At 42.3% G+C, this 121,896-nt stretch overlaps 4 protein-coding genes across 7 annotated transcripts; 2 read left to right on the top strand and 2 right to left on the bottom strand.

The window, feature by feature from the left end:
- Positions 1-258: 258 nt before the first annotated feature.
- On the bottom strand, positions 259-60,912 carry LOC139578336 (protein tweety homolog 3-like). Of its 2 annotated transcripts, XM_071405789.1 has the most exons (14): positions 59,817-60,911; positions 42,816-42,985; positions 25,485-25,596; positions 25,029-25,249; positions 23,869-23,964; positions 21,656-21,728; positions 20,970-21,045; positions 15,247-15,302; positions 13,945-14,037; positions 12,928-13,020; positions 10,831-10,967; positions 8,588-8,764; positions 7,874-7,952; positions 259-3,804 (listed from the first exon to the last, which is right to left on the bottom strand). In XM_071405789.1, exons 1-14 carry the CDS (start codon positions 59,940-59,942, stop codon positions 3,634-3,636), a joined length of 1,680 nt encoding a protein of 559 aa, XP_071261890.1. In that variant the 5' UTR covers positions 59,943-60,911; the 3' UTR covers positions 259-3,633. The 2 variants fall into 2 exon arrangements, with proteins under 2 accessions (XP_071261890.1, XP_071261899.1); XM_071405798.1 differs by lacking the exon at positions 42,816-42,985 and having other exon boundaries at positions 59,817-60,912.
- A 1,276-nt stretch (positions 60,913-62,188) lies between these two features.
- On the top strand, positions 62,189-76,512 carry LOC139578314 (sorting nexin-8-like). Its single transcript, XM_071405732.1, has 13 exons — positions 62,189-62,295; positions 66,071-66,198; positions 66,921-67,050; positions 70,003-70,193; positions 70,722-70,842; positions 72,496-72,632; positions 72,768-72,848; positions 72,945-73,105; positions 73,353-73,482; positions 73,584-73,652; positions 73,997-74,146; positions 74,656-74,805; positions 75,008-76,512. Exons 1-13 carry the CDS (start codon positions 62,274-62,276, stop codon positions 75,095-75,097), a joined length of 1,560 nt encoding a protein of 519 aa, XP_071261833.1. The 5' UTR covers positions 62,189-62,273; the 3' UTR covers positions 75,098-76,512.
- A 741-nt stretch (positions 76,513-77,253) lies between these two features.
- Positions 77,254-79,769, bottom strand: nudt1 (nudix (nucleoside diphosphate linked moiety X)-type motif 1). 3 transcript variants are annotated; one of them, XM_071405759.1, is made up of 4 exons: positions 79,634-79,769; positions 78,492-78,648; positions 78,071-78,216; positions 77,254-77,872 (listed from the first exon to the last, which is right to left on the bottom strand). In XM_071405759.1, the coding sequence occupies exons 1-4, from the start codon at positions 79,641-79,643 to the stop codon at positions 77,700-77,702; spliced, it is 486 nt and encodes a 161-aa protein (XP_071261860.1). In that variant the 5' UTR covers positions 79,644-79,769; the 3' UTR covers positions 77,254-77,699. The 3 variants fall into 3 exon arrangements, with proteins under 3 accessions (XP_071261860.1, XP_071261867.1, XP_071261878.1); XM_071405766.1 differs by lacking the exon at positions 79,634-79,769 and adding an exon at positions 78,911-79,324; XM_071405777.1 differs by lacking the exon at positions 79,634-79,769 and adding an exon at positions 79,139-79,279.
- On the top strand, positions 79,408-85,539 carry LOC139578317 (rRNA methyltransferase 2, mitochondrial-like). Its single transcript, XM_071405747.1, has 2 exons — positions 79,408-79,896; positions 84,936-85,539. Exons 1-2 carry the CDS (start codon positions 79,596-79,598, stop codon positions 85,367-85,369), a joined length of 735 nt encoding a protein of 244 aa, XP_071261848.1. The 5' UTR covers positions 79,408-79,595; the 3' UTR covers positions 85,370-85,539.
- Positions 85,540-121,896: the final 36,357 nt, after the last annotated feature.

The raw sequence follows: 121,896 nt of genomic DNA, 5'->3' as shown, positions 1-121,896 counted from the left end.
TATCAAAATACTTGTATCAACAAACAACCATCACCTCAGAGTACTATAGCACAGATATATTTACTGAGACACTGTGTCGTTCTGCTGCTACCTACCTACCAAACAATCTGTTATCTTTGTTCTACCATTGATAGCTGCACACGGGCTTCCACTGTAAAATAATGTAGGCTAAGTTAAAATCAAACTCTCGTATAAATCATGCATTTTAGTTATGATCAACATTGTCCATTCTTTACGACATGTAAAGATAAGTCAGGGTTCAACAGTTAAGGTTGGTTTAATTTCAAAACACTGAGTTCAAGCTCAATAAAACCACAGGTTTAACATGTACAATATTTTAGTAATTGCTTTAAAATAATAGAAAAACAAATGAGTAAATCTACAGGGAAATGTTATCAAAACAAAGCAATGAAAGACAAAAATGATATCGTATTCACATTAAAAGAAACAAACATGTTCTTCTTGCTACACATCGTAATATATGCAATGAACACTAAAAAGAATCAATGGTAAATTACTTTTTTTTTTTATGAAGCAAAAAGAGATTTCATCACAATGACAAAGAAAATGTCAACTTCACCAGCTCATTTAGCAAACATGTTTTAAAGGGATACTTGTCAATTAATGCCCTACTTCTCCAGTCAGATGAACTCGTGGATACCGTTTTTTATGTCTCTGCGTGCAGTTTGAAGGAAGTTTCTAACTAGCGTTAGCGCATTTGCTAGTAGATACCACACACTTCCACTCATTCAGCTATCGCTAGTTAGCATTAGCGCGCAGATCTACCTCATACTGGATGCAGACGGTGGTCTATTAGTTCATCTGACTCCGGGGAAGTAGATAAAGGGCTTAATAGCCCAAATCCTGAAGTATCCCTTTAAAGTCTGTACATTGGTCTAGCATTACAATATTAACAAAGATAATATGACTACTCTAAAACAGTAAAAATGCATCATTACTATAATAAATGGTCTTTCACACAGAGAATAAAAGAACAAGACATTTTCAGTTCAAAATGTAGGGCTAATTTTCCTCATTTGGTTGCTCAGGCAACCACAGTGCTGTGAACTGTACAAACAGGCCTAAGTGAGACATTTAAAAAGATCAGAGTAAAGGTAAGGTGTTGTGTTTGGTTATTGGCACAGTCTGAAGAAAGAACCACACCTCTCATATTGATTACAACGCAGAACGAAGGGGCGCCAAGAGAAGCGTCGGTAGCAACAACGTACAACAATATTTCACTGTACGTTTGAAGGGGCACCATGCTTTAGGAGTCCACAGAAAAGTAGGACGCTCTTGCTGAAAAGGTAAATGGTACAAATGAACCTGTGTCACTACAGCACTTCTTCAGCTTACCCATTGTGAAACAACTCCTGCAGTTTCATTTTCTCTCTCCAAAATAGTTCTTTATGCCAAAACACATCTTTGTGACAATGAAATGCTGGTGCATTAGGATGTCCATTTTGCAGTTCTCTTGGCTGTTGCAACATGCATAATTGTACACTAGAATACATGTATTCTACCCCTCTTTAGAAGAAAGACATACTAATTCATGTACACAGCCTCCAGACACGGGATGTAACGTGATTCAGCAGAGGAGAACGTTGCGAGGCGGTCAGAGATCTGTTGGGAGGACAGGAGACAGGCAAGCAAAAACACCGACCACTGTACACAGAGGAACACCAACACAAGATACCTGGCTAATAGAAGAGCACTGCAAATGAGACTTTAAATGAGTCTTATAATGGTGGAGGAAAAGTATTTTGTTTCGTCTCTCAGCAATCAGGAACCAGTCCTCATATCTGTCGGTTGAAAAAAAGCTTGTGCCTTACCATAGAAGTGTGAACATTTTTGTCAAGCAGATCCTCAATTGATCAAACTCCTCAATGTAATTGGAATTACAGTTCTGATAACAGCGGTCTGTGGTATTGATGAGAGGACAGTGGGTCCCACCGTTCACAGCTCCTCTTCTTTAGTGAGCTTTATCCGTCTTTTCAGTTCACATCATCCAAGAGCAGTCGCTGGAATCGAAAATAAACTCGTTTTTTTCACAGCAAAACTCTCCAGTTCAAATTCCATGTAGCTTCAGTCAATTTTCAGGAATAGTGGCATACTGTATCACTCCAATGAAAAACCTCCCTCTGGGGGGGGGACAACAGCCACAAACATGCAGGTCAGGACTAATGTAAGAGTTAAGAGGTCCCAGTCTTTTCCAGTCATTGACCTACTACTATAAGACATTAGGAAATAAGATAACTGGTCCCACTCACAGTCTGTTTGTACAGACAAATGCAATAACAAGCTGATGGCTACGTAGATAAGAAATCAGTAGTCTCTCAGCTTGTTAGACAGAAGTAATGACATGTCAATGTGATCTCGTCAGACACATGGATTGAGAGACCGGATAATACAACTGATGTTAATGCCCTTTCCTCAACCAGGTGTTCTACTGGTCGTGTTGCAAGTCCTCCAGATAACAGGATTAAATGAGGAACTGAGATGTTTCACTATTATGAAGAACACTCACACGGAATGCTTGAGAAACACTGGTCTTTGTCTTTCAGACATATCATTGCCATAGTATTGTTGAGGTACATCCAACCTTTGGAGGAACCGTGCCTGGATCCCAACTTGCTATGACAGAGGCCTAGTTCTGTAAAAGGGTGAGAGGGAACAGCAGTTTCTAGGCCTTGCCACAGCTCTCTGTGTAAGGCATTGCTCAACATCTCCTCCAGCAATGAGAGAGTACAGTACGTAGCAACATATTGAACAAAATCACTATCAATAGTTATCAGTGCTTGCCTAGATCTTCCCAAAACTGTCTCAGTCCAAAGCAATGGCAGTTTAGTTTCATTATCTAGTCATGTGCTCTCTCCTTCACAGCACCATAACTACTGGTTTTTGCAGTGGTGAACACGGAGACCATTTGATGGTGGATATCTCCTTCAAACAATATCAAATACAGGGAGACCCCAAAAGTGGCAGACAAATAAGACCAACAGATGTTGTTTGAGCAACATATCCTCACATAAGACATTATCACTCCGTTCAAGATGATATTTGGTGGACTGAGCAGACAGAGGAGTGGAAAAGGAGCAGAGATCGTTCATGAAGAGCTGGAGGCCAGTTGCCTCATTAGTCTGTATTGTCCCTGGGCCACGAGGATGGCCCAGCACTGAGGCGAGGCGGTGGTAGGGGGTAGCAGGGGAACAAGGGCCACCACTCAGTCAGTCCACTAGCAGCCCATGAAGCAGATGACAGAGATCACACGATGCTGGCTAGCTGCTCTGCTGTGGCCCAGCCCAGACTCGCCATCTGGAAACATCATGAACGGGCCTATGGAAAACATTGTAATGACGACAGAACTATTTACATGATGCGTCTGCCTTGCGCGTTCCTTTCTTAGCTCTACCATCAAGCACACTTCAAAAGACATATTTGGCTCAGATGTTTGAAGTTGTTGCTGGGGGAAGAGGGCGAGTAAGAGCGAAGGGGAAAGGAGATTGAGACTGTAGCCTGGTTGAGGATGGAGATGATGTCACAGAGATGTTGAGGGGTATTGGAGAAGAGGTTCCAGAGGCTAGGTGGTTCCACACGGGTGTGTCTGTTGGTGGGTCACGCCCCCGGTGTTGTCTAGAGCTGTGCCGCTGGGTGATGTGGTGGGCGGTGTGGAGTGTGCTGTCGTGAGTGGTGTGCAGAGTCGTGTTCTTGGTGCTGTGATGGGTGCTGTGGAGGTACGGGGGTGGAGGTACTGGGACCCGGGCCGCTGTTGGCCAGGTACTTGGCCCTCATGCTGGAGGTGTACTGTTGAGAGAAAGAGAAAAGTAGGCGTAACAAAACAGCATGGGATGACCCGTGTATTCACAGATAAAACATTTTCATCCAATAAAGAACTGTAAAAAAATGGAAAAGTCATGAAAGGACCTCTGGAAAACATTGTAATGAAGACAGAGGTCTTTACATTGTAATGAAGACAGAGGTCTTTACATTGTAATGAAGACAGAGGTCTTTACATTGTAATGAAGACAGAGGTCTTTACATTGTAATGAAGACAGAGGTCTTTACATTGTAATGAAGACAGAGGTCTTTACATTGTAATGAAGACAGAGGTCTTTACATTGTAATGAAGACAGAGATCTTTACATTGTAATGAAGACAGAGGTCTTTACATTGTAATGAAGACAGAAGTCTTTACATTGTAATGAAGACAGAAGTCTTTACATTGTAATGAAGACAGAGGTCTTTACATTGTAATGAAGACAGAGGTCTTTACATTGTAATGAAGACAGAGGTCTTTACATTGTAATGAAGACAGAAGTCTTTACATTGAAGACAGAGGTCTTTACATTGTAATGAAGACAGAGGTCTTTACATTGTAATGAAGACAGAAGTCTTTACATTGTAATGAAGACAGAAGTCTTTACATTGTAATGAAGACAGAAGTCTTTACATTGTAATGAAGACAGAAGTCTTTACATTGTAATGAAGACAGAGGTCTTTACATTGTAATGAAGACAGAGGTCTTTACATTGTAATGAAGACAGAGGTCTTTACATTGTAATGAAGACAGAGGTCTTTACATTGTAATGAAGACAGAGGTCTTTACATTGTAATGAAGACAGAAGTCTTTACATTGTAATGAAGACAGAGGTCTTTACATTGTAATGAAGACAGAGGTCTTTACATTGTAATGAAGACAGAGGTCTTTACATTGTAATGAAGACAGAGGTCTTTACATTGTAATGAAGACAGAGGTCTTTACATTGTAATGAAGACAGAAGTCTTTACACGTTGCCTCTGCCTTAGTGGTGTATATTAGATATTTTCTATGTTTGAAAGTACAGGTCTTTGCCCTGACATCAAAAAAGCAATACTAACGTAACAAGCTGAGAACAACAGGTCACCTTAACAAATCAATAGAGAGGGTTTGGTTTTGAGGGCTGGAGAATGAACAAGCTCCACACATTACAGATGACAACTACAACAGAGAAAACATTCAGGGTCCCCCATTCTGACGCTGCAAAACAAATGCACCACTCGTGTCAAAAAAGAAACCATTCATTTTAAATGCGTAACTGAGCAGAGTCCATGCGGGATACAGCACCGGGGGTTTGCATTGTGGGAATGTCACCCGGGGAGTCATTTGGACAGCCTATTGTGGACACCTAGGATCTGCAGTATGTTCACAATATCTCAGAGTACCCTACCCTCAGATTTGGCTCTGAACGGTCTGTGTGTGAGATCAGAAATGTAACTGCCTGGTGCATAAAATCAAGCTTCAGTCTGCATTTTGGTTGGAAATGGCAAAAATGAACTGCATGCTCATCAGGCTGTGATGTAAACCTGAAATATAGATACATTTGTCCCTTAACTGCCTTACCTGTAAACCATTTGGAATTATACCACAGAGATAGCCTGTAGTGAAGCCTATATTATCTGCAGTATCTACCTATAGTATCTACAGTATCTATCTGCAGAATCTACAGTATCTACCTATAGAATCTTCAGTATCTATCTATAGTATCTATCTGCAGAATCTACAGTATCTACCTATAGAATCTTCAGTATCTATCTATAGTATCTACAGTATCTACCCATAGAATCTTCAGTATCTATCTATAGTATCTACAATATCTACCTATAGAATCTTCAGTATCTATCTATAGTATCTACAGTATCTACCTATAGAATCTTCAGTATCTATCTATAGTATTTACAGTATCTACCTATAGAATCTTCAGTATCTATCTATAGTATTTACAGTATCTATCTCCAGTATCTACTTATAGTAACTACAGTATCTATCTCCAGTATCTACTTATAGTAACTACAGTATCTACTTATAGTAACTACTTGCAGTATCTGCCCGCAGTATCTATCTATAGCATCTATCTATAGTATCTGTGGTTGAAAAACTAATTTTATTGACTCCAACCTAAGTGTATGTAAACTCACGACTTCAACTGTAGATACGGTAGATAGATACGGTAGATACGATAGATAGATACAAATCTACCGTATCTATTGTATCCATCTATCTACCGATCGTATCTATCTACTGTATCCATCTATCGTATCTACCGTATCTATCTATCTATCTACCGATCGTATCCATTGTATCTACCATATCAACAATATATATCCATCCATCCATTTATCCAGTGTGTATATAGTATGTTTCTACATGAGAAAGTAAGGGCTTATCATACTGTACTTCGAGATAATAAACCACACTAGAATTGGGTTGTCACATCTGTGTACATTACAATGTATTTACTGCAAAGGAAGAAGCAGACACAAAACCAGGTGCACTTGCAGTACATACTCTGTGAAAGGATGTGACAGGTTTACAGAACTAACAGGACTTATTCCACTTGCCTATAGCTCCTATATAATATACATGCCATTTAGCTTTTATCCAAAGTGACTTGCAGTCATGCGTGCACCCAGGATCATCAGCGTTGCCAGCGCCATGCTCGGCCAACTGGATATAACCAGACGTTATATCCTGCACACGGTTGTACTGAAAAGTGGCCTTGTCAGATCAACGTGACTTTCAATGGGAGTCTCTTAGATTTGGAGGTAAAGTGAAGTGGAGATCATCCCACTCCACACTCAGGAGCCATTCTACCCTTTATAGTGTACATCTATGAGCTCTGAAGGCCAGGAGAGAGACAGAGGCATAGGTGGAACAACCTGACAATAGCAGAAAGATGTTCTGGCTCACAGAAGAACTCAAGACTTCCAGAATGAACCAGTACAAGTCCTGGACCAGGGGAATCTCCTGGCAACAAACTGGATCAAGTTGTTCTCTTCTACAGTAATTAACTGGTTCATTTTTCAAAACCGTCAAAATCCCTAAAGAAGTCCACCCAGATGTCATTCACAGTGTCCACTCCGTTCCAGACCCTCCCTGGTTCAGGTGGAAAGGGGAATGCAACAGTCTGAAGGGCTCGGCAGACCGCAACGCAGTTACGGGAATGTCCTTTTTTGTTGGATGTAGGCTTAAAGGTTGATGAAAGAAAGGCCATGATGGGCCTGAAGGCAGGACAAGAACGTGACGTGTACCACCTAACACAGCTGCAGTGCTGGGGGATAGGAAGGCATGCAGCCCAAGGACACAGTCAGGGAACACGCGTTAGGTGAGGGGTCACACTAGCAAGACACAGGAGGGCAGTGGGGTGGCAGGTAACTCTGGTTACGGCGTGGGTGGTTGGGGTGGGGTGTTGGGGGGGTAGACTTGGTTTGGGGGTAACACAGGCCAGTAAGTGAAGGTGGGGGGGAGGGGCATTGTCTGTACCTGTTAGCATAGCGGAGGAGGTTACCAAAACGATCTCTCACTCGCCGAGGGTTTTAACTGCCAGCTGTTGCGGCTGTAACTGTCCATGCCGGCAGTCAAATACAACTGTGTGGGTTGGCAGGAAAGAAAACAACAGCGACAAGACAGTATAGAGATGATACACAGCGCAGAGTCTAGGCCCAAGCAGACACACTGACACCAAGGAGGGGCTCAGCCTCCAGGACAAGAGGACAACCAGCCAGGGACGACCAGGGACCACTGACAGAGGGATCCAGGATGACTTACAACACACAACCTATGGAGACTGGTAGCTAGGATCGTCATGTTGACTCTAGCGCTTACTGTGAGCCAAACTCACTTGAATATGTCAAAATAAGAGGCAAAAACCACTGACTGCACTGAGACATCATTTCCAAAGCCAGGCCCCGTTGGCAGACTGTTAACTTTAAAACAAGATCTCATCGGAAATATCTTTCATTATCATCATCGTGTCCTACACAACGGCTGCCAAAAGACCCAGTCAGTGGAGGTGTTCTGTCCATCAGTGTATAACGTAGACATTGGGACACTTACCGAGGGAGGAGGGGACTCTCTCTCTATCAGTGGGGTGTTCTCACACCGCGGGTTCTGGAAGGCATTGGCATTCTGGGTCCTGTGTAACAGAGCAAACACACACTCCAAGGTTAAACACGGGCGGTGATGGAACTGCAGCTGCAGAACCTGCGCACGCACACACGCACAGAAACAGGTGCACAAACACGTACATGACTTATTGACCCTCAATATATATTTTCCATGCCACAGAAGCACGTACAATCACATATACAAACAGTTCATGATACCATTTAAACCCTTACAGGCACCACAGACACAGAACCCCACAGTACATCCCAGGCTGTACGGTGCTGTACAATCCACCAAAACCAGAAGTACCAACAAATCCCCTCCCCCAGCCCCCATCCTAAGAGGTCCATTCATAAGGCTGTTGGCCTTGGGTTTCAAAGGGCCACAGCTGGAGAGCAACAGCTGCATCGCTCGTGGCCGCCAGAATGTGACCCTCTATGGGAGAGCAGAGCACCGCTCCTCTCTTTCTCAGCGGTGCCCTAAACGTGGAGGCTATGCTAGTACAGCCCTGGGTCACATGGTATCTCACATTCCTCAATCCTCACCACCACAGCCTGCTTTGAACCTGTCAACACTGAGAAAGTGGAGGGGAAGTGCACCCACTGTTCCCCAGTGATTCTGTTTGAGACGAGTGTTCCACGGGACTGGTGTTACTGTACTCACATGTACTCTGTGACGGGGGCGTTGCTGACGGTGTGTGCTGCAGCAGGGATGCTGGTCTCGCTGCCGTAGCTGCTGCCACAGCTGTACAGGCTGGGCATGTGGACGCGGTACAGGTTGTCGTGGTTCTGCAGTCTGCCTCCGTGGGCCACGGACTCCTCCTCGCTGTCCGCCTCGTTCCTATAGAGACAGAGAGAGAGACACTGCTGAGTCACACATCCACCAGGACACATACTACCAGGGTTGGAGTCAATTCTGATTCAATTCAGGAAGAAAACAGAAATTCCATATTCGACTTCCACATTTTCTCATAGAACATCATTGAGGAAAAGGCAACAGAAAACATGTCATACCCTAAGAAGGATGCAGCGCCCCCTGCTTGGACCAAATGAGATACTACATGTGACTAACACATTTCAGTTAATTACTATAGCTCCTGCCTTGGGCAAATCAGTGTAATTTTGTAAATGTCGGATCTCTATAGAAAGATGCGTCATTCAAAATCGGGCCCAGCGCTATCTGAGATATTGCATGTGACGAACGTACAAACGGACAAGGACAGATCCACAGTCCCATTCTCAATTTCATCATGGGGGGCAAAAATTGGAATGACAGTTATTTCCAAATTGAAATGGAATTGACTACAACCCTGCAGAGTGACAAACTGCCACAAGAGGGAGCCCCTCTCCCACTGATGGGGAGAGCAGCAGCAGCACAAAAACAGGCACATTCACAGTCACGTTTTGCATTCATCCACGGCCACGTTTCTATTCAATTCACTGCCCAAGTAGAGATGAAAGATGTGTCCCTTTGAAAAAGGGAAAGCAGCAAATCCCCACTGAGCTTAAGGAATAAAACCACGCTCCAGTAAGATAAACATGTATTCAGTTTCCACACGAATATTACAGATTGATCTGCTACAATACGGATTGGTTAACTTTGCCATTTCTGTTCAAACATGAGCTGTGATCGTGACTACCGCAAGGGCACCACTGAAAGCCCACATTAGTTTATTTTTTGAAAATGTGACAGACATTTCCCCCTGTAGCACAATGGTCAAGGTATAAAACAGAGACAACAAAAGAAGACAAAAATAGCCCTTGCGGCGCTGCAGTGAATAGCGCTGATGATGATGACATGGTGGAGCTTGTCTCCCTCTAGTGTTCAACCTGCCACCCACAGCGTTCTCCTCCACACAGCGAATTAATGACATCATCCCATTCAGGGCAGCACGCATTCACCCATACAGAACATTACGAAGACAGAGTGTGTAGTGAGGGGGGGGGGGCGTAACTAATTTCCAACATTGCCGTGTTCATATATAAAACATATCAATGGAATGGCTTATGGCCCTAAAAGCAGTAAAGCTTAATGGCGGGTTATTAAGAACTACATGCGTCATTACAACAACGAGCTATTACTCAAACAACTGTATGTCATTTAGAAGATGCATTCCTATACAAAACCCTTTGCTGTATAACAGGAACAGCGGGCTGAGCTCAAACTGCAGGACATAACATATCCACCAGTCTCCTCAGAACTCTGCTAATTACATAGTGGAGTTAAACTGGAGGCGTGGCCTGCGACAGCTAACTCATCTCTCTTACAAGGCATTATGATGAATCCTCTCCATCTGCTGCTGATAGGGTCACCCAGCGGAGGGAAATCAGATGGATTTCATAAAGTACAACGTCAACCTCCAAAATTACACCACTCCATGCAATGGTTGCAATAGATTTAGGCAAAGCTTTGCACGATTAGGGAGAGGGGGATAACAGGAAGTGATATATTTGGGGTAGCAGCTGGGCCCTCCTGGCCAGGTCCCATGGAACACGCTGCCAGTGTTCTACACACTAGCAACGGAAGACTTAAAGCAGCTAACACATTTAGTCAGGGGTTTAGAAACTCTTCAGGAAAATAACTATTAAATTCTATAATAGTATTGTCTCTGACTGTCTACAGGCAAATCATTATCATTTGAGTCATTTCCGTATAATGTAGAAATGGGACTCCGAGGCTACAGTCCGCGGTTCAGGCAAAAGCTCTATTAACTAATGTATGAGTTCTATAGGAAGCAATTCTAAATGGTTTCTCAAACCCCGAAATACCTAAAACATCATTTATTTTCTGAACCATTTTGCTCATAGACATGGAGCACTAACATAGAAACAGAAATAGCATTGAGGTCCAATTGGACTGTATGTGGTACTGGAGGATAGTGGTGTGTACAAGAGAAGGGTTCTGACCTCTTGTTGTTCCAGGTGTGAGGTAGGCTGCAGACGATGGAGCTGAACATGAGAGCCGTGACGAAGGAGAAGAACACCAGGTAGATCAGGCCCTCCAGTCCATCATAACACAACCCTGTTATACCCTGGACATAGTCCTGGAACACAACACAGCAACAGACAAGTCATTTAGACCATCATTTATGGGCACAGTATGCACAGGGTGGTACAGTGCATCAGTCTCTTCAATTATGTGATGGTGCATGACATTAGATCACTAGTAGATGTCATCCATCTATCTATCCATCTATCCATCCATCCATCCATCCATCCATCCATCCATCCATCCATCCATCCATCCATCCATCCATCCATCCATCCATGTACAGTAGGCCTGTATGACAGGACATTGATGCAATTGTGCATGAGCAAATGTGAAGTTTTGCCATGTCTGGATACAATACCACTAACATGGTAACAGATCTGTCTGCTCATAGTATACTCCACTGTCTAGTAGGGCGATACTTCGGTGCCAATACGACATGTATCGCGATTCTCACAATTGTAATATGTACTGCCATTCGATACTGTGACTTTATTGCGAGTCGATCATTCAAAAATACTGCTGCTGCAGAGGGACAAGACAGAGCCATGAGAAAATGAGATTTGATCAGTCGCGGAAATAAAAGTGCTGAAAACAAATGGGCTTCCTATTTAAAGCTATGAAGCACAAATAGTGGAGTTTTGGTGCAGGTACAGACAACTAGCGCACAGATAATATTGCGATATTGTCAAAACTATGCGATGTCTCTTCAAAATAATACCCCGATATGTACCTGCATGGATCTTTCCTCCCATCACTACCGTCTGGTTCGTTGTCATGTCATATACATGTATCTATGACAACTAGTGCACAGGCTAGAGATTCACATCACGTCACAGAAATACAACTAACCTACCAAACGGATGCTACATTTTGCCTGTCTGCTACACAGGGTTACTGTACCCAGCGCCCTATCTGACACACATGCTACACAAGCTGGGGGAGGGAGGTTAGACATGACTATTTAATGATACATCGCGTGGAGGAGTGAAAGCAGGCCAAGACGGTGCTTTTCCAGCGCCTTGCTTCAGAGCCAAGCAAATTACAGCCATTATCGAGAGGAAGTAACTCGACAACATGTGCAATACCCGCGAGCGCTATTCAACATGACAAAAGCAGAGTAAGTTGGGAATAATATTGTCCAGCTTTTAAAGAAAACATTTCATGACGGCCGCTTCTGCTTCCTGCATTTGCACTGAGAGACGTCTTGGTTGTTCCCTCTAGGTACAGCATGTTTACATGTGATGTAGTGACAGGCGCGTTGCACCATCCTCCTGGGTCATGCTCAGCACAATGTTCAGAAAGAAATATACGATGCAGAACAAAAATCCCTCTCTGTAGAAGAACAAACCACGTCAGCTCTATTCACGTCATGACATTTCTGAAAGTGGCCCTGGTTTAGGCTGAATGTGAGCTCCTGGGCTACTACTTGATTGGCTCAGGTTCTCCTGCCCTCCGCTGTGAGGGCTGTGAGTGGTGGGGATGAGAGTGGACGTGACAGTAGGAACAGTGAGACCCAGGCAGGGTTCTGACAGTGTGACAGTGGGCACCGGCCACATAGGGGTTAACAGGGGAGGACAGGGAGAGCAGTCAGGTAGGGCTGCTACTACAGATCAGAGAGATATGCAGCTCAGCCCAGGGCGGCGGATGCACTGCAGGCAGAGAGGAGCAGGTCCGAATACAGGGTTGAACCAAGAGCAGTGGAGCAGAGTTGAGCTCAGCTAAGAAGAGCACAGACGCACGTGCACAGGAGTGTGAACCGTGAACGTGGTCCTCTCCATCACACAGGCAACGACTCACCGGACCGTTTAGACACAGCTTGCGCACACATCTGCAAACATCATCGGACTGGACATGCACTGAACGTACCGTACATGCTAACAACCACATCCCAGAGAGGGATATGTACACATGTAGACCGTGACCACGCAACACAGAGACCATACGACATCCCCTGTGGAGTAAGGATGGTTAGCCATGGTCCCCCTGGTGTCCCAGGCAGGAAGGCAGCTCACCATGTGCAGGCTTCGGCAGTCCACCAGGGCAGTGAGCTGATGCAGGCCGATCTCTGTGGTGTTCAGCACCCCCTGGATCTGTTCTAGATTCCCCTGCAAGACACACAAAAACACACAAACACTTTAAAAACAGGGCCAGGTCTACATTTAACACAGCAAATTAGGCCAGACCACTGTCTCAGTGAGCGTGTGTGTGTGTGTGTGTGTGTGTGTGTGTGTGTGTGTGTGTGTGTGTGTGTGTGTATGAGAGAGATACTGGCAGTACTTAATTTTGGTGTCCTACTTAAAATAGTAAAGAAGGTTGGTATGACGTCAACAAAAGTAGAAAAAACTCCCAAACCAGAACAGAGTCAGCAACCCTGACGCCTCGTGCAGACAGACTCCAGGATTTAATGGTGCGCACCACATTCCATTGAAATGAAGGTACTCCCTCCGAAACCTCAAACTTAGGCTATAACGCCGTCTGCCTGCACGAGGTGTAATAACAAACCACGTCCGGATTCTCCTATGGGCTGTAACGGCCGGCAGAGAACAGCGTCTGTCCAGAGGTCTATTTTAAATGACTAAATGGGACACGAGGGCTGATGAGTGTTGATGGAGTTCTACATCTCTGGTAGCCCAACAGAACGTGAAATGTTCCCATGAACTCAGCATTTTCTCTCTTCACTGTGCCACTGAAGTGTGCTCTGTGCACACAGTGGAAAGATCAGCACTGGACAATACAACACAGGGCTGTACAGAGGAGGCCAGTGAAAGTAACAGGAGCATAACGCAAAGGTGACGTGCCAGCAGACTTTTGTGGCCAGGTGCACTCGTCTCCTCTCTCTCTCTCTCTCTCTCTGCCTCTTGGTCCTTTGGTTCCATTCAGTGGACTGTTCAACCCTTAGAATTGCTACAATAGTACAGCCGGTGTATCCAGACCAGGGGGAAGGCAGGGTGTGTTTAGTATCAGTACACTGGCAGGTGGCGTTCACAGCAGGAAGTAAAGTGATGGATCTCAGGAGTCAGGACGCACACCTTAGTTTGGGGATACTCTCTGGTGGCCGAGCGGAGCAGCTCAGACACGTCGTCCTGCATCTCCACTAAGGCCTTGTGGCTCCCGGACAACTTCTACAACACAAGAGGGGAAACACAACCGCCTGTATCAGACATGGCATTGAGTACGGCGCTACTTGTTCAATGTCTTGGTGAGAAACCTGACCCGAACACAGAATAGATTTATTAAAAAACCCTGCTAGCGAACTCTAGTCCTTTCTGACGGTCAAATATGTCCCTCTACACTAAACCCAATGTCGCCACATTGACACCTTGTACCTGTGACATATATTATATATCAACCCTTTTTCTTAACAGATGGAGCTGTGATAGCTAGCCTGGGCTTGTGCTGCACTGAGAAGAGGGAAAGAATACTACCGTCCATTAAAAGCAAGTCACGGATAGGGTCTTATGGTAGGGTCTTCAAATCACATTAATATTTGACACTGGTAATGGCCTTAGCGGCCATTTCGCAGGTCTACATTTACACCTCCGGGAAAAGCTGACATTTGGCCTAATAGATGAAAGGCACAGGGAGTGTGTGCACTCTGTTCTGTCTCTCCCAGCAAGACCACTCCTCTCTAGGTGGACCGGTACAGAGTGTACGTCATAATATGCTTTTTTGTGACCCCTTTTTGAACAAAAAGCTTTTCTGGGAGATATGTTTGTCAGTAAACATCTCCTGTACATCAATGTTTTGCGACACTTTAATTAGTCGATTAAAAGCTACAAAGTCTAAGTGAAAAGACGATATTTTCCCTCTGAAGTAGCGGTTGTTGACTAGTCTTACTCCTCTTACTAAGACTCAGTTTCTGCCAGAACATGTTCTAATGACATCACTTCCACCAACTTCACCCGCTGGGTTAAAGCTGCTGTTTTTAAGGCCGAGGCGTCGGTGTGAAATGTTAATCTGAGACGGCAGTCTATAAAGGCTGCATATGATCATCGTCGCCCTTCCTTTCGTCCAATGGGATCGTTTCATTCACACGCAGAGGTCATTCGGAGGTCATAGATGAGAGAGAAGATATGTGCATACATTATACAGTATGCAAGGTAGCGAGACGCATTAGCTAGATGAGTCATCTCACTGTTCAGCCTCAGTAGATCAGATAAATTATAACCCGCATCAAAGTTACATGCTAGCCTGATTCACGCATATACTGTACACTGAAAAAGATATGAATACTAAACATGCTATAAAACCAACACATCCCTGCGAGGCCTATATCAAAGCGCTTTGCTAAAATATGATGGACAGTAAAAAGTCTGTTTGAAGTAGCCTACCTGTTGGAATGGGTTGGTTTGGCCCACACTGCATGTCATGTAGTACTGCAAAATGTCTGTGGAAAAACACACACAACAGGCTTGGATCAGATGATGTGAGCAGTACCGCAGACAACCTCAGTCTAGTTAGTTATAGTAGTACAGTGACACGACTATAAGGTGAATTGCATTACCACATTCTCACAGAGGACATCATGTTTTCTCCAACCATTTCCCCTGTGAAAGCAGGTCCTTTAGAAGCTGCAGTATGTGGGAGCTCTCATTCACCACCATGGTGACTTACTGGATGGTATTTCTATTCCCTGACCTTGACATCCCATAGCATTTATATGCCACTGCCTGAAGCAGTGCCCAGCCTACTGAATGTCAACTGGAAACTCCATAACCTACAGTGATATGGTATCATCTCAGGTCAGCTTCCCCAGAGACAGACAGAGACAGACAGATACGGTTATTTTTGGGGTTGCTTTTCTGAAGAGGGTGAATAATGATCTTTGGGAGGGCCTGCAGAGTAATTAATGGCTGCCGATTAGCTGGGGGCTTGTGAGGAGAGGAGACCGGGGGCTTGTCAGGAGAGGAGACCGGGGGCTTGTGAGGAGAGGAGACCGGGGGCTTGTGAGGAGAGGAGACCGGGGGCTTGTGAGGAGAGGAGACCGGGGGCTTGTGAGGAGAGGAGACCGGGGGCTTGTGAGGAGAGGAGACCGGGGGCTTGTGAGGAGAGGAGACCGGGGGCTTGTGAGGAGAAGAGACCGGGGGCTTGTGAGGAGAAGAGACCGGGGGCTTGTGAGGAGAGGAGACCGGGGGCTTGTGAGGAGAGGAGACCGGGGGCTTGTGAGGAGAGGAGACCGGGGGCTTGTGAGGAGAGGAGACAGGGGGCTTGTGAGGAGAGGAGACCGGGGGCTTGTGAGGAGAGGAGACCGGGGGCTTGTGAGGAGAGGAGACCGGGGGCTTGTGAGGAGAGGAGACCGGGGGCTTGTGAGGAGAGGAGACCGGGGGCTTGTGAGGAGAGGAGACCGGGGGCTTGTGAGGAGAGGAGACCGGGGGCTTGTGAGGAGAGGAGACCGGGGGCTTGTGAGGAGAGGAGACCGGGGGCTTGTGAGGAGAGGAGACCGGGGGCTTGTGAGGAGAGGAGACCGGGGGCTTGTGAGGAGAGGAGACCGGGGGCTTGTGAGGAGAGGAGACCGGGGGCTTGTGAGGAGAGGAGACTCGGGGCTTGTGAGGAGAGGAGACTGGGGTTGTGTCTCTAACTGGCACCCTACCCTACACCCTGGTCAATAGTAGTGCGCTATATAGGGAATAGGGTGCCATTTGGGACAGAACCTAGGTCGATGGGGACAGTTCGGAGCTCCGTAAACATCGCTAATGGGTTAGCTAGCAGCACGGTCAGGCACACTGTGCCAGTAGGATTAACAGTATCCTGCTTTAGGGAACTCAATCTGGGACAGTGTGAGAAGGAGACATTTATTCTCACCCACACATTCAGGCAATTTAATAAATAATGATATTTGGGAGTTCGTGACTCAAACATAGCACAGCATGGCACAGGTTTGAATCAGAGTGGCTCTCCTTCTGGTCCACAGTATGAATCATAGAGAATATCACCAGCACCACCAACATAACACATCCTAGTTCTGATGTCACATTGGTCTGTGACGTTCACTGATTACCACACAGTCAAATGTGTTCCGGATATACCGCACCCACACACACACAGCGTGGTAGAGAGAAGAGCAAGTCTGCTCTGGTTATGGATGGGCCAGTTCACATCTGCCGTAGCTCCTCTAAACTGAGCTCCCTCCCTGTGAGTCTCATAAACAGTGTAATTATGGCACTGACAAGGGAAATGAACTGCTCATTCAATTATATACTTGGATGGCCATATACAACAGGCTGAACAGAAGACCTCTCATTTACGGCTTGTAATAGTGTTTAAAGCAGCCAGTCAGAGACGACTTATCTTTGTGGGAGCTGCAATAACTCGGTTCAGGATTTTACTACCACAATGGCAGAGTGATGTAAAAGAGAAACAATGGCCGAAACATTAAGCAGAAAGCGGGAGAATAGAACGGTCTTTCTGTTGGGGCTAGGACAGGGCAGTAAAGATGGACATATTACAGCCAGCGAGGAACAACAGATAAGATGAAGAATGGAACCAGAGCTGTTGAAATGATTCCCAGAGAGACCTCAGTGCTGCAGAGTTAGGTATAGCCTGTAGCGTTCGTTTACCAGGGCAAAATAAACAGGAAATCGTGTGCAGCAATAAAACCAACGGCTTGTCCAGGGCGGCCACTTTCTTTTCAAAGGCTGCCTTTTGCAGATTGAGAACAACAACCTTAGGGGTGGAAGGCAAGGTCATTCTTAGGGGTCACAAACATGTACTGGACACCATGTTGAAGAGAGAGAGACGCTCTCAGAGTAATATCACCAATAGCGTACCAATTTAAAATCAAGTCTTGCAATGCCACATAAATGTTCAGCTCGCTTCTAAGTCTAAACCACCTTACATTCTTTTGAAATAATTTCCATTGCTGCTTTTAAACACACAGGCATGTTAACACGCAGGGAAAACAGAATACAGTAACACCCCTGAATGCCCGAGTCCAGCCTCAAGGCAGTGGGTGAAGATACTGTACTGAACAGAGATGAGATGATGCACATACAGTGGAAGTCGGAAGTTTACATACACCTTAGCCAAATACATTTAAACTCAGTTTTACACAATTCCTGACATTTAATCCTAGTAAAATTTCCCTGTCTTAGGTCAGTTAGGATCACCGCTTTATTTTAAGAATGTGAAATGTCAGAAAAATAGTAGAGAGAATTATTTATTTCAGCTTTTATTTCTTTCATCACATTCCCAGTGGGTCAGAAGTTTACATACACTCAATTAGTATTTGGTAGCATTGCCATTAAATTGTTTAACTTGGGTCAAACGTTTTGGGTAGCCTTCCACAAGCTTCGCACAATAAGTTGGGTGAATTTTGGCTCATTCCTCCTGACAGAGCTGGTGTAACTGAGTCAGGTTTGTAGGCCTCCTTGCTCGCACACGCTTTTTCAGTTCTGCCCACACATTTTCTATAGGATTGAGGTCAGGGCTTTGTGACGGCCACTCCAATACCTTGACTTTGTTGTCCTTAAGCCATTTTGCCATAACGTTGGATGTATGCTTGGGGTCATTGTCCATTTGGAAGACCCATTTGGGACCAAGCTTTAACTTCCTGACTGATGTCTTGAGATGTTGCTTCAATATATCCACATTTTTCCTCCCTCATGATGCCATCTATTTTGTGAAGTGCACCAGTCCCTCCTGCAGCAAAGCACCCCCACAACATGATGCTGCCACCCCCTGTGCTTCACGGTTGGGATGGTGTTCTTTGGCTTGCAAGCATCCCCCTTTTTCCTCCAAACATAACGATGGTCATTATGTTTCATCAGACCAGAGGACATTTCTCCAAAAAGGACGATCTTTGTCCCCATGTGCAGTTGCAAACCGTAGTCTGGCTTTTTCATGGCGGTTTTGGAGCAGTGGCTTCTTCCTTGCTGAGCGGCCTTTTAAGGTTATGTCGATATAGGACTCGTTTTCCTGTGGATATATATACTTTTTTACCTGTTTCCTCCAGCATCTTCACAAGGTCCTTTGCTGCTGTTCTGGGATTGATTCACACTTTTCGCACCAAAGTACATTAATCTCTAGGAGACAGAACGCGTCTCCTTCCTGAGCGGTATGACGGCTGCGTGGTCCCATGGTGTTTATACTTGCGCACTATTGTTTGTACAGATGAACGTGGTACCTTCAGGCGTTTGGAAATTGCTCCCAAGGATGAACCAGACTTGTGGAGGTCTACAATTTTTTTCTGATGTCTTGGCTGATTTCTTTTGAATTTCCCATGATGTCAAGCAAAGAGGCACTGAATTTGAAGGTAGGCCTTGAAATACATCCACAGGTACACCTCCAATTGACTCAAATGATGTCAATTAGCCTATTAGAAGCTTCTAAAGCCATGACATCATTTTCTGCAATTTTCCAAGCTGTTTAAAGGCACAGTCAATTTAGTGTATGTAAACTTCTGACCCACTGGAATTGTGATGCAGTGTATTATAAGTGAAATAATCTGTCTGTAAACAATTGTTGGAAAAAGGACTTCTGTCATGCACAAAGTATATGTCCTAACCGACTTGCCAAAACAATAGTTTGTTAACAAGAAATGTGTGGAGTGGTTGAAAAACGAGTTTTAATGACTCCAACCTAAGTGTATGTAAACTTCCGACTTCAACTGTAGGTCTTAACAACAGTTCCACTAGCCAGGATCTATAGTTAAGGTATGCTTTCCTTACTGGAGCTCCTCTAGTATTCCTATTGAGAGTAGGCAGAGGGCTTCACAATGACAGGGTAGAGAGCTCTATTCTCTCCAGCAATGACTTGACAATGGAGAGGGAAAGCTGGAGTGGTGATTTAGAAAGAGGATGACACTAACTGGGCACTATTGATGGGGCAAAAATATTGTTAAATCGATAGTTACATATCGTGGTATTTTTTACAATATATCGTATCGTTTTGACAACATTGCAATAGTATTTTTTACTTCATAGCTTATTTTGTGAAATATGGAGCCAATTTGTTTTCTGCACTTTTATTTCCATGACAGATCAAAACTTGTTTTCTCGTGGCTCCCTTGTGAGAATCGGAAGGCACCTAAGTATCGTGATTATATCGTCCCTGGCAATTCCCAGCCCTACTGGTGACTGTGTCAAATGATGCAGTACTTTTCCACAGATACCGTCAACTGCAGTAGGAACAAACACACACACCCACCCACCCACTCTGCCTGCCTTCTTCACCATAACGTCTCTCTCCTCACCCCCCTCCTCCACTGGTCTTATCTCAGTCACACACACTACTTCACACACCCCTGGCTCCATCTCTCTCCTCATCATGGGACCAGATTGGCCAATTACGCCACAGGTCGCATTAGACACTTAAAATGCAGCGCAGCCCGTCAACCCTGGCTTGTCTGCCCGGCCACAGATGCTCTGGGGGTAATTTATTGAATCCTATTACAGGTTTGAGGAGGTAGCTCATGCACCCCAGCCCAGGTCCATAAATCTGAAAGCAATACATTTCACCGCTGGCCAGAGAAAATAAAACGTTTTATCTCTCTCCCCAGGGTGGGATGGGGGATTGACTGAGCATCAAAGTGATTGGGCTTGTCTGGCACATATTAAAGCGCTTTTGGCATTTGTGTCGTTGCTCTGTCATTATTTCCGCATCATATCCCAGCGTGCATGCTACTGAAGAGAATGAATCCAATCATTTGTCAGAGCTATCAAAAACATCCTCCAGATGAGTACCCGACGACAAAAGAAACACTCATTTTATCAAACAAACAAACAGACAGTGTTAAAGCCACACTTTTCATTGGTGTTAGGCATTTCCCCCTAAAACGATTTTCTACAACTGTTGTCGTGTTCTGTCAAGTTGAAGAGAGAACGCAATTCATTGTCAGCAGACGGTTCTCCTCCAAAACAAACAGGATATGAAAGCTTACGTGACTGTGAGAAATCTAACAAAAACTTGCCTCTCAGCATTCTTGCACAGAACAACTTAAAAGTAGAGTTAGACGTGAATCTCACAGAGAGCAGAGTCTTAATTTCTCTTTATGATAGATTTGTCACGTTTATTGAGAGATCAAAGACACTGACGATTCCTCTTAATGAATCTTCACCTTTATTGAGCACTCCATACTGTTCGGTCATTTGGGTGACGAACATGTCAGGAGCAACGCAGAAGTCACTGGAGGTCTGCAGAGAGGGAGTAAAACACATTCACACGGTGGGGAAAAACCAAGCAGTCAGAAAGCACAACAGGACATTTCCCAACAACACAGTAGTTAGAATAATGAGAATGTTTAGTCTGTAGGATAATCAGTCTCACTAGAGGATTCCATCAGGAGATAATAAAGATCACATGCACCATCGTGTCACGGAAGAAAGACGAGGCAGGGGGGGGGGGGGGTCATCTGATTCATATGCAGGGGAGGGAATTATCCATTTGAAATGGTGTGGTAGGGGGATTTGCATAAAGACAGATCCCACCGGGTCCTACATATTTGATAAAGGCATGCTGCGCACAACCAACGGCACACTGTACCAGCTATAAATTGTAGTAGCTAGTCTGCCTCGCAATTGTCCCTAGATAAACTAGGCAAGTGTTAACAAACCTAACTTCATGAATCATACTGATTATAGTACCTCATGCCAAACATTCTATTTTGTTCAGTGTCAGCTGGCCCACTGCAGTGATTCAGGTAAAAGGTTGTACAGGTTCTAACTCCCACACTACTGGGGCTGAGCTCTGGGTTCCAAGCCTCAACATAGAGATATAGAGCCATGTTCCCATGGAGACACTCACGGCAGACACAGCCAACTCCAGACCCAGGGAGGCCCAGCTAATAACCAGAGCCAGGATGCCCAGAAGACACACTCTGGGGAAGGAGAGAGAGAGAGAGAGAGAGAGAGAGAGAGAGAGAGAGAGAGAGAGAGAGAGAGAGAGGGAGGACAGAGGTTAGAACAGGACTGCCACCCAGAAGAAATATCAGCCCGCACAGTGACGCACGAGATTGAACTTCACTCAAGTTTACTACAGATTCACCCCGTTAGTTTACACTAGCAACGTTTCCCTCTACTGTGGGAATTGTGATCGAATCAACATAATATTTGTCCCTTTCAAAGCAACACACCGGGAAAACAAACGTCTGAGATTTTGTTATAAGCAGAGCACGTCGGAGGAGGATTCCATTGCATTGACAGGCACGAGTGACCGCGAGTAGATGCACTTGTTTTGAGATCAAAGTGAAGAACTGCATGTATCTGCGTGCACATTTTAGGGCTGACCCCATTTAGTAGACTGGTTGATTGTTTGGTCGACCAAGATTTCTTCCGTTTTTATTTATCATCATTGTTCACAAGACATCTGTCTGATTGGCACCTGTCTGAGTGGACTAATCCATTGTGGAGGCCGTGGGGATGGCACAGTCCATCACTAAGACGTGCTACTGAAATTGTATGTGGTTATATTACATAACAAATGGTGCAACACTAATAAAAATAATATTACTTTATAACAAATGAGCTTTCTCCCGAGTTGGATAGAGGTCGCTGTCCGTGGTTCTGAAATATCAGTACACTATGGAATTGGTGCTTTTCCTAAACCATGTTGCTATGTGCATAATAGCTATAACAGTAGAGAGAGAAATAGTCCTATAATTCCTATAATAACTACAACCTAAAACTTCTTACCTGGGAATATTGAAGACTCATGTTAAAGGAACCACCAGCTTTCATATGTTCTCATGTTCTGAGCAAGGAACTTAAACGTTAGCTTTTTTTACATGGCACATATTGCACTTTTACTTTCTTCTCCAAAACTTTGTTTTTGCATTATTTAAACCAAATTGAACATGTTTCATTATTTATTTGAGGCTAAATTGATTTTATTTATGTATTATATTAAGTTAAAATAAGTGTTCATTTAGTATTGGTGTAATTCTCATTATTACAAATAAAATAATAGAAAAATCGGCCGATTAATCGGTATCGGCTTTTTTTGGGCCCCCAATAATCGGTATCGGCGTTGAAAAATCATAATCGGTCGACCTCTAGTTAAAACTAACAAAAAAAACTTGCTACAGCCTCAGATCACACAGTAAAAACACACACTGGAAGTTGCACAGAATTTTCATAACGTTCAAGTTTGCTCCCAGCAGACAAAAATGTTCTCAATGCCGCAAAAAAATTGAGGGAACATTGCCTTGGACTGGGAGTTGCCTAGCCTTAACACCAAACGATGGCTATTACACATTATGACTGATGTAAATGAAATGCTGGAGGATTTAATGTTGAGCTATGAAAAAGGAAACCTTGATTTCAACCCTAAACACCCACAGGGACTTGGGATAATGTTTCCCTCATCTCACAAGGAGAGTTAGGGTTAATTATGTTAGAGGAAGTACCCCTTCATTGGTCTCTGGGCAGGGCTTGAGGATGACCTGGGTCTGATTCACTGAGGATGCGTGAGATGAAAGGACATAGGAGGGATAGGAGAGGGGGACCTGGGGGAAGCATAAAGCCCAACACTCTGGAACTGACTCACATGATAATGAGCCACCCAAACTGACCCCGCTGTATCCACAGACACAGATCATTAAATGAAATAGAAGGGAAGGGACTGAAGAGGAGGACAGGCAGTGCTGAGTCTGTCCTTGATGCCTTTTAAAAAGGATCTAACATACTTCCTGCATAGTTGTCAAGAGTTGAGACAGAGGAATTTTATGAGAGATTAGTTTTAATGTACGTGCCAAATGGACTGTGACAGGCTGACACTTTTTGAAGCGTGAATTCGTCTCACATAATCGCAATGACAAGGTTGTTCAGCGTACAGTCAAAAGTAATTTGCAACGGGCGAACAAAGTGATACTTGAGATAAAACTTCTGACACGTTGGAGGCATTCATTTTGTTTAAATAATTCAATAGCATGACAATAGCTATAAATATACGGCCTAGCAGAATATGGTCCCCCTCAACACAGTTCTTTTTGGCTCACTCCCTCACATGGTAGGACTCACCCAATAAGTGTTCCCTTGGAGTTGCGAATGAGGCCAAACAGCACCAGCAGGCAGATGAGGATGTTGAAAAGCAGCAGGCCTAAGTAGCCCAGCCACCTGAGGTGGAAAACAACAATAACAACAGTTACAAAACCAACACCCAACCACAAACACAACTGACTGAAGAAACCCCAACACCTGCTGACAAACGCAGCACAGAACAGAAAGAAGAAGATGTTATCTATGACCACTGTACAAATCACATCGGTACTGCTAAAGAAAACAAAAGGATACAAACATGGGGATTGCTTCAAACATGCATAAAACAAAAAGGAGATGTGATTTGAAGTCCACTTCCCCTGCGAGATGCTGAGGGAGGAAGTGTTTGAGATGTCAAGAGGAAGTAGCAGTGAGGGTCGGCTGCTGAATCAGACTGATTTAACTGTAAAGGCCTTTCCGCTGTTGACTGCAGTCATCTCTGTTGACTACTTTCACATTCATACAGATCCAACTGAACATCACTGACTGTCTGGCTGGACGGTCTCACCAGGAGACCAACTATCCAACAGTTTATATAACCTCAGTACATTTCACAATCTTACACTGCAGGGTTGTTAACACGAGTTACAGGAGGGAGGACTGTGTTGTGTTTTGGGTTTCATCCAGTGTCTCCTCCCACTAAATGGTTCATTTGAAGGGTTTCCCCAGAAAAATCTGAGGTTTGTTGTGGTTCATGTTAGCTTTTTCTGAGTATAAACTGAGATGATTCTCTCTCTAAAAGGCCTAGCAGTGGAATTATGCAGCACGACACCAGCATAAACATAAATCTACGAGGAATGACGTACTGTTCGCGTAAACTGCTAATCCTGTAGTGCAGGATTCCTCTCAGAGTGGAAGCTATGTAGTTCTGTTCACGCTCCATTAAACCCACGTTCCTGTATGTAAATGAGGCAGCAGCAAAAATAGCTAATAATAAAAACTCCCTAATCCCCAACTTGAAATACAAGCAATGTATCCTACAACATGACAAGAAAACAAACTCCAACTACATTCACCTACAATAGCCAAACGATGTACTAAAACAAACAAGCCTCAGTTCTGGTAATGGTTTTGGTGAACCATAGAAAGTGTATGTCCTGAGATGTCATGTAATTGAGTCTCCCAGTCTGTCCATCTCTCACCTGTACCAGTCGTAGAGCTCGATGTTGACGGCCAGCTCCTCCAGGGAGATGTCGCTGTTGTCCCAGAAGGGGATCTCCACCATCTGCCTCACCAGCTCGTCCAGCTGGCCCTGCAGCTTCTGGATGATAGACAGATAGTCTGTGTGCTTGGCGTACTGGCCCTCCAGCTGCCCCAGACTGCCATCCACCGTCTGCTTCAGGGAGCCCGTGCTGTCTGATACCTAGGTAGTAGGCACAGGGAGGGACAAAGTCACAAACAACCCACTCCTTATGGGGATAGACAAAATCAATAGTGTATATTATATCGTATCTATTTGGGGTTAGCAGGGGAATCATTGCTCCTTATAGTGATCAACAGTATGATAACTGTGAATGTGGGGCCCAGCCCATGTTATGGCTGTGACAGTAGAGATTTTGCTGCGGTGTCATTGTTTAAATGGGAGTTCTGAGTATTACCAGTTTCTGCACTCCTGCCACCGTGCGGTTGGCGTGGCGCAGGGAGTACGTCAGCCTGTTCACGCCGTCACAGGTCTCGCCGTTCCCATAGAAACCAACAGCAATGCCGGCGCTGAAGGGAGACAAAGGGGAGGAGAGGAAGCGGTTAGGAGGAGGAAGAGGGGTCGGCACAGCACGGCAGACAGACAGACGAAGGGGGTCGGCGTGTGAACCCTGCATCAACCCTGCCAGGGATAGATGCTACTAAACAGGCAGCATTGAGCTCCAGCAGAAAGCCTCCCTATACAGAGTCCATAGCAACCAAGAGGAATGGGTCAGCAATGCCCAGAGCCACACCATAGAGCTGACAAAGGCTGCACTGACACAGGACATCAACCCTTGCCCATTCATGGAGGCCGGAGAGTATAGGGGGAGCCGTCCTGGCTATCACAAAGACCTACTGCCTGCCAGCTAGTGCTAGACCAGTGGTTCCCAACCAGGAGAACCAGGAGCCCTGGGGGTAATTGGCCTATCCACAGGGGAACTTGAGAAGACTCATGAGACCATAGGCCTACTGGTAAAATGCACATGAGGGTACTTCAGGGATATTCCAGGCAGAATTCAGATGGTGGTACAGTAACCAAAAAAGGTTGGGAACCACTGTGCTAGAGTGGTTCCCAAGTGGAATCAAATGCATTAGAGGTGGCAATATCCAACGCTGAATTTCTGATGCACGTATCTAATTATTTACATACACATTCTGAATATTAGCTACCTATTAAAAACCGATACCAGTAGGCCTTTAGAAGTCTGAGTTGTCCTTTAGATTAGAATGCGATTGAATTTTGCTCAACAGTGAAACCCAGGAAACTCAGTAGGAACTGAAGACCTGGTGAGAGTGGGACTGTTGCTCAATACATGTGGGGGGTAATCAATTGAATCAACAACGAGAATGATATCAGCCTTGTCTAAGGAGGAGTTGTCACTACTTTTAACCTCTTTCCCCCTTGGGAAACAAATACCTCACCACCAGGGGTCACTACAGCATCTCTCTCTCAATTCGCTTTATCGGCATGACGTAAAAAAGTACATATTGCCAAAATATTGTAAATCTCCAAAGTAAGTTAACATAATTAAAATAAGAAATATTCTCTCTCCAACTCCCTCCCATTGTGAGCAGTTCAATAGGCGTCACAATCACTGCCACCCTGCTGACTGAGAGACTGCCGAGCCAGACAGCCAGCCCAAACAATAGCCTAGTGACCATATGGTCACTCTCAGCTGAACACATGCAAACTGGAGGAGCGTTCCACGTGTACAGCAGCTTGTTGAAGGACAGTCCATCTACAGTTCACACACGTGACATCAGATGGAGGACAGGCTCCATACAGAGAGTCCTTCCGAGCTATAAACTAAAGTAAATAGGCCGATATCATGATGACATCATCACAAGGCAGTTGGAGGGACTGTACAAGCAAGATGGAAGGAGGTCTGAGGGCAGCGTATCAAAAGAGACGTTCTGGTCAAACAGACTGGCTTTTAACATTGTATTGCAGGATTTCAAAGCTTCACTGCCATTATCCTACAGTATGTTCAAAGCAGGTACGTTCAGTTGTGGTTCTCAGACAGACGTCATCTTCCTAAGGTTATGGTTACATGGTTTCCTGCAGCAGAGTTCCGATCATTCCTGCAAGGCAGTAAATCTGCCAGGATGATCTGTATAGGGTGTGGGTCTGGGGTAAGGCCAAACAAAGGGTTCCTCTGGCATTGATAAACATCTAGTTGTTCAGCACCAATGGAGCCAAGACCAGGCCATTCCAGTAGTAGTAACCAAAACTTTGAACATTTCAAAAGAGAAGTTTGAGTGTCATGCATTTAAGGCTGCAGCAATAACTAGGCTACATCAACAGAAACTAGGCTTACTCAACATAATGTCTCAGTTGAAGTAGAGAATCTTCAAGGACAGATGAGGAGAAAATCTCTGAACAAAGAGTCAAACTGAATTCTACGATGCAGCCACAGCAACAGTGATATTACATTTTGACGCACCATCAATGACTTATGAAATTGCCATGGCAACCACATTTGAGCAAAGTTAAAGCTGTACAATACGACAATTACCTCAGGGAGGGGAGAAAGAAGCAGAGTTAATCATTATAGACATAAGACAAGTTAAACTACTTCATAACAAACCTGGAGAAAGACATTCAATCATCCCCTGCATAAAATCTATAGACAAAGTGTTGAAAGTGTTCCACAGGGATGCTGTGTTGATTCCAATGCTTCCCACAGTTGTGTCAAGTTGGCTGGACACAAACCGTTCTTGACACAAACCGGTGCACCCGGCACCAAGTACCATACCCCGTTCAAACGCACTTAAATCTTTTGTTTTGCCCATTCACCTTCAAATGGCACACCTACACAATCCACGTCTCAATTGTCTCCAGGCTTCTGTCGCCTCTTTAACCTGTTCTTTAACCTGTCGCCTCCCCTTCGTCTACACTGATTGAAGTGGATTTTACAAGTGACATCAATAAGGGATCATAGCTTTCACCTGGTCAGCCTATGGAAAGTGCAGGTGTTCTTAATATTTTGTACACTCAGTGTATATTGTGAAGACTAAGCTGATCTAGCCCTCCTACGCTGTCTAGACGTCGTGTGAAAAAAACAGACTTCAGCGAGCCACCCTACCAGTAAGATACATAATATCAAATGTTCACCCCCCCCCATAAAACCAAGCTCAGATCTTTCCTTTTTTTTTTAAAGCAGGTCTGTATAGGCTTAACTCTTCATGCCTGTGACATAACATCCCCAGTCCTTTACACAGGAGCATCTGATGTCAGAGGGGATTAATCAAATGTCACGTTGACAAGGGAAACACCTCCTGTTAAAATGGGAGCCAGTCCACCCCTCTTCACCCTGCGTCCAATGAGTGGATGGGATTGGCCAATTCCTGAACTGCTGCTAGCTAGGAAAATCTCTTCCTCTCATACTCTGAAGGATGGAAAGGTGAGCTGGAGCTATGGGTTTGTGTTCAGGGCAAACAAAGCACATCTCCCTCTGGGGACTGGTAAACTGTGGTGGAAACTGAGAACAGGAAACACAGCCAGAGATGAAATACACAACAACAGAGCGTTGTTGTTTCTCTCACTGTAAGGTCAGTGATTCAGGACTGCCAAAGCAGCCAGACAAACATGACTTAAGTGCTTTATGTTCAGGTGTTCAAAAAGACAACGCCAGAAATGACATATCTGAGTTCCATCTCCCTGTCATCCACCAGCACAGTGTGTTTACAGCAGGCTGAAGACAAACCAGAGAGATGTTATCGCACACTCAATGTCAAGCCTAAAAACGGATTTACATGAAAGGCAGTTCTGCTTCCAAGGCTCTTGCCTGGGATTTCCATCATCTTTAATTATGCAAGCAGCAACAGCTCCTTTGATCTCAACAACCTCAAGTTTCGCAGCCAAAACGTAACAGAGTGACAGAGGATGGGCATGTGACTGCGAGGACTCCCTCAAATCATGAGCTTTGTGCAAGACTTCAGTAAAAAAAAAAATGCTGAGATTCTCTCAAGTTTCATGACAGTTGGACCATAAACTTACACTGCCTGTCATTCACGTGGCATTAAACTTCATTTGATATACCACATGCGGCATTTTTACTCATCGCTCTAATCCCACTTTCCCCATGCGCTCACCACACACACACACACACACACACGACGACACACAGGGAGAGAGTAATTGTCATGCAGCCCACATGCTCATCAGGTCTCCATGCTTTTGTGAGCCGCTCTGCAGTGATTTCAGCTGAATCCAACAACATGGCTCTGAACTGATCCAACTCAGGGGGCGTGAAAGCAGGATTCAGCCCAGTGTTAAAATGGATGTGACAAAAACAGGAAGATTCCACAATTGAGTCAGCAAAAAGCTCATGCTTGGATTTCACAAGCTCTCCCAAATAAATTAACTCTTTATTGGGGATATGGAAGCTTTTAAATGGGTCTCTCTCTTGGGCGTCCTCCATTTGTAAGACATTACTCAGTTTTCAGTACGCGTGGAAGTTCTTTGTTCTCCTCTCATGTTGTTCTTCCCTTTCTCATGACTCCTCTGAGACTGCATGCATATACAAGTATCTGGCCTAACAGTCAAATCCCAGAGGATTACTTACATAGTATCATTATACATTTTTTATTTGTTTAATCCAACCTTTATTTAACTAGGCAAGTCAGTTAAGAACAAATGATAATTTACAATGATGGCCTCATCTATACATGAGAGAATAGGCTTTGTTTCCAGGCAGATACGGAGTGGATTTTATTTTAGGCTGTGTTTTCACACCTCCACAATGCTGAACATAAACTGCACAAAGCAGATGGTTGGATTCTTAAAAGGTGTCCTTGAACGCAGTGCAATACAGAAAACGGACTTATTGCATTTATTTGGGTGGATCCATGAAGAGCCGAGGCCTCTTTTTCCATGTGGTCAACAGGTGAACAGGAAAACATTGAAAAAGATCATGAGCAGAAGATATCGGCCATTTTTAATGTCGGTCGGTCTGTCTATCCTTCCTTCTCCTGTCACTTGCCATCAGGCCATTTTGCTCTGCGTTTGTGGCTGCTTTCCTAATTCCGCTTTGATCATCTATGTATGAGCTACAGACAGTGACTGTCCACAGTTTGCTGTCTGTGTGTCCATCTGTCCGTCCCTAGATGAGCAGAACGACTTCCATTTCAGCGCCTTGAGACTCCTGGCAGGGCCTCTGCGTAGACAATGATGCCACGATCTGAGAAGTACTAAACAAATAGAGGAAACAGACTAAACTGTTTACTTGTCTGGGTGGCCTGAACCCACAACACAAAGCTCATGTTTTCTAAATTACAGCTGAAGAAGCCGTTTCCTCATCCTCCCATATCTTTATTGGCAGATTATTAAAACACACAACGTGCATGACAGTTAAGATTCTCTGTTACAAAACCACCCACTACTTTGGTAACTGTTTATCATTAATGGCAGACCGGATTTGTTTTCTCCCCCTCCAAAAAAGCTTCCATGCACACAGACTAGGGATGGGCATTTGAAATATTTTCACTTTTCGAATAATACAATATATATATCATTTTTTTTAATCGGATATCCGGATAGTCGAAAAACTTGTTTTTTGGTGAAACTTTTTGTAAAACTCTGTTTGCCGCTGTAGCAGGGGGACGGGCAGGGGTCAGTGTGTGTGAGACCGCACTCCCCTTCCTTGTCTACAAGTACAACAACTCCTAGCCCAGAGTGGAACTCAGGTCTAAGCTTATAACGTATACCCACCTTGAGAGTTATGTCCCGCCCCGCTGTTGGGGTGGTGGTGGCATCAAACTATTTGATTGAACACTTTCTTGGGCACTGCTCGGCCATGCACACGGCAGCCTTTGCATCAGAACCATCTACCGATTACGGATACAGTCCAACGCGAGACACGTGCTGCTATAACAGGTACAGTCATTGGCAGAGTAGTAATCTCTCACGCTTCTCCTATGTAATGCCCTACAACGGAACAGTAACTGTATACAGTGGGGCAAAAAAGTATTTAGTCAGCCACCAATTGTGCAAGTTCTCCCACTTAAAAAGATGAGAGAGGCCTGTAATTTTCATCATAGGTACACTTCAACTATGACAGACAAAATGAGAAAAAGAAATCCAGAAAATCACATTGTAGGATTTTTAATGAATTTATTTACAAATTATGGTGGAAAATAAGTATTTGGTCACCTACAAACAAGCAAGATTTCTGGCTCTCATAGACCTGTAACTTCTTCTTTAAGAGGCTCCTCTGTCCTCCACTCGTTACCTGTATTAATGGCACCTGTTTGAACTTGTTATCAGTATAAAAGACACCTGTCCACAACCTCAAACAGTCACACTCCAAACTCCACTATGGCCAAGACCAAAGAGCTGTCAAAGGACACCAGAAACAAAATTGTAGACCTGCACCAGGCTGGGAAGACTGAATCTGCAATAGGTAAGGAGCTTGGTTTGAAGAAATCAACTGTGGGAGCAATTATTAGGAAATGGAAGACATACAAGACCACTGATAATCTCCCTCGATCTGGGGCTCCACGCAAATTCTCACCCCGTGGGGTCAAAATGATCACAAGAATGGTGAGCAAAAATCGCAGAACCACACGGGGGGACCTAGTGAATGACCTGCAGAGAGCTGGGACCAAAGTAACAAAGCCTACCATCAGTAACACACTACGCCGCCAGGGACTCAAATCCTGCAGTGCCAGACGTGTCCCCCTGCTTAAGCCAGTACATGTCCAGGCCCGTCTGAAGTTTGCTAGAGAGCATTTGGATGATCCAGAAGAAGATAGATTGGGAGAATGTCATATGGTCAGATGAAACCAAAATATAACTTTTTGGTAAAAACTAAACTCGTCGTGTTTGGAGGACAAAGAATGCTGAGTTGCATCCAAAGAACACCATACCTACTGTGAAGCACGGGGGTGGAAACATCATGCTTTGGGGCTGTTTTTCTGCAAAGGGACCAGGACGACTGATCCGTGTAAAGGAAAGAATGAATGGGGCCATGTATCGTGAGATTTTGAGTGAAAACCTCCTTCCATCAGCAAGGGCATTGAAGATGAAACGTGGCTGGGTCTTTCAGCATGACAATGATCCCAAACACACCGCCCGGGCAACGAAGGAGTGGCTTCGTAAGAAGCATTTCAAGGTCCTGGAGTGGCCTAGCCAGTCTCCAGATCTCAACCCCATAGAAAATCTTTGGAGGGAGTTGAAAGTCCGTGTGCCCAGCAACAGCCCCAAAACATCACTGCTCTAGAGGAGATCTGCATGGAGGAATGGGCCAAAATACCAGCAACAGTGTGTGAAAACCTTGTGAAGACTTACAGAAAACGTTTGACCTCTGTCATTGCCAACAAAGGGTATATAACAAAGTATTGAGATAAACTTTTGTTATTGACCAAATACTTATTTTCCACCATAATTTGCAAATAAGTTCATAAAAAATCCTACAATGTGATTTTCTGGAATTTTTTTTCTCATTTTGTCTGTCATAGTTGAAGTGTACCTATGATGAAAATGACAGGCCTCTCTCATCTTTTTAAGTGGGAGAACTTGCACAATTGGTGGCTGACTAAATACTTTTTTGCCCCACTGTACGTGACGGCGAGCTTCAGATGAAACACCAGTCTAACTTCCCTCATTTCTATTCCTTTATGCATTGATTAGAAATGTCCCCACTCACCTGCTAGGCTACATACAGTATGGAGCCTCTGACAACAGTCTAACTTTTCTCATTTCTATTCCTTTATGATTAGAAATGTCCCCACTCACCTGCTAGGCTACATACAGTACGGAGCCTCTGACTGTAGTGCCGCTTTGATTGCCTCACAATAAACCAAATCAAACTGTGTCACATGCGCCGAATACAACAAGTGTAGACTTTACCGTGAAATGCTGACTTACACGCCCTTAACCAACAGTGCAGTTCAAGACGAAGAAGATATTTACCAAGTAGACTAAAATAAAAAGTAACACAATAAGAATAACAATAACAAGGCTGTATACACCGGTACCGAGTCAGTGTGCAGGGGTACAGGCTAGTTGAGGTAATCGGTACATGTAGGTGGGGGCGAAGTGACTATGCATAGGTAACAAACAACCAGCGAGTAGCAGTGTACAAGAGGGGGGGGGGGGGGGGGGGGTGTCAATGTAAATAGTCCGGTGGCGATTTTATGAATTGTTCAGCAGTCTTATGGCTTCGGGGTAGAAGCTGTTGAGGAGCCTTTTGGTCCTAGACTTGGCGCTCCGGTACCGCTTGCCGTGCGGTAGCACAGAAAACAGTCTATAACTTGGGTGACTGGAGTCTCTGACAATTTTATGGGCTTTCCTCTGACACCACCTATTATATAGGTCCTGGATGGCAGGAAGCTTGGTCCCAGGGATGTAGTGGGCCGTTCGTACTACCCTCTGTTGTGCCATACGGTCAGATGCCGAGCAGTTGCCATACCAGGCGGTGATGCAACCGGTCAGGATGCTCTCAATGGTGCAGCTGTAGAACCATTTGAGGATCTGGGGACCCATGCCAAATCTTTTCAGTCTCCTGAGGGGGAAAAGGTTTTGTCGTGCCCTCTTCACAACTGTCTTGGTATGTTTGGACAATGATAGTTCGTTGGTGATGTGGACACCAAGCAAACTTAATGATGGTGTTGGAGTCGTGTTTGTCCGCGCAGTCGTGGGTGAACAAGAAATACAGGAGGGGACTAAGTACACACTCCTGAGGGGCCCCAGTGTTAAGGATCAGCGTGGCAGACGTGTTGTGGCCTACTCTTACCACCTGGGGGTGGCCCGTTAGGAAGTACATGATCCAGTTGCAGAGGGAGGTGTCTAGGGTGTCTGGGAGGATGTTGTTGATGTGAGCCATGACCAGCCTTTCAAAGCACTTCATTGGCTACAGACGTGAGTGTCATGGGGCGGTAGTCATTTAGGCAGGTTGCCTTTGCTTCCTTGCGCACAGGGAATATGGTCGTTTGCTTGAAACATGTAGGTATTACAGACTCAGTCAGGGAGAGGTTGAAAATGTCAGTGACACTTGCCAGTTGATCCGCGCATGCTTTGAGTACATGTCGTGGTAATCAGTCTGGCCCAGCGGCTTTGTGAATTTTGACCTGTTTAAAGGTTTTGTTCACATCGCCTACCGATTTACACGAGTGAAATGTGTGAGGGCTACCAGTGTGTCTTTTTTTTATTTTTATGGGGTGCACATCATAAAAACTATATTAAAAAGTTTGTTGTTTTATTAAATGAAGAATGTCAAATGTCACGGTATTTAATTGTATGTAGTAATGTCACATCATGGATCATTTTAGTTAATTCAGACAAAGCCTATTCAATGTTAAAATAGGCCTACACATTTTTGCAGCAGAAAATGTACACTCGCAAATAATCAAATACTAACGTCCGTTTGATTAACCGGGCCCATCCCTAGCACAGACCACATGAATTACACATTAGCATTAAGCACAGAGAGTAGTCTTGCTCAATTCATGATACCTCCGCTGCTTATTATGGGTTGTGCTTCTTCCCAATGGGGAGAGACCCTCTCATAGCCTGTGAAAGGAGGGTAGGGCGAAGAGAGTTTGATGAATCTCTTCTCCCTACAAGCATAGATGGGAGTGGATAAGACTCCCACGGCCGGGAAGAAATATTTTCAGCTGCCTGGGCTTGCAGAGACTTGCATCATGTGGATGGATTCGTTCTCACAGAAGGGCCAGTGCCAGAGAGGCGGGCAGAGAGACTCCAGAAGCTCACTGTTAAGGCAGCGGGCAGATGGTCATTACTCACTGGGGGTTCAGGGAGGACAGATATCCATCATTCAGATTCAGCCAGAGATGCAATTACAGTTCAGGGAGCGGTACCATCCTCCATCTGGGTCACAGCACCTTGAAACAGAAGGCTGGGAAGTGCCTATCCACAGACGGATGGAGGGAGACTGAGGTGAGAAGACCAAAAACCTTTCATCAGTCATAAATACTGGGCTGTGCCCCAGACCTCAGACACTACAGAGTGGCCAGAATGGCCAATAGCTTTGTCCTAACTTCTTGACGCTAGGGGTCAGATTTTTTAATTTATTTTTTAAATAACGTTCCCAAGGTAAACGGACTATTTCTCAGGTCCAGATAGTAGAATATGCATATAATTTACAGATTAGGATTGAAAACAATCCAAAGTTTCCAAAACTGTCAAAATATTGTCTGTGAGTATAACAAAACTGATTTTGCAGGCGAAAACCTGAGGAAATCTAAAACGGAAATGATTTTTTAATGTATTTTTAATTTTTAATCTGTGTTTCATTTCCCGACTTTCTTCCATTTAAAGGGGTATCAACCAGATTCCTTTTCCAATGGCTTCCTCAGGCTGTGACCAGGCTTTAGACATAGTTTCAGGCTTTTATTTGGGAAAAAATGAGCGAGATTTTTCTAAACTAGTCAGGTGTCCTTTGATTAGTTCCTGCGTGCGAGAGGGGTAGCTCTCCATTTCTTTCCCTCTTATTGAATAGGTTACGGTCCGGTTGAAATATTATCGATTATGTATGTTAAAAACAACCTGAGGATTGATTATAAAAAACATTTGATATGTTTCTACGAACATTACGGATACTTTTTGGAATTTTGGTCGAACGGAACGAGGCTGTGGTTTTCTGAACATAAAGCGCAACCCAAATGGCGTTTTTGTTATAAAAGTAATATTTATCGAACAAAAATAACATTTATTGTGTAACTGGGAGTCTCGTGAGTGCAAACATCCGAAGATTATCAAAGGTAAGCGATTCATTTTATTGCTTTTCTGACCATGCTAATTTGGAGCTAGCTGTTCTAGCATTGATTGATACACTCACAAAAAATTGGATTGCTTTCGCTGTAAAGCATATTTTCAAAATCTGACACGATAGGTGGATTAACAACAAGCTAAGCTGTGTTTTGGTATATTTCAATTGTGATTGCATGATTATAAATATTTTTAGTAATATATTTGGCGCCCTGCAATTCAGCGGTTGTTTAGGAAAATGATCCCGCAAAAGGGATCCGTAGCGCCAAGAAGTTAAGAGATCACTCACAAAGGGGCTGCATAATCGAAAAGGAACGTTTTTCTAGGAATTCTAGGTCCATTATTTTGACAGACAGCACTGTTCATTCACTTATCTGTCACTGACACTCAGAACATGACCCTTTGTGAGACCCAGGGATTCCAAAGCTTGTCTGTGTGATTGTGGTGGACTAGCCTGTCGTTATTCCAGACAGCCGTGTAAATCATTGGTTGGGAGGGACTCCGGAAGGAAGGATTTAGAAACAGAACAGTTTGGTCTGGTTTCCCACTGTACTAGACACAGAGCTACTCTTTGATAGTGAAAGGGTATATCGTCCTTAGCATTTACCCCAACGTGATACTTTGCCATCCCATTGAAGTATACAGTACAAAAATATAAAACGCAACATTTCAAAGATTTTACTGAGTTACAGTTCATAGAAGGAAATCGGTCAATTGAAATAAATAAATAATCTATAGATTTCACATGACTGGGCAGGGGCGCAGTCATGGGAGCCATGCTCAGCCAATCAGAATGAGTTTTCCCCCACAAAATGGCTTAATTACAGACATAAATACACCTCAGCACGGTACTGATAAATTCTATAAAACGTTGTTGGAGGAGGCTTATGGTAGAGAAATTAACATTCAATTCTCTGGCAACAGCTCCGTTGGACATTCCTGCAGTCAGCATGCCAATTGCATGCTCCCTCAAAACTTGAGACATCTGTGGCATTGTGTTGTGTGACGAAACTGCACATTTTAGAGTGGCCTTTTATTGTCTCCAGCACAAGGTGCACCTGTGTAATGATCATGCTGTTTAATCAGCTTCTTGAAATGGCAAAGGAGAAATGCTCACTAACAGGGATGTACACAAATTTGTGCACAATATTTGAGAGAAATAATATTTTTGTGTGTATGGAAAATGTCTGGGATCTTGTATTTCTTTATACCTTGCGTTTACATTTTGTCCAGTATAGTAGACCATCTAGTGTGATTAGCTCCGCAAGATTGACACTTTTGCAGAATTCTTGGGGTAGCCTAATTCCTGAAAATACACCACAATATTATTGTCATTCAAAGGGTTCTAACGCTAAACCACCAGAGTCCTTGAGAATCCCTCTGCCTCCTCTGAGCCAAACCCCTGCCTGCTCTGAGCCAGCCCCTCTGGGTCTTCTTCTGTGTCCTGAGGTGGCTTCTGAGAGAATGTTGCCATGGAAACTACGGTGGGGGCTCATTTGTCACATGATTTCAGTTTGAACGTGGGAAATCCTTTGTTTTGCTAACTTTTTCGTTACTTTCCAGTACATTGCTGGAGGACTACCTGCAGAGACGAGGCCTCACGGTTATCCTGTCTATCCCAGAGAATAGGGACGTTGGCATGGTGTTTGGTAAGGAACCAACGTTTCAGACAGAGACGCTGAAAACTGGCATGATTCTACGGCAATTTTGACTGCAGTGCAGCGCAGGAACTTGCATATACCAATGATGCAAACTAAAGCCTAAATATGGCTGGCCATTAAAACAGGTTGTGGTTCAGCCTAGAGCTGTTCAACAGCTGACTTAAATCTAGTTAAATAAAATAAATAAAAGTAACAGCCGAGACCCATCACATGACCACAAAAAATGGTTTCTGTGTAATACTCTTCACTGTTCATAATCATACAGAAGATTACATTGCACAACAATGCCTCTCCAACTTCCTCTCTCCACTTATTCAGTGTTCTGTGGCATCAACTTACTCTCTAAATAGAATCAATATGTCCTCATCTTCATAACAGCGTCTCTCAGTCAGACAACAACCACTTCATCAGCTTTAAACAAATCAATACCACTCCCACTATAATTAATACACATATGTCAATCCAGAAAGTCACAAGAAACTCATTGAGAATCCCAGAAAGGCCTGGCTTTTTAGGCATAGTTAGACTAAACAAATGTGATTTTATTGCAGCTTTGTATGTTGTTTATATACACTGCTCAAAAAAATAAAGGGAACACTTAAACAACACAATGTAACTCCAAGTCAATCACACTTCTGTGAAATCAAACTGTCCACTTAGGAAGCAACACTGATTGACAATAAATTTCACATGCTGTTGTGCAAATGGAATAGACAAAAGGTGGAAATTATAGGCAATTAGCTAGACACCTCCAATAAAGGAGTGGTTCTGCAGGTGGTGACCACAGACCACTTCTCAGTTCCTATGCTTCCTGGCTGATGTTTTGGTCACTTTTGAATGCTGCCGGTGCTTTCACTCTAGTGGTAGCATGAGACGGAGTCTACAACCCACACAAGTGGCTCAGGTAGTGCAGCTCATCCAGGATGGCACATCAATGCGAGCTGTGGCAAGGTTTGCTGTGTCTGTCAGCTTAGTGTCCAGAGCATGGAGGCGCTACCAGGAGACAGGCCAGTACATCAGGAGACGTGGAGGAGGGCAACAACCCAGCAGCAGGACCGCTAGCTCCGCCTTTGTGCAAGGAGGAGCAGGTGGAGCACTGCCAGAGCCCTGCAAAATGACCTCCAGCAGGCCACAAATGTGCATGTGTCTGCTCAAACGGTCAGAAACAGACTCCATGAGGGTGGTATGAGGGCCCGACGTCCACATGTGGGGGTTGTGCTTACAGCCCAACACCGTGCAGGACGTTTGGCATTTGCCAGAGAACACCAAGATTGGCAAATTCGCCACTGGCGCCCTGTGCTCTTCACAGATGAAAGCAGGTTCACACTGAGCACGTGACAGAGTCTGGAGACGCCATGGAGAACGTTCTGCTGCCTGCAACATCCTCCAGCATGACCGATTTGGCGGTGGGTCAGTCATGGTGTGGGGTGGCATTTCTTTGGGGGCCGCACAGCCCTCCATGTGCTCGCCAGAGGTAGCCTGACTGCCATTAGGTACCGAGATGAGATCCTCAGACCCCTTGTGAGACCATATGCTGGTGCGGTTGGCCCTGGGTTCCTCCTAATGCAAGACAATGCTAGACCTCATGTGGCTGGACTGTGTCAGCAGTTCCTGCAAGAGGAAGGCATTGATGCTATGGACTGGCCCGCCCGTTCCCCAGACCGGAATCCAATTGAGCACATCTGGGACATCATGTCTCGCTCCATCCACCAACGCCACGTTGCACCACAGACTGTCCAGGAGTTGGCGGATGCTTTAGTCCAGGTCTGGGAGGAGATCCCTCAGGAGACCATACGCCACCTCATCAGGAGCATGCCCAGGCGTTGTAGGGAGGTCATACAGGCACGTGGAGTCCACACACACTACTGAGCCACATTTTGACTTGTTTTAAGGACATTACATCAAAGTTGGATCAGCCTGTAGTGTGGTTTTCCACTTTAATTTTGAGTGTGACTCCAAATCCAGACCTCCATGGGTTGATAAATTTGATTTCCATTGATCATTTTTGTGTGATTTTGTTGTCAGCACATTCAACTATGTAAAGAAAAAGGTATTTAGTAATAATATTTCATTCATTCAGATCTAGGATGTGTTATTTTAGTGTTCCCTTTATTTTTTTGAGCAGTGTATATATAACTGTGTGTGTATATATATATATATACACACACACACAGTTGAAGTCGGATGTTTACATACACCTTAGCCAATACATTTAAATCAGTTTCACAATTCCTGACATTTAATCCTTGTAAAAATACCCTGTCCTAGATAGGTCAGTTAAGATCACCACTTTATTAAAAAAAATGTGAAATGTCAGAATAATAGTAGAGAGAATGATTTATTTCAGCTTTTATTTCTTTCATCACATTCCCAGTGGGTCAGAAGTTTACATACACTCAATTAGTATTTGGTAGCATTGCCTTTAAATTGTTTAACTTGGGTCAAACGTTTTGGGTAGCCTTCCACAAGTTTCCCACAATAAGTTGGGTGAATTTTGGCCCATTCCTCCTGACAGAGCTGGTGTAACAGAGTCAGGTATGTAGGTCTCCTTGCACCACAAGCGTTTTCAGTTCTGCCCACAAATTTTCTATTGGCTTGGGGTCAGGGCTTTGTGAAGGCCACTCCAATACCTTGACTTTGTTGTCCTTAAGCCATTTTGCCACAACTTTGGAAGTATGCTTGGGGTCATTGTCCATTTGGAAGACCCATTTGCGACCAAGCTTTAACTTCCTGATTGATGTCTTGAGATGTTGCTTCAATATATCCACATTTTTCCTCCCTCATGATGCCATCTATTTTGTGAAGTGCACCAGTCCCTCCTGCAGCAAAGAACCCCACAACATGATGCTGCCACCCCCTGCTTCACGGTTGGGATGGTGTTCTTCAGCTTGCAAGCATCCCCCTTTTTCCTCCAAACATAATGATGGTCATTAATGTCCAAACAGTTGTATTTCTGTTTCATCAGACCAGAGGACATCTCTCAAAAAAGTACGATCTTTGTCTCCATGTGCAGTTGCAAACCGTAGTCTGGCTTTTTTTTAATGGCAGCTTTGGAGCAGTGGCTTCTTCCTTGCTGAGCGGCCTTTCAGCTTATGTCACAGTCAACTTAGTGTATGTAAACTTCTGACCCACTGGAATTGTGATAGAGTGAATTATAAGTGAAATAATCTGTCTGTAAACAATTGTTGGAAAAATTACTTGTGCCATACACAAAGTAGATGTCCTAACCGACATGCCAAAACAATAGTTTGTTAACAAGGGAAGCTAATAACCTAGATACAAAAAAGTAGCAGTGACTGAGGATTATTTAATTTGAGGCGGACTGCAGAAAGTATCGAGTAGAAGGATTTGTGGTGTCAAGCCTTTTAACCCTGTGCACCTCTCATTCTCTGCTTGAGCAGATGCTAGATTGTTTAAAAAATGCGAACACCAGATGAGGAAGGGGTTAACACCAAGCAGCAAGCACCCAAGTAGCCTACCCTCCAATTGAGAGCTCCAATGAAGTAAGCAGAAGATTAGTTCTAAAAATACCACCATCTCACCAGAGTAGTTAGACACTAAACCAGCAGCTTTCAGATGCTACAATCTACCACAAACTTAAACACTACATCCCTTCCACTGCAGAGAAAGTGTTTTCCTACACAAAAACAGAATAATTTCTCAACGTGATTAAGTTTGCAGGTCAAAGTTTAGAAGAATTGTGGGGGTCCTGTCTGTCATCCCCAGACTACAGCATGCAACCCATGGTTTGTGAAGTCCAACGTCAAATGAAGATCTGCTCTTGTATCCTCAGTTCAGAAGGGGAGAGGTGTAAACAACAATAAAAGCGGCATCTGACAGTGTGTGTGTCAAATACCTCCTGTGTCCATTATGAGTTCGGAGACAGGTCACAGTTCTGCTCTCCTTAGAGCTCAGCCTCCAGCAGAGTAAACTATCCATCAATTCTAGGGGTGTAGCGGTTCACCAAACCCACGGTTCGGTATGTATTGCGGTTTTGGAGTCACGTTTCAGTTTGGTTTCGGTACAGCGGGGAAATTAAATGCTATTCACAATGTTCAGCATTCACAATGTTCTTGGCATTGTCTGTTGTGACAGAACTGTTATGTTGGGCCTCTCAAGATTCCACTCTGATGCTGCGTTTCGAACTATGTGAGAGGTGGGAAGTTACCTGTTGGAGGGCCATTCAAGTGGATTTTTCCCAGTCCTATATATAAAATGTACCCTTGCCTCTTGGTTATGAACGCACCATGATAGTTGCTCGAGCACGTTTACGAGGGGCTGAAACCCCCCATTCTCAACCACCGTCAATGGTCGCATGTCCGCAGCTATAAACCGAAGACTGGTAGTCTGTTTCTTTTTTACAATCGCTATTGTAATTTCTTTGGCCAGGTCAGAATCAGCTGCCAAAGAATGCTTGAATGCAGAGGGGAGACGACGTTGTTGTTATTTCTTAGCGTTTCTGTCTTGTTCCGGTATACTGGGGCGTCAACATGAGGTGTTGGCAGCTGCATAGGCTATTCTCCTTGAGCGGAACGACACACTGTTAAGCATTTATCCACAACTCTCTGTCCATCGGCGCTGTAATCTACTGGGAAGCCAAAATGTTCCCAAGCTGGAGATTTAAATGATGAATGAAGATCCTCCAATTCTGGTTAATCAACCCCACCACTTGCCATCATACAAAAATAATAAACTTCTGCACCTCACAAGAGTATAGTTTGATATTCGCCAATTAAAATTTAAATGTCGATAAAAAAAGTACGCAAAGGCTCTAGCTGTTTTAACGGAATAGCCTGAAATGGACTCAAGAGACATAGGACTAGTGTTTGTATTTTGGACTGTAAATATCTTTTATGTATTCATTCGGGTTCACGGTATGGACCGAACCGAGGTCCCTGTACCGAATGGTTCGGTACGAATACATGTACCGTTAAACCCCTAATAAATTCCCTCCGGCAGACTAGGCATGAGGTCTTAAAGCCAGTCACGTATGACACCGTGGGTGGTGTTCACTCATCTCAGAGGAAGACTGCTGGCAATGTGTTAGATAACAAAGGTATCAAGGAGGAGATTAAAAAGGCACAAACTGCTCCATCATGCATGAAATACGCTTATGTCTGTGCACTACAGGGCCAATCGAGTTGGTTAAGGGGTGATGGTGAACATGGCTAATCAGAGGAGGTTAAGGGGTGATGGCGAACATTGCTAATCCTTGCATTGTCGTCTGCAGTCCCAGGCTTTACATGTTGAAATTAGAGATGGCCCACCTCATTACAGCTAGGCCTGTATTTTGGGTAGTGAACCAATGGTCTGTTGAGTGATCAGAGCCTTACGTCTTTCCACGTGGGACTCACCTGCAGACGAGCGTGGCGATGATGACACACCAGGCGGTGCAGCAGCAGTCGGCGTTGGGCTGCTCCTCGCTCTTCTTCCGCCGGCAGCACAGCCAGAAGGAGTAGAAGAGCAGGAAGAGGAGGTCCAGAGCCAGGCAGGCTAGAGCCACGCCTCCCAGCAGCAGGATGGACTGAGGGGGGAACAAGAGGACGATGAGACGTCATCTCACACACATAATGAATAATAGCAACGGAAAGTTTTGCGGTTATTACACAAACACACAACTGCTGGGGAAAGCTTTCAGAGAGACTATGTAGGATGTAGAGGTACAGGAGCCAAGCATCCAGGATCCATTTCGTGGTCCTAGAACAATATTGTATAATTTAGACACATTTTTCTTTTTTTACTGCATATCTGTTGCCCGTTGGAATGATATTTGGGGAAAGGGGATACCTAGTCAGTTAAACAACAATGCATTCAACCGAAATGTGTCTTCCGCATTTAATGCAACCCTTCTGAATCAGAGGTGTGGAGGGGGGCAGCCTTAATCGACGTCCATGTCATCAGAGACCGGGGAGCAGCTGTCGTTGGGGGTTAACTGCCTTGCTCAAGGGCAGAACAATGCCGGCTCGGGGCTTCAAACCAGCAACCTTTTGGTTACTGGCCCAACGCTCTAACCGCTAGGCTATCCTGCACATCCAGTCTGCAAGGAATGAGAAGCTATTGAATCAGATATACACTCTGACCACCCAGAGAAGTCACATGGCAATGAGATGGTCCCTCTGATTATTAGCTATGCCCTTTGGCTCGTTAGAGCTCATTTACACCAGATCACAGTTAATTAAGGGTTATCGTCATAACTTTGAGAATAACGTAGAAGGCAGAGGAGGAAAAACCTCAAGCCTCATTAAAACCCCCCATCATGAACAAGCACACCACCATAAGACGCATACTCTGACAAAGCCTACTGAAACACATAGAAACCATATAATCTTAGTCTCTAACGTCATCACACATGAATAATCTGTGTGTTTCCCTGTCCTCATTTTGAGGTTTCACTTAAAGCCAGTTCTCATAATACAGGGGAAGGCCACAATTATTTCAAATCAAGCACAAATTTCAAACAGGATATATCCATTACGATGAATCATAAAAACTGAAGATACTGTAAAGCATATTATTCTCCAAATCTGTCTGCTGTACAGTACCTTCAGTCTTATGATTCATCGTAATGGATATAACCTGTATGAAATTTTGGCTTGGCATCAAATAACTTGATTTTTGTGGACCCAGTGAACTCCTGTTTCCATGTGAGCACTTCAAAATGACTGGAATCTTTGGACGCTCACAAGCTGCCATCTTTCCCTTTCAATGTGTGCAAAGTATGTCTCACCTACTCTGTGTGGGCATACAGAACGGGGTGCTGGAGAGAGCATTGTGTTGGCTCAGGCCAGACCAGAGAGCTTGTGACTTTATAGGAAGTGGGGTAAAGAGAGTCAGGGTCCGTGTGAGGCGACTTACTTCTCCAGCAGAGGGAAAAGAGAAGAATGACTGTCACTCCAGACAAAGTCTTGACTGACCAGGGCCCTGGGGTGACTGAGGGGAAGGCCACTGTCGTTTGGGCTTAGCACCGCTCACTCGCTCTTTACTGCTGTCAGATGTACATTTGCAGTGATTTGCCCATTGCAATACTGTATATGATTAAAATGCCCAGATAGCAGTGGTAATTATTTGGCTTCACTACCTCATGGATATCAGGTTGAGAACAAACGTGCATAGGAAATGGTCTTTTAGATTATTGTTCTTCTCCACCTTTTCCTGGTGTTGAAACGCCTTAAATGAGAATGAATCCAGTATTACCGCACGTTCCCTCAACAACAGCTGCTCTGAGCTTCTTTGAGATAGGAAATTATTTCCAAAATGCAAGACAGCCCAGCTCCTTTGTGCAAATGCTAAATAAGGATCTAATTTTAGGCGCTGCCTGGGCTTCAGTCTTCTGTTCATGTGTGCGGACAGTGAAAAGCGAATAAAAAAACAAAGCATTCTCCCTAAAATGGAACCGTAGATAAAGGGAAATGAAGGCTCTCGAAGTAAATCCATTAAGACTTCTTGACTTTAATGATATTTAGATGCATTTACTTATCGAGCCCATCGCAGGCAAAAATGCATTAATTCTTGCACAGGAAAAACAAAAGACTTTATTCTGCCAACTGTATGCCAAGTAAAGGTTGTTTAGAAAACAAATAATTCACAGTCCTTGAATGAAAAAGGATATATGCAGGAGTTGGTAACTATCTGTTTTTATAAACTGGGTGGTTTGAGCCCTGAATGCTGATTGGCTGTCAGCTCCGCGTTGTGTCGTGCGTTAAGAACAGCCATTAGCCGTGGTATATTGGCCATATATCCCCCCCCCCCCGTGCCTTGTTGCTTAAATTAACACATTATTTTGGATGGTGTTAAATGAGTGTCTGGTAACTGTTTATTATCTATCCAGCTGCCTAGTCACTTTACCCATACGTATATGTACATATCTACCTCAATTACATCGTACCCCCTACACAATCACCCCGTGTATACGGCCAAGTTTTTCTATAATGTTTATTTTTTCTTTCTCTGCATTGTTGGCAAGGACCTGTATGTAAGCATTTCACTTTTGTGAACGAAGCATGTGACAAATAAAGTTAGATTTGATAATTGTAACCAACTGGGCAGAGCTAGTTATGAGTTTTATAAAGCATGAATCAATCATTAAGACATGATTTGGTGTGTGCTATAGTGGCAAATGAATCTCTCTCACATAGCCTCATTTCAGAACAGGGAAAAGAGAACAAGGGTCTATGTGGAAACTGCCAACTGGTATAAAAGTAAGGCAAAAGTGAACAGGAAACAGAAAGCTGCAACTGAGCAGGAATGCAGCGAAAACAAGCCAATCTGGGAGCACGGCCAGTATCAATTAAGATATGACTGCTCCCCTGATTTAGCCTAATGTCGAAAGAAGAGCAAGTTTGTCTTCTCTATTGGCAGTGTAGCCTTCTCAACTTGGAGTGTAAAATCATATCAGCAAGACAATTTATGTAGGTGTAGGACACTACTCACCTACAGGTAATGTGGATCAAAATGATAAGAAAGTGGGTTCAATACTGTCTTTATTCTTTTGGAACTTCTGTGAGTGTAATGTTTACTGTTCATTTTAATTGTTTATTTCACTTTTGTATATTATCTAGTTCACTTGCTATGGCAATGTTAACATATGTTTCCCATGCCAATGAAGCCCCTTGAATTGAATTGAGAGAGAAAGAAAAGAGAAAGAAAGAGGTGAAGAGAGAGCGCGAGCAAACGAAAATGTGAGGTGTTTGAGTAATGAAAAGGCGTGTCAGTGAGTGAACTAACAAACCGAATAGCTTAAGTGAACCAGCTTAGGCTAAATATGATCAAACAGAAACAGCATAACACCTATTATCAAATGCATCTCACGGCCTGATGACATGTTAAGTATTGTGCTAGAGAAACGGGTCTATTGCTGAGTACTGTAGGTCCAGCACCAGTCCCATACTTCAGCCTGCAGCACACAGGGAGAGGGCAGGCACTTCATATGTAGTTCACACAGGCCTCTCGCTCACGTTTGTATTCCTGTGGGGGAAATACAGGTTGGGAGTTCATTGTAATTACACAGATTTCGATCCAGACAGTTTCTCTTCCCCTAGTAGTCGCATATATTAAACAGGAAAATACCGGCACCCTGGTTCTCTAAACAGATGCATTTTTCAGTAAGATCAGCCTAATAGGCTGCCCCTGGGCTCCTGGTGAATAGAGGCCTCTCCATTGAAGCGCTTTATTGAGACGGTTTCCCCACCCTGGAGAAACAATATCTGAACTCAAATTACAGTGTCTCACAGAGCTCCATCTCCTGGGCAGCCATCTTGTTACCTAGTGATATTATACCACTACTTCATGGATACACTGTGCAAACATTTTCAAATACTACATATGCTGAAATGCAAGTTGAGAAAATTCATACCATGAGTGGTTAAATAAATGGAAAACAGTCAATGTCACTGTCTGACTAAGTGAAGCTCAAAGGGGCTGGAGAGGAGCCGTACCATCCTGTGAACAGGATGCTGGCATTGTTTCAACCCCTTCTCATCTTCCCAGCTTCTGATCCAAGACGATGGGAATTCAATGCTGACTAATAATGACCTTCAATTTAAAAGTCATTCTCTACCTTTTAGTCATGATTTCTTTCATTTTCACTCCCCATTGTCAAGAAAAGGAAATGGTCCTCGTTTTATGTTGTGATTCAAGTTTCAGGTATGGGAGTTCCGTTTTTCACATACCGGTCGTCAAGCGAGCAAATCATGGTCCATATGTGTTCAATTAAAGGGCAGTTAAGTATGGCTTTGAATTAGTCACATTGCCATGAAAGAATAGCAGACCCAAATCACAAGACAAGAAGGGAAGAGAGAAAGTAACACGTGCTGACTCAACTGTCCACTTTGTCCATTAAAATCAGGTTTCACTTCCAGGTCAAATTCCCCACATCCAAAATGAACTGCTTGATGAACATATGCAGACGGATGCAGTGACAAACAGCCCGTTTCCTGTAACAGCTAGGAAGGAGTCTTGTGTCACACCAGGTGAACAAGCTGACATAACAGATTATCACCCTGTTGCCCGTTTCCACTTCCTGTGCATCAAGGCACATCATTAGATGACACTATGTAAAGACAAAGTAAATGGATAAATACAATTTCATTTTTGGCTAATGTGCACAAACACTCCACCACACCAGGTACATAAAAATTGGTTCTCTCGTACATCTATCGCACTGTGCTATTGGCAGTGTGGATGTCAACATACTTGCCCTAACCAAAGTAGCCTACTTTTAAAAAAGGCATTTCTGGCCAAGTATGGCCTAAATCTAAAGAATATATATTTTCCCACTCCTCAGGCTAGCCTGGGCTCTCCTGGTTCTCTGACCCAGGTAGGAGGCTGAAACCATGCTGGCCCTGTCTACTTTCCTCACCCCAGTCTGCCCACACCCAAACAAACCCAGCTCCAGTCCCACTCCCATCCATCACAATGGCAATAGACTGCTTCTCTTCTTCCACCTTGCAAACCTTGGCTCTGGTCCACAATTTACAAAAGCTGCCTCTTGACAACCCCCCTCCATGTTGGCCTTCTGACGAGAAGGAATTTGTCAGACAGCCATTTTCACTCGTTTCTCACTATGGCCAAAACGTTTTTAACTATAAAGCACCAATGAAGAAAGTGGATGACTGTCATCATTAAGACATCATTGGATATCAGAATGAAAGGTGTGATTACTGTATGTATGCCTCAGGACAAATGTTGCATATATGCCTGGTAGGCCTATAGATCTCCTTTGTGGGCCAAATCAGAGGTTAAGGGGAGAATGCCTACTCAAAATTCGTGGACACTTGAGGCAGGGGTAAAACAAATTCTGGCTTTGGTCGTACCCTGTCGACAGACTGGCAATTCTCTCTCATTTTGAAATCCACTTCAACACTAAATTCTTAGCACTTGCAGTTAAAAAGAGAAATGGGAAAAAGTTCACTGATCAGCACATCAAGGACAGAGTGGATTTTACTTCAGAGGTAAACCCTCAACTAAATGAGCTGAGAATATCCATTAATTCTGACCCTGTGAACAAGTGCCATGCTGCAGAGTGCAGGAGGATGGTTCTCCCCTCCCCTAACTGTAAAAAAAAATTAAAAAGGAGGAAGAATTATACAGTTTAACAACACTGTTTGTAAAAGTTGTAAATTACATCTCAACCCAGTGATGAAGACATGTCTCATGGTATGGTTGAGTACGCAAAATAAGTCAACGTTGAGCACCTTTATCTCTTGAAGGTTTTGGCATTCAGGTCCAAAAATGTCCCTTTCTGAGCACTTCTACAATGGGCAAATATGTATGGAAGGGGTGCTGTCAAAAAGTGATTGAATTCAAATGGATTTACCCGTTACAGTAGTATGCCTTGTTGCCATTACCTTGCTGCTTGAACCAGAAAGAGCTCTACAGGTGCAGAAACTAGGTAGGATACTGATGGTCATATACTGTACGTTTCAATCGTGTTTACAGTAGTCAGTTGTGAGGTATGGCATATGTAGGTATTGATAAGAGTTGGGTTGCAGAGTAGAAGCCGGGTAGAATATTTTTAGGAATCGTCAAGAAAGACTGTGGAGAGAGGGAGAGGGATGTTGGCGGGGGTAAGCCCTTAGTCACCAGGGACGGCAAGAACGTCAGCATCAATAATCTGTCCGACTGTCTAATTATTCCCTGACATACTTGGCCAAAGACAAAAGCTGTCCCATTACCCTGAAAGACCTTTGAAGACTGAAAGCACATTATAGCCTAGTGAAGAGTGTGCTGGACAGCATAAAGCCAGGCCTGCCCTGCTAACACTGTCTGTAACATCCAGGGGTTTAACGCACATAAGTAAAAATACTTTAAAGTACTACTTAAGTCATTTTTGGGGATATCTGTATTTTACAACATGTAAAGCTAATTTCTCAAATGTTGTGCACATCCCTGTTAGTGAGCATTTATCCTTTGCCAAGATAATCCATCCACCTGACAGGTGTGGCATATCAAGAAGCTGATTAAACAGCATGATCATTACACAGGTGCACCTTGTGCGGATGACCCGCAACTTCTTTTCTCCTTACCCCCTTCTGAAACCCAGGTGGCAACACGCGTCTCTTCATGCCTGACAGATATCTCAGCTTGGATGTCGGCGCACCACCTCAAGCTCAACCTTGACAAGACGGAGCTGCTGTTCCTCCCGGGAAAGGCCTGCCTGCTTCAAGACCTCTCCATCGCAGTTGACAACTCCACGGTGTCCCCCTCCCAGAGTGCAAATAACCTTGGCGTGACCCTGGACAACACCCTGCTGTTCTCTGCAAACATCAAACCTGTGACTTGCTCCTGCATGCTCTACAGCATCAATAGAGTACAACCTCATCTTATACAGAACGCTACAGCCCGCCTGGTGGTCAACCTTGCCAAATTCTGCCATGTCACCCCGCTCCTCCGCACACTCCACTGGCTTCTAGTCAAAGATCGCATCCACTACAAGACCATGATACTTGCCTAGGGAGCAGCAAGGGGAACTGCCCCTACCTTCCCTCAGGCTATGCTCAAACCCTACACCCCAACCCGAGCACTCCATCCTGCCACCTCCGGTCTCTTGGCCCTCCCACCCTTACCGAAGGAAGCTCCCGCTCAGCCCAGGACAAGCTACCCCATCAGCAAATAGCTTTCTGAGCTTCATGCTGGAGTTTCAGTGTGTCTAGAAAACATGAACTGAGGCTCCAAAAACACCCAGATACATCATTTAATAAACAGCAAAGCTCCCAGTATCATGATGCAGGTCTTTAGATGTTGCACACAAAGTTGTCATGCCAAACCTTATACACAACGTTATAATCCATTTTGTTGAACTCGAGCGCTAATTTTGCATATTGCTTGCAAGAGTGTACTTACTTGTCCCTCTCGCTATTGCGGGCGTGTAAGTAGGGGGCGTGCTAACGGCACAGGTACTAAGTAGCTAGCTAGCTAGGTTTTCAGTTAGTCACTCACAAGATCAGCCAGGCGACGACAAGGGAACTGAAGTAGTTTTTGTTAGGTTATTTGCTGAATATTGTTGAAAATGCTTTGCTGATGTGCAATCCTAACATGCATCAATGCAATGAGAAAATATACTGTATATGTAGCTATCAGATCACTGCTTATCAAAACAGTTAGCAATAATGCTTTCACTTATAGACTCAGTAAAAAAAGAAACGGGCCTTTTTCAGGACCAGGTCTTTCAAAGATATTTCGTAAAAATCCAAATAGCTTCACAGATCTTCATTGAAAGGGTTTAAACACTGTTTCCCATGCTTGTTCAATGAACTATAAACAATTAATGAACATCCACGTGTGCAACGGTCGTTAAGACACTAACAGCTTACAGACGGTAGGCAATTAAGGCCACAGTTAAGAAAACTTAGGACACTAAAGAGACCTTTCTACTGACTCTGAAAAACAACAAAAGAAAGATGCCCAGGGTTCCTGCTCATTTGTGTGAACGTGCCTTATGCCTCCTTGCGCAATGCCTGAGTACTGCAGATGTGGCCAGGGCAATAAATTGCAATGCCCGTACTGTGAGACGCCTAAGACGGCGCTACAGGGAGACAAGATGGACAGCCGATTGTCCTCGCTGTGGCAGACCACGTGTAACAACACCTGCACAGGATCAGTACATCCGAACAGCACACCTGAGGGACCGGTACAGGATGGCAACAACTGCCAGAGTAACACAGGGAACGCACAATCCCTCCATCAGTGCTCAGACTGTCCGCAATAGGCTGAGAGAGGCTGGACTGAGGGCTTGTAGGCCTGTTGTAAGGCAGGTCCTCACCAGATATCACCGGCAGCAACGTCGCCTATGGGCACAAACCCACCGTCGCTGGACCAGACAGGACTGGCAAAAAGTGCTCTTCACTGACGAGTCGCGGTTTTGTCTCACCAGGGGTGATGGTTGGATTCGCGTTTATCGTCGAAGGAATGAGCGTTACACCGAGGCCTGAACTACGGAGCGAGATCGATTTGGAGGTGGAGGGTCCGTCATGGTCTGGGGCAGTGTGTCACAGCATCATCGGACTGAGCTTGTTGTCATTGCAGGCAATCTCAACGCTGTGCGTTACAGGGGAGACATCAACCTCCCTCATGTGGTACCCTTTCTGCAGGCTCATCTTGACATGACCCTCCAGCATGACAACAGCCATACTGCTCATTCTGTGCGTGATTTCCTGCAAGACAGGAATGTCAGTGTTCTGCCATGGCCAGCTAAGAGCCTAGATCTCAATCCCATTGAGCACGTCTGGGACCTGTTGGATCGGAGGGTGAGGGCTAGGGACATTCCCCCCTAGAAATGTAGAAATGTCTGGGAACTTGCAGGTGCCTTGGTGGAAGAGTGGGGTAACATCTCACAGCAAGAACTGGCAAATCTGGTGCAGTCCATGAGGAGATGCACTGCAGTACTTAATGCAGCTGGTGGCCACATCAGATACTGACTGTTACTTTTGACCCCCGCTTTGTTCAGGGACACATTATTCCACTTCTGTTAGTCACATGTCTGTGGAACTTGTTCAGTTTGTCTCAGTTGTTGAATCTTATGTTCATACAAATATTTACACGTTAAGTTTGCTGAAAATAAAACAGATGACAGTGAGAGGATGCCTTTTTTTTTTGCTGAGTTTATGTATAAAAGACTGATTTGACGTTGTCTTGTTGCTTATGGGGGTTTTTATGTCACAGGAAACCTCAAGTTAATGGACCACTGCTCCATGTCAGCCAGAACCAACCCATTAAGTTGCACCACAATTGAGTGCATTACAATGTACTCTCACAAGCTTTTCGGATTTTAACATGTGTTCGAATTTGCACCTTACATCAGGGTTTCCCCAACTCTGGTTCACGAGTAACCCCGACATCACACATTTTTGCTGTAGCCCCGGACAAAAACACCTGACAGGCAACTACTGATGCAGGTAAAATGTGATGGTTTTGCAATGGACAGGTCATGGATTCTATAACGGAGAGGTCATGGATTCTATGGAGACATTGTCTAGGGTTAGGGAGAAGCTAATCACATTGTCATTGTTTTCATGTCTTTGTAGACTTGATGAAAGTTACATAATGTCACTCTTTCCAGTAATGCTTGTTACTGTCATTGTGCATACTTTGTCATCTTATTTTCAGGAAAGGTAGACACCAGGCAGACTTAGTGTGTAAATCTTATGCGGAAGTGAGAAAATTGCTGATTGGGGTTTCATTTCTTCTCAGGCACACCCAGGTACAGTATGGTTCTCCCCAAAAAAACAAAGCCTGGGTTGCTCAGAACATTTACGAGCCAACAAAACAGACCTTCTGGATGGACCTGGTAGAGCTGTGCTGAAAAGACGGGAGGACAAGACAGTGGTGTACAAGGACCCGCTCTCCAATGTTCAACTTCCAACACGACCACCCAAGAACATAGCTAGTGTTCCAAGACCAGACAAGGCCCAGATTGTAGCCGATTCGGACTCCTGCCCCTTACCACTGTCGCTCCAAAAGGTCAAAGTTAACACTCCCACTCTGGTGCAGACACCCCACAGAGTTCCAGCTCCCTAAGCACAGCCACCAGACAAATGGTAATCAAAAAAGGGGAGGTAACAATTCTGTTTTTACACTTGACGAAATTGATATGCGTCTTTAAAAAAAAACTAATTGAAACTTCGTTATTATCATGTCATTTCATTATTATTCAGGTTATTACTTATAAATATTACTCGACAAATGAAGAAATGCCAGGTTGGAGAGGACCTGTCACATTTTTGTATTGACAACATTAACAGGTCAAAATAATGATATATGCCTACCTTGTCCGTCGGCTTTTCTGCATATAACATTTTCTAATACAGATCCTATTTCGATGCACAAAACCATTCAAGCGAAGACCGATGTGTTCTCAAACCTTTCCCGAAATAGTCACATAATGCCACAAACCCTGCTGCTGTGGCCATTCGATGGCAGTGGCATATGTTCTTCAAAGAGAGGACGCTGTAATGAGAGAAATAATGTAGCCTAAGCTACTGAAAAACAGACTTTTTACAAGACTAAATCAAGACAGGAGCGTTTGACTCTTATTAAAGAGATGGAGTCCAGACAGGCTTCTTTAGGAAACTTCCTGAATGGACATATAGGCCTATAGAGAGAATCAGCGTACTCACAACCCCGTAAAAGCACCCGTCTATCAAAGCCACTAGCGTATGTCAGATACAAGAGCAAGTATTTCTCCTTTCCTTAAAACGTATTAAAAAAAACCTAGGCCTACCTTAGGCTTTCCAGGAAGTAGACTATAAGATAATGAATTGACAATTAGCTTATGAACGGGGACATCTATGCTCTAGTATGAAGATTAAAATTGACCATCATTAAAATAGAAACAAATACATGCAACATGTCCATAGCCTATTTATCAGCGATGCTGATTATCGAGGGGGAGAGTGTTGGAAAGAGTTTTCAAATACTGTGAGGAACTACTATATATTTGAATGAATGTAAAAAAAAATATATACAGTAATCCCTCGTTTATCGCGGGGGTTACGTTCCGAAAATGACCCGCGATAAGTGAAATCCGCGAAATAGAAAACTTTTTTTTTTTTTACAATTAGCAACTATTACATGTATACAAATACAGTGACTCACGTGTAGGCCGTTTCACTGCTCTTCAGACTGGGCCGCTGCATCCTGACTGCGCTCTGCAGTGTTCTCTTCTTCTGAAGCCCGCGGTGCAGGTGTGTTTGTTCGGGAGAAGAGCATAGTGATAGGCAGCTGTTGTCGCTCTTTTTTCTTCTTTGCAAAAAGATCCTTGTACACCGACATGCCACCATCGATTACGTTGGAGAACTGTAATGAACGGCTCATCAAAGGGTCCCATTCCTCAGCTACTCGCTTAAGTTCAGTGGCCATTCGCACCATGGTTGCTAAGCGACCAAGCGTTAGTCCTTCCTTCCTTCCTGGCCAACTTAATGTAAATTTGCCAAGCTGTTTTATGTATGTACACATAACTGCACGAGACGACAAAATGATAGCACAATTCGTAGCATGTTTTGATACAAGAAGCGGGAGTGAGTTTTTAGCGAATCAGAATGCAGAGCACAATGCACCAAAAAAAAATAAAAAATGCATTATGAAAATCCGCGAAATAGCGAATCCGCGATAAGTGAACCGCGAAGTGGCGAGGGATCACTGTATATATATATATATTAATTTTTTAAACGGACTTCGTTGACTTACTGTGTGAGGTGAAGAAAAACTGAGAAGCCCAGCTGGCCACTTTCCTACATTTGACATTTGCGAGAAGCAAGCCAGGTACTTCTATGCGTGCTCCGTCTACATTAACAGGACAGAGAAACCAGACACATGCTCATATGGAGCATGTAAAATATGTTATGAAATAAACCAAAAGTTGTTTCTCACAAGCGTAGGAGGTTTTGAACTCTGCAAACAACTTTTCCACTCCGAGAATGAGAGCGGTAAATTAATTATTACATCCATTAACATAAATTAATGGTAAATTGCCTGTTTTACAAATGGTAGGTTACACAGACATTCATAAAAGTGAATTGCAGGCCGACACCGTATAGCCTAGGCTACTATTCTACTTTGCGAGTATAGGAGAGCGGCATTTTTTCCATGTTCCGCCTATGGCGGCATATCGGCCAGGACCACCGTTGATTAGTCTATAAATTAAGAAAATATTCCATATCAAACTATACCATGCCAAGTTGGGAGAGGATTGGTGCATTCATTGTCCATTTGCACCTCATTAGGCACATGTCGTAGGGACCAGATGTTGGAGCAGCCTTAAGGGCAGTCAGTAGCATCAAGTGCAAAATAGTGTCCAGTTTAGTAACAGTGAAAGGTAATTCCAGGAGAATGACAAAATCCAAAGAAAATGTACATAACCTACTAAAAGGTATTTACAAAATGAACAGACTTAAAATACAAGTTTGAATATGAATCAAAAACCTAAGCCTCAAATCAGGCCTACCCTGCCAAACCAATCAGGCCTACCCTGCCAAACCACTGGTTGGGGTATACCAGACTATGGACAGCCTCCCCATACAGCTCACATAGCAGAGCTACAACATAACTGAAGCTCACAGGTGAAAACAGGTACCTTTATACCTATGGTCCCTCCCTATGAACCTTACCATTAACCCAAATATGGCATATTAAATCATGTAACAGACATCCTCATTATTCCTACATTAACATATTCTGTCTAAATAATATGCGGGAATATTTTCCATTAATGAATACACAATTCATAACAATAGTTCTGCAGGCCAACAGGAGGCAAAACATATTATAACAATAGTTCTGCAGGCCAACAGGAGGCAAAACATATTACTTATGGAGCTGCGCTCCCATTATGCAGAGAACACCGACAAGACATGGAGTTCCCAGACGGATAACTTCAACACACAGGACGCATTACAATATGGAAACAAACAAACATTGCATCCACCGGGAGGATTGCAAAATGGTAAATTACTGCAGTTAAATATGAAACTGAAATGAGACAATGCAACTCGACCAAACATTTCCTCGACACATAATTAGCCTTGCGCACAGTAAATACCGTGACACTGGCAAAAGAGGAAGCAACAGTATATACATTTAGAAGAAATTAATTATTAGATGTACGTGGAAACATGAACGCCCTAAACAATTTATAAAGGGGAAATAAATGATGCTCGTTCGTGACGAGATCTAGTAAATCAGCTTCCTCAGAGCCAGAACAACCTTGTTGACTGCTGTCGAATAAGAAATGAATAGTCAGACACATCCAAACTTTTTTTTTTAAAGATCGATTTATATAATTACTAGCAAGCAACGAAAACATGTATTGTGTAAAAGAAAGTCCACAGATCAAACATGATTTTTACTAGTGCCATAGCCTACAGCGCTCTACACCCCACCGCATCTAGCAATTAGCTGGTCCAGCACATAAGGACATTTAGACAGAGGAGGAGATGTATACTGAACACAAATATAAATGCAACATGTTACAATTTCAAAGATTTGACTGAATTACAGTACATATAAAGAAATCAGTAAATTGAAATAAATTCATTAGGCCCTAATCTATGGATTTCACATGACTGGGAATACAGATCTCTGTTGGTCAGATACCTTTTTCTTTTTTAAAGGTAGGGAAACCAGTCAGTACCTGGTGTGACCACCATTTGCCTCATGCAGCGCGACACATCTCCGTTCGCATAGAATTGACCAGGCTGTGGATTGTGACCTGTGGAATGCTGTCCCACTCCTCTTCAACAGCTGTTGCCATTGAAGTTGCTGGATATTGGCGGGAACACGATGTCATACACGTCGATCCAGAGCATAGCAATGGGTGACATGTCTGGTGAGTATGCAGGCCATGGAAGAATTGGGGACATTTTCAGCTTTCAGGAATTGTGTACAGAACCTTTCGATATGGGGCCGTGCATTATCATGCTGAAACACGAGGTGATGGCGGCAGATGAATGGCTCGACAATGGGCCTCAGGATCCCGTCAAGGTGTACCTGTGTAATGATCATGCTGTTTAATCAGCTTCTTGATATGCCACACCTGTCAGGTCGATGGATGATCTTTGCAATGAAATGCTCACTAACAGGGATGTAAACCTTATTTGTGGACAGAATTAGAGAGAAATAAGCTTTTTGTGCATATGAAAAATTGAACAGGTGCCCCTTGTGCTTGGGAAAATAAAAGGACACTCTAAAATGTGCAGTTTGTCACACAACACAATGCCACTCGTCTCAAGTTGAGGGAGGGTGCAAATGGCATGCTGACTACAGTAATGTCCACCAGAGCTGTTGACAGAGAACTTAATGTTTATTTCTCTACCATAAGCTTCCTCCAACATTGTTTTGGAGAATTTGGCCGTACGTCCAACCGGCTTCACAACCGCACATCCAACCGGCCTCACAACCAATGACCACGTGTAACCACGCCAGCTTCTTCACCTGCGGGATCATCTGAGACCAGCCACCCAGACAGCTGATGAAACTGAGGACTGTTTCTGTCTTTAATGAAGTCCCTTTGTGGGGAAAAACTCATTCTGATTGATTGGCCACCCATGGCTGCGCCGCTGCTTAGTCATGTGAAATCCATAGATTAGGGCCAAATGAATTTATTTCAATTGACTGATTTTCTGATATGAACTGTAACTCAGTAAGAATTTGTACATTTGCGTTTATATTGTTGTTTAGTATAGATTTCCAAAGCTGGTATAAGCAGGTCCAACTCCACGCAGCAAAGACACTTGCCTTCAGAGGTATACCACCAGTTCCCAGAGGTCCTGAGTCCCATCTCAGCTGCTGGTTGAATATCTGCCTGAGCCCCTGTCTGCTCCATCTCACCCTCTCCTTTCTCTGTCATCCTCAATTCGTTGAAGATCTTCGTCTGTGTATGCCGGATCAAATAAATAAGGCTCGCCTGCAAATTCAAACATTTCCTCATATTTTCTAGTCAGATATGTTGGTAGCATAGTAAAAAAGAACAAATAATTAGCTTGCTTGATAGATTAGCGGCCAGCAGCAGCTCTGCGTTTACAGTGGACACGTTGTTGTGGACTGGCTAGTGTGTTTTTGAAACACGCCCCCCCTAACTTATAGGTGTGCAGTAGTCACTGAGGTATAGGCAGAAGCGAGAGGAACAAGGAAGTAAACGCATGCACGCCAATATGCGCACTGTAGAAATGATCGCCTAAGTTAAAAAATATTATAAAGTTGTGGATAAAGTTCAGTATGACAAAATGTCATGTGTACAACATCTAAAGTCCTGCATCAGGATACTGAGAGATTTGCCGTTTGTAAAAGGACGTATTTGGAGCATCAGTTCATGTTTTCTGGATGCCTTGTAACTCCAGAATAAGGCTCAGGAAGTCAATTGCTGGTGGGATAAGTTTCTCAAAATCAAGTGAAATTGCAAATACAACTGTCTGGAAACTTCTAGAACATGCTATTTACATCAAAAATACAGATTATGGTCCTAAATAGTGAAATTCTTCTTTAAGATGAATGCACTAACTTTAAGTCACTCTGGATAAGAGCGTCTGCTAAGTGACTAAAACGTAAAATCGGGCAGCCAGATGACCTTGGGGGGCACAACCTCAGGTCAAAGGTCATACATCAAGGTCTTAATGACCTATTAGTGCCGGGCTCTATCTCCTGAGGAACAGAGTTACAGTATGAAAATAATGCAGAAAAGAATGCAAATAATGCCTAACAGACTAATCATCAGCTAACACATGGCACATTACAGACATGACTGGGTCTCATTCACACTGACATGGCCCACAGCTTGCTTTGGTTAGGACAGAGTTATCTCAAGAAATTTGAGAAATAACTTTTGTAGTTCGGGGATAGTACATTCAATTCCTTCAGCATGACTTAATCTGGGGTTATCTTGAGATGTGTAGGCTGGATGAAGTGTTTGGTCAGCAGGCCCACGGCCCAGCATTAAGTCTGATAACTGACAGGTTATCTTGGTCCTAGAAGCTGTGAATGAGCAGCTCTGGCAATCTCCCTTTCCCTTCTCCCTGAGCACTCAACTGACAGTCACACCCAGTGCCAGAAAATACAGCCCTCTTTTTAGAGCCTGTTGTGACAACTGTCGTCGTGATACCCATAGCAGCTGACAGGGAAGGGGAAGCCATCTGTTAATCGCATCCTCCTCCATACACTTTGGAAGCAGACAAGCTCATTTTGGAAATCCCCATCTCCTGTGATTAGCTAACTTAAAATGTCCATAGTTTCTGTTTGCTGTTGCACAGGCCAAAGCCATAACGGCCACACCGTAAATGGGCATTATGCTCCCCCTCACAAACACTTAATTAGGAGAACCGGAAAACAGGCCTAGATGAATAGCTATGATTATGATGCAATTTATGAAATATGGGATCCCTGTTATGACTCGGTTTAAAGACCACTGTCTTTAATCCATCTCCACCCATCCCTGGAATCCATACATGTCACGTCAGAAGGTAACAGTGGCTGTTTCTGCAATGGGAAGTCAACATGACAACCGTTTGAGAAATATAGCCTGCAAGAGTAGTTGTTAGTCACCCCTCCAGTCTCAGTAGGGACTAGGTCTATGCACTGTACCATGCCTAGGGAACCACGGTTAATAAGAGTCTCGAGTACTCTTGCAAAGGCTCTGCACCAAACAAGTTTAATAGGCATAGTCAGTGCATCGGGGTATAACATTGCATTGGTCTATGCTGATGCCTGCCCCATTTATTCAACTCCCCAATTGCATCATCCCAGAATATTATCATACATCAAACAGCAACCCACTGGCAACTCCTTTGTTTACAAACGTATAATGTTTGACAGACATGTATAACTTCTGATTCACAAGACACAGTTCAAGTAAGTGTATGTCATAAAGTTACCTGTTGATATGACGAGTCCTCCGGGCGAAAATCACTGTTTGTCTGTTCGAATTGAAGGTTGAAATGAGGGAGTCGGTGTAGCAGGTTGACCCACCACGGCGGTGAGTAGTTGACAACCGCTGCCATGGTATGAGGGCTGTGGACGCTTTAGGGAAACTGTGATCTGTGTGGTCAGTCAAAAATGAAATAATGGACTGAGCCCGCGTCATAAAGTTATTGTTAGCAAGCGGTCCAGCAAAACCAAAGAGATCCTATGTCCGAAAGCAGAACGTCAGACCTAATGCATTGTGGTCCAACGTTAAACTGTACCCGAGATATCGGTTGTCACTTCTTCCCTACGGTACTTACAAAAGGGTAGCTAACTATATCCATTGTCATATAACACTCCCATGTTCACTTCTGTCATGTGTAATACTAAACTGTGTCAAAATAGCTGAAGGAGGAATAATGGGCTACCCAGTCAACTAACGTTAACTTCACGAACACCCCCACGCCGATGACAGTCCATCCACCTTGTTGTAGTTGCCTGTCTGTCTGGATAACTACTGTACAGATGACGTAACGTTATTTGGCTATCTGGATAGCTTCCCAACTCAACATGCAAGTAACCTTAGCTAGCTAGCCGGCTAACTATTGTTGTTGAGCAATTCTACAGAACGCATCCATTCCAATCAAATACTTTCGTAAGAAAAAATGCGTAGCTAAAACATTTGATTGATTCTCAATAATTCCTTCTGGATTATAATTTGACTGTCCTTTCCTCATTATCAGTCATAGCCAGTTGATTGTTCCTCGTGTTCCAATTTATAAAGCTAGCAGCAGGCTAGTTGGCTTGCTAACTAGCTTAGCGGATATATTCGTGCTCCGTCCGTGGTTGCTCCAGTTCCATTTGCGCCCTTTGTCTTTTCTTCAATTTTCCTAAATGCTTTGATGGTGACCAAGTCTTTTATTGTATTGCAAAGTAGTTTAAAGTCGACAATTCCTGTTCATTCACTAAAGATAAACAATAATCCGTTGAACTATTCAGGGGACTACGACGCTGCAACCTCCACACCATCCGATGCAGATTGCAGTCCCGCTCGCACCCACAACAACCCCACTCCTCACGCAGCGCCGCTGTCTCGTGTAAATGATTTGTGTGTAGTGGCCTCTGGTGGCGAGATGGTGAAGCTACACACACCCAGGCATATTTTGAGTAAGAGCGAGTTATCGAGTCAACCTGCTGAGTAAAGGGATAAATTAACAAACTATTGGGCTCTATCCAGGAAATCATTGACACACACACTGTACAATAACAACATTTTTATAATTATCAATTTAGGGTCCTGCTAATTACTTGACAGTTGTTTTCTCTCCTTCGGGATCTATTGGAGGAGACAAATCACCCTTCAAACTTTTAGACCATCTCAACCCATTGACCAACAAGTAAAAATAGATTACAATGTAATCATATACACATTTGTATATCAATATCCAATAAATAGATTTGGTGCACTGGTCCTCAAAGAGATGTTCTTTGATTTATTTGGCTAGAGTTTTTTCAAATCAAGTTATGGTTAGGCAGAGGTGGAAAAAGTACTCGATTGTCATACTTGAGTAAAAGTAAACTACCATAATATAAAATGGCTCAAGTAAAGTGAAAGTAACCCAGTAAAAAACTACTTGAGTAAAAGTACAAAGTAAAAGTAAATGCTATTGATCAAATTCCTTATATTTAGCAAACCAGATGGCAGAATTTCCTTTTTTATTATTTTTTTTGACAGCCAGGGGCACACTCCAAAACTTAGACATAATTTACAAAGGAAACATTTATGTTTAGTGTGTCCACCAGATCAGAGGCAGTACGGATGACCAGGGACTTTCTCTTGATAAGTGTGTGAATTTCACCTTTTTCCTGTACTGCTAAGCATTCAAATTGTAACTAGTACTTTTGGATGTCAGGGAAAATGTATGGAGTAAAAAGTACACCATTTTCTTTTGGAATGTAGTGAAGTAAAATTAGTCAACAATATAAATAGTACAGTAAAGTACAGATACCCCAAAAAACTACTTAAGTAGTACTTTAAAGTATTTTTACTTAAGTACTTTACACCACTGCGGTTAGGCTATGTCATAATTGCACTGTTTCCAAAGTTGGACTGAGAGTGGGAATGCAATTATATTCGAGGGCAGAGGCATATTTGAGGTTTTTCAAGCCTTTGTGGGGGAGGGCCCATATACAATAGCACTTGTTCACCTATGCTCCTATGTTCTGGATTCCTAATATCCAGTTTGCAGTAATCCAGGTCTTGTCTAGTGCCTACAATAATGTTTGGACATATACAGTATTGCTGCATAAAGTCTGAAATCTGGCAAAAGTCCAAAGTTCACTACAACTTTAAGACAGGAAATTATTCGGGTTTTTTTCTAAAGGAAATCACATGGAGGTGTTGTCGTGCTCACATGACAATCTGAACTATGGCAGGCGAGCTCAATGAAGGTAATTTGCTAAATACATGTTATGTTCCACATCTTTATGTTGGATTTAAGAATGTGTTTTCGACTTTTTGTAAACGTTCTACGTGGCGAAATAATGGTTTTTTTGGGGGGGGGGGTACGTTTGTTCATTGAATTCAGACTAAGAGAACGCGGTGTGAAGTGTTCAGAGCTAAATAGTGCAGCCTACCATTCGTGATGTAACTATAAAACCTGGCAACTTAAGATAAACAGTAATATAGTAGGTTTACAGCGAATTGTAAAATGCAGGCTACTCATCTGAGCATTCGATTACAAGTTTAGCAAGGGTGTTTAGTTTATTAGGATCCCCATTAGCTACTGCACATGCAGCAGTTACTCTACCTGGGGTCCACATAAAATATACAAGTACAGAACAGTAATAGACAAAAACATAAGATAGGTGTAATTAAGGGTGATTTGACAGAGAACTCGTTTTTTTTATACAGTAGGGTGGGCTGCTGTACTGTTGCATTGGTCTGCTCATTGTCATGTTCTCACCTGTTATGGATGTTACCTGTCCCATAGAATTACAATCTAGATTATATTTCTATGACCTGTCCCAACTCACGTATTCAACGTTCCATAGCAAAGGACTAGCCTGGTTGTCTTCTGTTTAGCTATTATATTCCACTACTTGCCTCTCCTGTCATTTGCCTAAGAGACTTTAGGCACTCTTCATATGAACATTCTGTCATTAAGATTTGATCCTGATTCGATAACCCTCACAGCTATCATCCAATCACAATATTTATGCAAATTATACTAATAGAAAAACATTAATTTAATTCATACATTTAATTAGAAACATTCTAACATTGGGTATACTGATGTAATACATGTCATTGTAAACATAACATTGGGTGTGGGGAGAGCAGAGGATTCCCGGTTTGCTTTTTTTTTTACCAGCCTCTTGGCAAATGACAGGAGTGGAAAGTTAGTTGGTACCCAGACTATCATAGGAAAGTTGTCGATAGTTTATTTTTAATTTTTTTCATTATGAAAATGACATGTAATGGAAATGAGGGATACAAAGAATAATGGAAATGAGGGATACAAAGTATATTGAAAGCAGGTGGTTCCTGCGTTAATTAAGCAATTAACATCCTATCATGCTTAGGGTCATGTATAAAAATGCTGGGCAGGCCATTATTTTGGCTACCCATCCCACAGAGCACGATTGGCCACTGAATGGTTTGATGAGCATGAAAACGATGTAAACCATATGCCATGGTTGTCTCAGTCACCAGATCTCAACCCCAATTGAACACGTATGGGAGATTCTGGAGTGGTGCCTTAGACATTGTTTTGTATTCAGGACATGAAGTTTGTTTCTTTGCCACATTTTTTGCAGTTATAATTTAGTGCCTTATTGCAAACAGGATGCATGTTTTTGAATATTTTTTTCAGTACAGGCTTCCATCTTTTAACTCTCATTTAGGTTAGTGTTGTGGAGTAATTACATTGTTGTTGATCCATCCTCAGTTTTGTCCTATCACAGACATTAAACTCTGTAACTGTTTTAAAATCACCATTGGCATCATTGTGAAATCCCTGAGCAGTTTCCTTCCTCCCTGGCAACTGAGTTAGGAAGGACGCCTGTATCTTTGCAGTGACTGGGTGTATTGACACACCATCCAAAGTGTAATTAATAACTTCACCATGCTCAAAGGGATATTCAATGTCTGCTTTTTTTTACCCATCTACCAATAGGTGCCCTTCTTTGAGAAACATTGTAAAATCTCCCTGGTCTTTGTGGTGGAATCTGTGTTTGAAATTAAGTGCTCGACTGAGGGACCTTACAGAGTGTGTGGGGTACAGAGATGAGGTAGTCATTCAAAACTCATGTTAAACACTATTATTGCACATAGAGTAAGTCCATGCAACTTGTTATGTAACTTGTTAAGCAAATCTTTACTCCTGAACCTATTTAGGCTTGCAGTAACAGTGGTTGAATGCTTATTCACTCAAGACATTTCAGCTTTTCATTTTTAATTAGTAAACATTTCTAAAAACAAAATTACAATTTGACGTCATGGGGTACTGTGTGTGTGTGTGGACCAATGAGACAAAATCTCAATTTAATACATTTTAAATTAAGGCTGTAACACAACAAAATGCACTGTAGATCCAAGTTGGCTAGACTTTAAATATAAAGATGATCTGGCTACTCACTAGCAGGTGGGCTTGTGCTTGAGATTGTTTATGAGATCTGTGTTAGATGCACTATGCAGAAATCGCTCAGCCATTTCCTGGTTACTAAAATTTGAATAGTTGCCTAATTTCAGTTTGTGACAAAACAAGCAAATATAGTGTAGAGCATCATTGTACCATCTAAACCACTGTGAAATATATTTTCCATAAGAAAAATATTGTATTTTCAGCGGTTTGAAATTGATGTACAAAACCGAAAGTAAAAAACACAAAAACGAAACTTAAGTACAGGAAGCATAGAAATAGCGCAAATAAAATAGATCTACCGCTTCTTAGACTTGCTTTCCATGAATGACAGATCTATAACTCACATTTCTATGTGAATATGCTGGGTTGCCCAAAAAGTTAAATTTTACACCTTTATTTTTCTATAATGCCTGTTACGAAAAGTTGGTCATTATTAGTGGATGTGCATTGTGCGTAGTTCTGGTAAAAAGTATAACAAAAATGGCATTTTCGTAGACTCATTTGAAAGCCAGATCAGTGATTTTGCAAAAATGCAGGTTAATCTATTTTGATAAAATAATTATATTATTAGTGGCTCCTATGTTGAAGGCTTATTTTTTAGCCTAGGTATAATTTTATAAGCCCTGAATTCAGCCCTACCTGCACCTTAGAGACTGCTGCCCTGTGTACAAAGTCATTGAACACTGGCCACTTTAATTATGTTTACATACTGCTTTACCCACTTCATATGTATACTGTATACTGTATTCTAGTCAAGGCTCATCTTATATAACTACTGCTGTACACACCTTTTCTATTCATATACTGTCCATATTTTCACACCATTATATGAATATACACTGAGTATACCAAACATTAGGAACACCTTCTGGCCCATGTTGATGCTGGCCCATGTTGACTCCAATGCTTCCCACAGTTGTGTCAAGTTGACTGGATGTCCTTTGGGTGGTGGACCATTCTTGATACACACGGAAACTGTTGAGCGTGAAAAACCCAGCAGCGTTGTAGTTCTTGACACAAACTGGTGTGCCTGACACCTACTACCATACCCTGTTCAAAGGCACTTAAATATGTTGTCTTGCTCATTCACCCTCTGAATGGCACACATACACAATCCATGTCTCAAGGCTTGAAAATCCTTCCTTAACCTGTCTCCTCTCCTTCATCTACACTGATTTTAAGTGGATTTAACAAGTGACATCAATAAGAGATCATAGCTTTCAGATGGATTCACCTGGTCAGTCTGTAATGGATAGAGCAGGTGTTCTTAATGTTTTGTACACTGTGTAAAATATCTATATATATCCGGACTCTGACATTGCTCATTCTGATAATAATTTTGGAGTGTGTGTGTTTCTGTATTGTTAGGTATTACTGCACTGTTGGAGCTATACACAAGCATTTCGTTGCACCTGCGATAACATTTGCAAAATATGTGTACGCGACCAATACATTTGATTTTGTTTAGGTTAAATGAAATCGATTTTGTTAATGATGTTTAACCACAAATCATGCAATTAATAAAAATGTCTTCATCCACATAAATCCATGCCTAATGGTTTGTGCACCTTCTCTGTCAGGATCAGTCCCTCCGTACTACAGGGAGGTGTACGAGGCCATCCGGAGTAAGATAGATGAACGAGTGCAGGTGGAGGTCTTTCAGAGGTTGCTCAGTAGAACAGATCTTCCCAGTGCTGTGCAGGGCCAGGTGAACACAACTTTCTCTTTACTTGTTGACACATCTATGATTTAGAATGCCTGCCAAATGTGGAAAGGGAGTTCTGGCTGTTTGTGTTTTTTTTTAGGCTCAAGTTTTTGTTGTTATGAAACAGAAGCACAGACTGGTTTGTAATGTATTAGACCTATGGGTTTTCTATCCTCTTCCCTTCTTGGAACTCCAAGAAAAGTGAACAAGAAATTCTGCAGAATAGGAAGTAGACGCATAACAGAAAATACTTGAAAAACATCTAGAGCTCTTTGATACAAACCATTCAACTCTATTCAAAGACCCTCTCAAGCCTATATTTGTTTTACCACTAAGTACTAAGGGGGTAATTGCAATACTAGTTCCAACACCAGTTATTAGAAAGGGTGGTTTCTGCTAACTATCTCGTTGCTGCCATTTAATTAGTGGTATTTGCTTCAGTAAAGCTTACTGAAAAGTGATGGTATTTGAGGGGATGGCGTTTAAAAGTTGTGCTATTCAAGAGCACATGGGACATGAAAAATACGACATGTTACACATTATCCATGGAAACGCTTCATAGATGCATTTCAGCTGAGACCACATGGTTCAGTTTGATGTTTCTTACTGCATTATATCATTACTGAAGTGTTTTCTGCTTTTTCTTGTCAACCACTGCTGAATTTAGACCTTGGATTGGGCAATGACCTGTTAAGAGAGTCCTGTAATGTCCTTGTCTTTTTCAGATTGCTGAGCATGTTGACTACACTGATGGATTCTTAAGCAAGTTGTCCCTATATAAAGCACTGGCGTTGATTGCGCTTGCTCAGCAAGGAAAGCAACCAAGCCCGAAACTCTTAGAGAACTGCATACAAGGTAAGCCTTTGAACTAGTTGTTTACAAGTGAGGACACAGCAGTAAATGTGTAGCTTAATGAGTAGCTTGACTGTTTAGTATATAAGGTCAAAAACCTTTGTGACCCCTATAAACAGCTTGTGTGAGAAAGTTCAGTTCACTATATATTTCTTGTGTGAAGTTGAATATGCATGTGACAAGCACATTGCATTTGCACACAAAACAAGCAAGTGTGCTGTGCTAAAAAGCTGGTCCTAGTTTTATCATAGTGTGTTGTATTTGTTGGCCGGTTTCCTCTAACCTCTGGGCATTGCGTCCGGGAATACACCAGCTCCTTTCCCATGTCTCTGTTAAAGACCTTTCCCTGCCCTTTTTTATTCCTCTGAAACAGCTCTGTGAAAATCATCCCTCTCTCTTAAGTACACTTGTATGTCTTGATTGTATGAATCAATTTACTTTCACATTCTGCGGCTAGGTTTTTGTGCAGAAAAGCATGAGTGTTACAGTGTACAGTACCATGAAGTTGGAGAGGAGTCGTCGTCGTCTTTGGTTTTTCAGAGGTAGCCATTACTCCGAACACAGCCCTGAGTTAGAGCTCTGTTCCAAAGCTCATATTATTATTTAGGGCCCTCTGTGTTATTTCAAGTGCTGCCAATATGGCAGCTGACTGCTTTCTGTGAAATTGATGTCACGTTTTCTCTGCTGAGCTATGGTAGAGCTGGTTTCCTGGTTGTTGTAGGAGGACTATTAACTCTGCTCATATCTCTGTGGAATGTCAAGGAGGGTTACATTCAGGATCACATGAATCACACCATCATAATTGTTTGAAAGACTTAAGAGACATTTGAGTTTAGGGAGTCATGTGTGCTTTCTAATGGTGTCAAGTCTAGTTTCCTCAATATTACGAAAGGTGTACCTCAGGCATTGGTATTGGGACCTGTGCTCTTTACTATTTATATATAGTGCTGTGTGAAAGTATTTTTCCCCCTTTCTAATTTTCTCTACTTTTGCATATGTTTGATACTGAATGTTATCAGATCTTCAAACAGATCCTAATATTAGATAAAGGGAACCTGAGTGAACAAATAACGCAACAATTACATACTTATTACATTTATTTCATAAATAAAGTTATGCCACACCCAATGCCCTTGTGTGAAAAAGTAGTTGCGTCCTTACTCTCAATAACTGGTTGTGCCACCTTGAGCTGCAATGACTCCAACCAAACACTTCCTGTAGTTGTAGTTGTTTATCAGTCTCACGTCACTGTGGAGGAATTTTGGACCACTCCTTCATGAAGAACTGTTGTAACTCAGCGACATTTGTGGGTTTTCAAGCATGAACTGCTTGTTTCATGTCCTGCCACAACATCTCAATTGGGATTAGGTCTGGACGTTGACTAGGTCATTCCAAAACTTCAAATGTATTGCCTTTTAGCCATGTAGACTTGATTGTGAGTTTTGGATCATTGTCTTGCTGCATGACCAAGCTGCGCTTCAGCTTCAGCTCACAGACGGATGGCCTGACATTCTCCTGTAGAATTATCTGATACAGAACAGAATTCATGGTTCCTTCTATTAAGGGATGTCGTACAGGTCCTGAGGCAGCAAAGCACCCCCAAACCATCACACTACCACCACCATGCTTGACCGTTGGTATGAGGTTCCTACTGTGGAATGCAGTGTTTGGTTTTCGTCAGGCATAATGGGACCCATGTTGTCCAAAAAGTTCTACTTTTGAATCAATCATAGAACATTCTTCCAAGAGTCTTGATGATTATCCAGGTGTTTCCAGGTGCTTTTTTGGCAAACTTGGATAACATAGGGTCGCATTATGCCTGACGAAAACCAAACACTGCATTCCACAGTAAGAACCTCATGACAACGGACAAGCATGGTGGTGGTAGTGTGATGGTTTGGGGATGCTTTGCTGCCTCGGGCGATGTGAGATACTAATCAACAACAACAGGAAGCATTTGGTTGCAGTCATTGCAGCTAAAGGTGGCACAACTAGTTATTGAGTGTAAGGGGCAATTCATTTTTCACACAGGGGAATTGGGTGTTGCATAACTGCGTGAATTAAATAAATAAAATAAGTATAACTTTTTGTGTTATTTCTGAGTTCTGAGTTCCCTTTATCTAATATTAGATTTTGTTTCAAGATCTGATAACATTCAGTATCAAAAATATGCAAAAAATTTAGAAAATCTGAAAGGGGGCAAATATTTTTACCAGACTGCAGCAAGCCACTACTCTTAAACAGTTGGATGCCGTCTACCGTAGCGTGTTTCACTGACAGTTTTAATACTCATCACTGCATCATGTATCAGAAGGTTGGCTGGACCTCACTAAAATCCTGTAGATCACTTTATTACTCCTTTCTTGTTTACAAAGCTCTGTTCCACAAGATTCCATCATACCTCACTTCCCTGTTGAAATATTACAATAGGAGATAACAATCCCGTTCCGAGGTTTTCTTAACTCTTGAGGTCTCGGTTGTCTCCACAAAGTTTGGTAAATTTGCCTTTAGTATTCCACAGTTATGGAATACCTTACAAACAATTTCCACCTGGATTCCCTGGTGCCGATAGGGCAGTTTAAAACTCTGTTGGTAATTAAGTTCACGCAAGTGTGTCCTCAGGGCACCATTGCAAATGAGACACTGGTCTCCATTGGGCTCCCTTGATTAAATAAAAGTAGCCAAAAAAATGTGAATGGGAGATTTCAAGTGTCTGAGGGATCAGAGGGCAACTAAGGGAGGTGAAATGTCAAATGTACACTGGAACATGCTTGCTTTTCCCACACAACATGGATGTTTTTTATATTCGAACCTGCACTACAGGAAATCATAAATTATGTCTATTAGTTCAATAGAGCTGAATGTGTACACTTTGTCTGTGAGCATAGATGTGCTGATTGCCTTCTAGAGAAATGAGTAGATGAAAGCATTGGTTACTCATGTTTGATTTGACAGAGTTCCCTAAGCCCCAACTTGGTGAGTTCAAGGACCTCCAGACTCTGAGGATGCAGCCAACTCAGGAGAGCCCCCTCACGGTGTCCCAGACCCTGGGCAAGCTGCTTGCCAGGGATACAGTCCAGGTGGAGCTAATTCCTGAAAAGAAGGGTCTGTTCCTCAAACACGTGGAGTACCAGATCACCAGCCAGGTGAAGGCTGCATTTAATTACATATGAGAGTAACATAAATGGGCTTTGTTAGAAGAACAGTCAAGGAATTTATTCATAGAAAAGGTCAAGCACATACTTTACCAAGTACGTATTTACCTTTTTACTTTGTATAGGTCACAATTGTGCATTACAAGCAACATATTTTTTTATAGGAATTTTGATCATAACTCCAAAAAGCCTGTAATTCCCTCTGGCTATGTTCCTGGCTCCTCAATTATTTCTGCAATTTTGGCTTGGTGAAACGAATGGCTTTAATGCTTGTTGGTAAGGGTCCATCTAAGAATGAATGTATACATACAGTACATTGCATCGCTTACACTGGATGCCTAAGCTGAACAGAGCTGGTGTTGTTTCTGTACAGTGAGCATTCACAAACAGTATGAATTAAAGCCAACCCATGACAAACACATCCATTGTCAATATATTTGTTGAATTCACAACCCAAAGCATTATGTTATTTTGCACATCTTGGTTATTCACAGATAATATTTGTTTGAATTTTTTCAGCATTTTAAGACATCTGTTTACCGGCGGTACAGTGATTTCGATGTCTTCCACGAGCTCTTGCTGCAGAGGTTGGCCTACAGAATGGTGCCTGCACTGCCGCCTAAGAGAATGCTGAAAGGAGGTATATAGAGGATGTCAGTCAGAACGTTTGATTATTTGGAGGAGAGTGAGGCTTTGGTCTGTAAATAATAGTGTTCCACTCTGCATCAGAGCTGGGGTCCCGCTGCTCCAAAGAAACTCAAATTCTATTAATCCAACTTCACCTGTGTTCCCACAGCAGACATGAACTCTGTCTTTATATTACCATTATTAGACACCATTGTTATTACTTTTTTCAGGGTTGGGCGGATAACTCGAAAAATGTAATCTGTTACTTTTTAGTTACATGATAAATAATCATTTGAATTACCCCAAATAAGTAACCTAATCCAATTACATTTGGATTACTTTTGCATTACTTTCACTTCTAGCACCCAGACATATTTGAAAACGCTTAAAACTGTTGATTTAACATAGTATTCTTTAATTTAGTAACATTATTATTTCCAAATGGGGTGAGAGCATAGCTTAAAGATCCTATAATTCATGTTATATTCTATGTGTAAGATCATAGTCACAGGGCTCCATACTAACATTTTCACTTGTTGGCAACAGCCCATGATTTGGTTGCACCACAATTGCTGTGGGGTCATGAAATAGAAAATAATTGTAGCCTTATCATCTTATAAAGTAATTCAGCGTTTTTTATTCAGAGGTGTACTAGACTACTAACATGGTATGATTCAAGAAATACATGGTTTATTCTTACATCATGTTCAAGTACAACTGCATGATTCCAGCTATTTTGATTTGCAACCTAAACCGGTGATTGTCATGGATTTGGGGTTTGGCAACTAGGCAATTGTTATTATTTTTCTATGAAAATAGGGTTACAGAATTGTTATATTTTTTTGTTCAATAGATATTCATTTGTCTACATCTTTTTGGGCACTCATTTATATTTTGAGGCTAATTTTATTTGGGACTAATTCACCAGCTGAGGAAGTGGTTAGCTAGATCGCTAACTCAAAATATAGCATATTACTGATAGTTAGCCGTGAAATGTATATCTAACAGTACATTTTAATCTATATGCCTATACACCCACCTTGAATGCCCGACGTGAGTGTCCTTTGTTGAATATTAAATACAATTCAGACCAGAAAGCTTAGACCCTTTTCTTTTAAACAGTAACAACATTGGTGGCATTCAATAGTGTTTTTCCCATGATTAGGCCTACATTTTGAAATATTGCGCAATCAGAAAGCATTTCACCAAGGAAAGAGAGTTTGAAATTGCTTTGCTTCAAAGCAGCAAGAAGGACCCCTTGTAGTCCCAGCTGATTTGCATTGACCAGTGAGCCAGGTGTAAATGTTTTGGAAGCCTTACCAATTCATTCAACCACATAAGAAGCCATCCACCCTTGATGGGCGATCAGCAGAATAATAGAATCTCTGAGAGCATGTGAGAAGTGCTGATGGTGCACTAAATGACAGCAATGATGACAAAGTTTTATCGAGATGAAGTATAGATAGATGAAGTAATCCCAAAAGTAATTAGCTGTTTTTAAGAATGTATGTAATCCGATTACACTTTTTTAAAGTAATCCAGGTTGATTAGTTACTTCAAGAGCCAACCCTGACTGTATTACATAAAACGGTATGATCTCTTCTGTTTTACGGAAGCAGAACAACTGAATATGCTGGCTCTTTAACTGACCTCTGTCTGTCTACAGTCCTGACCTCTATGTCTGAGAGGGACTTTATAGAGGGAAGGCGGCGTGCTCTGGGCCGGTTCATCAACCTAGTGGCACGACACCCCTTCTTCTCCGAGGACGAACTGGTCAAGACCTTTCTCACCTTCAACGGCTCGGTACGTCTCTGCTACTGAAAATCCCACCTTGCTTCATCTCTGCTAGTTGTCTATGCCAAGATCACATTGTTCTTGGGCTTGCCATGGATAATGACCGTACTGCTCACACAACTTTACTCTCTCTCTTACTCTCAGGACGTTCAAGTGAAAATGCGTGATGCTTGCAAGAAAATGGGAGATGAATTCATGACTAATACAATGGCAACTCTGGCAAAGGTTTGTATTGTTTCTATTATGAAATAGTGCATCAAATGACTATTTGATATCCTACTGAGATGCAGCATTGTGAGTCTTGGTACATCTGTGCTGTAGGAATATCTCCCAGCTGATATCCAGGCCCAGTTTTCATCAAGCAGGGAACTGATCAGGAATATTCACAACAGCTTTCACAAGCTGCGGGACCGGGCAGAAAAGATGGCCGAGCGCTCCAAGGAAAACGCCACTGATTTGCTAATGTTTGGAAGGGAGCTCAGGTACAGAACTCAGCATTTATAGGGCATAAAGCTCTCTTTCTCTATCGCCCCTCTCTAGACAAGTGTTTTGGCCCAAGGAAACGTATTATGCTAGCTACCCCACCCATACAACAGTTTTGGGGAAGAAAATGTTGACAATTGTAAAGGATTTGTTTTCTTTTCCTTTTCAGGGTTTTCACTTCAAATCTTTTTTGTCAGCCAAGACACCGTACTGGTCCAGCTTCTCTAGTTATGCTTTCTGTTGCAGTACACTGGGCTCCGATGGTTCACCCATTCCCTCTCTGGCCTCATCCCAAAGCACCTGGGGCATTCTCCGTCAGTCTCTGAAAGGCCTTTCCGTGGAGTTTGCTCTGCTAGCCGACAAAGGTGCTCAGCAGGTACAATCCAGCTCACTGTATACGTACCACCTGCTCTACTGTGCTATTGCCAAACTCTACCTGCGTGCAAAACATAATCATTTATTCATTGATATCTTAAGGGGAGGAGAGAAGAGGACGATGTTGTGGAAAAACTGAATCTATTCTTGGATTTGCTGCAATCATACAGAGTGAGTTTGAGAAATGTAAAAAATGCAGTTACTGAAGAACTATGTGTCATGTTAATGCAATGTTACCAGTGTTATTACAAATGTACTACACAGGTATAACATAAACTTAATTTAGAGTGTTAACAATACATCTTTGACCCATGTGGCTCAGTTGGTAGAGCATGGTGCTTGCAACGCCAGGGTTGTGGGTTCGATTCCCACGGGGGACCAGCACGAAAAAGTATGCACTCACTACTTACTGTAAGCTGGACAAGAGTGTCTGCTAAATGGCTATAATGTAAAAAATAGGGTAGTTATTTCTTACCCAGTGTGTGTGTGTGTGTGTGTGTTGTTGTGTCCCATAGGATCTGTGTGAGCGGCATGAGAAGGGAGTATTGCACGAGCACCAGAGAGCGCTGCAGAAGTACGGTATGATGAAGAGGCAGATGATGAGTGCCACAGTGCAGCCCAAAGAGCAGGTGTCAGTGGAGCAACTGGAGTCTCGCATTGTGCAGGTTCCCTTTCTCATTCATTTTACCCCCTTCTCTTCCTCTCTCTCTCACTCACTCACTCAGTGTGCTTGAAAACCCTCTTCCTTCCTCATTTACTCAGGGTTGTCACACGTCAAATCAACACTGTTGACATTATTTCATCTTCATTATCCTGACAGCACAGGCCCCACCCACCCTCCATCCCTCAGAGAGACTGTGTCCTCTCTGACATTGAGAGGAAGGAGGGAACAGCATTTTCCTATATGCCATCATTGGGGAGTTGATTGATACCCTGGTATAAGGATTGATGTCCTTGTATATCCTACCACATTTCTCATACTAAACCATTTTAGGACGATATTGCATTTGACATTTCAGCCTTTAGAATGGATCTCATATGTCATGTTTTTCAACACGGACTTCTACAGACAAGGCCATGACAGCATAGTCTTATGATCAATGAGGCTGTTCCTCTTGATAACCATCATATGGTTGTGGTTTGTGAAGTAATGGTTTGTATCCTCCCCTAACAGCAGGAGAATGCCATTCAGACCATGGAACTGCGGAACTACTTCTCCCTGTTCTGCCTTCACCAGGAGACTCAGCTCATCTTCACATACCTGCCCATCACCTCTCACATCCTGGGAGCCTTCGTCAACTCACAGGTCCAAGGTCACCAAGAGGTGAGACTCACCTGGAAATATACAGTGTCAGGCATGGATTTCTAGGATTGACTTGAAGTAGTAGAGCACACAGTTAATTTGGTTGATGTGTGTGTGTTTATTCTAATCTTTAATAGATACACAATTATAAGATGATCGTCTTGGAATTTTGGTCAGAGGATGCTTTCACTGTAACAGACTACTTTGTTTGTTCAATAACTAGATGGGTGCAGTGTGGAATGATCTCCAGCAGAAGCTTGGGTGTCTCTTCGGTGTCGATGAAATGCAATCCCCTCCTCTTACACCCAAGTAGACACCCATGTCCCCTTCTCTCTCAACAAGCGATGAATATGCTGCTTTGCAAGCCAAGATACAGTCACTCTCAGAAGGGACTGATGGTGAACTGTTTTCATAAAACCTTGAAAAACACTACAAACTGTGCCTTAAGTATCAATCAGTGGTGAGTAAATGTAGTTTACCTTTTTTTCCCTTTGTGGGACAGTTTATCCACCTTTTGCGGAAAGATGCTTTGAAGTATAGGGAGCGCTACTTTTTTTCTCTGCTACCCGGCGATCAGTTTACCCACCTTTTTTTGTGACCACTATATCACTGATTTCAATGAATGGATGTGGTCTGCAGCTCGAGATATATTATACTGTACGTGCATCCTCACTAGGGATGTCACAGAGGTTGATCAGTCAAAGGGGCTCATTGGGAAGTGGAAGAGTGCTTTGAAGAATGTGTACTGCTGCCTTGCTGTATGAGAAGAGGAAAATATGGATTTCATAATTGATATTTAGGGAACATTTTGTTGAAAAGCTGGACCTTTTGTGTTATTTTGTAGCTCACTGCCTTTACCATATGAGGGACTTCTTACCTACACTTCTTGGAGGATCATTTGCCTATGTTGAGGTATAATGTAGTGTCTCATTGCAGGCAGACAAATGTAGGAATGTATGTGCATGTAAGAATGCACTAATTAAGCTGATTGAAGATGTTGCCACACAGGGAAGATACGTTTCCTTGCCGCAGCCAGGTGGTGGCAACATAACCTTTGTGTTTAAAATGACTAGCGTAAATGTTTAGAAAGATTCTAATCAGGGCACAGCCTCATTTCTGATAAAGACAGGCAAACCAATATATATTAAAGTAAATGTAGTAGCAGCATGCTATTCAATGGTTTGTTGTGAAGTACAACATAAGTATTAATCATCCTGCTGACCACACTTGTGCAACTGGGCTTGCTAGCTTGTTGTTGTCTTGATATTCATGCAAAGGACTTCAGATTCCTTGCTTCAATCGAATCTTAGTTGCAGTACTGTGAAAAGCTACTTCAGTTTCTACGCCTGAGCCGAGCAAGTTATCAAGAGGAAGAAGTTTGATAAAATGTAAATAATGTATGATTTATGGCTGATATAACACTCCACCTGACCAATGGTGAACATACCAAAGAAACATGCTACAATGCCACACAGTCATTAGTGCAATTATGAAGTAATTATCCTGTAATATTTTATTTCAGGTAGAAATTAAATGTGCTCTGTGTTAATGCTTCTGACATGTTTGCAATGTTTCAGTTTCAATTAAGCTGCGAAGGTGGTTCAGTGTTTACTTAATGTAGATTTGAAGAAAACTAGATTTCATATTTTTCTGTGTATGTAATATTCAAGAATATTCTGATTTATCTTTTCAATAATATACCCAATGATTTATTGTCCTCTTATTCAACAGTATGCATTGATTCCATGTCTAAAGCATAAGATTATGTTGGTAAAGTTACTCATTATTCGATCTGATGAAGAATTCAGTTTTCCACTCACAATTTTGAAGGTTTACGTAACCTGTTCTTGCAAAATTCACCCTCTTGCAGGATGTGCAAATTGCATGTAATTAGTGTACATGAATGAGGCTGTGTAACAAAATGTTGTTTCACAATTAGAACGGAGTAATATTAGAGAGCTCCGGGACAATACGTTTTGTTATTCAATGCATTATTTTTTGTCTTCTCTGTGGAACTGTTGGTTCCTCACAAGTTCTTATTATTGTGTCAACATAAGATATTATCATAACCTTATTTTTTGGCAAGTCCTAAATAATAAGAAGAACAAATGCTTTCTATGATCTTTGAGAAAGAAAATTGGAACTAGGTGAAGGATGTAGATACAGGACCATTAACTATTGTACAGTTATGTTGAATCTCACTTAATGTTAAATAAAAAGTATCAGATACCCGTCTTATTATTATTTGGCTCCCGAGTGGTGCAGCCGTCTAAGGCACTGCATCTCAGTGCAACAGGCGTCACTATAGTACCTGGTTCGAATCCAGGCTGTATCACATCCGGCCATGATTGGGAGTCCCATAGGGCGGCGCACAATTGGCCCAGCATCGTCCGGGTTTGGCCATCATTGTAAATAAGAATTTATTCTTAACTGACTTGCCTAGTTAAATAAAGGTTCAATTTAAAAAAATTGCCCTGATACTAAATTTAATTAAACAGGATGTTGAACAATCAAAATCATTGTCATTCCAGTTTACCATACCACCTGTTTGATAAAGTAACAAAAAAGTGGTGCATTCTTTACTAAAGAGCACACTGCATTCGCACATACTTTAAAAATGTAATATAAACACAATAGTGGAATGGGATACATATCTCAGCAACATTTACACATCCAGTATTTAGTTTTGGCTCAGTGGGAATTATTATTACTGATTCACAGGCATATGGTCACTGGCAACAAAGTGTTTGTAAATTTACAAAGACCTGGGGATTTCTTGGCACTGAATATGAATGAACAAGGGTAGCTGGAATCAGTAGGAATTCTGCAGTATTTCTCCAGGGATGTTTCAGGTAGACAACATGTGGGAATGCTCTTTGATACAGTATGAATGAGTCAGAGGCCAGTAATCTGTCTTAAAGCTTTTCTACCTCCTCCAATTTGTGATCGATGATCAAGTCATGACCCTGAAATTTGAAGTAGCCCAAGAACTTCTTCTTTTGAAGCATCAGTGGAAACCACAGAATATCGTCAACCCACATTTGACTGAAGGGTATCTTGTCCGAGTCGAACCACTGCGGCCGCATCTCTATAAGAGAAAAGATATAAGTTAGTGAACTTCGTCAGACATCAGTCTAAGAAATTTCCATAAAAAGGCACGTAGTATAGGGTCAGCAGTTTTTTCCAGGAAAACTATGGGGTCTATGATTATAGCCTGTTGGGCTATGAGTTTATCCTGGTCACAAACCAGGCCCTAAATAGAATGCATGAGATTGAGAATAAATACCATCTGACTCTGTTGGCTCCCCGTTGTAGTTGTCAGCTCGGAAAACATGGACATCAAGCAGCTCCGTTTCTCCGATGAATTCAAATTTGATATTTCCAATCTTATCAAGTGCATCCACTGTGAGGCCACTTTCCTCCAGCAGTTCTCTGGAGAAAAAAACCCCAGTTTGTAAGTAGAGAAAGTAGCAGGAAAGTGTGTCGCTTTCAGACCAGAGTAGGAAAAACTAGATAGTAGACCTCAGATAACAGGCAATAATCAGACCATGCCTACTGTAACATCACAATATGACATTTATGGGGGTATGTAGTATCAGATGCTGCCCAGTGCTGGAATCTGTTAACATGATTTTACATGCAAATTATTAAACCAAATAGTAGGGAAACCTTTCAAGACATCTACCGAGGACTGCAACCAATCTCACCGCCTGGCAGCCTCTTCAATAGTCTCCCCAGGTTGGACTTTGCCACCAAACCCATTCCACTTCCCTGCTCCGAACCCTCTCTTCTTCATGCCCAGCAGCACCCGTCCAGGCTGCACCACCAGCACCAGGGTCAGCAGCTTCTTGGTAAACATTGTACCTGTAATATACATAATCAGTAGACCACAATCCATGGATGACCTCACTCTCTTGGTTTCATCGAAGCTACAGTATCTCTAGAGATGACACATTGCAGATTATTGAGAAGCATTCTGTCATGTTATTTTCTGCCAAAACACTATTGTAAGAGTTCTGGTATGCAAGAAGACATCACAGCAGTGCACAGCAGCAAACTTAAACAAGTCGCCTTTTATTGCATTCTTCAAGTAGACTAGAAGTTAAACTCCATGCAAGTAACTTGCCTTTATAGCAACTTTTAGGTTGTCAATCTAGTCCTTTAAAATGGTTTTCGTAGTTTAGAGTTATACAGAATAAATAACGAATTTCTCCAATCCCGCGTTGACAGTGGCAAGGCCGGCCATGTGGTCGTATTCAATGTGTCGGGCACTGACCTGTAGCATTCGACATTGATAAAAACAATATAGGATAAAGTTGGTCGTTTTAGTTAAAGATCTGTGAAAATGTGTTACCCTCAAATATTGTCGACTGGAAACAGAAGTATAATGCCACATCATATCAAAACAATTCCATAGCTGGTGATATCAGTCGCTGTAGTATTACGGTAACATCTTTAATTACGCATCCTCATACAATTTAACACGTTTGAAAACAAAATAATTGCCACCCGTTATAACTTCTCCAAAATAAGTCGATCTGCGCAGATTATGTGCATCATTGACGTTCTCGGACACATGAATTAGCTGCGTTCAATTTACCTCGCGCAACGCGCCGGGTTGGCGGATCACGCAGGATTCTAATGTCGCCCTGCAGGACTATCGGGAGACCTAAATCGCGGAGTCGGCTGTCTTTGACTAAATCGAGCGTGTCCAACAAACTCATGTGATCAGGAAGTGCAACTACAAAATCGAACCAAATGCTGTTTGCCAGCAGCATTAGCACATCGTTGCCATTACATTTAGCTAAATAATGTGGTACTCAGTGTTACAAAAATCATATCTACATACCTCTGTACATCTCCTAAAAAAGGCTGCGCATAATCTGAAAGGAAAGAGTACTGCTGATCAGCGCTGGATAGTTCGGCAGCTTAATGACCCCTTTGTGAAGGCCGCCCATGTGCACAACTACCGGTGTAGAAGCGCCTTCAAACTGCTGGAGATTGATGACAAATACAAACTTTTAAAACCCGGATTCAACGTAATAGATTGTGGTGCTACACCGGGTGCTTGGAGCCAGATAGCTGTTCACAGGGTCAACTCAACTGGGGCTAGTGAGTACGTCTTGTATTAACCCAACTGGCAGATTAACACATGACATGCTGTTATAATTAACCTACCAGCCAGGCTAAATATATATTTTCCTGCGTCTGGCATTGTTTTGACTGCCATGTTTATTTGTATTTATTTATCTAACCTTTTATTTTATCAGGGAGTCATACTGAGACCAAGGTCTCTTTAACAGATGAGCCCTGAATTACATAAACCACAGAAAATACGCACAATATAAATAAAATAAACACAAGCAGAAAGAACAACATGGTCATAAAAAACAAACACATTCATCAGTAATACGGTCCTCAATCAGCTTTCTGAATGGACCCAGAGTCACCAGAACATCACATTTAAGAACATTTTGAAGATTGAATGATGTTAGGTACAGTGAGACTTTTTGTAAACGGGCTTTATAAATGAAAACATAGCAATGTGACATCAAAAAGGGACAACCAACTTTCTGGTAGAGAATGCAGTGATGAGTACTAAAATTGTCGCCCGTAATAAAGCATAGTACGCTATGTTAAACGGTATCTAATGGCTTTAATGAAGTGGGAGCTGTGTTCATATAGATGAGGTTGCCATAGTCTAGGAACAATAGGAACGTCAACTTTAGAATCTGCTTTCTACTATTTAGCGAGAGGCAGGACCTATTTCTATAGAAGAAGCCCATTATATTTCTATAGAAGAAGCCCATTATATTTCTATAGAAGAAGCCCATTATATTTCTATAGAAGAAGCCCATTATATTTCTATAGAAGAAGCCCATTATATTTCTATAGAAGAAGCCCATTATATTTCTATAGAAGAAGCCCATTATATTTCTATAGAAGAAGCCCATTATATTTCTATAGAAGAAGCCCATTATATTTCTATAGAAGAAGCCCATTATATTTCTATAGAAGGAGCTTCTTACTAACTCATCAACATGCCTTTTAAAGACAGTTAAAGACCCTGTAAGCAGCGACACGATCCATATGAACACCATCCAAAATATTAGAATCCTTGATTAATCATCAGTTATTTTTATGCGCTCTAGAGAACAACATGTACTTAGTTTTACCTGCATTCAGTAGGCTACTAATTTCAGGGCAATAAAGCTTTTCTGCAATACAATGAAGGCAGACTGTAGCTCAGAGCCTCGTCACCCTTGGGGGCAATAGGATACACAACAGTATCATCGGTGTGCAGGTAAAATATTTTTCGATATTGTTAATGTAAAAAGTACAGGACCCAGAATCAACCCCTATGGTACACCTTTCATAATATCCAGGAAACCTGATTTAACACCATCAGTAGATACACATTAAGTTCTATCTGTCAAGTCATTTATAAACCAGTTACATTCAGCCTGGTCTAGACCACTTGAGGAAAGCCTCTGAATTAGCAGTGAATTATCAACAGTATCAAAAGGTCAATGAAGAGGGCAGCTCAATGTTGCCTTTTATCCATACAGTTAACCACATCATTTATAACTACGCAGCAGAGATGGTGCTATGACCTGGTCTAAAACCCAACTGATGTACATTTAGAATACATTTCAAAGATAAGAAAATTCTTAACTGAGAATTAATCAAGGATTCAAATTTTTTCTCGAGGCAAGAAAGTTTAGAAATAGGCTGATAATTATTTAGGTCACAAGGGTCAACACCTTGGTGAAGTGAGAGTACATGGGCCGCCTTCCAAACCTTGGGGATTGTACCAGATATAATCGTCAGGTTAAACATATGGGTTAATGATTAAGCTACCAGGGGGGCAGAGAGCTGCAGCAGAAATGGATCATGGATCAAGCATATCAGCCCAATCTTAAGCAAGGCATCTAGCACATCACAGATAGTACATTTATTAAATTAAAACCAAGATTCACTACGGGTGCTTTTGAAAATTCACTCTGGATTGCCAGAGAGAGCTCAGAGTGCGCTCTGGGTGTTCATAAATTCAGAGCATTTTCAGATTGTCCGTTTGTAATATTCCAAGCGTTTCGCTCTCGGAGCATTCAGAGTGCACACCGGACGCTCTTGTTGAGGAGTAGGGTTGATCCGAGCGTTCTGACCTCACAGCGGCAGTCAAGCGCCCAAGCTCATTGGCTAAAGTTAGCTAGCAGGCTAGCTACTTTCAGGCATAAATGAGAGAACACCTCACTCTGACCATTTTTCTCACCCTAGCTGAGCTGGTTAGGCTGTTTTTACGGTATTCAGAGTGTTGGAGACTGTAACTGTGCTGCTGTCATCAATTTTAAATACAACTTTTTGCTGAGGTTACTGACACCGGCCATATTCAACGGGTGTTGAGCATTCCAAAATTCATCAGTTATTCTGCGCTCTGGCACACTCAGACGAGAGTGCTCTGAAATCAGAGTAGATCCAACTCAGGGTCAGGAATACAGGATATGGTGGCTAAATCAGAGAAAAAATCCCAGCAACAAATAAGTGTGCATTCTGGTTTATGGGCACATCTACAACCAGTAGCTAACATTTATGGGGAATATAAATATTTAAAGATTGGGACACCATGAAAATAGATTTGACATATGGCCACTCCTCCCCCTTTCTGTAAACTGTCACATCTAAATACATTATAATAATTTATTTCAATGTCTTTATCAGATACGGAACCATTTAACCATGTTTCCTAGAGAACCAGAATGTCAGGACATGAGTCCTGTACCCAAATGTCAATTGTGTCCATTTTTTAAATCATACTTTGCACATTTAGGTACATTAGCCCAAGACCCCTACGGGATTTAAAGTCAGAGGGTGTATTCAGCTCAGTCCCATAAGAGCTAACAGGCATAGGGTCATCTGCAGCTATTTGTTGAGTGAGCTGAGACTTTGCCAAGGTCTCTGGCGAATCTACGTGAGAGCAGAGTAGACAGCATTTGACAGACCACCCTCAAGTCGCTGGATACAGTGGCTAGGGCAGGAACTGGGAGAGCAGTGTTGGCAGAGCTCAGTCCACCCTGATGAAGCTCCCGCCAAAGGAGGTGGCTGCCAATGCTCTATTCTGGGTGTGCACAGGAGTCCTTGGTGTGGCTCTTGTTGCAGGGCTGGAGCTGCTATGGGGGCAGGAGTGTCCCAGGCCTGTCCCGGGGATGGGAGTAGGGAGTGTAACCAAAACTAGCCTGGGAGGGAGGTTGTGGGGGAATTGAGGAGGGTGGTATGGAGGACAGTGTGGCTGATTTATATGAATGATACATGGTGTGGACTGCATCATGTGGTGCACTACCCTCAACAGTATTTTGCTAGACCCTAGGGTAGTGGTCGGTGCAGTGTAGAGCTGGGCTGAGTTGAGGTGGGCCTGGTCTGGTAGAGCTGTGCTGTGATGGGCCAGGTCTGGTTGAGCTGTATTGTGATGGGTCTGGTTGAGCTGTGCTGAGGCGGGCCTGGTCTGGTACCATGGGAGGGAGATTGTAAGGGGAATTGAAGAGGGTGGTGCGGAGGGCAGTGTGGCCGGCGACGCTCCAAACTCTGCATGGGGCTTCTTTGACTGCGTACGGCTTGGGCATAGCTCAGTGTATCTGTATGCAGTTCCTTGGAGAGAAGTGGTAGAGGGTGGTGTGGGGGGGGGGGAGTGTTGCTGGCTGTTCTCCAATCTCTGTGAGGCGCCACCAGATGCAGGCATAAAGGAGCGTCTGATTTGTCTCAGGTAGTTGGTGCCTGTTCTGTTGCTCATGTGAGGTGGACTGGCCACCCAGAGCAACATCCTTTAACGTCCTGGCGAAGGTGGGGACTGTCTCTTTGTACAGGTGTACATTGTCATAAAGACAGTCCAGGCTGAGGGTGGGATGGTGGGTCAGGTGTATGTTGGGCCTTAGCACACAGTCCTGAGAGAGGCTGGCATTTACCCTCTGGATGGTGGCAGGGTGGAAATCTCTCCTCTGGAGCAGGGTAGATATTACTATGTTCGCGAAGGGGAAGATGGTGGAGGCCCTTTCTATCACTCCCCTTAGTGATGTGGCCACTCGCTCCTATTGGACACACAAGTCATTGGTCCCTGTGTGAATGATGATATGGCTGGGGGAGACAAGCTGGGCCACAGTCAAGATCTCCAAAGCTCTCTCTGTTGTGGGGCACCATAACTTTGACACATTTTTATTTGGGAAAAGTTTATTCTGTAATATAAACTTTCCATTTGAGTCCATCATTAATATAATGTCTGGTTTTTCGTCAGGTCTATGAAGGATGGCAGGAGTGATTGGAGAATTACAGGCTGTGGTTTGGGATGGAGTGGTCAGTTGGGTCAGTGCATTGGTTGGTTGGTGTGTCCTGATTCAGCTGTTCTCCTGGTTTTTGTAGGACTCTTTGTAGAGTGGATGGTTGCGGCTGAGAAATTCCTGCCTTAGCTCATATAGCTCCTTCTGCAGGTCGTGTATGTGGCCAGTGTTGACTGCGCTGGACAGTTCCTCTCTAAGTCTACACACTTCCATCCTGAGAGCCTGGTTTTCCTCCAACATTATTCAATGCACACTGCGGCTCCCAAACCTCATCCCTATGCTGAAGCACCAGGCTGATCTCCTCCTCTAGAAGATGCTGTGGTACAGCAGGTGTCACGCGTGAGAGAGGCATGCTCAGGGCTGTGTCTGCTGCAGGCGAGGGAGGAAGAGCGACACTGGGGACTACATACTAGGGCACAGAGGGAGTGGAGGCTGTTGTAGGTAGTGACAGTGGAGAGGTTTTAAGTTCAGCAACAAGATGTTTTATTTGGTCAAAGTAGTGGACAAATTGATCCAAACTGGCCTCCGAACCTTGAACCGTCTCAATGCTGTTATAATAAATATGAATGTTACTTTTGGGGGTGGAATCAATGTACAGTTGCCACATTGTTCTGTTTTTTGACATTTTAAGTTCATTGTTGGTCTTGTGGAGAGCTCTGTGCCAAGCATTAGGATCATTTGTAGAACATCAGTGTGCCATCAGTGAAATTAATTGTCAAGGCTTGACAGTGTTATCCAATGTTCTTTTAGCACAAGAAGCTGTGAAAATGAGTTATGATCGCAGTTCTACACGTCATGACCTCTTGCATGTTTTGTTACTTCCAGATGGAGAATTCCCCCGTGGCACTGTGGTTGGAGTTGACCTTCTGCATATAGCACCTCTAGATGGAGCTCACTTCCTGTCCAATCATGACATCACCGACCCAGTCACACATGCCAAGCTGCTTGAACTTCTCCCTGGTGCCCAGGCTCATGTCATCATGAGTGATATGGCACCCAATGCCAGTGGTTTCAAGGAGATGGACCATGAAAAACTCATCACAATGTCGTTGTCATTGATTGACTTGGCTGAGAAGGTGTTGCAGACTGGTGGCTCTCTGATTTGTAAGTATTGGGACGGGGCATTGGCGCACCAGCTTCAGCAGAAGCTTTCAGCTGTGTTCCGTGACGTCAGGACAGTCAAACCAAAAGCCAGCCGAAAGGAGTCGTCAGAGTTGTTTTTCCTTGCCCGGTCGTACAGAAAAAATAAAATAGTCTGACTGTATATTTTCATGCGTGTTGTAAGCTTTGTTCACCTGCAATGAAAGGCTTGAGGTGCTCAAGCACTTGAGTAGCCCCTCTATTTCTCCTTCATGAATGTACTTTCTGTAAAAATCTATAGTGTTCTATGATATCTTTACCCAACTCATTAAAATCGATGGAGATTCTACAGTGATTTACATTATTCAACATCTACAATTCTTGAAATCTTCCCTGAAATATTTTAAACATACTTTGCAAGTACAAGTCACATCCATACCACATCTGTAAAATCCAACAAGAGATTTGGATCGAGCATGCATTATTCATTTCTCAATTGAGCTGAAATATTTAGCCTACCAGAAGATGGCGCCTTTGAGGTATCAATAAGCTGTGCATTCGCAGGCCAATCATTTCTCCGTATGGGCTGTTTTCATCTTTACCTACAGACAAGGTGATATCAACATCTATGGGCCAGAATGTATTGTATGTATCAAGCCCTTATCATCAGAGCCACCATGTTCCTCAAGTAAATTTCTGTGCACGTCAGAACTATAATTTTTTTCCTTTGTCAGGCGTGTTTGAAGTATTACAAAGTACATTTGGTATTTGTTTGATAATAAATATTCCAGTTTGCCATTTGTAATGCTTATAATCTGTTTTGCCAGCCACGTAGTAACATGTAATCATTCTCTCATTTAGGGCTTATAAAGGGAAAACGGGCTGGATGAAAGAGCCATGGACAGCATGACTAATGAAATGGCTGATGCCACTGAAGCCGTACATTATAAATAGTGTTGGTCTTCGCTCTCAGTGAGCGGGGATGTGCTCTTCAATACATCGTCAGGCTGGCTTTTGAATGCTCTGCTTGAAATGATGTGATTTAGAATTATTTTTGCCAAGTGGAGATTTCCCTCAGGGGGCGGCAGGTAGCCTAGTGGTTAGAGCGTTGGACTAGTAACCGAAAGGTTGCGAGGTCGAATCCCTGAGCTGACGAGGTAAAAATCTGTCATTCTGCCCCTGAACAAGGCAGTTAACCCACTGTCCCTAGGCTGTCATTGAAAATAAGAATTGTTTCTTAACTGGCTTGCCTAGTTAAATAAAGGTAAAATAAATACACAATATACAGAGCTAAATACCTCGGGATGAAGGCCCACAGTAGTGTTGATTTGGCACTTTTTACTTTGCCTGTTTTTCTCTCTTGTCACTGACTACTTCCTGTAATTATATGCCTCTCAGGGTTTGAAAGTACTCTGCTGATTTTACTAGGAACAAAGAAACAAATGTATCAGAACTGTGCAATGGACTGAGAACACAATTAAATGTGATGGGGACAGGAGAAACGGATACAAATGTCCCTTAAAATAGAGAATATGATGAAAAGAACCTCACCATAAAGATCCACATGGAAGATTTCATATATTTGATACCATACATTGGTGGAGGGGCCCTGTCTCCATGATGCTATTATAAACCTTCATACAATTAGCCAGTGAGCTGTGACTTTCAAGCCATGGATACCTCCCTGTTATCTCCTCAGTTATGTGATCGGCAGCTAGATTGTAAAGGGTTGGTTCATTGTTGGCGTATTGGGTTCCACATGACTTGTGTTACACAGTCCACATTACTATTCATTCTATGTACATCAGCCTGCACAAAAATATTAGGTACATGCACGTCAAATCAACCTCGTTTTAAACATTGTCTTCATGGTATCGACCACTGAACTAAACCTTGAACTATGTTTTTCAAATGCCTTGACTTTTCACATCACTGATGACCAAAGACACAAATAATGTCCAGTTAAATGCCTTAGAACAGACTGAATGAGCAAGGCATTTCTATTCAACCTCACTGCCATAAATGAGACTAGCACTGACTATACAAGTTCCACCATAGAGTAGTTGGGAGCCAGTCACCTTTACCATCAAGCATTGTGTGTAGGTAGGAGGAGACATAATAGATTACGTTGTACACTGTGTGAGCTGATATGCTGTCCAGATTTCTTTCCACCTCCGTGGTAACCTCAAGTTCGATTTGTTATTGCTGCTGACACAGAGGTCGTTGTAGTACGATTAACCACAACACATGTGATGGTTTCACCTGCTCCAGCAGGAAAGTGTGCAAGGAACTTCTGAAGTAAACTAGACATGTTTAGAGGCGAAAGGTTAAAGGCCTAACACAATCATAAATAAATACATTGTTTTGGCATTCCATGTTCCAATATTGGTGCATTGCCTTGTTAAGAAGATCCAGATCTTCCTCATAGTCTCCGTGTAGTTTAGGCTAGCTACCTTGTATCTAATCATTTGCTTTTTCATTCTTGTCTTTGAAAAGTTCTCAATTTCCAGCTTCAGGGACATGTTGCGTTTCTGTAGTGTAAATCCACAATACAGATGGTTGTGAAGTGCCTGGAGTTTTACCAGTGCCCTGATATACCGCTTTACCTGCTGCTCATAGCGATGGGTTTAGTATACCAACTATAAGGCATTAATGAGGAATGATTTCAAATTCATAAATAAGGCACAAGGGGGTGTGGTATATGGCCAATATACCATGGCTAAGGGCTGTTCTTGATAAAAGCTGGACAGTTTTATCTCAATCTCTTCATTCAAAGACTCAATCATGGACACTCTTCCTGACAGTTGTGGCTGCTTCCTGATTGTTGTCTCTACCTTCTTGCCCTTTGTGCTGTTGTCTGTGCCCAATAATGTTTGTACCATGTTTTGTGCTGCTACCATGTTGTGTTGCTACCATGCTGTGTTGTCATGTGTTGCTGCCTTGCTATGTTGTTGTCCTAGGTCTCTATTTATGTAGTGTTGTCTCTTGTTGTGATGTGTGTTTTGTCCTATTTTTTTTATTTTTAATCCCAGTCCCCCGTCCCCGCAGGAGGCTTTTTGCCTTTTGGTAGGCCGTCATTGTAAATAAGAATTTTTTCTTAACTGAATTGCCTAGTTAAATATAAGCATTTATAAAATTATGCACGATGCATCATGGTGTGACTGGAAACAACCCTTAGCCGTGGTATATTGGCCATATATCACAAACCCCCGAGGTGCCTTATTGCTATTATAAACTGGTTAGCAAAAAAAAGCTTGGTCGCAAATGGGTCTTCCAAATGGACATTGACCCCAAGCATACTTCCAAAGTTGTGGCAAAATGGCTTAAGGACAACAAAGTCAAGGTTTTGGAGTGGCCATCACACAGCCCTGACCTCAATCCTATAGAAAATGTGTGGGCAGAACTGAAAAAGCATGTGCGAGCAAGGAGGCCTACAAACCTGACTCAGTTACACCAGCTCTGTCAGGAGGAATGGGCCAAAATTCACCCAACTTATTGTGGGAAGCTTGTGGAAGGCTACCCGAAATGTTTGACCCAAGTAAAACAATTTAAAAGCAATGCTACCAAATACTAATTGAGTGTATGTAAACTTCTGACCCACTGGGAATGTGATGAATGAAATAAAAGCTGAAATAAATCCTTCTTTACTATTGTTCTGACATTTCACATTCTTAAAATAAAGTGGTGATCCTAACTGACCTGAAACAGGGAATCTTTACTAGGATTAAATGTCAGGAATTGTGTAAAACTGAGTTTAAATGTATTTGGCTAAGGTGTATGTAAACATCCGACTTCAACTGTACCACAGCTGTCAGCCAATCAGCATTCAGAGCTCAAACCTCCCAGTTTATAAATGGGCATTTTGCTATCTTTACAAACCATGATGTAAAGATAGGCCTACTATTCAATAGATACACGACTTCTGATGCCAGCATTTGTGTTAAGCCATCCCCAAGTATAATGTCTACCAGATGTTTTTCAGAATTGTACAGCCTTTACAAGTTACAAAAGCATGAGACATGTACGTATTGTATGGGTCACAACAAAAGATAACCTCTTAAATTCATATTCTTTTCAAATTGATTTTTCAAGTAGACATTTGACCATATCTTTCAATTGGGGTTTTTCATACTAAATTGTTGAAACAAAACATTATTTTAGCATAGTGCCTAACAGTGTTTTAACATTTCTACTGAATAAAAGCTCTCAACGGTTTAATTTTATTGAATTAATCAACTGCTCTCAGGCTTAGGCTGAATATACTCTACATGAATAAATGCCCTTCAAATTACCACTGAGTTAATATCCTTGTTGAAATCTGATTAAAATCTAAAATTGAGTTTTAGAAGTCTGATTACCCCATGAAATCGAATTTTTAAACCTAATTATGACTTGATTTGCATGTATTTATGGCACCAATGAAATAGTTAGTTCATGTTAATGTATTCATTAAATCTGCTTATTTGGTTTCCTTTAGGCAACCTGTCACTTTCTTTAGGAATGATGACTGAGTATACTTTGTTGAACACATTTCTGGCCATGTTGAAATTAAGTTAATAAAGAAGAAACCTTCTTTAATCCCAATTGTTTGTCCGTTGAAGGAGAAAAATAGTCTGGCCCATTTTGTTTTCTGCTCATTACTTGTTGATCGTCCACTTCGTTTGGTATTCAGATCACATTTTAATATTATTCCCTAAACACTGTGTGCTGCTGACACATATTTAGATGCAATCCTACAATCCCTTTGCACTTGTTACTGCTGTTGCTGAAAGGGCTAGGCATAATGCCTTGCGGGTTAATTTACCTTTGTGGAGACAGCTGGTGGCTTGTATGTAAATAGTAGCCAATTAAGCTAAAAAATAAAAATAATCATTTTGGAGGGACTATAAATTCCTTCAAATTCAATTATGGAAATGAGATCACCTCTTTAATCATCTTGCTTGTGAACAAACTTCCACCGCTTTAGAGGAACTGTTTGAAGTTAACTTTCTAATGTGTTTCCTTTCTTTCAGGCAGCACTAGGGATTTCCAACAAACTTTCTCATGGATTGTGGTGGAAATGTATTCCCACAGGGATTGTTAATAGATGTAGCGACCTGGCTCCGTCAGCAATGAGTTAATTTGCTTTTATGCTAAACGCCTGCATCCTGGAGATTAGGAGCCTCTCTTTTAGTGGTTAAATTCAGGAAGGGGCTTGGGCCTGAATGTAAAGTGATGTTGTCTGCAGTCATTTGAGTTCAGAGTTGGATGACACATGAGAAATTGGTGCTTGTCAAGTTAGGATTCGGTCTTTAGAGAAGGACTAAGGAAGTTGCCAACCGAGCATTGCATGCAGATCCTGACACTTGGCTATTATTTATTAAAGGATTACCTTTGCTTAACAAAATGTGAAACCTGTGACGTGAAAACAGTAAAAACAAAAGTACATTTCCAGGAAACAGTATGTATTTTCTAGTCACCTCATCTTACTTTGACACAGCAGAAAAACACTAACTTTGGAGCATCGATTCACAGTGCTCACGTCTGTATGCCATCAAAGAAAGAGTAAGATCAAATGTGGCTGCATTAGAACAACACAGCGGACTCAATAATCAGTTCACTGCATCAGGATGCTGCATTCACTTCTTGGAAGAAGAAAGGGAGGAAGTTAAACTACATTACCAACACACACCCCCTCGCTTGTTGAATAGACTTTTAGGCCATTATCCACTTATCCAATTGTATAAGCAAGCACAAATTATGGTTGACTGGCCAAGCATTCATAACTGCACTGACAGTTAAATGAACTTGAAATTGACATTTTACACATTTAGCAGATGCTCTTATCCAGAAATGTCTTGATGTATGTTTGTCTTTCTTTGTGTTATCAATGACACTTACAGTTCATAGCTTTGATGGTTCAGCTACACCAATTGACACAGGGACACTGAGAGACTTGTCTGCAAACATCTAGGTGCAGGCCCTCCTGAAGGATGTGGGAGGGTACAATGAGGCATGCAATTGAATATTCATACCTGTTCAGGCATTAGGTTGCCAATATACAACAGTATGTGCTTAAGTAGCTCTCTCTACACCATGAAGTCTTGAAATTAGGCAAAAGGCTTCAGACAGGTGTCCAAACTTCATTCTTCAATTCGACATTTCTCTTTCTAGCATACATGTTCACAATTACACCCGTCCGGGAGTAGTCAAGGGTTAGCTCTCCTCATCAGCTGTCTCCCAGGCTAGTCTAAGGCAGATCAATTGAATTCCATCTTGGAGAGTAGGAGGAGATAAAGAGACGGAGGGCAGTTTCTCCTTTAATTCAGGTAGTATCTGAAACCCCATATATGTTCTTACTGTATAAAGTACCTATACGCCACATGGACTTCCATACAGTCCCCTTAGAAGTTTCTGTTTTAATTGCATGGCAGTTTGACAGAGCTATTAGGATCCTTTGCCGTGGACCAATTATTCCTTTCATTTAATTAACTTGTCAAGGGACAGGTGTGTAACTGGTTTCTGGGGTTGCAGGGCTGGATCGCAGGCTGGTGGACAGTGTAAATGAGAAGTTACTGCCGGAATGGAGCGTGTGGTGAGACAGATGGTGCAAGGGCTAGTTCTGGGGCATCTTGCTTCGTTATCTGTCAGACAGGGGAAATTATTTGGATCCCACTACATGGAAAACATGGGAGATGTTGATGATTTATTCACAGAAACGGACCAAGTACATTTATTATCTACACTTTCTAACTATCTCCTACAAATTAGCTCATGACATGTAATTTGAACATGATATAGAACGGACCTCTCAGGGTAAGCACTAAAATATTTGAACAAATATATTTATTCTAACCCTGACTGATTTGTAAGTAAGTGTACAGTTGAAAATATTCCTGTTTAAAATTTACTGATGATGGTTAAGGGAACTTGTTTTTTCCCCAAAGAATATTATTGACAAATCACTGAAGCGTACAAATGTTCATCCCCTTCATACCTTCATGCCAAGTCTTAATTGCTATAAATGATCCCTGCATGTCAAATCCAAACCTTTGAAGACAAATTCCCTCACTTTGCATCATTGGTTATAGCTGGATGCCCTCCTGGATTACTTTGGAACTCAGTGTAAACTAGGGAGTCTTTTGGACTACATGTAGTCATTCATCTCTCTAAGGATGCTGAAGGCAGAGTTTGACACAACACTACAGTAAGTTCCACTATATGGCCCGAATCAGTATAGAGAGGTGTATGTTGTAACAGCCTCCCCTGTGTTTATGGAGGGGTGTTGGTTTTTAAACCGTTCTGACTGGCTGTCTGGAGAACCAGAGAGCTCCCACGGTGCTCTGCTGGTCATTCCTGTTGACTCACCTTTGGTGATAGTTCTTAGGCTAGCAGCAGGAGACAAGACTTTTTGGTAAGACATCTAACATTTCTCTCAGAATGGAAAGCAGCAGAAGGTCTACAAATGAAGGGGGGAAAACGAAGCTGTTACACAACAGCTTTGAATTATACATGTGACCTGTTTTAAATGACACGTTGGTCTTGTTTAGCTGTGATTTGTTTTAAGATTTGCATTTCTGAGGTACAGCACTTCACTTGAATCAGATTTGAATTTAAACATGGAATGACCGATTTTTCTTCAGAATCAGAATGTGTCAGAATGTGCCAACCCCATAGGATATGCAGTACCAGTTTGTCATCACTAACGGCATATGGCTCAATATGAAGAAGTAAAAAAACAAGTTGCACATCGCTACTTTATTCACCCGATGTTTAACCAAATGGAGCATTTAATTAAGGTTAATCTGTCTTTCGCATTGCCTCTGCCAAATATATTTTGATACATTTGCAAAGAGGAAAAGGGTGTAACTGCAAATGACTACGTAATCTTGATGTATATTTGACGTAAAATAAATAAAACATGCAGAGAAATTAAATTTCAAACCCGTTTTATCCTCGGGAAAATAATCAACTGGTGTTTAATAAGATATTCTGAAAGTGTTTATATACAGAGTGGCATAAACATGATTTGCTCAGGGATGTTTCTTGTTTTGTCTAATTGCCACAGGAACTTACAAAAAAGGCATTTGCTTTGGCTTTGAAGTTCGCTTGCTAACAATCTAAGGCATGATCTTAATGTTTATGAAATCTTTGAAAACTTTTTCATCCCATAAAAAACATTTACTGTATCTGCTCCACAGCATCCAGCACCATACTGCAGCATCCAGCACCATACTGCAGCATCCAGCACCATACTGCAGCATCCAGCACCATACTGCAGCATCCAGCACCATACTGCAGCATCCAGCACCATACCGCAGCATCCAGCACCATACCGCAGCATCCAGCACCATACCGCAGCATCCAGCACCATACCGCAGCATCCAGCACCATACTGCAGCATCCAGCACCATACTGCAGCATCCAGCACCATATATTTTCTAATGAATTTGTTTATTGCTGCCAATCATATAGTGAGAAGAAGGGGTTTAAAAATGACAGGATAAACAGAATTTACACTGACTGTCTTTTCATCTTTTCAATGGAAATTGGCTAATTAGCTAGGCCTTTCCATTCCAGCCATGCAGAGTTCATAGCTTTGAAGATAGTTGACATCGAATTGCTCTCTCGTGGCACTGGGAGTATAGAAATCAAGAGGCCACTGTAGGTGTATCATGTAATTGATGCTCTCAAAGCAACTCTTTCATTTAGACTATTCTGATGAGTGTTCAATCCAACATCTATTTGACAAGGGACTATCTGGGTTGGGGGAATCGAACATAGGAAAAGTTTTGACTTTTTTTAACACAACAAGTTGAGTAGACAAATGACCGTTTCCTTTTATCCTACATTAGAGAGAATGATGCCTGCATTCACTCAGGAAAGGTTGTCTGAGATGGCACATTCTTCCATTAGGGTTAAGATGAACTATTATTCTCAGCTCAAACGTTAAGAATAATTACTAATTACATTGAACTTTAAAGTTTAAGACATGTAATCGATTGTCAAGAGAAATTAAGGGGCTGCCGAACACTCAGAAATGCCAGGAATGAGCTGGATGAGAATCAAACCAGTCTCTCACTCAAGGGAATCAACCTGAAGCCCTTACTGAGGAATCCAGATATCCCTCCTAAAGGCACAATCTGTTATTTCAACAGGTTGATCCTGCTGGTATATATATCACTAAGTTGCCATTGAACAGTGGGAAATCTTACAGATTGTGCCTTTAAATCACAGCTTAACAGAACACTGTTGGTGATAGTCAATGACAACTGGCAAGTCAAATGAGCTTGCCTTTGCATCGCACATGAGAGTTATAAAGTTGTGAACATTATTTACATTCAGGGCATTAACCATATTGCTGCATTATTTATAAGGCAAGTCATTCATTAATGCGTATGGATATGAACCTATGGATGATATAGAGTGATGTAAATCTGTGGTATAATGGACAAAAAGGACAATATAGGAATACGGTGGAATCATATTACCCAGGCTCCGATGCCCGCCGCATGTGGCAGGGGCTACAGCTAATACGGGTTACAAACGAAGACCCAACTGTGATCTGCCCAACGATGCCTCTCTACCAGACGAACACAGTGCATGTTATGTACGCTTTGACAACGACAACATCGTGCTGGGTGTGAGGGCCGTCACCGACCCAGAGGATTGGGTAATCTCACTCTCCGATGCCGATGTGTGAAAGGTCTTTAATCAGGTTAACAGCCGCAAGGCCGCAGGGCCCGACGATATTCCAGGGTGCGATCTCAGAGCATGCGCAGAACAGCTGGCAGGCATATTCACAGTCATTTTCAACCTCTCCTTGTCCCAGTCTGTAAACCCCACATGTTTTAAGATGACCGCCATCATTCCCGTGTCCAAGAACTCTAAGGCTTCATGCTACAACGACTACTGCCCTGTAGCACTCACTTCTGTAAACATGAAGTGCTTTGAGAGGCTGGTTATGGCACACATTAACTCCACCATCACAAACACACTAGACCCACTACAATTTGCATCCTGCCCCAACAGATCCATAGATGACGCAATCTCAATTGCTCTCCACACTGCCCTCACCCACCTGTATAAGAGTAATACTTATGTGAGAATTCTGTTCATTGACTAGAGCTCAGCGTTCAACACCATTGTCCACTCCAAGCTCATTACCAAGCTTAGGACTTAGGGTCTGAACACCTCCCTCTGCAACTGGATCCTAGACTTCCTGACGGGCCTACCCCAGGTGGTGAGGGTAGGCAACATCACCTCCACCACACTGACTCGCAACTCAGGGGCCCTACAGGGCTGTGTGCTTAGTCCCCTCCTGTACTGCCTGTTCACCCAGGACTGATTGGCCACGCAAGACTCCAACACCATCATCAAGTTTGCTGATGACACGACGGTGGTAGGCCTGATCACTGGAGATGATGAGTCAGCCTATAGGGGGGGGGGGGGGGGGGGGTCAGTGACCTGGCAGTGTGGTGCCAGAACAACAACCTCTCCCTCAATGTCAGTAAGACCAATTAGCTGATCGTGGACTACATCGATGGGGCCACAGTGGAGCAGGTTGAGAGTTTCAAGCGCCTGTTCCTCCTCAGGAGGTTGGTAAAGTTTGGCTTGGGCCCTCAAATTCTCAATAAGTTCTACAGCTGTACCTTTGAGAGTATTTGGCTGCCACACTGCCTGATATGGCAATAGCACGGCCGTGCTCCCTGCCATCCAGGACATATATATCAAGCAGTGTGGTAGGAAGGCCCAGGAAATCGTGAAAGACTCTAACCACCAAGCCATAGACTATTCTCTATGCTTCCGCACGGCAAGTGGTACCGGTGCATCAAGTCTGACACCAACAGGCTCCTGAACAGCTTCTATTCCCAAGCAGTAAGACTGATAAATAGCTAACAAAATAGCTACACAGACTATCTGAGTTAACCTTGTATCCTTATTGACCTTTTACTTTTGCACTGTCTCTATGCACACTCACAGGGCCCTACACACTCACAGAGCCCTACACACTCACAGGGCCCTACACACTCACAGGGCCCTACACACTCACAGGGCCATACACACTCACAGAGCCCTACACACTCACAGGGCCCTACACACTCACATGGCCCTACACACTCACAGAGCCCTACACACTCACAGGGCCCTACACACTCACAGAGCCCTACACACTCACAGGGCCCTACACACTCACAGAGCCCTACACACTCACAGAGCCTGCACACCCAGGGCCCTGCAGGGCCCTATACACACACACACACACACACACACACACACACACACACACACACACACACACACACACACACACACACACACACACACACACACACACACACACACACACACACACACACACACACACACACACACTCACTCCATCATCTGCTCACTAACACATACATTTATACTGACTCCACACACACACACACACACACACACACACACACACACACACACACACACACACACACACACACACACACACACACACACACACACACACACACACACACACACACACACACACACACACACACACACACACACACACAAGCTGCTGTTACTCTGTTTATCTTATATCCTGTTGGCTAGTCACCTTACCCCTATACATATCTACCTCCATCACTCCAGTATCCCTGTCACCTTACCCCTATACATATCTACCTCCATCACTCCAGTATCCCTGTCACCTTACCCCTATACATATCTACCTCCATCACTCCAGTATCCCTGTCACCTTACCCCTATACATATCTACCTCCATCACTACAGTATCCCTGCACATTGTAAATATGGTATTGGAACTGACCCTGTATGCTTATTTACTTACTTATTGTGTTCTTCATATTTCTTCTTATTTCTCGTGTTTTTCCTTCTAGTATTACATTGTTATTGATTACTACATTTTGGGGTTCGCAAGAAAGGCATTTCACTGTACTTGTCCATGTGACATTAACACTTGAAACTAATGTTCTTAGTTATGTCACTATTTGTCTGAGTCAAGGGGGCACAATTAGTATGTATGTTCTGATGCCAGAAAGCCATCGCTTTGTTTTCCTCCATTGTGAGAGGTGTCGTTAGGTAGACTTTTTGATTTGACAAAGGTTTTGGCTCCAGCGACTGACATTGAGATCGCTCCGTACTTCTCTCCATCTGGAAGGATGATCAAAGACAATCTGTTGTTCGGACTTCAATTAGACCCCACAGACTTGTTACACTCTATGCTGTGCAATGCACACTGCTAACTGGTGGTGAGACTAAAAAGCTAAACTGTAATTCTACTGCTGTGAAACAACAAGTGAAAGCCTCTACAGGCAATGAGTACCGCTGGGAATGGTGTTTGATATTTCCCCTTCATTAAAGAGAAGTTTGCTGAGTCCTCGAGGGGGGAAAAAGCTGCCAATACTTTCCACACAATAAATGGTTTCCACAAGCTGCCTCAAACTCTGGTGAAAAGCTCCCTAGCTCTTTGGAACCAGCACCATGTCTATCAAAGACACATGTGATGAAGAAATTGGGCTTGGAGAATCTCTCGTTTCAGCAGTATTCTCAAAGACTTTGGGTTCTGAGATAGCTCTGTTTTAAAAATAAATAAATAATGCTGTCCTCGTGTCCCAAAAGCCTTTGTGATTCTAAGCTTTTACAGCTGTAATTGAATGGTATTCCTTTAATGAATTTTAGCAAAAGGAAAAACATTTATCAAAAATACTTGACAGAAATAAATAATTGTTAATGCATTATTTTTAATGAAATAAACCAGTTATTATTTTGGTCTATTTTATAAAAGTTACATTTACTTTAATGTGCAAGGTATCTCTACGATAGCCTGTTTTAATTCATATCCTGCCCTTCTCGGAACTGAATTATCTACTATATACTCTCTTTATCTTGACACAATTATCCAAATGATGTGGCAAAGTTAGATACAATGTCACGACTTCCTCCGAAGTCGGCTCCTCTCCTTGTTCGGGAAGCGTTCGGCGATCGACGTCACCGGCTTTCTAGCCATCGCCGCTCCATTTTTCATATATCCATTTGTCTTGTCTTGCTAAGGTAACTGAGCTAAACGACTACCGCCCCGTAGCACTCACTTCCGTCATCATGAAGTGCTTTGAGAGACTAGTCAAGGACCATATCACCTCCACCTCCACCCTACCTGACACCCTAGACCCACTCCAATTTGCTTACCGACCCAATAGGTCCACAGACGACGCAATCGCAACCACACTGCACACTGCACACTGCCCTAACCCATCTGGACAAGAGGAATACCTATGTGAGAATGCTGTTCATCGACTAGAGCTCAGCATTTAACACCATAGTACCCTCCAAACTCGTCATCAAGATCAAGACCCTGGTTCTCGACCCCGCCCTGTGCAACTGGGTACTGGACTTCCTGACGGGCCGCCCCCAGGTGGTGAGGGTAGGTAACAACATCTCCACCCCGCTGATCCTCAACACTGGGGCCCCACAAGGGTGCGTTCTGAGCCCTCTCCTGTACTCCCTGTTCACCCACGACTGCGTGGCCATGCACGCCTCCAACTCAATCATCAAGTTTGCGGACGACACTACAGTGGTAGGCTTGATTACCAACAACGACGAGACGGCCTACAGGGAGGAGGTGAGGGCCCTCGGAGTGTGGTGTCAGGAAAATAACCTCACACTCAACGTCAACAAAACAAAGGAGATGATTGTGGACTTCAGGAAACAGCAGAGGGAGCACCCCCCTATCCACATCGACGGGACAGTAGTGGAGAGGGTAGTAAGTTTTAAGTTCCTCGGCGTACACATCACGGACAAACTGAATTGGTCCACACACACAGACAGCGTTGTGAAGAAGGCGCAACAGCGCCTCTTCAACCTCAGGAGGCTGAAGAAATTCGGCTTGCCACCAAAAGCACTCACAATCTTCTACAGATGCACAATCGAGAGCATCCTGTCGGGATGTATCACCGCCTGGTACGGCAACTGCTCCGCCCACAACCGTAAGGCTCTCCAGAGGGTAGTGAGGTCTGCACAACGCATCACTGGGGGCAAACTACCTGCCCTCCAGGACACCTACACCACCCGATGTCACAGGAAGGCCATAAAGATCATCAAGGACAACAACCACCCGAGCCACTGCCTTTTCACCCCGCTATCATCCAGAAGGCGAGGTCAGTACAGGTGCATCAAAGCAGGGACCGAGAGACTGAAAAACAGCTTCTATCTCAAGGCCATCAGACTTTTAAACAGCCACCACTAACAGTTAGTGGCTGCTGCCAACATACTCACTCAACTCCAGCCACTTTAATAATGGGAATTGATGGAAATGTATGTAAAAATGTATCACTAGCCACTTTAAACAATGCCACTTAATATAATGTTTACATACCATACATTACTCATCTCATATGTATATACTGTACTCTATACCATCTACTGCATCTTGCCTATGCCGTTCTGTACCATCACTCATTCATATATCTTTATGTACATATTCTTTATCCCTTTACACTTGTGTGTATAAGGTAGTAGTTGTGGAATTGTTAGGTTAGATTACTCATTGGTTATTACTGCATTGTCGGAACTAGAAGCACAAGCATTTCGCTACACTCGCATTAACATCTGCTAACCATGTGTATGTGACAAATAAAATTTGATTAGATTTTTTTGTTTTCATACACACCTGGTTTTCATTTCCCCAATCAATCTACTTGTATTTAACCCTCTGTTTACCATCATGTTTTGTGTGTAATTGTCTTCATGTCAAGTGATGTTTGTTAAGCGCTTTACTTTATTGTTCCGTTTTTTGAGCGCGTTTGTTTTGTTGTGCTCCCGGATTGGAACTATAGTAAAGTGCGCTTTATTTAATCATACTCTGCTCTCCTGCACCTGACTTCGCCTTCATACACATCTTGACATACAATAACTGTGTAATGTACATAATTTGAACAGTTCTGGCTCAAACATATGGCATGTCAATGTATTTCAAATTCACCTACTGAGGTGAATTCACTTAACTGGACTTTGCATATTGTACTCTTGAGAGTCTTCACAAAATGGTCTCCAAATTATGCAAAGAACACAACCATTCTTCTCTATTCTTATTCTATTCTTGCATTTGCTGTCTGCAGCAGTTTGTGGTTCCTCCTTTACCAGCCAGGGGTGCCATGGTAACAACAGCTGAGCTGACAGTCAGATGACTTGGGAAAAGCTTGCACCTTCTAATGTAAAAGACCCAGGCTCTACTGGCCAAGTCATCATAATACATTCAGTTCCACAGAATATATGCCTGTTAATTATACAAGACCATCTTCATTGAATAAAAAACGATTTGCATGGTTACGATGGCAAACACACAACGTTAGGAGCAAAGCAACATTAAACACATAAGAACATTATGTGAGCATCAATGTCTAGAGGCCTCAACACATTTCCAATGAAACAACAGCAAGAGAGAGAGGGCCGGAAAACAGTTTTTGATACAAGCAAAGTATGTCGAATTTATCATTGAAGTGTTGTGTTTTTAAGATGAATGCTGAATAGATATAGACGTATAGTGTCGTTATGTAGATGGGTTTACAGTGGCTTTTTCTCACCCAGCCACACACTATACCCCATAATGAAAAAGTAAAATGCAACATTTTTGTCAAATTTCTAAAACATTTTTGTCAAATCTACAGTTCAAAAGTTTGGGGTCACATAGAAATGTCCTTGTTTTTGAAAGAAAAGCAAATTTTTTGTCCATTAAAATAACATCAAATTGATCAGAAATACATTGTAGACATTGTTAATGTTGTAAATGACTATTGTAGCTGGAAATGGCAGATTTTTTATGGAATATCTCCATAGGCGTACAGAGGCCCATTATCAGCAACCATCACTCCTGTATTCCAATGGCATGTTGTGTTAGCTAATCCAAGATTGTAATTTTAAAAGGCTAACTGATCATTAGAAAACCCTTTAGCAATTATGTTAGCTGAAAAATTTTGTTCTGATTAAAGAAGCAATAAAACTGGCCTTCTGGAGCATCAGCATTTGTGGGTTCGATTACAGGCTCAAAATGGCTAGAAACAAAGACCTTTCTTCTGAAACTCGTCAGTTTATTCTTGTTCTGAGAAATGAAGGCTATTCCATGCGAGAAATTGCCAAGAAACTGAAGATCTCGTACAACGCTGTGTACTACTCCCTTCACAGAACAGCGCAAACTGGCTCTAACCAGAATAGAAAGAGGAGTGGAAGGCCCCGGTGCACAACTGAGCAAGAGGACAAGTACATTAGAGTGTCTAGTTTGAGAAACAGAAGCCTTACAAGTCCTCAACTGGCAGCTTCCTTAAATTGTACCTACAAAACACCAGTCTCAACGTCAACAGTGAAGAGGCGACTCCTGTTTCTCAAACTAGACACTCTAATGTACTTGTCCTTATTGCAAACAGGATGAACATTTTGGAATATTTTTAATCTGCACTGGCTTCCTTCTTTTCACTCTGTAATTTAGGTTAGTATTGTCTAGGTCCAAAGGGCTCCTTAACAGCTTCTACCCCCAAGTCATAAGACTGTGAACAATTAATCAAATGGCCACCCGGACTATTTACATTGACCCCCCCCCCCCCCCCCCAGTGACTATCTATGCATAGTCACTTTACCCCAACCTGCATGTACAAACTACAGCGACTAACCTGTACCCCCGCACATTGACTCGGTACCGTTACCCCTGTATATACAGTTGAAGTCGGAAGTTTACATACACCTTAGCCAAATACATTTAAACTCAGTTTTTCACAATTACTGACATTTAATCCTAGTATAAATTCCCTGTTTCAGGTCAGTTAGGATCATCACTTTATTTTAAGAATGTGAAATATCAGAATAAAAGTAGAGAGAATTATTTATTTCAGCTTTTATTTCTTTCATCACATTCCCAGGGGTCAGAAATTTACATACACTCAATTAGTATTTGGTAGCATTGCCTTTAAATTGTTTAACTTGGGTCAAACGTTTCAGGTAGCCTTCCACAAGCTTCCAACAATAAGTTGGGTGAATTTTGGCCCATTCCTCCTGACAGAGCTGGTGTAACTGAGTCAGATTTGTAGGCTTCCTTGCTCGCACACGCTTTTTCAGTTCTGCCCACAAATCTTCTATAGGATTGAGGTCAGGGCTTTGTGATGGCCACTCCAATACCTTGACTTTGTTGTCCTTAAGCCATTTTGCCACAACTTTAGAAGTATGCTTGGGGTCATTGTCCATTTGGAAGACCCATTTGCGACCAAGCTTTAACTTCCTGACTGATGTCTTGAGATGTTGCTTCAATATATCCACATAACTTTCTTCCCTCATGATGCCATCTATTTTGTGAAGTGCACCAGTCCCTCCTGCAGCAAAGCACCCCCACAACATGATGCTGCCACCCCCATGCTTCACAGTTGGGATGGTATTCTTCAGCTTGAAAACCCCCATTTTCCTCCAAACATAACGATGGTCATTATGGCCAAACAGTTCTATTTTTGTTTCAGCAGACCAGAGGACATTTCTCCAAAAAGTACGATCTTTGTCCCCATGTGCAGCTGCAAACCGTAGTCTAGCTTTTTTTATGGTGGTTTTGGAGCAGTGGCTTCTTCCTTGCTGAGCGACCTTTCAGGTTATGTCGATATAGGACTCATTTTACTGTGGATATTGATACTTTTGTACCTGTTTCCTCCAGCATCTTCACAAGGTCCTTTGCTGTTGTTCTGGGATTGGTTTGCAGTTTTTGCACCAAAGTACGTTCATCTCGAGAAGACAGAACGTGTCTCCTTCCTGAGCAGTATGGTCAGCAGTGTGGTCCCATTATACTTGTGTACTATTGTTTGTACAGATGAACAGGGTACCTTCAAGGGTTTGGAAATTGCTCCGAAGGATGTACCAGAGTTGTGATGGTCTACAATTCTTTTTGTGAGGACTTAGCTGATTTCTTTTGATTTTCCCATGATGTCAAGCAAAGAGACACTGAGTTTGAATTGACTCAAATGATGTAAATTAGCCTATCAGAAACTTCTAAAGCCATGACATCATTTTTTTGAATTTTCCAAGCTGTTTAAAGGCACAGTCAACTTAGTGTATGTAAACTTCTGACCCACTGGAATTTTGATACAGTGAATTTGAAGTGAAACAATCTGTCTGTAAAGAATTGTTGGAAAAATTACTTGTGTCATGCACAAAGTAGATGTCCTAACCGACTTGCCAAAACTATAGTTTGTTAACAAGAAACTTGTGGAGTGGTTGAAAAACGAGTCTTAATGACTCCAACCTAAGTGTATGTAAACTTTCGACTTCAACTGTAGCCTCGTTATTGTTATTTTACTGTGTTACTTTTTATTTAATGCTTTACTTTAGTTTATTTAGTAAATATTATCTTAACTCTATTTCTTGAACTGCATTGTTGGTTAAGGGCTTATAAGTAAGCACTTCACGGTAAGGTCTACAGCTGTTTTATTTGGCACATGTGACAAATTTGATTTGATTTGATTTATTGTGGAGTAACTACAATGTTGTCGATTCCTCTTCAGGCTTCTCCTACCACAGCCATTAAAGTTTGTAACTGTTTTAAAGTCATCATTGGCCTCGTGGTGAAATCCCTGAGCGGTTTCCTTCCCCTGCGGCAACTGTGTTAGGAATGACACCTGTATCTTTGTAGTGACTGGGTGGATAAATACACACCGTCCAAAGTGTAATTAATAACTTCACCATGCTCAAAGGCATATTCAAAGTCTGCTTTTTAAAACCCATCTACTAATAGTTGCCCTTTGCGAGGCATTGGAAAACCTCCCTGGTCTTTGTGGTTGAAATTCACTGCTTGACTGAGGGACCTTACAGATAATTGTATGTGTGGGGTACGGAGATGAGGTAGTCATTAAACAATCATGTTAAACACTGTTATTGCACAAAGAGTCAGTCCATGCAACTTATTATGTGACTTATTTACGCTTTCCATAACAAAGGGGTTGAATATTTATTGACTCAAGACATTTCAGCTTTCCATTTTAAATTCATTTGTAAAAATGTATACAAACATAATTCCACTTTGAGATTATGGGGTATTGTGTTTAGGCCAGTGACACAAAATCTCGATTTAATCAATTTTATATTCAGGCAGTAACACAACAAAATGTGGAAAAAGTAAATGGGTATGAATACTTTCTGAAGGCACTGTAGCTATCAGAGGACTAGTCGTGGCTGTTGATGTACTTTCTGACACAGCACAGGGAGTTTTGTAGAGATGCATGCTGTTGTCTCTTGATAGGCCGAGCTTGACAAGAGTTGAGCAAGTAATTCAAAGGCTCTCTCCCTGTCGATGCATGAAAGTAAAAAAAAATGAGTCTGGCATAAACGTGATAAAGTTAAACAAGGAGATGGGAATTCTCATTGAAAAATCAAAAATATATTCCATAAGAGACAATATTGACACATCTTGCTTTTTCACCAGGCCTAGACTTTGAAGTGGTTCAGTCTGCAAGGCCAGGGGATCAATAAAGTGGCTACCCATGTCAAAGGTAGCTATTTTAATGATGAGAATGTCTAAAAGTAATTACTCTATTTTGCTCCATAGGATCCTCCCTCGTATCGACAAGGAGTCATTAGGGTTGTCTCTACTTTGGAATCTGCTGCATTTTTCTGTTACACGTTCTGAGTAAGGAGACATTTTGCTTCATACTTTCATTGGCTCTATTATTGGAGTTACCCTTGAAACTGCCATTGTAATGTAGTTGCCCTTGTGAATCGTCTGGCCCAACAACATCAGGCATTGTGAGTTCAAGAAGAATATCAAATGCTTAAAACTTTATGTATTTAATTGTTTCATATTTTTATGAGATTTGTTTCTCATAAATGCCTACAATAAATTGCTGATGGGCATTATGTAGCTCTGACTGATGCCATTGCAAAAGTGATAGTGTAATAAGGAAGCTTTTTAGTACACAACTGGCAAAGCCACAAAGAGCCAGCCTGCAGTGCAGTCTGAAGCTGGGGTCGAGGGCAAGCCCCAGAGAGATGATCCAAATGAAGTGAGTTAATCAAAGTGCCAAGTTGCAGACATAATGTCCATATTATCGATGTTCCATAAATAAGCAGCATATATTTTACATTTTGACAGGGCACCCCTGTTTTCACAGGGTAGTTTCCACTATTAGGATATGGCGTTATTGTTTAAGGAGTAGTTCACTATTTTACAACTTGATGTTAGATGGTTTCTCACCCTGAAAGGAGTCTACGTATACACCAGGAAGCAAGTGAGTTTAATAATGAAAGGAGAAACAAGCACAAACGTAAGAAGTGTACTGAACATGAGCAAGAACAATACCACCTAATGACAACTGAGGGCTAAATAAAGGGGGAGTAATCAATGAGAAAATTATGAGAAGGTGTGCGTAGTGATGGGAGCAGGTGAGCGCAATGATTGTTGCCAGGTGTGCGCACGCAATGTGGGTTGCCAGGACCGGTGGTTAGTAGACCAGCGAGTGGAGCTCCGGAGGGAGGGAGCAGGAGTAACTATAACCCATGGTTCAATTTTCTTTATACAGCCATTACAAACTTGAGCCAACTTTAGCCAGCATTAACTAACAATCAATGGAAGTGATGGGAGGCTTGTGAGCATGTTGTTGTTTTGTTTATGGCCAAATCAACTTTAATTAAGTAACATCAAACCAAATATGGAGTTCATTTCAGGTGATTTGAGCATTGTTTTTCTAAACATGCTCATATACCCCCATCATTTCCATAGATTTTTAGCGGTGGCGAAAGTGAACTGAAGTTCGTAATGGCTGTTTAAAGAATCATCCATGAACCATGGATGACAGTTTCTCCTGGTCCATAGACTACTTTCAGGGTAAGGAACCGTCTAACATAAAATTGTAAAATAGTGAACTAGTCCTTTAACAGGCTCTGGTAATTTGGTTGTTCATAATTTCTCTCTTAGTAGAAAGTTATTGTAACTAAAGCTCAAGATCGAATGGGCAATGAGACTAAGACAAATGAAGAACTGTATATGTCCTTCAGTAACCTCTTGATTAGCTATATTGGCTCTACGCTGTTCAGAACTGGACACTGTTTGTTTGAGCTGAATTATGTAGCTGGACTTAAGGGTCTGTTTTACATGATAACATGGAGGCAATTATATTCCCTTTGCTTTAAGTTATTGATTTGACTTTAAACCGCCTATTATTGATATCTAAGGGATCAGGAGAGAGCCGAAGCACTTTATCGTGATCTATTAATACATGGTGTAGGGCTGAGAAAAGTAGGTACAAAAATATAGCGGTTTTCCTCAAATGATAACCGCTGGGCCTTTGTCCATATTAGGCATCAGTTATGAATATACATTTTATACAATCAAAAAAAAAAAGCCTCCAGTTTTGGTTGCCAATATTGTGAGTTATTGACTAATATTTCATTTTCCTATCAGGCATAACACTTGCTCTGTTAGATAGATATACATGGGGAATAATTGATGGTGGTGCTTATTTACCATGACATACATCTGTGTCAGTTGGTATGTGCTTCCATATACAGTAGAGTATGTGCGTGTTGTACTGTACATTATTAATTATGTCAATAGGCTGAGTTTCTGTCACGCCTACTCCCGTTCCATCTTTTCCGGCGCGTGACGTCGCCGGTCTACTAACCACTGGTCCTGGCAACCCACATTACGCACACCTGGCAACCATCATTATGCACACCTGGACTTCATCATTACCTTGATTACTTCCCCTTTATTTAGCCATCAGTATTGCTTTTGTTCACGTCCAGTACGTGTCTCTTGGTGTGTTTATCTGCTTATACTCATTATTAAATTCACCTGCTTCTTGACTCCTGGTGTATATGTTACAGTTTCCTTATTATCTTGTTTTAGCAACAAGCCAGGCATTGAGCATCTCTCTGTGTGTGTCTTCTAAGACAGTGTACTGCTCTTCCTTCTTGTCAGGGTGTCGGAATTATTCCAAGTCATTCAAGATTTATTCCAGGCAAAGATGTTAGTTCAGACTTATTGATTTATGCTTACACAGAGGCCTTGGCTTTCTCAGACAAGAAGCACAGCAAATCTGTCTGCAAGGCATGGCTGCATCAGTGTTTATTGAAACCATGATTCTACATACTCATCCAAACATGGCCCATCCTGCTGAGGGTGGTTTCTCATTCTGGTGTCTAGAACCGGATAGTTAGCATTGCGAAATCTATTCAAAATTCCTGCTTGCTGTATTAAAAATGCACCATTGGTACTCGGTTGTCAGCTAGTGACACATGCACAAAGACCTAAGATATGGATTTTTATGACACAATGATCCTGTCTCTACTCTTTATTGTACTGTGCACATTCGTTTAGTTACACAGAAACATTGCAATTGCAAGTCATCTACAGAACCGAAATGAAATGTCAGTGTTAATCAGTATAATCTTGGGTAATGATGGAGATACATTTGTAGAATAGCTGGTGCTGAATGTGAATTAAATATCCAATAACCGACACTGAGATTGAGTCAAATGCACTTCCAAAGCATTGAGAGTTATCCTGTGTTTTCTGCATTTGTTTTTAAATGCCCTGTCAGGGATGATATTATGAGGGTAGTTTGATGGATGTTTTGTTGTGATTCAGTGGCAGAAAATGAAGTGGCATTATCCATGACAAAATTGAAATGAGCTCAGTCTATATTGTCGCACAGGATGTGCAATCACAGTGGAAATTGATGAATAACGAATCATCAGGATGCTGGTTGAAAATAGACAGCCAAACACAAACAAATCCCTTCTGGTTGGATGACTTGCATATAGCTGGATATAGCTACTTTTCTATACTCTGTGAAATGGCTGCAAACCGTCTTGTGGCTGAAATCCTGATTTGCATTTAACATGTATAAAGGATATTTCACTTTGCGAATTGTAAGCTGTACTTCCCCATTGTTGTAAAATACCATGTTTCTGAGAACTGGAAAAAAGAAGAGGATGCAGTAAATGTGAGAAGTGTTTGTTAGCCTTCACATTGAATTTGGTCAGATGCAGCATGTGGCATGGGTGTTCATTTTCACTTCCTTCACTCAATCTGGACACATTTCCCTTCTGTCAATATGTATCCATCTGATTTTCCTGAGGATGAAGTGATGTTTGACTGTGTGAATTGCATGCGCTTCGCAGCACACTCGCTTTTGTTTTTCTGCAACTGTAGGCCTGTACGTCAATGCCTAAGGGTGTGTGAAAAAGGAAATATCAATATTCTTGAAACAATTGTCAATATCTGATTTTGAACATAACGCGTGAATGAATGTGATGTCAGATTTGAGAGGAAACAATGAGTGAATAATGTTCTGTTGCTGAATATTAATACAGCAGGTAGTTTATAATGAATGCCTCCATCACCCTGTGTATGCATCATCCAGGAACTACATCTCAGGCTCCACAGCCATGCACTTTGTTTGGGCTCAGAGGACCAAGTGGGACAACAAGCACTGCACTCTTCACCCTGTGAAGGTAGAGGTTGTGGTCACCTTTGTCCTAAAATAAAGTACACAGACACTACCACAGTAGTTGACCTAAAAACACATAGTTAATACAGCGATGGCACCAGAGAGAGTGGTTGAAATAAAAAATGGCCTGCAGTCACTGATGATGATGATGATGATGATGATGATGTTTAGTCTGTAGAATGCAAAAAGGAAACAGGGATGGAATATTTTATTTCAAAAATGGTTTTATTTTATTTGAATGTGTTGGGTTTATGAACGTGCCACCAACCATGTTTCCTCAAACCAAATGGAACTTGGGCAGATTTACAGGCACTCTTTATTGCCGATGCTAAATTCTAATTGTGTTTAACAGTCAACAACACTAGTGTCATCTAGGTGCTATGGGGCTTTCACAGTCAGTAATTAGGAGAGAAGCATTTCTACACACCTTCACCTCTAACGGAACCATATGATTAAATATAAATATGGCTTTGAGAAGGTCTATGTCCTGGGTACTTTAAAATGCCACAAACAACAGTCTTTCGAGGGCCAGTGTTAAAAAATATTATGAAGAAAAAACAGCAGCCAGTATCTCTGTCAACAGCTAATTACAAACATGCGTTTCAGAAGTGTTATGTACTAGCAATCATCAGTGGAACTCAATGTTGCCAAGGTAGTATATATATGGTGCAATCTTGAACATCCTGCTATTGTTCTCATTAAGCCTAGGAGCTGGTTATTGCAGACTCCACACCACTGATACGAAGGGTGAACAAGTTTCCCATGTTTACAATTTGTACTCGGCTTTCTGTGTTGTATGAATCATGCTCAAATCATTGTTGAAATGTGCAGGTTGCTGTGACTAGCTTGTTTGCTGGATGTACCAACCAGACTTGGGGAACAGATTGGCGAGCAGGTCTAAAGCGGATTAGAGTTAATTACAGGGACGCTCCTGCTTGTCATATCCTTGAATCCTCTCACTATTTCCATACTAATGCTGAGGCATTGACTGAGAGGGTGCTGAGTGAGGGTGATACAGTACCTCCAATGGATCGCAGTTATAGTCGAATGTGAAACATGGAACTGTATTCAAATACATTTGTAATATTCTAATTTACTACAGTATGTGAAATTGCATGCTTATTGTAAAACTGTTCTCATTTAGTGTTGTAGCATAACTTGACGGGGTTGCAGCTGTATTTGTTTCTTATTTTTTCGAGAGTTGGATTGAGAACCACAGGTTTAAAGTTTCATACACATTTTGAGTTTTGACACATCTTTACTTTTCACTTAAGGAGTAAATACAGAGTTAATAACGAGGCGGTTGTAACTAAATGTGGGATCAACATAGAAAAGTCCCATTGTGGGAGTCTGAAACAAAAATGGAGATAGACACCTCTGAAGATCGCTGCAGAAAGAACTGGCATGCTACTATTATCATATTCCAACACCACAGAGTAGTCAATTAGTGGTGTTTTGTATAGAATGAACACTTTGATTTTAAGTTGCCTCTCCATTATGTGGAATATAATTCCACATAACAAACTGCCCTTTCCTCATAACAAGGCCTGAGTGGGACTTGGCTCACTGTTTACTTTAATTGTCAACCAATTTCACAGATTTAATTTCATCATTTTTCAGACTCCACTCCTCTGGTGCTTTCGGGTTTAATTTCCCTGCAATGAAACCCTGTTATTAAAGTCCAATTGGCTCCAAATGAAAGACAAAAATGAAAAACAATGTGATCCATTGGACACTCAATACACTCCTGCCAATGCCATCTCGTTCCCTGTGCTTGCTTTCTTGGTGTTAATTGGATACTGTTGTTCATGTTGGCATGGATATAGGAATTCATCGCCAAAGGGATCTAGTCTTAGTAATCATATAGTCTGATACACCTCACCTTTTTTTGTTTTGTTTATTCTCAGTGGAGGAACTCTGCACACATTAGCTGGCTTAATCCACAAAAGCGCCTCCTATTTACTTGCATGAATTGAAATGATGACTGACTTATCACATAGTCTTCAAGCTGAAGCCATTTTTTGTTTTACACACAACACTGTGACTAATAGATCCGAGAGTGCAGTATGACGCAGACGTCCTGTACATTTGCTGAAGAGAAAAACTTCCTTGGGGATTTGTTCCCTTAATTGCCAGCCAATTAATGAGCTGACCGAAACAGTGTCCTACAGCAGTTCACGCTGCTTTTGTTCCTAAATTAGGACCACATTCATTTATGTCTCAACTCAAATGTAACATGTCCTTTGGAAGATAAACATTTTCCCTAAAGTTTATAGCTGATGGCACTTTGTTGCCTGTTTTCTTATGGTGTGATGTAGCCCGTAATAAATGACATATTGTTTATGAGATATTGCGTCAGACAGGGACAGATTCTTCTTGTCAGATAAAGAGGAATGCAGACATAAAATTACAAACGTGAAAGAATGGCGTTCCTAGAACGTTATGATACATGTTTGTTATTTTGTCGACTTAATGAAGGAACACTAAATACTGTATGTTCCAGATGCTCTGCCATTGTTTTAAGAGGATGTGATTACGTGGTTTTAAAATGAAAAACACCAATCTTAATGAAAATGTCTCACCTCTACAGTATATTTTGGTCATAGGCTGTAGTTTTCATCTTCATCATTTCCCCCATTACTTTGGCTGTGCAAGCTACTCCTCCTCGGAGATAAGAATATATCCAAGTTCCTCTTTGAGAGTAGTTGGAGACACTTTGACCTCAATTTTAAAGTCTATATTCCTTTATGCTTTAGGATATCACACAGAATAAACTAGACCACTGGTGGCCTGACATTTAGGTTACTGGGGAACTTTCTCATCTAACATTTGACTGTCTATTCTAGGATGAATTAATGTCTTGATGGGTGGGGGGGGGTGAGTACACAGAGAGAAACAAAACATATTTAATAAATAACTGTCTGAATAATTGTGAGGATAAAATCTGTGAGGTTTTGTCAGGGTAGTATCCTAGTCCCTTTACCAAAGCCTAGTTCTCCCTGTGGCTGGTAAGAGCAAAAGGGCTGCATACCCCGCTGGGAACAATCCGTCTCTCGGGCTAGGTGATGAAACAGTACTTTCCCATCCAAGACAATCACAGTTGTGCAGTGAGGTGCACGGCAATTGAAAGTGACATGGCAAACTTGAAAACGATTATGATTCAGTTGTCAGGATTGACATCATCTAATATTATACAGTGTCTATTATGCCAGCCCCTTATGTCATTTAGACTAACATGAACCAAATCCAAAATGTTAATTGTGAAGTCTTTAGTTGAGACTGAGCATGGATGAAGATGACCAACCAATAAAATAGTAAAGAGCTTTGTATGCACCTGTGCTACCTTCTAAAAAGACAAAACAAAAAGTGTCAAAAAAGGTGGAATGAGGAGTTTGTACTGAACTACAATATACCAAAGCTATTATTAATTTGACTGGGTCTGTACCCTTTGAATATGGTGACCTATTCTTTAACGAAATGAAAAACAAGTTCAATAAAGGTCACATTCACAAATAGGGGGTGGAAAATAGTCAGGCATATATACATCTCTTCTATATTCATCATGCTTACTGCACCCTTTGATTTTCTATTCAGTATATGCATGCGCACAAGGCATATATTCAGTCGGATATTTCCCATTTCAAATTGAAGTTAAGCATTTCTGCATCAAATTATATCAATGTTACCATTTTGACCTTCAGTCTAATGTTATTTCTCAGATTTTTGCAGCTATAGTTTTCAATGCATTATGCATGACTTTTAATAGGCACAGCTCATGCAGAACATTCATATATGAAGTTTGAAGTTGCTTGGATTGTCCCTTCCCCAGAGAATCTAAGAAAATCTGAAAAACTCACTATGAGAGAGATGGTTTATAAAAATTCACTTTTCCAGCTATTGCTGTTTTTTTAACATCTACTAAACCATTTACAAATACTCATGTGCGTCTTAGCCAAAACACTTAATTTTACGACGGTTATTATGTTGCTCTGCCATATTTCCTTTCAAGTCACAAGATATTTTGACATTGTTGGATTCATTTCAATAACTTTATTTTCACTAATGTAAGTATGAATAAACTATTATTGAAGATTGTCGTGCTATACGGTTGCCTGTCATTTAGTTGAAATACGGTTTCCTTCAATGTTTTACAAACTGCTACTTGTTATTTTTTGCAAAAAAAATATCACATATGTTCTGGCCACAGACATCTTCATCCTGGTTATTTGATGCCAACACTAACAGAATCCGTTTAAGTTTATAATTGATCTTGAAGATCAATATTAGCAGCAAATTGATATTTGCTGAGATCCATCTGAGTATCTACTCAATTAACGACAAAGCTTAAAGGCCCAGTTCAGTCAAAAACGTGATTTCCTGTATTTTATTTACATTTGCACACTATTAGGTTGGAATAATAATGTGAAACTTATGATAATACTCTTTTTGGCGTGAGAGCTGTTTAGAAAGACAAGAACATTTCAGCCTGTTTTGGTGGGATGGAGTTTGTCTGCCTGGTGACATCACCAAGCGATAAATTAGTTAATAGACCAATAAGAAAGAGTTCCAAACCTCTCTGCCAATAACAGCTAGTTTTCAGTTTTCCACTCAGACCACTCCCATACAGTCCTAGCTAAAATATTGCTTGATAAATTGCTATTTTTGTTTATTTTTGACCATTTTAATAGAAAATAATCACATTAAGGTACTTAATCGTTACCCAGAAATTATTTGATATTCAGATGAAAACAGCTGCTTTGGACCTTTAATAACATGAGACAACTCTTAATTATTTGTCAGGATTTCAAGGTGAATATCAAGTTGTATTTTCTGTATATTGGCTGGGAAGCTCAGTTGTATACGTGTCTGTTCCAATAAGACTCCTATTAATTAGTTAGGAAAAGCTAAGTCAGGTAAGTCTTTTTCTCTAAATGTGATTAATATCTGGCAACAAAAAGCATTTAGCAACATACCTGTAAACTTATATGTGATTGGAATTTTGTGTATATTGAGACGGTATTGACATATTTTTTTACAGCATGAGTGAAAATGAAGAGTTGCAATGCAAAACCACACAAAGGTCATACTTCATAAAACACATTTAAGTCACGTGACTTGACATTCTACCATGCTACATCTGGCATAGAATCTAGCATGAGGATGCCTCGTCACACAATTTATAACTGATGTCACATGCCTGGCAAAGCTGCCCGGTGACTGACAGAGCTAACAGAGAGAGCCACTGGTCAATACTGTGAAAGTACTGCTCTCCAGGCTATCTGCTGGGCTTGTCTGCGGTGTAATCCCTCTGTCAGTGGAAGTGTATCCATTGAATTGCATATATTATATTTGTGCTCCACTGCCGCCAGTGTGCACAGGGCTTAAGGGTTCTTACTCGCACTACCATTTATATCTTCTGACAACCGCCCACCACCGGCACAGCCCACATCTTTCTCATGCCTCTTCCTACGTGGTGTGGCTTCCATTCCAATCAGATGGGCTTATGCTTATACACCTCAGAAGCAACCAGACACCACTGACTTCTGTTTGTATATATTTTCTCTGTCGTTCCTCTTCTGAGCATGTACACAGAGAAATGAAAGGGAAGCCACAGACTGTGGAATAAAAAACAAATTAGCACTTGAAATGTACATGTGGACGGAGCACAGTGGACATTTCTAAGTGGGGGCTCCCGAGTGGCGCAGCGGTTCAAGGCACTGCATCTCAGTGCTAGAGGCGTCACTACAGACCTTGGTTAGATTCCAGGCTGTATTACATCCGGCCGTGATTGGGAATCTCATAGGGCGGCGCACAATTGGCCCAGTGTCGTCCGGGTTAGGGTTTGGACGGGGTAGGCCGTCATTGTAAATAAGAATTTGTTCTTAACTGACTTGCCTACTTAAATTTTTTTATATTTTTTATTTCACCTCTTTTTAACCAGGTAGGCTAGTTGAGAACAACTTATCATTTACAACTGCGACCTGGCCAAGATAAAGCAAAGCAGTGCGACACAAACAACAACACAGAGTTACACATGGAATAAACAAACATACAGTCAATAATACAATAGAGAAAAAGTATATATACAATGTGTGCAAATGAGGTAAGATAAGGGAGGTAGGCAATAAATAGGCCATAGTGGCAAAATAATTACAATTTAGCAATTAAACACTGGAGTGATAGATGTGCAAAAGATGAATGTGCAAGTAGAGATACTGGGGTGCGAAGGAGCAAAAAATAAAAAATAAATAACAGTATGGGGATGAGGTAGTTGGATGGGCTATTTACAGATGGCCTACGTACAGGTGCAGGGATCTGTGAGCTGCTCTGACAGTTAGTGAGGGAGATATGGTTCTCCAGCTTCAGTGATTTTTGCAATTCGTTCCAGTCGTTGGCAGCAGAGAACTGGAAGGACAGGCGGCCAAAGGAGGAATTGGCTTTGGGGATGACCAGTGAAATATATCTGCTGGAGCACATGCTACGGGTGGGTGCTGCTATGGTGACCAGTGAGCTGAGATAAGGTGGGGCTTTACCTAGCAAAGACTTATAGATGACCTGGAGCCAGTGGGTTTGGCAAGAATATGAAGCGAGGGCCAGCCAACGAGAGCATAGAGGTCGCAGTGGTGGGTAGTATATGGGGCTTTGGTGACAAAACGGATGGCACTGTGATAGACTGCATCCAATTAGCTGAGTATGCATACAAATCAAATCAAATCAAATTTTATTTGTCACATACTCATGGTTAGCAGATGTTAATGCGAGTGTAGTGAAATGCTTGAGCTTCTAGTTCCGACCATGCAGTAATATCTAACAAGTAATCTAACCTAACAATTTCACAACAACTACCTTATACACACAAGTGTAAAGGAATGAATAAGAATATGCACATAAAAATATATGAATGAGTGATGGCCGAACGACATAGGCAAGATGCAGTAGATGGTATAGAGTACAGTATATACATATGAGATGAGTAATGTAGGGTATGTAAATATTATATAAAGTGGCATTGTTTAATGTGGCTAGTGATACATTTATTACATAAATTTTTCCATTATTAAAGTAGCTAGAGTTGAGTCAGTATGTTGGCAGCAGCCACTCAATGTTAGTGATGGCTATTTAACAGTCTGATGGTCTTGAGATAGAAGCTTTTTTTCAGTCTCTCGGTCCCCGCTTTGATGCACCTGTACTGACCTCGCCTTCTGGATGATAGCGGGGTGAAAAGGCAGTGGCTCGGGTGGATGTTGTCCTTGATGATCTTTATGGCCTTCCTGTGACATCGGGTGATGTAGGTGTCCTGGAGGGCAGGTAGTGTGTCCCCGGTGATGCGTTGTGCAGACCTCACTACCCTCTGGAGAGCCTTACGGTTATGGGCGGAGCAGTTGCCGTACCAGGCGGTGATACATCCCGACAGGATGCTCTCGATTGTGCATCTGTAAAAGTTTGTGTGTTTTTGGTGACAAGCCGAATTTCTTCAGCCTCCTGAGGTTGAAGAAGCGCTGCTGCGCCTTCTTCACCACGCTGTCTGTGTGGGTGGACCAATTCAGTTTGTCCTTAAAACTTTCCACCTTCTCCACTACTGTCCCGTCGATGTGGATAGGGGGGTGCTCCCTCTGCTGTTTCCTGAAGTCCACAATCATCTCCTTTGTTTTGTTATTTCCACCTGTCTAAAGGTTCAATAAAGGTGAAATAAAAATAAATAAAAGTGCATAACTTTTTTTCAGTATGAAAATGCATCTTGCATTTCATGAAACATATTTCTTAAAAAATATGTATTTAGAAAATTGTACACTGTATTTAATTATTATAATTTTAGCTGAATATAGTTTGATAATGCAGCAACTATTGCCCAATCGATGTCGAATCCAAATGGTCCAGTACTAACTAGGTGTAAAAAGAGGTTTAGTACCTAGAAGTTGTTAAGAGGCAGTGTGTCAGCACAAGAATATAGGCTGTTGGCCTGGTGTATAATGTTCCCACCTTGCATGTTATTGTTGTTGGCAGGATAATGCATTAACAAGTATGTTGTGCTGTGCCTGTGAGAAAGCTACAGAATAGAAAATAGATTCTATGCCTCAAAGAAGGATGTACAGAAGCCAGAATGTTAATATGGATGCATTTTAACACCACTAATCCCCTCTGTTACAAGGCTATTGAACCATCTGTAAAATTACAAAGTGCTGTCTATGCCTTTCTCTCAGGGTTGGAGATATTGTCATGTTCCTGGAAACATTAAGGAAATGTGTTTTACAGAATAATAATGTATTACAGAGAAATTAGATCTGTATTTGTCCATTCTTTTGTACAGGTTGACGAGAGAGTTGTTGTGGTCGGGGAACATGATGTTACTGAGAGAGATCACCACTTAGTACATGTTGTTACTGAGAGAGGTCACCACTTAGTACATGTTGTTACTGAGAGAAGTCAACACTTAGTACATGTTGTTACTGAGAGAGGTCAACACTTAGTACATGTTGTTACTGAGAGAGGGCAACACTTAGTACATGGTGTTACTGAGAGAGGTCAACACTTAGTACATGTTGTTACTGAGAGAGGCCAACACTTAGTACATGTTGTTACTGAGAGAGGTCAACACCGAGTACATGTTGTTACTGAGATAGGTCAACATCGAGTACATGTTGTTACTGAGAGAGGTCAACACTTAGTACATGTTGTTACTGAGAGAGGTCAACACTTAGTACATGGTGTTACTGAGAGAGGTCAACACTTAGTACATGTTGTTACTGAGAGAGGTCAACACTTAGTACATGTTGTTACTGAGAGAGGTCAACACTTAGTACATGTTGTTACTGAGAGAGGCCAACACTTAGTACATGTTGTTACTGAGAGAGGTCAACACCGAGTACATGTTGTTACTGAGATAGGTCAACACCTAGTACATGTTGTTACTGAGAGAGGTCAACACCGAGTACATGTTGTTACTGAGAGAGGTCAACACTTAGTACATGTTGTTACTGAGAGAGGTCAACACTTAGTACATGGTGTTACTGAGAGAGGTCAACACACAGTACATGTTGTTACTGAGAGAGGTCAACGCGTAGTACATGTTGTTACTGAGAGAGGTCAACACTTAGTACATGTTGTTACTGAGAGAGGTCAACACTTAGTACATGGCTCCCTTTGTTCTTATGCCAGAGTGACATTCTGGCGGATGGAGGACATGAGGATGTCAGTTAAGGATTCATCCCCACATCCGCCCCCTATAAAGATAATAATGTATTCAGTTATAAAATTAATTTCATAAACCACTAACACTTTCTCAGTCTTTCCATTGCTTAAAAGCTCATCATGTTCTTCTGGTGGCAAATATTTCCCATACATATTGCATTGAGCACTTAAGCTCTTCAAGAGGTGGTTGTCTGTCATATTGCTGCAATGCTTGATGGGTTTTAATTTACCACTCCTGTCCTGAAGTATGACGCATGACAGAGAAATGCGTTATATAATCATTATTCTGACACCAGAATTCAGATTGATCCTTTATTTCCACCTGTCTAAAATACAAATATGAACATTTGTTATTCACAACTCAAAACCAATGTTCAAGGCCTGCTTTGTGGAGACCTGGGAAAAGTAATAGTGATTTGAGTAGATCTTATTTAAGCAAAAGCAGCCCCATTGTCATACCATTATGATGTGTCAGTGTCCTGATGACTTGAACAGAACACTGTCATGATCTCCAATACAAAGACACTTGGTGCAACTTAAACTGAAATGACATGAGAATCAGCTACATGCAGACACCCATAGAAATCTTCAGAATTGTGTCAAATTATTTTCCGTTGCTGCAGACTCCACAATAGAACACATTGAAATGCAATGCAAAAAAACACAATAGTAATCAGGTAGAATTGTTGATTGATAGAGAACCCTGGGATGTAAATGACTCTGCTCTTGATTGCTGTGCTCACGCAGAATAGACTTCCTGAGCTGCTAAAGACATAGGAGTAATTTCAGGGCCCCAGCTGCAGGTGCCATGAAAAAAGGGCGACAGAGGGCTCAGGAGTTACATCTCTTCAAGTTTAAGTTCAATGATGGAAGTGAGATCACATGAGACTTTCCTCCCATGAAATAAGTTATTTCTTCGGCAGGCAATTGTTCTCTTGATAAAAGGGTCTTATATACTGTGTAATAATTTCCCTGTCACTCACAATGACTAAGCTGTAGTGGAAGGACAGCCTTAGGGGAGCAATACAAGTCCTTCAATTAGAAGATACAAAAGCATCCAAACCATCTCCAAACCATTTCAAACGGAATATTCTTGACATTTAAAGCAGATCTCAATGCTTGCCCTATAATGCTGGTACGTTGGGCTTTCATCCTACTATTAGGAAGGAAATGAGAGATGTCCTCCGGATCCTGTTTTGTTGTCCACTCTGTGTTGTATTTTAAACAAAAATGCAGTTTGAAATGTCCCTAGGAGACGTGTGAACACTCCCTCCCCTTTGACTGGTGGAAAGGGTGACCTTGCTTAGGTGAACTAACCCACTGGGCACACACTAGTTGAATCAATGTTGTTTCCATGTAATTTCAATGAAATTTCAATGAAATTACGTTGAACCAACGTGGAATAGATGTTGAAATGGCGTCTGTGCCCATTGGGAAATTTGCCCCACCATCATCGCATTACCTTGAATGTATTTGTGCTTAATATTTGTATAGGCACCAGAAGGACTTTGTCTCACCAAAAAACAAAAACTCATACGTAATGTCTACAACATGCAGGGCTGATTATTGTGTAATCAAATATGCTGGTTAATTTTCTGAGGACTACAGATGTATTTTGTTCATCAAATGCCCCAAATAAGACAGCAATGCTTTCTGAGTTCCAAGCACAGCTGTAAAACAAGGCGTCCTCGTGCCAGCTGCTGTAACGCTGTTTGAATGGTGACAGCAAGTTGCAGATGCTGGGACATAATCATTTTTCAATTGACTGTGCTCTCAGCAAATTGCTCAAGTATTAAAAGCCCCTCTGTTCACTGTCCCCAGGGAACTCAGCCAGGTGGCATTCGATGGAACCAGGTAACAACGTTCATCTCATGTGCACAATGGTGAGACCAACAGTTGAGAATGTTGTCATTGCTTAAGACTGCGCCAAGTTAACACAAAGGTTACCAGACAACATGACAACCAGAACTTTTAAATAATATATGTCAATTTTGAATCAGTGGATCAATTCAGTTGTTCATGCGTCTGAAAGTTTTCCTGCTTTAAGTTACATTGTATCTAGTCTCGAAGAATATAACTTACAAACGCTGTGTGGCCGAAGAACTGAGACTATTTCGCTTTAGTTGAGATACTGCAGAAAGGTGGGACCTGAGCCCTTTTGGAACCAGTCTGTGTTAATCTGAGAATAATGTGAACATCTGTTTACAACCTCCAAGCTGCTTTAAGTGCTTGAAATATTGGTGGGTGGAGTGTTCAATATGCAGGGTTGTTATGAAGGATACAGTTGTGTAGTACGACATTGATTCTTTATGCAATTTCAGAGGCAGGTTTTGCATCTCAGATGAGGTAGGCAGGAAAACATTTGCTTTGTTTGTTTTACTCACTTATCTGCTGGATTGACTTGCACCTCGACCGGCAATGTTGTTTTCCACCTTATTGTTGCAGCAGACACCAATTTGACGAACACAACCTGTTGGTTTGTGAAGGAATTCCGCTGCATATATCCCTTACTTCAATCAACGGGCATGTTACAGTATACCATCATATCAACAAAAGGGATGTGAATGTACAAATCTGCCTATTGAGACAGGAAAACAACACCTTTACCTGATTGAAGTAGTCGGAACGGATCTGCTAAAAGTCCCATTTGAAAACCTGTGAGCAGTCTAGGCTCATTTAACTCTAGACAGCAGCTTCTCATCTAATGTATGAGGATGTACCAACCTCCCGTTAACCTCCATCTTTCTGTTACTTTTCATTTAGATAGGAAAACAGATGGACCTAATGGAACCTCCAGGCTCCAGTCAGTACCAATCAATTAATTGTTGTATGGGCAAACAGAGATCACTGATACCTCTCTTAATGGTAAATAGAGGGCCAATTCTCTCTGTTAGCAAATAGCAAATTTAACAGTGGCAGCAAAATTAGCATTCAGCCAGTTTCTTCCAATGTCTGTTGTCTGGAATTTGTAGTTGAGTAGAGAGGAGTCGAGAGCCGGACACAATTTACAGCAGGTTTTGTTTTGAGTGTGGGCTTGGGAGCAAATAGCTTTTTTAAACTGCAGATCATGTACAAGCTCAGAGGTTTTTTTTAGCTGTTAACTGGATTTTCGCAGATAATATGAGTTGAGGTGGACTCTGCTCGGCCCCACTGTGAAATGTGTTCCACCGTGGGAGGAGCCTTTGGCTGACAGTGGGGGTCTTGAGCTTTGACTGGTAGGCAGCAGCTGAAGGCAACTGTGGAATTGCAATAAACCGCAGTATCCTGTAATTCCAGCAGATGTAACTACAGTAAAACAACAGTGACTTTGAGCACAAAGTACAGACCAACCTCACTTCACCAACTTCCAAAAAGGAAGATTTATCATGGCCCTTTTTATTTGCTTGTGTGCTGCAAAGATTCATCACCAGGACACATGTTGTTGAATGTTGTCTTGTGAAGGATGAGGCAGGAGCATTGCAGGTGACGCAGTTGCATGCAGGCTTCCTGAAGGCCCACTGGACTGCTTTGTCCCTCAACTAAACGCAGCATTGTGTTCTGATGAATCATGGTTCAGTACCAGGCATCTTCCCAACATTGGGAGCCAGTTTATGCCACTCAGATTGATCTTCTCCCCTCTCCAAACCTCTTATCTGCTTCAACAACAAGTGGAGCGATAGACACAACGTTTCATCACAGTAAGAAATGCTAGTGTCAAAGGCTTCTCCGGAAGTCTTTTATTAATTCAAAGGAATTATGGTGATCTAATTGTATTTGACAGTGGGTTGGTTTCCAGTATGAAGCTAGGTAAACTATAGATGAGTCATTGTATGAATAACGACATACAGAGAAACTCTGCTGACAACATACAAAATGAAAATTGTAAAAATACAATTTTAGATACAAAGTTTCCACACAGTATGTTTATACACAATTTGTTGACCAAACCAAATGTTCTTATCATATGTTAGGACTAACAGGTCCCAAATGTTCACAACAAGATTACACAAAGTTGTGTTACTATTACAGACGTTGTATCTTATAAACAGGGAGAGTCATTTGGGAATTAAAGGCTGTATTGT

This window comes from Salvelinus alpinus, chromosome 1 (genome assembly GCF_045679555.1).
Source record: "Salvelinus alpinus chromosome 1, SLU_Salpinus.1, whole genome shotgun sequence".
Classification (NCBI taxonomy): Eukaryota; Metazoa; Chordata; class Actinopteri; order Salmoniformes; family Salmonidae; genus Salvelinus; species Salvelinus alpinus.
This window is presented reverse-complemented; position numbering and strand designations above follow the sequence as displayed.

What these genes read in the sequence shown, in the direction of transcription:
- LOC139578336 (XM_071405789.1), bottom strand. Translation starts at nt 59,942, where the DNA reads ATGGCAGCGGTTGTCAACTACTCACCGCCGTGGTGGGTCAACCTGCTA. An exon ending in TGGCAGGAGTGCAGAAACTG is followed by an intron (nt 25,250 to 25,484) that starts GTAATACTCAGA and finishes CCTACTACCTAG; the next exon opens with GTATCAGACAGCACGGGCTC. An exon ending in GAGCTCTACGACTGGTACAG is followed by an intron (nt 23,965 to 25,028) that starts GTGAGAGATGGA and finishes TTTCCACCTCAG; the next exon opens with GTGGCTGGGCTACTTAGGCC.
- LOC139578317 (XM_071405747.1), top strand. Translation starts at nt 79,596, where the DNA reads ATGTGGTACTCAGTGTTACAAAAATCATATCTACATACCTCTGTACAT. An exon ending in GGTCAACTCAACTGGGGCTA is followed by an intron (nt 79,897 to 84,935) that starts GTGAGTACGTCT and finishes TGTTACTTCCAG; the next exon opens with ATGGAGAATTCCCCCGTGGC.
- LOC139578314 (XM_071405732.1), top strand. Translation starts at nt 62,274, where the DNA reads ATGGCAGGCGAGCTCAATGAAG. An exon ending in CAATGGCAACTCTGGCAAAG is followed by an intron (nt 72,849 to 72,944) that starts GTTTGTATTGTT and finishes TCTGTGCTGTAG; the next exon opens with GAATATCTCCCAGCTGATAT. An exon ending in CCGACAAAGGTGCTCAGCAG is followed by an intron (nt 73,483 to 73,583) that starts GTACAATCCAGC and finishes TGATATCTTAAG; the next exon opens with GGGAGGAGAGAAGAGGACGA.
- nudt1 (XM_071405759.1), bottom strand. An exon ending in ATTGAAGAGGCTGCCAGGCG is followed by an intron (nt 78,217 to 78,491) that starts GTGAGATTGGTT and finishes TTTTTTCTCCAG; the next exon opens with AGAACTGCTGGAGGAAAGTG. An exon ending in GGAGCCAACAGAGTCAGATG is followed by an intron (nt 77,873 to 78,070) that starts GTATTTATTCTC and finishes TTTCTCTTATAG; the next exon opens with AGATGCGGCCGCAGTGGTTC.